The sequence below is a fragment of the Cupressus sempervirens genome, chromosome 5 (genome assembly GCF_028749045.1).
Source record: "Cupressus sempervirens isolate cs-2001-9-10 chromosome 5, ASM2874904v1, whole genome shotgun sequence".
NCBI classification, from domain to species: Eukaryota; Viridiplantae; Streptophyta; class Pinopsida; order Cupressales; family Cupressaceae; genus Cupressus; species Cupressus sempervirens.
Genome location: NC_143122.1, coordinates 1,008,390,715 through 1,008,514,802, shown reverse-complemented (window position 1 = coordinate 1,008,514,802; position 124,088 = coordinate 1,008,390,715). Strand labels below are relative to the sequence as shown.

Below are 124,088 nucleotides of genomic sequence, written 5' to 3'. Positions count from 1 at the left end.
AATGATGATATTATTACAATTATAATGATGTTCAATATGATTTTTTATGTATCTGATGGATAATCAATGTATGATGTAAAATTTGAAAATGTGATGGATAATGAAATGGTCTTAAAATGCATATGTATATTAAATGATGAAGATGTTTATGGATTCCTATATTGCTTATAAATGAACATGTATATGCACACATTGATATGGATGATGCAAAGATGATTAATGTGTTATTGAAAATGAGATAATAAAACTAAAAATTACTTAATGCACATAAATATTGATGATAGCCAATAGTGATAATCATGATGAATATTGGATGAATTAATAATGATCAATAAGGCTATTAATAAGTGCAACTAAATGAAACATGATTATCATAGTGAGCAACTAATGAAATTTCTATGAACATATGAAATATGACACCACTAAATGAAATGCATAATTTTTTTGATATGCTTCAATCTTATTAATAACTATGTGGTAGGAAATGTGAATCAAGGATATAAAAGACTAACTTCATCACATACCTACACATACATAACAAAGAGAGAGAAGTCAAGGAGATAAGTCATTTTCAATCCCAATTCTAAAGAACTAGATCTAGAAAGATTAGTGCTAACCAAGTAAGACAGGAGCACCAATACAAACTAGGTCTAGGGAAGAATAGGGGAAAAGATAACAAATTGTTGGAAACCTTAGATGAGATGATATACTTGAGCTAGATATATGTAAACATGTTGAGAGAAAAAAGAAGGTGAAGGACACACCTTTAAAACCTGGTTTATGCTTGTTGTACTAATCAAAATGGATACAAATTATCAAATCTAAGACAAGTGCACGAAAAACAAAACCTAGAACATTGTTCGATGATCTTTCAAGGCCAAACTAGATGATAAGGGGTGACCTAGTCATCTTTGAAGCATTAGGGGTGACCTGGTCAGCCTTGAAGGAATGAGTGTGACAATGATTTCAATTTCACAGTTTTGAAGAAAGCCAAAAAATGTACTCAGATTTGCAACCTGTTCGTCGGTCTGATATCTGCAACCTATAATAAAAAAGGTTTTTTGTTGTTGATGGGGGTTTCCCTTGGTCAAACTATAGCTTAGGAATTAACCTTGAATTGAAATAATTGAAATTGCATGAATGTAAATTAAATATATAACAATAGCAGGATATCTTGAATCAAATGCAATATGCTTACTTCACCAACTGATCTGGATCAAGAAGATGAAGATGGATGGATGTAGAAGATACAACAAAGGATATTAAGTGGATTAAAGGAGAAATTCAAGATGGCTCCCTCAATTTCCTTAATTCTTTAATCCTTGATCTTTAATGGAGGAATTTATTGAAGGATGCTTGAAGACTTGTAGGGTTGAAAACTCGAGTGCTTGAGTGTGAATACTTGTTCTTGTGAATGCTTATAGGTGATAGATTATGGATGCTTGATGTGAAAATGAGAAAATAGAAGGGCTTATAAAGGGATCATAATTGACAAACTCTTGTAGGCCTACCATCCTATGAATTAACACCTCAAAGTTATCCAGACATGGGAGTTGAATAGAGGACCCCAAATAGGGCCCAATCAAGGACACATTGCATCCTTGATTCGGTCATTAGGGGTCACTATGTCCCTAATTGGTCAAGGTGCACTACATCCGCAACAATTAGGGCTCAAAACCTTTAGGATCCCAAAACAGGTCCTTGAGCCTAGAAATTAGGCATATAGTTTGAAATATAGCCATTTCAGTGTGAAGAGAAGATTCCAAGTGATTAAATGAAGGTAAGGGAGACCCTAGGAGGATAGATCCTACTCAAGCTTTACACCATGAAAATAAGAGCTTTTAAAAAAGGATCTATTAGGTTTTACCCCAATTGCACCTAGGAGAAAGGACAAGAAAGGGAGGAAAGGAGAGGTTCAAGGAGATTGATGATCTTGCATTAAATAGGTGTTAAACCTTCCCTAAATTGGAGTTCTTCCAATTTAAGACAATACAATAACAAAGTGTTTGACACTAGAAGATGTGTTAGAAGACCATAGACTCAAAAGAATGAACCAAAAACCTATAAAAGGAACATCAAATGGACATGATCTAATAATGATTCAATATGACACTAACATGCAAAAATGAAAATGAACTAAGTACATATACTACACCACTTTGAAAGCATTTTAAATCATGTTTACATGATTTTATTCATCATTGAGCTCTTTATTATTGCAAGAAAATATAAGTATCATGGTATAATTAAACCATGATGACCCCAGTACCTCTTGCATAGATTTTAATGTAGCAAGCTTGACAGGAATCTAGGTATAATTGAACTGAGATGACCTGAGTTTTGCTTACATGATCAACAAACATGAAATATTTTCCCCTCCATTTAGGAATATATATTTAGAGTTGAGGTATGTGTGACAAGTCATAATCAAAGCATTTATATGATAACTTGTTTGTACAATTTTATGCTTATTAGATGTATAAAGGAATATATGCAAAATCATCTCTATTAACTATTCATTCAACTTTATTAGAAAATAACTCACAAACAATAATTGTAATACCCCAAAATTGGCACATTGCCATATTAACCAACTTTGGTTTATTCAACTATTCCTAAGTCCTATTTTACTAGGCAATTCTAATTCTAATAATCGCTACTTGACCTAGTTGTCAAATGCAGAAAACCATAATTTGCAATAATCACACTATTTATTTAATTCTTAAGTATTGACTCAAATTAGCTACATAAACATATTGATTTAATTTAATATAATTATAAGTGTTCTACTTTAATTAAATTAAAATAACCTCTTTAGCTAATGTACAAAGGAATTAAATACATTTAATTTAATAAGATACCTCCTCTTTTTAATTATTCAATTGTGAGGTCATATTCTATTTTATTAAATTAAATATTCTTGAAAAGGGATTAACTCAAATTATCACTAAAAAAGGAACCAATTAACTCCTTTTATCACTCAAAAAGGACTCAGTTAACTCCTTTTATCACTCAAAGGCAACCAGTTAACTCCCTTTTCATGAGGAAGTTACCTTTATGACTGGCTCTCCTCTTCAATCTTGATCGTCCATTTCAGTTAATCTTGACCATCGATCACCTCTTGGATTCTATAAAAGAAGCTCTCCATTCCTCATTATAGAGGATGAATTTTGGAATTTGCATCGAATTTATGCCGAAATTCTTACTCACTTTTCTCACATTTGCATAGCTTTATTTCTTTCATTGTAATATCATTTAGATTTTAAATATGCATCCATTTAGCATACTATGCTTCTTCATTTCTTAGATTAATAATTGCATTTCTCATCTAGATTAATTGCACTTTTGTTTAGTTGCATAAATCCTTCGTTCTAGAGGTCTGGTTACCTATTTCTCATTCTGAGAGCAAAGGCATAATCTTTCTAGTTAGAAGACAACGGGTCACTTTGTTAGACTTTTTGAATAAACAATATAGTGATTATTTCAGGATGATCTCACAGGTAATGACCATGTTGAAGTGTATGTGAGGATCAGAGGCCCCCCAATTTTGCATATACAATAATAAAAATAAAATAGCATGCACCATCTTGGATATTCTAGTTGATGACATAAGGAAGTGATTAGCTCATGACAAAAGACATCCCATAATAGAATGAGAAACATGATAGTAATGCAAACAATATATGAATACACATTGTATAACAATCAATAGAATTTACTTGACATAGATATAAATTTTTTGCCAAAATTTTGGTTTTGATTTTGTTTGTTGATTTTATTTTTTACAAGTTGAGTTTTTGATATAGGGAATAGTTCTCGATTGATATGTCACAAGTTAGGATTCATCATTTTGATTTTATTGTAAAGTATAGTTTTATTTTGTTTATCATATGAAGGTTGTTTAACATGATCCAATTTTATCCTCTTGAGTAATTTTTTTTAGAGATCCACTTCCAAAACTAGGTCAAGGACATGCCCTAGTTAGGTAACAAAGTGACTTATTATGAATGGAGAAAGACAAATGATTGAATATGGATTAAGAACAAGTGGAAGACCAAGCTATGATGGGATTTTATTAAAAGTATATACAATATGGAATGGATAGCTTAGGGTTTTATTATGAGTATCTATAGTTTGTAGGGTATATGGTAGGAGACTTATTATGGGTATATACAAATGATATGTGATACTAGATAAGTTCTTATAGATAAAGGAGTTATCTTTTCACAAATAGTGTCTGTTGCCAAGGTTTCACCACTTTCTTTTATTGTGCTTTTTCATTTTCTATTTTTTAAAAATATTTTTGATATTTTTGTATTTTTATATCCCTTACACTAGACTTTTAAACATAAAACTTCTTAAGATACATTTTTATAATGGGTTCATCCAAGAAATCACTATATGATGTTGACAATTGATAAGCATTAGACATATACACTAATAATCATAAAAGGACCTAACTAATTTGGTTCAATTTTTCCTTTCTTTCCATAGTCCTATTAATTATTAAGACTTTCACTAAGGACTAGATCATCCACTTGGAATTATCTAGACTTAAATGTGTTTTTGTACTAATGGGACAATCTTTTTTGATAAGCCTTTAAATGATCATAGGCTCTTCGTCCTCTCTCATATAACAATTCTAGTTATTGTAGTCTTAATACTCTATATTCTTCTTTTGGAATAAGATCACATTATGACACTCAAATAGAGGATAATTCAATCTTGACAGGAAATATAGATTCCCCCCAAAAAGGAATATGGAGTAGCTCTAGTGGACATTCAAATGAAATTTCTATAAGCCTATAGTGTTGGATTGAGTTGGATAAGCATGTCACCATCATCATTGACACCATTCTTAAGAATTTTAACAACAATTTTATTAGATGCCTTGGCTTGACTATTTCACCTAGGGTAACATGTTAACAAAGGGTAAGCATTTGTATAATATCCCTACAAACTACAAGTAATCAGTTGATCAAATTGTTGATTTTGAAATCTGGTTACTTATTCCTCTTAATCAATTCAGTCAAGTTAACAAAAGGTAAGCATTTTTATAATATCCCTACAAATTGCATGTAATCAATGTTTGAAATTTTTTCAAGGAAATATGAGGAAAGGAACCTTAGAACAAAACACTATTTTGTTATCAAGAAAAGAAACCTAGGAATGATTAGCATATTTGCAAAGACAAAAACAACTATAATATCAAATGATTTTTTTTTGAAAGACTCCCAAATTGCTTTTTATATCAACAATAAATTAAAAATTTTAGCTTCTCAAATTTGATCACAAGGATTAGTAGAGAAGAGTTTCATAGATTTGTGATCTCCTATCACATATGTGCTTTGAACTCCAATTGCTACTGTACTCTATCAATTTCCAATATTTTTTTAATGTAATTTATTATGGTATTTTTGTTGTTATTTGTAGCCAGACAAAAGAAAGACAGTCATGATATAGACCCATAATATCTACGCAATGTAAAAGAGATGAATCGATTGTCAAATCAAAATGTGAGTCATATCTAGCAAATTCCTTGTGTGTACAACATTAATTGGGGTAAAGGTGTTGAAAACATATTGATACAAGTATGATAAATGTGTTTCAGTCATTGTTTTGTCATTGATGTCAAACCTACTACTTACTAGTAAGACAATTGCTTATACAATTTAAGTACTATCATTTCTTTGATTGATGAAGAAGATTTGATCAAATGAGGTAATAATAACACCCAGAGGAAAGGTTGAGTTATGACATGAAAAAAGTACAAGGATTTAAGAAAATGATATTATAGTGCATTAATAATCTACTTAAGGTTGCAAAGATTGGTTACACTGATTAAGTTTAGAAGAACAAGTTAAACGAAGTTTGTCTACCAAGCTTGATCGAGTGGACAAGTAGGTGCCAAGCACAGCTAGTGCAAGCCAACCAAAAAAATCAGTTGGAGTTGAGCAAAGTCAATTTTAGTGTAAGTCAAGTAAAGTTTAGTCGAATCCTACCTAATCTAACCTAACCTTAAAATTGACAATGGAGCTTGAACAAAATAATATCTTAATTCTCTATTTATAGAGATGGTTGGTTAGAAGAAAAGGTTGTCATGTGCAAGAACCTAAGGAAGACAAGAAGTCTAGGGTATTTGCTTCATTTAGTGACCTAAGAGAAGAGACTGCATTGGCAAACAAAGCAAGACGGCTTAAGGGTATGGATGCTTGAAGGGTGAACAAGCTATTAGAGTTGAAAAGTGTGAAAGCTAGGCAAGATAGAGGACTAAAACAGAGATCTATAATATGCAAATGAAGTTGTAAGTTATTGTCAGATCACACCTTATTACTACTCTCTAATCATTGTATCAGTCTAGGGTAAATCCTTTGGATTAAGGTTGACCTACCACTCATTTGTAAATCCTTTAACAAGTGACATTCCAAGTGAATGATCTAAAGTCCTCTAACAAGGCTCACTTCGAATAAGGTGATTGAAATCCTTTAACCATGTCACATTTAACAATGTGCATTGTAACCTTTAACATGGTTGGCCTTTCATAGGACATCACTTTAGAAGAGTGAGAATGAGTAGCATGTTATTGTTGGTTTTTTTCCAAATTGGGTTTTTGTTGTGACAAAAGCTTGCACCCTTGTCCAAAGTTTTTACCTAAGGACAACCTTGTGAAACATGGAAACAACCTCCAAGTTGTGGGACTTGAACTATGAGGTTGAATCTCTGGAGAAGGTTGGCTTCCTTTGTTATCAGGGTGCACATAACTACACTTGGAGAGGAAAAGAGAGAAGGAATGCATGAAAGCAATCTACCTATTCTAACCTAAAGAGGTGATACACCAAAATAGAGTGTTTGAACTCATCTCTGCACATGAATGCACAATCAACTAGTTCTAGCCTCAAAGAATATAGATTTAGACCTTGCTTAATTCAACAATTACATGTAAATCAGAAAACAAAAGAATGGTATAGGAAGAACTCCACTTAATATCATTCAAATGTCAAAGTAGATACAGTCATTCAAATTACTAAACATAGACAAAAAATTAATTAGAGGCAAAGAACCTTGCACAATGTGTTAATGGCTAAAAGAGACTTAGCAGAGGATTACAATGGTTCAGAGGCATGAGAAATTACAATAGTACACATGAAGCAATACTAGAGAATTCAGAAAAAAGATCAACAACTTACAAAGATTACAAAATTTGCCTTTATAGCTCAGGCATAACTGAGATTTTTTCTATCTTAAACTAAACTCAACCACTACCATTTAAGATTGCAGAGAACAATCATGCAAATCTAGAGAAAATCGTATAGATTCAAATATAATGAATTCCAATATTTTACGAAACTAAGCCTTGAGAGGATAGAACCGATGCCATTAAATCACTCTAACCAAGTAGATGGATAAAACTAGAGATGATGGAGTGTTTTCCCTTATTCATTGGGCACAACATTCATTGGAGAGTGGTTGAAATCGATCATGAAGATTGAATCATGCAAGAAACCCTATCTTTCTCGCTTCTGGCTCAACAAATCAACAAAGTCAATTGAATTTTGCAATCAAGATGGGAAATGTGGGCCAATAATCCTATTTCATTTTTCCACCCCAGCAAAGTCTCAGCGTAGTTGACCATATCAACTTATCCACCTCAACACCCACCTGACACCCTTCAGAAGAGTGGACCCCACATGTTCTCAGCGTAAGATTAGAACCCGACGAAATTCCCTTTACGACCTTATGAAATCTGGCTTCATCGTAAGATATCATGTCTTCATCTTTGGCCTTATGATCTTATGACATCCTTGATCTTACGACATCTAGATCTGACAACATCCTTTGACCTCTATAGCATCGAAGCTCAATCTTTTTCCTTCCACGATCCTATGACATTCTCCACTTTGTAACATCGTAACACTAATTTTTCTCCTTCCCGATGCTATGATAAAAGCATTGTCATAATATCAGAGATGACCCCTTTAGGGCTTCCAACCACTCGACTAGTGTTTAAGCTTTTCTATCTCCTTTTTCGATGCTACGACCCTCTGATCATATGACATCCCAACCTTACGAGCACGAGGTAACATCAAAACCTTTGAAAATTTTCCCTATGATCTCCTAATCACATCATAGCATCGTGAACCTTTTAACTTTCCCTCCTGATGCTATGCAATATCATATTATCAGAAGACCCTTGCTTTACTCTACAATATTACACCACATCATAATATCGTAAACCTTATGTTTTACTTTACCGATTCTACAATGACCTTGGCTATTATGATCTTACGATGGACTCCCTATCGTAGCATCTCATCTTCATAATTTCGACTCCCCAATCTTATGAACCTCTTCACTTTGTAGCATCGTAGGCCCATTGACTTCCAGCTTCTGACCATATGATATTATATTCCATGGTTTTCTTTTTAATATTAAAGCACAAGAAGTGACCATTTATCTTTTGAATTCAAATGTAGTGATTTTGGCGAGAGGGCAAATTGACCAATAGTTTCCACATTAAATCATTGTGTCAAATGTGTTATTAAATCTATTATGTTTCATGTTTACATTTTTGAAAATTGATTTGACAGCAACCTACAAGTTTAAGTGATTGCATAATCTAATGGATGCATGCACGATGAAAATATTTTATGGATATGACAAGGCTCACTCCTAATAGGGTGATTGAAATCCTTTAATCAGGTCACATTTAACAGTGTACATTGTAACTTTTAATAGGGTTGGCCTTTCATAGGGCATCACTTTGGAAGAGTGAGAATGAGTAGCATGTCACTACTAGGTTTTTCCAAATTGGGTTTCCAAATTAAATCATTGTGTCAAATGTGTTATTGAATATGTTATGTTTCATGTTTACATTTCTACAAATTGATTTGACAGTAAACTACAAGTTCAAGTGATTGCATAATCTAAAGAATTCCAACAAAAGGTACATTTCTCTTCATTTCTTCACCATTCAATGCAGCTAGAAAGGCCTATTTCAAGGTTGGATGAGTATGGTTTGTTTCCATAAATGGAAGACACAAAATGATGCAGGAGCATCTTAGGCTTGCTTGCAATCTTGCATGTTTGGAGGGATTTTGGTTAAGTATTGAGAAGCATCGAGCTTGGATTCTAATGAAGATATACTTTCATGGTTTGGGATGTGTTGGAGACACATTGGAGAACCTTTCCTCATGATTTCATAGAGATTGGATGTATTGAGTTGAAGTTTGAATTGTTTTTACCTTGTTGCTGGAACTATTTTTTTCTGGTTTCTAGGTGCCTATTGCAGGCCATATAACTAATTATCCTTAATGAATGAGAGGATACACACTTCAAGGATTGAAGAGGACATAGATTAGTATCTATGATCCAAGGCACAAGTTCTAGTTCATTATAAGTTGGGAGATATGGAAATTCTCCTAAAGTATCAATTTCTGACAGACTGTGTGACGGGTTTTTGTGCATGACTTTCAAGATGGATACACATTTTTCCTTTGGGTATCAGCCTTTATGAATTTAAGGATTTTTAGAGGACCTAAAGTACTACCGATGATTCAAAGCATGAGTTCTAATTCAATAGGAGCTAGGAGATATCACAGTTTTTCTTGGATATCAATTTTTGGACATTTAATTGTTGTTGCAAGCAAACTTGTGGCGATTTGTATTTAATTTGTGTTCTAGGCTGACTTGTAGCTTAGATTGGTATAAGCAGGGGTCTTGTGGAGTCTTTCAGTCACTCAGTGGGGATGGAATGAAGGATAGATGAGAATTTGAAGAGCTAGAGCTATGACTTAGGAACTAGAGGATCTCTTGGTGGACCTGCGGGTACAAGTGTGGATTCTTCTTGGTGTTCTTATCTAGTTGTGTATCAGGACTAGCTGAGATTAGTTTCTAAGTTAGATCTTGTTGGATCTTGTATAACTAATTTTGTAATTGTTATTTTTATTTGGCCCTAACTCAAAAGGCCTTACAGGCGGGCATATTGCATGTAATCAGTTATATTTTATGAACAAATTATTGTAATTTGGTATCAAATCTTGCATTGTTGCTTCTTGTTGTTGTGTTTCCATTGTGTGGTTGTATTGATGGGGGATATGACATCTCTTTGGGGATTCTCCTACCTTGCACTGCATTAGGTGGTATCAAAGCGAAGGTTGTTCTTGAGTGTGTTGACAGATTGCCAAGGCTGAGGTAGTTTACACAAGGATCTACAAAGAAGGTTGATCTTGTGGCTAATTAATCTTTTAGATTAATGGATTTTTTGCTTAGGGTTTGCTAAAATTTTGGAAGATGCCTCCAATAAGATTGGACCCTAGGGAAATTAATGATCTTAGTGATGCTATAGAAGGACAAATCTCAGAGAAGGTTAAAGCAGATTTTGTATCTAAGATGGAGGAGGTTAAAGCCAGTTTCAGATCTTAGATAACATTGATGAAGAGTGACATGATTGCTAAAATTGTAAGTGCTTTAGGTGGTGTACCTAGGCATGTGGGTATTGAAGGTAGTTATGAAGAAGTTGTCGAAGACTTTGAAGTTGCTGGATCGAGTAGTGAGGGCAGAAATGATCATGTGGAGAGACTTATTGGAATTAGGGCTGGTCAGTTTGCTCGACCTGGATCTCAATTGAAGTTGAAGCATAAGATGGAGGTTTCTAATTTCTTAGGTACTTTGAATCTTGAAGACCTGATTGATTAGATTGGTGAATTGGAAGACTACTTTGAGCTTTAGGATATTGAGGATCCACTCAGAGTAAAGTTAGCACAGACTAAGCTGAAGGGACATGTTGCTCTTTGGTGGAAAGAACTACAAAGAGATAGAGCAGAGAAAGGTGAAATGAAGATCACTAGATGGAGGTTGATGGTGACTAAGTTGAAGGCTAAGTCCATTCCTGCTAATTATGAACTTGAGTTGTTTAAGAAGTTGTTTAATTTGAAGCAGAAAGATATGACTGTGAAAGATTATACCGAGGAGTTCTACAAGTTGACTATTCGGTCTAGGCATAAAGAATTGTCAAAAGAGAAGGTAGCTCGGTATATTGATGGTTTGAGATTCAATATTTAGGATGAGGTTGGTATGCTGAATATTTCTTCAGTTGAGGATGCTTATTAGTATGCTTTGAGAGCAGAGGAGAAGCTAAAGAGGAAGAATCAAGGTAGTTCCCGAGGGAAGGAGAAGCAGGACAACTCAGCACAAGCTAAATTGAAAGCAAAAGATGAATCAGAACCTATTGAACAGAAAAGGAGGATAGGTGGAGGTGGGTTCAAAGGTAATTGTTTCAAGTGTGGTCAAGAAGGGCATAGATCTTTTGAATGTCCGATTGGAAGGACAATTGTTGTTGTGAATGAGGTTGCAGTCCAAGATAGTCAACCTGAAAAAGGAGAGAGTTTGCGAGCTCGACAAGTATTGGTTGGTGAGAGGACATTGGATTCTTGTTAGAGGATTAGTTTGTTTAGGACTTGTTGTAGTCTAGTGGCAAAATTTGCAAGGTGATTATGGATGGTGGTAGTATTGATAACCTTGTTGCTAAAGAGATGGTTTAGAAACTTGGTTTGAAGAGAATAAGACATCCTTATCCTTATAGGATTGGCTAGTTACAAGGTGAGCATGCTTTGGAAGTGAGGGAGCAATGCCTTGTTGATTTATAGATTGGGCAGTATAAGGATCAAGTGTTGTGTGATATTGTAGATATGAACAGTTACATGGTAGACCTTGGCAGTATGATTGCAGGGTTGTGCATGATTGTGTTAGGAATGTGTTTACTATTGAGAAAGGTGGTAGGAAGTTTTCCCTGATTCCTTTGTAAAATGAAGAGCTCGATAGGAGGAAACTGAGCATTGAAAGCCGAGTTGAGTTGGCAAATTTCGAGAAGGTTGGAAGTAGACCTATGGAACACATGTGGTGGATGTGAAGAAGAAAAAGAAAAATAAGGGAAAGAATGTGCAAGTTGAAGACTTGGAGGACATTTATGTGAAGAACCAGTTTGGGATTTATTTGTTGAATCTCAAAAGATGTTCTTCCAGTTACTAGAACATATTTTTGAACTTGGGGTGTCTGATGCAGGAGCATCCTAGGCTTGCTTGCAATCTTGCATGTTTGGAGGGATTTTGGTTAAGTATTGAGGAGTATCGATCTTGGATTTTGGTGGAGCTATGCTTTCATGATTTGGGATGTGTTGGAGACACATTGGGGAACCTTTCCTCATGATTGCATATAGATTGGATGGATTGAGTTGAAGTTTGAACTATTTTTACCTTGCTGTTGGAACTGTGTTTTTCTAGTTTGTGGGTGCATGTTGCAGGCCCTATAACTAATTATCCTTAATGAATAAGAGGTTGCACACTTCAAGGATTGAAAAGGGCATAGAGTACTCTCTATGGTCCAAGGTGCAAGTTCTAATTCATTATAAGTTGAGAGATATGGCAATTCTCCTAGAGTATCAATTTTTGACAAACTACGCGACGAGTTTCTATGCATGACTTTCAGGATGGATGTACACTTTTCCTTGGGGAATCAACCCTTGCACATTTAAGGGGTTGTAGAGGACCTAAAGTACTACCTACGGTTCAAAGCATGCATTCTAATTCAATCAAAGCTAGAAGATATCACAATTTTGTTCGAATATCAAATTTTGGACATTTAATTGTTGTTGCAGGCCGACTTGTGGCATTTAATTTATGTATATATATTTAATTTGTGTTTTGGGCTGACTTGTGGCTTAGATTGGTATAAGTAGGGGTATTGTGGAGTCTTTTAGTCATTCAGTGGGGATGGAATGAAGGATAGATGTGAATTTGAAGAGCTAGAGCTGCAGCTTAGGAACTAGAGGATCTCTTGGTGGACCTGCGAGTACAAGTCTAGATTCTTCTTGGTGTTCTTATCCACTTGTGTATCTGGACTGGCTGAGATTGTTTTGTAAGTTGGATCTTGTCAGATCTTGCAGAACTAATTTAGTAATTGTTGTTTGTATTTGGCCCTAACCCGGAAGGCCTTACAACCGAGCATATTGCATGTAGTCAGTTATATTTTATGAACAAATTATTGTAAATTGGTATAAGATCTTACATTGTTGCTTCTTACTATTGTGTTTCCACTGTGTGGTTATATTGCTGGGGGCTAGGACATCTCCTTTGGGGATTCTCCTGCCTTGTGCTATGTCACAAAAGAAAGAGGTCATTAGCAGATGAAAATTTGTATGACATGGAGGAATGCTATTCAACTAGTGCATCATGGTTGTATCGATATCAAGAAATCTTACTATCAATTATTTCCAATGTATACAACATTAATAATGAGATGATGTCTCATAAAGTTTTAAAGGATTTAATTATCGACCACCTCATTGCCTTGAACGATGTGGGATGGGACATTTAGAGGGAGGACACAACTAGTAAGGAATCACAATGAAATTACTTATGAATCTGCACAATGTAAAAATTAATGAACCAACTCTGCAAAGTCAAATCTGCACACCACTTGTTTGGGCAACGATAATTTGATAACTATTCAACATTTGCATTTTGTTCTATAATACATGATAGATGGCTAATAATGTCCCAATGTCAATCTTTAGCTTTCCAACTCTTGGAACCATTGATCACAATAAACATATGGAAGTATTTTAGATTAGAAATGCCTACATCATAATTATACACTATCATATTTTAATATTTCTTAATTCTTAATAATTTATAATATTAAATGCTACATCATAATTATACACTATCATATTTTAATATTATTTTTTAATTCTTAATAATTTATAATATTAAGTTTTTAAACAATATAATATATAATAATAATAATAATTAATAATTCTTAATTCTTAATAATTTTAATAACCCAATGCAATATTGTAAACCCCAAAGTCTCTTAAGAAAATATCCGTTCTTCAAGGTGATGTAACGTCGTTATCGGAGGCATTCACGAACTTCATATTTGAATTTGAAAAACGTTTTTTCAAATTGTTTCTCCAGTTTTGGAACTGTTCATAGGAGAGTGGAGAAAGGATGCCCAATTGTCTGAATTGGGGTTTCTGATGGGTTTTCCAATTCACATTTTCTCCTTTTCTTGAAACCATTTGGTCCCCAATTCAAGTCGGTCTGATTTGATCTCCTTCTTCCCCTTTATAGTTGGCGTTTTGCGATGATTTAATTCAGTACTGTCTATATTATTTCTTTTGATTTTTTTTCGGAAAGTTTCTGTCTCTTCAACGTCTTTCTTGGTGGGTAATTGAAATTTTAGATTTTGTAGGCGAAAAATTTGGATGTCGATTTTGTTGCTGTCTTGGGCCTTTTAGTACCATGACAAGTCGAGTAATTTAGCCATATTAGGCAATGTGTGATTCTGGCTGAGAGGGTCTGCTAATCACGCAACGATGGAAGATGCTACATTGTCTCGGCAATACAATTCGCAACAGCAGCCACAGATGTACAATAATGGAAGGGGAAATGTTGATCAATGTGACAGGAATTATTCTCAGCGACAACAAGAACAAGAGGATTTGGCCAAAGACATTAATGATATCGAATTAGAACGTGCCTTTGATCTAAATGCTCTTGTAATTTTCTTATAGTTAATTCCGTGTTAAAGTTTCAGCATTTTTTATTGACATGTTCTGATTTAGCGTAATTATTTTCCTATTAAATTAGCCCTGTCAACAGAAATACTTGATAACCACAGTTGGGCATATCAATGTGATGTGCGATCGATTTATGAAGTTTGAAAAAGAGCATTTTTTTTACCCTCCTTGGTGATGCATCACTTGTTTTCGAGGCTTTTACCTGTAACTTTTGCAACTAGTCACTTCCAGACTATCATATTAGAGTCTTTTTTTAAAAGCTGATAACTAGTGATATTTTGTTATATTGGATGATGCCGTAGTTACTTATATAGTGTAACAATGAATTTCTTTTTGCCAGTATCCGCTAGCTTGTCCAGGTATAGTTTTCGAGGCTATATGGGTTGGTGCATGCGTTCACTATTAGGCCTCTTGTATTAGATTATGTTTTCAAACAGTCAGGCAAATGGTTATGATGAACAATCTCTTGGTTATTATTCAATATAAGAACTAGTATTCTTGATTTTTCTCTGGAGGTGATTGAAGGGCGTTGGTTGACATTGCATGCACCCAGTTTTAAGGCCACCAGTATTGGGGTCTGAATTCATACAAAATAAAAAATCATTTTCGTTGGATGATGGTCTGTTGTAGGCTAGATTGATCTGATCTCAAATTATGAAGCTTTTATTGTACTCATGTGCATACAATCTACATTGTAAGCAATCATTGATCATGGACTTTTTAAATTCTTACAGCCATTACAAACGAACAATTTGAATTTGCACCATACTGCAATTCGAAATATATTATAAGGATTTTTTCTGTATATATCCATATGCCTTTAGCATTGGGGTATGTGTTTATAGACGTACCCAGGTAAATGCCATCAGGAAGAGTGTCAATATTTAGACGTATACCCTGTTCAAGAACATTAGAATTAGAGTTATTGTTTTCTGAGTTGTGGTTTTATTCTCTTGGGCCTATTTTTCCAGTTGGATTGAAACTAATTTTGTGCATACCTTTGATACTGGTAACACATATTAAGAACACACGAAGTAATTGTAAATGGAGATTATTATTTGCCTTATTCAAGGCATATTATGTAAACTTGGACTCAACTTGTGCTCCAGGCCAAAATTTATTAACTTGGAAAAATCTGGCCAACTTAAATGTGATTTAGTTTTTCATTTTTTATTGTGGAATTTTTTTAGGCAAAATACAGCTACAAAATATATCAACCGAGTTTAGTGGGGAGTCCGGGGACAGCACCCCTTTTGGTGTTAAGGGGCAGCACTTCTAGTCGGGTATTTGAGGGAAATACTCTTAATGGGCGTATGAGCAGCTCTAGTGGGCTTTGGGGGTTTCACACCTAGCTAGTTGCCTGTTGTGATATATAGCAGGATCAAGGGGTGATGCCTCTGCCACCAAGCCCAAATGAAAACCTTCAAAACCACACAGAGCTTTATGGTGCACACCATTTACATAAATATTTAAATGGCAAAAAAAATGTCTGTCAAGCCAAAAGAGAACATTTTTGATTTGTAGCACGAGTTGCAGTGACAGGCTTTAGTACCTTGCAAGTATTTTCCACAAATTTTGGGCACACTCACCAGAAACTTGCTGACAGAAAGTCATGAGTTTACTCAGCAAAAACTTAGGGCACAAAACTAATGATGTGATCAAGTTTGCACACAATGTTTCAAGTCTGTGCACATAGAATCCAAATTTAGATTAGGGAGGATCGTGTGTCCAATTGGACTACCTACTAGAAGTACATGTAAAGTATTTGACAATTGCCAAAAAAAAAACAGTTGTTGATAACCAGTAACAACTAATTTCTGACAACCATGCACAAGCTCAGAAGTGATTAATACATAGTTGGACACAAAAAGACTAAAACATAGTTGGACACAAAAAGACTAATAGACAGTTGGACACAAAAAGACTAACATGACATCAAATCAAGCTAGAGCGACATCATTCCCTTGAAAAAGAAAAGGCGGAATCTAAGTTGATAAAGAGAGAGTAATATTATTCAGATCATGTATATTAGGGAAGCTATCAATATTTTTCGGTGGCATTAACAACATAATCAAAGCCTAACTTTTTCTCAACAAAATACTAATGCAGATTCTTGGAATGCTAAACTTCTAATGTGTTACTTTGTTGGAAGTAGAAGGGAGAGCTTACTAATTACACATTGATGATCATCACATTGAGAATGTTGGTTAGGGTAGAGGGAAAATATTTGCCAGTGGCTATGCAACTTAATGAATTCCTGTGGATTGTAGATGGGGGTGAAACTAGAGTATTCCATGGCATGACTTCCAAAACAATTGATTGAAGTGCCTCTTCTTGCATGATTCTGAAGTTGATTGTGCTGTTGCAGCAATCTTTGTTCAATTCACAACCAGTTGTACACCAGAACTTTTTCTTTATACAAAAATAATTGCAACAGTGCAATGGTGCCATAAATGTCATTCGTGGCTTGTGTGTTCCTAGGACTAAAGGAGTGCAGAGTGGTAACAAGTGACTCAAACAATTCAAGAAAGTGAAATTTGAACAGGAGCATAGCAGTATATTGAATTCTAGTTGGAGGACTAGACCATACAATGTAAGAAGTGAGCTTCGGTTGAGTGTGGCATAGATATCTGTTAAAGAGCAAAACAATTTCCACCATATGAAGGGTGTATTCATAGTGGATTGCTTGGCCAAATGCTGAGGATCAGTTGGCTATCCACCAAAGCAACTATTAGATCTGATGATAGTGCTTTTCTTTTTGTGGTATACAATTGAGACTTTTTCAACAATTTTTAATACAAGAGCGGTGTAGGACATAAACTATAGTTCCTTCATATTCTATTGAATACAATATTCTAGACCTAGGGCCGGAAAATCACTTTCATACCTTTCAATGGGAGAACCTTTATTTGTTTTCTTTTCAACCCATTGTAAAATCACATGTCGTCTACTTTTTAATTTTTCTTCACATGTGACTTGTGTTACACCATTGTACCATTGCAAATTGGGACCACCACTTTTCAATGTTAGTTATAGGGTTTTGGCAGTAGAGTGTCAGTACTGAGCTTCAAAGAATGTTTTGAGTTTGATGAAGGATCTTTAAGTAGATATGTTTACACTATATCATCAATAACGGGTTACAATCAGGTTTTAAAGATTAAGACCTTTCACATACATTCGAAATCATCAATAACTGGTTACAATATAGGAAGTGGAAGTAGATAAATGGTGGTTGTTTTCATTCATTTTTGCAAACCAAGGATAAAATTTAAGTAAAATAAAATGTTACATAAACATGTTTTGTGAACCGTTTCAACATCTTCACATTTTGCCAATGCCTATGAAATTATAACTGCAACTCAAGAAATTGTAACACTGTCATTTTCTATTAGATGCATGTGCAAATTATTAAGTAGCCATCAAGATGTTTTTTGCGGCTAGTTAAGCTTAACCTACTGGCAGTTATGGCATTAACTTTACATTTGTGTATAGCTGCTATGAGTTATATTGGATTTTCATTGTATTTTATTTGAATGTTTATTAATGCATAGCTCTAGGAACACCCTCTCAAGTTTGAGTTGAGCTCAAAGAGTAGGAGAGATCCCTCACTCTCATAGTTAGCCTTTAACCACCCTAAGTGTAATATCCCTTGCCCAAATTGACTGATTTTAGCTCAAGGACTATTGTCAAACACTTGTATGCTGCCTTTCTCTTTTCTGATTTTTTGTGTTTTAGATTGTTTGATATAGTTTGAATGATGCTAAAAAATTTAGAATGCTCGCAAATGATATTACAATGCCTCTTACAAGGAACTAATATGCAAGTGCAGTTCTTTTTGGTATTTTTTAAATGCATATACATGGAAACTAGATATGGAATGCATACCTACAGCCAACTGACATTTTGATAGACAATTGGCATACAACTATTATGCTGATCATATATACTATTAGATGGAAATTTCATCAAACAAATGGTATGCAACATATATCTCCTTTATTGAATTCATTCCCATGTAAAATGTTGCTATGAGTTTGCCAAGACAAATGGGCTTACAATAATGACTACCATAATGCCAAATCTGATTCTGAATTATCACTTACAACAACAAAATTATATGCCTAAAATTACAATGCTAACTACTAATAGCTGCAAGAGGAACCTAATAATAGTGATGCCCAAGGATGGAGATGAAAGTTGCAACCGGAATCAAGCATAAATATTGTAGCGCAACACTGCTCACGTGTACTGTAGCAGCCAACAATAAATGTATTCTCCAATTTAAGCACAAATAGAACTCTAGAATGAATCTCTCTTGAATGCCAAATTCAGTGGATATTTCACCACCTCAAAAGGTTGCAACACTGAAGAATTGATGCTCTCCAATAGCTAACTGAAATTAGAAACCCTTAGTTTTTTCTCCCAAGTTTATATCAAATGCAATTGACAATAATCAGATGCCTAGCACTGAAGCTTTCGCCTCTATTTATTTTTTTCCCTCACCCTTCTAGAAGGAAATAAAATATTATTGAATTGCACTCTCTAGAAGCTTCCCCCTTTCCAAGGCAATAATTAGTTGTACTTTTAGAAAATGCACTCTCTAGAAGCTTCCCGCTTTCCAACACAGTAATTAGTCGTGCTTCTAGAAAATTAAATTAATTAAATATAAAGTCACCTTTTGATTTTTATTTATTTAATGACTTTATAAGAAATTAATTTAATCAATTTCTCTTTATTTCTCCACTTAACCTTCAGAGAATGTAAAGGCTAAGGACTCCACTGAGATGCTAAAAAGATGGGGACATTATAGTCCGCCCTTCTTGAAATTGCTTGTCCCTAAGCAATCTCAACTCTAGATGTTGCAAAATTTCTTCACTCTCCCAAGTGGCATCCTCGACTAGCAAGTCCTTCCACTTCACCAAGTACTCCCTGATAGTACATCTCCTCAAATTCCTCTTCTTAAACTCAATGATAGCCTTTGGTACTAAAACCAATTTCCCCTCATCGTCCAAGGGTGGAAACACTGTAGAAGGAACAATCTGACGTCCTAATGCCTTTTTGAGACGTGACACATGAAACATATTATGGACTGTGCTCTTTGCCAGCAAATCCAACTCGTAAGCCACCTCTCCCAACTCTCCTGATCACCCTAAAAGGCCTATAATAACATGACTTAATTTTTTCAGCACCACTCTTCTTGAGGGTGGACTGGCGGTAAGGTTATAGCATCAAATACACCATATCACCTACCTCAAAAGTCCACTTAGTCCGCTTCTGATCAGCATATTGCTTCTGTTGATTCTGTGCTTTAGTGATATTATCCTTAAGAGCCTTCACAATGTCCTGGCTTTCCTTTAATAAGTCTCCATCACTGGGTACTCTACTATCTCATAAAAACAAATCCATGAAACTGGGTGCCTCATATCCATATAATGCCATGAATGGTGACATCTAGATAGACATGTGATAAGTAGAATTATAACAGTATTCACATAGATATATCCACTTAACCCAAGCCTTATGTTGTCCTGCTATGTAATTCTTGAGGTATCCCTCCACCCATTTGTTCACTATGTCTATTTGACCATCTGTCTGGGGGTGCTAGCTAGTACTCGGAGTGAGTTCTGTCTCTCACAATTTGAACAACTCTTGCTAGAAGTGACTCATAAACCTGCTATCCCTATTGTTGACAATGCTCCGCGGTAAACCATGCAACCTAAATAACTCTTTGAAGAATAAATTTGCCACCTGTGTAGCAGTGTATGTAGTGTTGATTGGGAAGAAGTGGGCAAACTTTGTAAGCTGATCAACGACAACATATATACAGTCTCTACCTTGGGCTCTCGGCAATCCTATGATGAAGTTCATGGATAAACATTCCTACTTCCTGTCAGGAACCGGAAGTGGCTTAAATAAGCCGGTTGGATAAGAGTGCTCTTGTTTATTATGCTGGCAAGTATTGCAACAGCTCGTCTTTAAGCCCTTTCCAAGAAAAATGCTCATGAATCTGCCGAGAGGTTTTGTAAAAACTTGGATGTCCTGCTATAGGTGAGTCAATATAAACTCTCAACACCATCCTCTTCACCTTTGACCCTGGCACCAAATAAATGCGCTCTTTGTAAATGATGATGTCATTCACAAGGGTGAAATCACTATTCTGGATCAATCCATCTATGATTCTCGATGCTCATGTACCCTTTGCATACTCTACAAGGATCAAATGTCTCCAATCCTTTGATATATCGGTCATCAAGCTCAAGTGGGGTCTTCGTGACAAGGCATCTGTTACTAAATTTTGTGTCCCCTTGAAATAGGCAATATTAAAATCATATGCTTGTAATTTACTTACCTGTTTTTGTTGCTTGTCGTTAAGATCTCACTGCCCCAGGAAATGTTTCAGGCTATTGTGGTCAGTTTTTATGTTGAATTTGCTACCCACTGAATACTGCCTGAATTTGGCCAAAGCATGCATTATGGCCAACATTTTCTTATCATAAATGCTGAAGCTCCTCTCAGACCCCCTGAGCTTCCTACTCTCATAAGCAATCGGGTGCTTCTCCTGTATAAGCACCGCTCCAACACCTTCACCAGATGCATCACGATGCAACTCAAAAGGTTTGCTAAAATCTGGTAATGCTAGCACTGGACAAGAAGTCATCAACTCCTTGAATTTATCAAAACACTCCTGTGCCTCAAGAGTCCATAAGAAAGCCCCCTTTCTCATCAAGTCCATCAAGGGTGCTGCATGCCTGGAATATCCACTAACAAACCTCTTGTGGAACCCACACAACCCCAAAAATCCTCTCAATTGTGTCAGGTTCACTAGAGTAGGTAACTTAATAATAGCACAAATCTTTTCAGGATCCATGCGTACTCCCTGAGCACTAATAATGTGACCCAAATATAATAACTTTGATAATCCCAAATCACATTTGGACTCCTTTACATACAAGGACTCCCTGCTCAGAATGCTCAACACAGTGTCTAAGTGCCACACATGCTCATCCCATGTCCTACTATACACCAAGATGTCATCAAAGAAGACTAACACAAATTTTCTCAGTTGATGCGAAAAAACCCTGTTCATTATGGACTGAAAAGTAGCTGGAGCATTAGTTAGCCCAAATGGCATAACTACAAACTCAAAATGGCCACAATAAAATCTAAATGTCATCTTCTCTATATCTTGCTCTCTGACTCGGATCTGATGATAGCCTGATCTCAAATCAATTTTGGAGAAGAAACATGCTCCATGTAACTCATCTAATAACTCATCAATTTGTGGGATGGGGTACCTATTTTTTATAGTCTTCTTGTTCAAGACCCTGTAATCTATGCACATCCTAAGAGTTCCATCCTCCTCCTCCACCAAAACTACAGAAGAAGTGAAAGGTGACTTACTTGGTCTAATGTGCCCCATAGCCAGTAGTTCTTTGATGGTTTTCTCGATCTCATCCTTCAATCTCTTTGGATGCCTGTAGGGTGTGATCATGATGGGTTTAACACCCTCCTCTAACTCAATAATATGCTCAATACCTCTATCTGGAGGTCTATCTGGTGATATTTCACTGAAAACCTTGTAGTTCTTGATTCTCAGGTCCTATATGTCTGGGTGATATTCTGATTTTTGCTGCCCCTGTGATGGCATTAAAGTGCAACAGGCTGCCCACTCAACCTGGTCATGTCTCGACAAGCTCTCCATGTGTCTGCAAGACATCATCCTAAACTCATCGTCATGAATGGCCTTAAGTATATGGGTCTTCCCCTCTGACCGAAGCTTCATCTCCATATCTCTCAAATTGAGAGTGAACTCCCCTATGTCATGTAATCAAGTCATACATGTAATCAAGTCATACCCAAGATCAAATTTGTATCACCCATGTTAACAACATAAAAATCTGCTTTAAAATCAAAATTGTTGTTCTTTTAGGGTAGACCTATAATCTTCCTGTCACATTTGAGGATGTAGCCATCAGCTACCCTCACTCTCAAACCCTCAAATTGCTCTGTCTGTATCCCACGCCTCTCAATCAATTTGGAATCAACAAAATTGTGAGTAGCACCTGTATCAAGCAAAGTAATAACTCACTGACCAGCTAATACCCCTCTCATCTTGAATGATCCCTCTTGTTGTACGCTAGTGAGATGGGCCTCCTTAAGTCTACCCTCAGTCTTCTCATCAAATATATCATCTGTGCCTTCCTTTTCTTCAATTGATTCCTCATTTTCAGATTGCTGGACTAAATTTTCAGAATCAGAATCCTCATAATAAGTCCACATAACCCTTTTTGCTTTCCCCGTTGGCCTCAAAGGTCAGTCATGGTTCATGTCATAGGGTCCTTTACAATAAGAACATAGTTTTTTCTTCCTTAAATCATTCAATGTCTCTCTATCCAAAGGAGTAAATGATTTATCTTTATTTTCAGCTTTTGTTTCATTCCTCTTAGGTTTCTTGAAGAATGGTTTGTCTTTGCTAGATGATGCACCCTTTGACTGAAATTTATTTACCAGGGCTGCTTGTTCCATACTTCTAGCCTTCTTAATCGCTTCTTGCAGGTTGAATCGATTAAAGGCTTTTACCCAACCCTTTAGTGGTTTGGATAATCCCTCCATGAACAAAACAACCAATCTCCTATCTGATATATCTAGCACCATAACAGATAGCCTCTGAAAGTCACTAATGAAATACTGCAATCTGCCTGTCTGTTTCAACTGTGCCAACTCCCTGAAGTAGACTTCTGGATCCTTCTCATTAAACCTCTCTACCAACTTGTCCATGAAGTCCTGATATGAAGTCACTTGGTTATGCTGAAGAGTAACCATCCCATGGTACCACCAATCATGTGCAGCTCCCTCTAAATGTAGTGTGGCATATTTTATCGCCTCCACTTTTGTCATAGGCCTAGTGCTAAGAAGGTATCAAGGTTGTGAATCCAAGCTTGCACTATCATTTTGCTACTCCCATCAAATGTAGTCAAGGAAAGCTTCCCTGTAGCCTGCTTGAATTCATTATCCTTGTCACAAGGTCTCCTATTCTATCTGACTGCATGGAAGTGTTCTCTTCTTTGGTTCACAAACCTCTCAAAAGTCATTCTCTTCCGTACCTGCGATGCAAATAATTCGTATTCATCATTAGCGGCCATAAGGATATCTGCAAGTGTCCCATCCTCAGCTTCCTTTGTTGGCTCTTGTACTGGTTCCTCTCTGACAAAGGTAGGACGTGTGGGCCTGTCTGCTGTTCTAGAAAGAGTTCTATGAGCTCTAGGTGATCCCACTGCACTCCTGTTATCCCCTTGTTCCTAATTTCGTCTGTCTTGTGGGTTCATGCGCTCAACCATGGTGGTGAGTGCTTGCAAAGCTTGAGCCATCCGCTCTTGTCCTATAATCATTGCTCTGAAAAAAATTCTCTTGTTTCCTAATCCTCATTCCTATTGTCTCTTGGTGGGCTACGCTGTTGCCTATCACCCATGTTGTCTGTCTGTCTATCAAAATCTTGTTCCCTGTTAATCAAAGCTCTCTTGCGAGTGTAAAATCTTTGAGAGCCAACCCCAGATGGTTGCATGTGATTGCTAAACCCTCAGGATGGCAAGATTTAACTCTGATACCAATGTAATATCCCTTGCCCAAATTGATTGATTTTAGCTCAAGGAATATTGTCAAACACTTGTATGCTGCCTTTCTCTTTTCTGATTTTTTGTGTTTTAGATTGTTTGATATAGTTTGAATGATGCTAAGAAATTTAAAATGTTCGCAAATGATATTACAATGCTTGTTACAATGAACTAATATGCAAGTGCAGTTCTTTTTAGTATTTTTTTAATGCATATACATGGAAACTAGATACATAATGCATACCTACGGCCAACTGACATTTTGACAAACAATTGGCATACAACTATTATGCCGATCATATATGCTATTAGATGGACATTTTGTCAAACAAATAGTATGCAACATATGTCTCCTTTATTGAATTCATTACCATGTACAATGTTGCTATGAGTTTGCCAAGACAAATGGGCTTACAATAATGACTATAATAATGCCAAATCTGATTCTGAATAATCTGTAATGTCCCCTTTTTAGCATTCATAGCATGATGTTGTCGTTAGCCTATTTCCCCACAGTCCCGTAGGCTAACCAGGACATTAAAGGGGCTTAGAGGCCATTTGGCCTAGATAGTTTCAGTTGCAGGTCTTTCTGAGGGGTTTTGAGGCAACTTTGGGCGTACTTACTATTTATAGTAAGTCATCTTAGACATGGGCGGACATCCAATGGCAACGGTATGTCGATGGTAATTGTTTAAAATCGACAAGAAGACTTGTTTATCATTGATAAGATTTGTTATGCATTGATAAAGCTATTTTATAAAGTTAAATTTAAATATTTAACTTTATTAATGCATAGACTATAGTTTGTGGGAAATATTTAAATTAAAAGAGTCCCCTTTATTTTATAACACATTGGAGACATAAGTTACATAAAGGGAGTTATGTTTTATCTCACATTGAGAAAACGAAGGATGGAGCTCTCGTGAGAACACTATAAAAGAAATGGAAGAGCTTCTTTTATGCACGGTTGGAAATATCAAAGAAATTGAAAAATTTTCTGGAGATTATGTCTCAATAGTTTGAAGGACGAAATCCCTTCAAGCTGAAAATCTCGACGCCATTGAAAGATATGGTCATGAGATTCAACAGGGTAGCAGTCCGAAAAAGTAGATACGAAGAAACAGCCTGAAAAAGCAGGTGGAAAAAGCCATCCGTAAAAGTAGTTCAAAAAATAGATCCGAAAAAGCAATTCGAAAAGGCAAATCGGAAAAGCAAAGCAGAAGGGGCAGCATTGGAGAAAATTTATTACAGCCATCTACAACCAGGTTCCTTTATTAGTATTGCTTTCTTAGGTGTTATAAGTTTTAGCTGTAAGCGTGCATTATACCAGCATTATCATTTTGTAATCCATGTAAATGCCAAAAGTCTTGGCCATATTTCATGAGCTTTGTATTAGAAATTTCATTGCAAATTAGTAGCACACTCACGTTAGGTCATTGTGTAGTCCATTTGGAGTCTTCTAGCACAAGATTCTCATTGATGCAAATTGAAAAAAGAGTAATTTAAAGCCAGCTGAAATACTATATCAGTCATAAGTCCCTTGGATGTGAATTGTTTGATGAAATTCCTTGAGCTTTCATTAGCAGTTTTTGAGAGCAGATTTGTGGAGGGCCGTTACAGTGGTATCAGAGCTTGCTTGCAAAGTGTTTGACGAAATGTCAAACAACTGAAGTATAAAGATTTTTGGTGTTTGAAGAAGTTATAACCTATTGGGGTCATTACATTATCAATTACAATAGCAAAATTATATGCCTAAAATTACAATACTAACTACTAATAGTTGCAAGAGGAATCTGATAATAGTGATGCCCAAGGATGGAGATAAAAGTTGCAATCAGAATCAAGCATAAATACTGTAGCGCGACATTGTTCACGTATACTGTAGTAGCCAACGATAAATGTATTTTCCAATTTAAGCACAAATAGAACTCCAAAATGAAGCTCTCCTGAATGCCAAATTCAGTGGATATTTCACCACCTCAAAAGGTTGCAACACTAAAGAATTGACACTCTCCAATCACTAATTGAATTCAGAAACTCTTAGTTTCTTCTCCCAAGTTTATATCAAATGCAATTGACAATAATTAGATGCCCAGAAATGAAGCTTTTGCCTCTATTTATTCTTTTCCCTCACCCTTTTAGAAGGAAATAAAATATTATTTAATTGCAGTATCTAGAAGCTTCCCCTTTTCCAAGGCAATAATTAGTTGTACTTCTATTAAATGCACTCTCTAGAAGCTTCCCCCTTTCCAATACAATAATTAGTTGTGCTTCTAGAAAATTAAATTAATTAAATATAAAGTCACCTTTTAATTTTTATTTATTTAATGACTTTATAAAAAATTAATTTAATCAGTTTCTCCTTATTTCTCCACTTAACCTTCGGAGAATGTAAAGGCTAAGAACTCCACTGAGATGTTAAAAAGATGGGGACATTACACTAAGTCTGTTGACGAGTATATATTTACATCTTAAGACGAATTCCCTAGCCTTGAAGGTGGAGAAAAGCTCTAGCATTTGGGAGAGTGGTTTTGGGACCTTACACAACTTTCCACATGCATTAGAGTATATTGAACACAATGTCTTATATTTTGCGAACTTAAGAATTTCAATTACAGCGTAGCTTTTTGCAACTCCAATGATCTGCAAACTTGTGGATTTAACAAGTAGAAATGCATGTATTTCCAAGATTGTGCATGAACTAAGAATCTCGAGGCCGTTTACTTAGCATAAAGAGACAAGACCCAAGAAAAGACAAATTGACTTTTTGAACCATAACATAGGATTTTTTTATGAAAGGAAGGATTGAAATTTGTTAGGAATCAATGTTAATGCTCACATGTATTAAAATTATAGTGTCACAAATCACATGGCAATTATAGGTGTGTGAGAGTAATTAGTTGGGATTGTATTTGAGTTGTTAGAACAACTCATTATATGATTAGGGGTTCTTCCTATAATGTAGGATATTAAACTCCTATATATTTGTGGAATGTATTAGGTGCTGAAATACAATAAATTTTTTATATGCACTCCGAAATAGAGTCTTGAATCTCTCATAAAGAGGGTTTGAAATATGAGCTTCTTGAATCCTCTTGGTTGTAGGACTAGAATAGAATATGTGCATGGAGATTTCTGTTTTTTGTTAAAAGTTTGCAGAAATTATTTGGCAGATCAAATCCTCACATATATAAATTGAAGAGTCGTTAATGACTAATTCGAAGGTCTTGGAGTTGCCTGAATTGCCATTGCCAATTTTGTGAAGCCTCAAAGAGTAGACTGAGTTTGGTCCGGCTAAAGTAAATCATGGTGAAGCATAATACTGTTATGTCCAATGGGCATTTCGAGTGCAATGGAAGCCGTTGAAAATCTAGTACTTGTGGAGGCTACTGCCAATGAAGATCCATAGCATGCAAAATAAAAAATTTGAGATGCCAAATGAAAAGAAGCCTTACCTTATGGAGGGTTCAAAGTCCGCAGCTGTTCATCCTCTTTATGTGTAGATGATTACAGAAGCAACTACAATGCTCAAGGATCCCTATGCTCTATACCTCTTCATTTTTAGTGGTTATAGGTTTCAATAAATTATAAGACTAACAAGCCTCATTGGTCAAGATGGCTATCTTTACGTATGCATTGATGCAAAGGGCATGAGAAGGAATATAGACAAGACACTCACAACATTTTACAAGTGTAGAATCTATATATGGCACAAAATGAAGAAACTATAGAGTGATGGAAGATATATGCAAGATATATGGTAATATTTGTGAATTGTATTGTATGTCAATTTCAATTTCTCATCAATCCATCAGTAAGATGATTGCGAGGAAGGTAATATAGCTGAAGTAATAAATACATAGCCTAACAAGGAGAAGAAGATTGTGTCCAAGAAGAAAGCCCCCAACCCCAAGGATCTCATCCTAAACCCAAAAGATTGGTTGTTGAGCCCAAGCAGGCTGCTCCCTGAAAACATTAGAAAGCAGGTTGCCTTGTAAACATGGCTAAAAAGTGAAATTAGCTGACTTAATTTCTAATTATATTAGAAATCAAACTTAATATGATAGTTTGAGTCAAGAATCAAGATGTTTAGTATAGGGTCCATCACTAATTGTCATCTCAAAATGGCAGTGTTATTTTGTTTCATAAAAAGTAAAAATCTTCTTAGTTATAGTTGGAGCACATGATTGGTATTACCTGCCACTCTTGTAAGAAAATCATAAGAAAGGGCGACAAAATATTGTTTTCCTCACAATTGATCAAATGGGCATCAATGTATAAATTTGTGAAATAAGTAGCAATCTTTTTGGAGGCAGGAGGCAATTGAGGTTAGAGGACAATAACACCTCTTATCAAGCACTAACAACGAGCTCGCTTTTGGTATTAGTGGCATTTCCTTTCATTTCCATTTTTGTGTGATGAATCCTCTCGTGGCGATAAATATTATGGTGGAAAAAAAGCACTGGCATAATGTAGTTTGTGGATCTTGAAAAGGTTACTAATCCTGAAAACCATATGAGGAGAGTGGATGAGCCTGTTCCTGTTTATCTCTAGGTTTGTGCCTATGTGAAAACCCTGAAAGGTTGATGCAAGTTGTCTTTCATTTGAATCAAGATCATAAGCCATAAGAGCTGGGCTTACTGCAGTTGAAAGTGTTAAGAGTTTGAAAAGAGGAGAATGTAGACATTAGCAATATTGTAAATGGTTGTATAAGAAAGCAACTAGTTGCATAGATCCTCTCATTATCATACTTCTTCAAAGTTTGGTCAGTAAAATGATAGAAATATTTGATATCAAAGGAGCAAATGACTCCTAAAAATGAGAGATTAGCAAAGATGTTTCAAAAACAAATATGGTCAACAACTAAGAAGTTTTAATAATTGATACGATCAACAATTAAGAAAGCAAAATGAATTGAAAGAAAAAAAATGTTTCTTAATACCATCCTAAAGACATATTTGACCATTATACTAATAATAACAATATAATTTTGCCTTCCCTTAATGGTCTATCTACTAACTACACCAGTTTTGTCTTGAAATTTTACAAACTTATGTGGACTCAAGGACTTGGTAAGAATATTTTAACTCTTATCCTTCCTTGTAACATATTGGCACATCATTGATCGATCTTCTACGGGTGGCATATGAAATAAGAACAGAGCTCCACATGTTTTATATGTTCGTGAAAGACTAGTTTTTTTGCAAGCTTCAACACCCCTTGTCTGTGACAAAACAAGGATGATGGCATTGCTTGAGGCATTTTCATGTTATAAAGCACCCTCAAAGCTAGACTACCTTATATGCAGCTTTCATAGTTTCCCAATGTTATACTTCCATCAAGAATAGAGCTACTACTCGTTGCTTCTTACTAGTCCAGGTGACTGCACTTGAACCAATGTTGAAAACATATCCAAAAGTAGACTTTCTATCATCAACAAAACCTGCCAATCTGCATTTGTGAACCCAACCACCCTAGGATCTTTGTGTTTTCTATATAGAACACCAAATTCATGTGTCCCTTTCATATATTTGGGTACCTAGGCAATAAAGAAGAAAGCCTGAGATTGTCATATCGAAAGTTTAACGCAAATTCCATTTGATTCACTCAAGCAAATGTGCCCCACTATTTGTAATGATAATATATCATCATTATAAATGACACGAATAATGATATCATTACCTATGGTTTTGACATATAAATTAGGATCTGAGGGACTTCTTTAAAACATTGCCCATTCACATACTCACTAATCTATACACATAATGCTCGGGTGTCTGTTTTATACCATAAAGAGCTTTCAGTAGTCTTCTGGAGATCATTTAGGACACTCCGATTCAAACTTGCTATTTTTATTAAGTCACATGGATGTTTTGCTCATACTTACTATTTATAGTAAGTCACCATGCGATCAATTGGCATCATATTTGTTGTTACATCCCAAATTTTGACCCAATTTAAACTGTTCATATAGCCGTTGAGGTTTCATGTGAAGTCAGTTGACAGTTAAAATTTGTTACAATCATGTGAAATGGTAAGATGGTTAATTGTTATAATTTCATATGAAGATGAAATGCTAGTTAACTATTATGATAATATTTTAAAGCTATTTTTGGGAAGTTGATTATTTATCATGAATTCATGGGAATTGAAAAGGCGATTAGCTGTTATGATTATTTGTGATTAATAACTTGTTATGGTAAAATGATTTAACTATGGAGAATTTCCTTGTAGGGAGCACGTTAAAGGGGTGGAAGCATGTCAAAAAAGAATTGGGCACATGGGCACCATCATCATTGGGCAAATAGGTGTGAATCTTGAATCACCATGGCTAAGGGTAAACGACTAGGCAAACAAGAGTGTACGTTGGACAATACCATGAGCTACTTGGATAACATATAAAACATTTAAATATTTAAACATAATCAGAATTCGTACCTTTGATGATTTATGTTGGTATCCTCATCATTTCATTATATACATATATAAATGCACATATGTATAAAGATATGATGCCACCATGATATTAAATTACCCAAGCTTGTCTCTATAAACATACGTACACACACACACATATGCATATACTTTGAGAGGATATGAAGATAAAATAAATTCTCTATATTATTGACCTATATAGATATGCGTATCCTAATAGGTATAATCTTAGACACAATAATAGTATGATGACATCATTCAAAAATTATATATATATATATATATACATAATTATAAGTTATTCTTTTAATAAGGAATCCTTTGATTTTCTTCTTTTAAATTTATAAGTCTCTATGAGAGACGATGAGTACACTTGGTGATTTTCCTTCTTTTGAATCGGTGAACCAAGAAGATGATAATCTTTCGTGTAACTACCATCAAGAGTCGTGGCTTCAAATGAAGCCTTCTATATTGTTTTACATTTAAGCTCGATAGTGTATCTGGCAGCTAACATCGATACTATTTTTTCTTTCACCATTCCTTCTTCTCTGTTTCTTTCCCTTTTTCATATGACTGATATTGGAGTGAAACCAAGCTTGCTGTTTATTTTGCCAAAGGGACTCAGCATTCTGAAATCTGTGTTGGCAATCCAAATTTCGAGAGCTGTCCAGTCTGGATTTACCAAGTTCCAATCCCTTATTGATCAGGTTTTGTGAATAGCTCTATCCTTTATTTTTGGTATATTTGCTACATCCAAAAATCTAGATGCAAGGTAGTTTCAAGGATTTCTAGTGTTATTTGTTCAATGCTTGACTGTGAAGTAAAATAAGTTTATCAAATAGTTCATTCGATCAAGCATACCAAGTTATCTAACCATGTTAAGTCTAAAATCGAATACATATGTCATGTTATGATTTCCTTCTCGAATCAGCTTGTCTTTTAAATCTGAATTATAATCCTCTGAAATTTATTAAGAGAAGTCCGTGAGTCTTAAGGATGGCTTATGCTAGTACTAAAATATTATCTTCCATTAGCTGAGTTCAGCAAATGAATTGATATCCTCTATGAACAAACACCCAGGACTCCCCCCGGCTGGATGGCCAAGAGAGAGGGTGAAGAGGTGGAAAGGAAGTTTTGCAAAAACAAAGAACAGGAATCAAAATTGATATAACTTTATTTTTAAAGAACTATTCAATAAGCTCATGTTTGTCCAATATGTACCTTGTTGCCAAGTCGAGTGGTGGAATTAAGAACCAGAATGCTCAGTGGCTAGACAAGGTGTTCCATGTCTATTCCAAGTAGGGAGGGTCTTTCTCGAATGAGATTTGTGGGGATATTTTGATGGTCTGCGATTGGGAGGTTAAGCCCCTGACAATGTCTCCCCTTGCCACAAGATGCCAAGACATGCACCAGACAAAGATGAGTTATGCATTCAAAAATTTGTTGGTAACATGTATTTTTACTTTGATGATGTTTATACAAGTAGAAGATATGATGGATTGATTTATATCATCGATTTAGTTTTTTCCTTTAATGAAAGTAGCTTTCCTTGTCAATGCAATTGGTAACCACTTAGATCGGTTGATCTTCCAACTGAACATGAAATATATCGATATGCAAGAGATAGGTTTATCTGATGGATTGGTATTTCAGTCTTTCATTTATGTGAATAATGAATATGAGCATATTTTCTAATTGAATGTTATTACCATAGTTAGCAATGGAAGTTGAAGGGATGATACGGTGGCATTTGATGCCTTAAATGATACAGTGGTATTTGATGTCCTACATGATACAGCGGTATTTGATGCCCTAAATGATACAATGGTATTTGATGACCTAAATGATACAGTGGTATTTGATGCCCTAATTGATATAATGGTAATGGTGTTTCAATAAAGTGGTATAGCTATTTGTTCCTAAGTGGCATATATGTGTTAACTTGGGTTTTGCAGAAGCATCCCTAGACGGATTTCTATTTTGAATTCTACGACATGTAGATTTTTCCCTTGTTAAGATCATTGATGGTGTTTTCAAATTGTTAGTTATGAAATTTTCTATTTAACTATTTTGTAACCATTAATCTCATTCACATGAACATAACTGTTATAACTATCTTCCTATGAATATGAAGTATTAACTGTATTTGTTTGATATGATGTGATGTTAGTTAAGACCCAAGAAAAGAGGATGTTACATCTATACTTGGAAAGGGGATGGATTATTGCCATGAGTCGACATTGGAAATTAGTAGGGGTTGAATAGTTTTAGTTAAACTATTATAGTAAAACAAGCTTAACTTGTATATTATTAATTATATTAAATGACTTTATGATATGAAACCTAAGTCATTCTAATAAAGCAACTTTGTGAAATGATAATAGAAAGTTACTTTAACTAAATAAGCTCTCCAGCTTGTTCGAAAAGCTTCTTCATAAGGAGGAATTAGAAGTAAAGAATGATTTATCCCACATTGAGTGCGGAGGTTCACTTGGAGTATAAATGAACCTTGTCTTCCTTCAAGAGCAGGCTATGTGATTATCTTATCAATATTACTTCTCCATTGTTGCTGGAAATTAGTGACTGGTCATTCTAAGGAGGAAACTCTTTGGAATATGATGTTGGACGGAACCTTAATTTCCCATTGAGAGGCGAGTTCATTTCAGAACTCGCTATTGGACTTATTAGTGGAAGTTTGGATAAATAATGCTGTTATGAAGCGTGGGAATCGCTAATGAATGACTCCTTTGGGACATCGACTGCAATGAAGATTTAGAATGCACGAGCTGAGGAGTGGATTGGACAAAAGTGTAGTATTTGTTGAAGAAGAAAGCATTCAGGCTGTCTATGGTGAGATCACTTTCAGAACATTTCAAGTATGACTAGCTATATCTAAAATCTGCTGAAGAATAAAGAACTGAAGCATTTCTTCTGAGGAACATACATCAGTCATTCAAGAATTATCACTATGGATATTAACCTTTTGCACACACAGTATGCATTTGCAGTAAAGAACTACATATACATTTAGGCTGGAACACATTTTCTGAGAGAGAAATTACATCAGACCAATTCACTATGGCTGGAAACTTCATCACAACCTTATCTTTTTAATGATTGCGGCTTCAGTCCTTGAGACTCAATCTAGTATTCTTCATACTCATCATTGCAATTGTGATTCGTACCATTCAGAGGTTGGTGAAATGAACATTTAAAATTTTGTGATTCTGATTTCTGTAATAGCGGATTATAATCTTCATCTTTTTATTGTTTCCAGCACTCTTGAATGTTTGCCAACTGTTTGTTATAAGGCTGTTGCAAAAGTTTGATAATTGGAGGAGCCTTCTTGGAGGTTATGTCTTTGTGTTTTGCCTTTACAAGAGGAATACTTGATCTCTATTGTCATACAAATGTTTGATCGATTATCAATTTGACATTTATTGCTTGACTTGCACTTAGTGCAAAAGATGCTCTTCCTCCACTATAGTTCATTGTCTTCTATGGATGGTGAACATTTTGCACATGATCAAGTTTTATCAATGCTCTGGAATTCTGCTTTTTACTTGACTCTTCTCTTTGGCCTATACAAATAACACTCACTTCTTTGACTGACCTTGCTTTTGCCTGTTGTTTAAATGCTCATATGCTTAATGATAGCCATCCACATTTGCGGCAAGTTACTTAGAAGCCTCCTCTTCTTTAAGGCTTGAATTTTGCTCTTCAGTTGAGCTTTATGTAAAAGTCAGCTTTTCAATTTCCTTCTATATGTAGGTTTGTCTTCTTATACTTTCTTTACCTTCTGTGTCTTGTCTAGGATTTCTTTGCTTCAAGTGCTACTTGTTAGGTTTTTTCTATGGAATGCATATTTCAAAATCTATCTTGGACAGGAATTGAAATATACAACCCATCATGTTTGGAGACTTTTTCCTATTCATCATATTTGTGACTAGCTTGGATATTGAGTCTTTAAAATTCCTTTGCATATTCTTTTACATATGATTTGCATAGATTATGGGGCTTCTTGAACAAGGCTATTGTGAAGTTTCTACAATATGAATGTCCCCTTGAGCTTCTTGATCATGTTGAACTCGATTGCATGGGATCTTTTTTTTGGTCACAAAGTCGCACCACTATGCAACATGTGCTTTCATCTTTTACACATTTGTGGTTCTCAATTAATTCAAAGTAAAAATGTTTCTCCAACTATTGTTATTTACTCCACCAGTCCTTCTATATTTAGGTTACCTGAGTAGATCTTGAGACAAAACCTTGGTTTGTTTTCAACAACGTTCATGATGGCTCTAAAAAACTTATCTTCTATTTTGATTTATTCACCAAAGTTAAGGCCTAATTTTTGAGGGATAGTGCTATCTTCCCTCTTGTCCATATGAATGTCCTTCATTATTGCTCTTTTTGGCGTAGTCTCCATGATTTTGAGCTTCACCTAAATGATTCTCTACATGTCAGCAAGGTGTTTTCAACACACAAAACTCTTCCCACCCACTTTTTTCTACTCTTCTTCTTATCAGAGACAAGCTCGGACCCTTGGTCGCCCAGGGCCTTATCCTTCGATGCTGGATTTCTTTGTACCGAGAAAGGATATTTAGTCCTTCTCTTATTTTTTGTTGTTCCCTTTCTTGTTTGCTCTTTCTCGGACACCATTTGGTGTTCTTGTTGGGTTGTTTATCTTCCCTGTTGTATCTTCCAGCCCCTTAGACCCTTTGTTGGTCTCTTGTTGGACATTAATATTGTTATCTTATCTTATCTTATGTTGGCCATTGCTCTTTGTTGATTTGAAACACAAAATTGGTAAAACAATAATATAATTGTTTTGGTAATGATCATTGTTAGGATTTCTCCTTTTCGTAGTTAGTTCTTATTTAAAATGTTTGTTTTGCCTCTCATTTCTGTTTCGATTCTTTTGAAGACTCTGCGTTTAATCTCTATATAAGAGCTTTTGTCTCATTTGTTTAATATTGAATATCAATCAATTATCATCTCACAGTATCAGAGTAGAGGTTGGTTTTTTGACAAGTTTCTCCAATAAAATTCGTGGTTTAACTACATAAATAAAATTCTTAAAAGTTTTTTGCTCAATTTTTTTAAAACAAAAGTTGTTGTCTTTTGTCGGATTTTTTAATAGGATAATATTAGTGATTTTTCTTGAACATTTTGTAAGGAAATTTATAGAATTTTTTTGAAGACTTTTTTAATAGATTTTTTGCTTCAACAAAAATTGAGTATTTTTAGTACAGGGGTTTTCATTGTTTTTTACCTTATTCAAATTTGTGGTTTTTTGCTTTCATTTGTGATTTATCAAGAACAAAAATCTGGTTTTTGAAGATTTCTTTTTATACCAGTGAGGCTTTTTTTTTGCGATTTTTTCATGAAAAATGTGGGGTCTTGTTTTTTGTGTGAAGTTATGATTAGCGTGGTAGATTTTTTCTAGTCGCAAGGGTTTTTCATGTAATTTTTCCCAAACAGATTTTGTAGGTTTAACATGTTTTTTCTTATGCAATGTAACACCAGTACTGGGTACGTCAGGGCAATGAGATGCCTGGACGAGTTTCCGGGATGGGAGGACAATGGGTCTCAATTTTGAGACGACGGGGGACGACAAAGAGGGAACGATAGGGCACGAAAGGGTGTTGTATACTATACATGTAGAACTTGAAATGCTAGTTATGAAATTTAGATTTTTTTAACATGAACAAGAACCATTGAACATTTGGCATAGTAACATAATACATACCTAATAGTAACCTTTAAAAATAGAAATTCAAGTACCCATCCTAGCGGCAACATGGTGTGGAATGACAAAGGTGGGGGTACTCTAAGCACTCGATTCGGGGACGTCTCGGTGATGAGTACTTCGAAGTTTGGAGGAGGGTGTGAGTCCCCTAGGTTCACTGTTCTTATGCAAAAGGGTTTTGCCCAATTTTTTCCTAAACATTGTGGGTTTGTCCCATTTTCTACCAAACAAAGATTTTTGACAAATTTTCACAAACTTGTGGCTCTATCTTTGAAAAAATATTTTGATGATTGTTTACAAAATTGTGGTTCCTTGCAAAGTGTTTCTAGTCTCACCTAGGGTTTCTAGGGTGAGTGAAGTTGTTGCAAATTTAGTGGAGTTTTTGATAGTTTTTCACAAAATTGTGTGCAATCTCGACGTTGCATTGAGGGTTTGATGATTTTTCCACTAAATCATGGTCCTAGTTTGCAATGGTTTCTTTTGATGATTTTTGACAAAATCACGATTCTAGAGCTTTTTGTCATTTTTTATCAACAAACATTAAATTTTTGAAGTTGAACTCGATTCTTGTGTTTGGGTAACAAGAGAGATGGCTTGGTTTGTAATGTTCCCAACTGGAACCTTCTTAATTTATTTCAATTTCTTGATTGCTGACGTGTTTTGGTATTTTCCTTTTATTTTTCTCCACAACTCTCCATGCTGAATGGTGATTTCTCAATGTTAAAACTCTCTATATATAGTTTTTAATTCTAGGCGTTGTGTCTTTTCATTTATTATATAATAATAATATGTAATATAATCATATTAATAATTAGGTTATAACATATTAATAATTTATCAACTATATTTCTTTTAATATATTACTACATTGAGAAATAATATATTATTCTTAATAATATATTAACAATATATCATAGAGAAACTTTTATTATTTATTTAAAGAAATTAATATACAACTTTTGATTAAATAATGTTTCTATATTAAAATATATCTTAACCATAATATCATTATATTAGATTATCATTTCATACTTTAATATTGCTATTATAATACGGTATATGTATGATATTATTATATATGATTATAATATTATATTATTTATATTATATTATTATTAACTTTATATTTTCATCTTAATACATTATCTAGTTATTACATAAGTCTCTTTCTTATTCAGATGTTGCATTTGATACTATGACATTAAATTTATGATCCTATATAATATTTATATGTACAATTATCATATATTATTATTAATAGATAATATAGTATTATTATTTCATTCGATATTACTATATTTATGTAGGTAACATATTATTATTTTTATGCCAAACTATATTATTTTATATTATAACTCTTTTATTTCACTATCATGATTAGGGGACATGACAATCCACCCTTCCTCAAATTGCTTGTCCTCGAGCAATAATCACTTACACCTATGTTTTCTTACAAAGTCAAAATATATGGTATATACTAGGATGCAAGAGTCCATAAGACATACATGAATTTTATATCTTAATCATAGTTCCAAGAATCACGGCGATTCATGCGATTCACGCGATTCGGCGATTCGATTCAAGCCAAACGATTTTTTGTGAATCGGTGAATCGAATCAGCGATAAAGGGTTTATGAAATAAGTTACTCACTAAATTTCAAGGGTTTTTTAAATTTTCCGATTCATGGCCGATTCGATTCCGATTCATGGCCGATTCATGATTTGATTCGGCCTTGCCGATTTCGATCCGATTCCGATTCTTGTTACTTTGATCTTAATGCATGAAAAAAATAAAGTGTTCCTGAGTTCTTGCAAACATGAAGTGTACATGAAGAAAGCACATAAATACATGAAAACACGAAGCATATGCGAAGAAGACACAAAGCATACACAATGCAAACAAATGAAGACACGATGTAGACACACAATACACATGTTATGCAATTCCTTGATTGTGAACCTGCAACCACAAAATCATTAGTACACATTCATATACCTATACCAAGAAGTACAAGTTGGTACATCTAAGTATACTTTCAAAGAAGCTAATAGTTTTAATTAGGAAAAATAGCTCCATTGTAATGTCCCTACTTGTAAGGGCTTATAATATTGTCCTATTTTTCAAAGGAATCAATCATTGCATTATTTAAACAAAATAATTCTTCATATATGTATATATACATATCCTATCGATTACATTGTATGTGTAGGCTAGGTCACCCGAGGATTGGACAAGGAAATCACATTAAAGGCTTGACAAGACCTTGGTCCTCGCCTTTCAAATGGATACCTTCCATCCCTCATCATGCCTAGATGCTATACCATACCACAGTCCTCGAACATTGTGGTGGGGTCCCATAGCTCGATAAAACTAAACCCAAGAATCAATATATACCCCTCTTACCTTAGGACTCAGCCCTACCCTCTTATCCACCTAGTTCTTACTGATTAACATAATCTTGTGATCATTTTAGAATCGGTACTTCTTAATGTTATACCTTACTAAGTCTAAGTCTAAATGACAATAGTCCATTCTTTATTAATCTCCTCATTCTATATAGTTTACTAACTTCTTTTCTTCCTAATAAAGAAAATATTTGAAATAATATTCCATAGGAATATCAGGCTTTGTTATATTAAATAATAATAATTATTAATTGAATGTATATAAGTATTATACTAACTTAAAAAGAAAAGGCATAATCATCATGCGTACCTTGGATGCCCTTCCTAAACATTATGGTGACTTTACTGATTGAATTATTAAAACCATTGAGATTACCCCTTATTTTTAGGATCATGGCCCCACCTGGGCATTACTCTTTTCTGAGGGTTTCAAACTATGATTCGGTTGTTGTCTCGTGCTATGTGGAATATTTTCATTGTTTCACCCATCTATTACGTAGGGTATGGCCCTTATTTATCCATTTTATAAATTTTATGGTCTGAATTTCTTGTGGATCCAATTTTTGTATCATTCAAGGATTTGGATATGTGATTGATCCTCATAATGATTGATATAATAAGGATTGCAGGTTTTCGATCTTCGCCAAATAGGAGGTTGATGGATGCTTATTGATGTGGCTACAATGTTTTATTGTTTTAGTGTCCCATTGAAATGAAGATCTCTATTGATAAGGTTGGTATTGAATATCTTCCTCTTGTCTTATTGATAACAATTATCATTGTAATTTAAGTGATTTGTTTGGTACAACTTCAATGTTCGGCGAAGTATTTCAGGGTTTTATCAATATGCTAGTAATTGACAAGTCGATGTCCATGCAACATTCTCTTTTCTTATTGATGCATAGTTTTCAATATAGCTTTGTGTCTCATGATATTGTGAGCTACATTAATAAAGAGGCCACTGATATATATATATATATATATATATATATATATTTTTATTTATTTATTTATTTATTTTGTCTTGTCGATATGTTTACTTGTGATATAAACCCTTTATCATTGTACTATGGTGAATTTACAAACTTATATAATTGGTAATGTTGAGGAATGTGCTCCCTTGTACCAATTGTAGAGATTCATAAATGAGAAGAATTAATTCCTTGTTTGTATCCTCATTACTATTTGTTCACTAGAATAGTGCATTTGTTTATTATGGGTTTCTTTCATCATTTTCCAAATTACTTTTCTTATTTTGTCGTTTCCCTTCCTTTGAAATTCTTTGTCTCTTCTTCATTGATGTTTGTTGGCTATCTTTAATGTTCAAATTTCTCCATTTTATAAATGGTCATATTCAAGTCTTCTTTGAACGGTGATAATAGAAGTGCTCACAAGGGATATTGGTTTGAATTAGCAAGAACATGTCATGAGGGATCAATTGATGGATTTCAAACCTCAAGAATATGCAATGGTGATCCTTAATTTGATTACTAATTTCATGAATTCCAGCAACAACTAATATGATATCTAACTACCATTACTCTATTATTTGACCATAATTGTTTTCCCAAATTATAGTTTGAAGTTGTCGCCTTGTCAATATAATCATTGTGCGCTTGCCTGTAATGTTTGGGTGATAGTTTGATGTTATATAAAACATGATGCAATGTTTCAAATGCTGCTATCTAAAATTCATTTCAGCCATCTCTCCATCTCTATATTGAATAGTTGTGGACTATAGAATGCTCATGGGTTCATATTGAGGAATTTTATCCTACATAATCGAATCTTAAATATTCTCTTTTTTTCTTGGTGGCATTCTATTGCTGAAAGTTTTTTCATCCAGTTGTTCGCCAACTTCAATGGCTATTCATAATTTATTTCAGATCACTGTCTGTTTATTGTCTTTCACATTTGGTATTTTTCTTTTTATTCAAGTCATCTCACTTCTCTTTTATGCATATACACTTTTAATTATTATTATATTTTATCTAGATACATTCTTCATGGGATGGTAGGAAATACTTCTCTGATACCATTGTAATGTTCCCAACTGGAACCTTCATTAATTTATTTCAATTTCCTGATTGCTGACTTGCTTTGGTATTTTCCTTTTATTTTTCTCCATAACTCTCCATGCTGAATGGTGATCTCTCAATGTTAAAACAATCTATATATAGTAATTAATTCTAGGCATTGTGTCTTTCCATTTATTATATAATAATAATATGTAATATAATTATATTAATAATTAGGTTATAACATATTAATAATATATCAACTATATTTCTTTTAATATATTATTCTTAATAATATATTAACAATTTATAATAGAGAAACCTTTATTATTTATTTAAAGAAATTAATATACAACTTTTGATTAATAATGTTTCTATATTAAAATATATCTTAACCATAATGTCATTATATTAGATTATCATTTCATACTTTAATATTGCTATTATAATATGGTATATGTATGATATTATTATATATGATTGTAATCATATATTATTTATATTATATTATTATTAACTTTATATTTTCATCTTAACACATTATCTAGTTATTATATAAGTCTCTTTCTTATTCAGACATTGCATTTGATATTATGACATATTAAATTTATGATCCTGTATAATATTTATATGTTTAATTATCATATATTATTATTAATAGATAATATAGTATTATTATTTCATTCAATATTACTATATTTATCTAAGTAACATATTATTATTATGCCAAACTATATTATTTTATCTTAGAACTCCTCTATTTCACTATCATGATTAGGGGACATGACAAGTTGGAAGACACTCAATTTGTCCTTGAATTTTGTCAAGTCCAGAAGTTCTGTAGAAAATGGTTGGCTGATTAGAAGCCCAATGAGGGAGGGTCTCAGCAACAAGTTTATGTTGTAGAGAGTTTTGAAGAGGAGTTAGCCTCCTATGCATATGGGGCCAAATGACTCGTAGACCATATCAAGTCTTTTGTAGGGTAGTTAGTAGAATGACCATTAAGAGAAGGGAGTTAAAATAACTAGGTAATTTTTCTATAATGTTCATTCTATTAGGATCTTTCCTTTTTGTGGTTAGTTTTGATTTAGATTGTTTCTTTTATGTCATCCGTTTCTATTGAGAAACTTTGCATGTAATCTATATTTGAGGAGCCTTTGTATCCTTTGTTTAATATTGATACCAATTGATTATCATTTTAAAAATGCACAAATTACTTTGTTATGGAGCTAAGACTTGGCTTTTGCTATAATACAATTTTACACAAATAGAAAGCAAGTGAAATAAATAATTGAATAATAGTTGCCCAAAGTTACACAATGGAAGCACAAGAAAATAGAAGAACAATAAACAACTAAGGAAAATTTGTAGGCATGTTGTACATTTTATGGACTCTAAAATAGATGAAAACCTAGTTGATCTATATGCCACCAGTTGGTGTGAGTTTTCTCATGAAATCAAATACTCAATATTTCGAATGAAATACCAAAAACTCAACTCTCTCTTGAATAAGGATGTTCATATGCTAAACAATATAAATGGATTGTGTGATCAAATGAGACAGCCTCAAGATTCCTTTTAATAGCGGACTTCCACTTAGTTTGGATGATGTGATACACTCAAAGGGACTTATGCTATTCATTCAATGGACACTAACTACTTCAACTTACTCTAACTGAATTAAACATAAGAGAAAGGGTTTAGAAAGCTAACTACTCCTAGAAGGCGAGAAATCGTGAATGTTTTTGTGACTCTACTAGACTTAGTTTAGCTATCGACATCAACCAAGCTAGTGCAATGTCCTATGGAAAAAATAAGATGTTCAAACTACTACCATTTCATTAACACCATCCATTGATGCATATCAATGTACAAGCAATGATCAAAGTTAAGTTCATAGATATGCCATTCGACCACACAAGACAAACTTACAGTCAACAAGCATCTAGTGGTTTGGTCTCAATGAGTTCACCAAAGGTGCATCCAAAATATCTTCCATTCAACTAAACACTACTTTTAACCAACATGAGATAAAATCCTATTCTAAGTAAATGTAGAAACCACGCAATATTCCAAAGCAACACAAGTAATCCCTCATGAATGTCAACAATGAATTAGCAATTACTTTGGTAGTAGTATGACAACAATTTCAGCAAGTCTTCTCCTACTCTCCTCTACCTCTAAGCTAATCTCCTTAATCCAATGAGTAACAAATGAGATGGCCATGGTCTTTTAGAGTTGTTCAATTACAATGAAGGGCCAAGATTATGCCAACATTACCCTAATCTACCCAATTGCTACAACCATTAAATGCTCATCAAATTACATGAAGACACCACTCTATGGGCATATAAGAAATTCGCAGTGCTTTTGAGAGCCAATGGGAAAATAGATTAGGTAGAGGCATGATGGACTTCACATGTTTACTTGGTATAATCTGATTGGCTGTGCTTGGACACGTGTAACTCGAGCCTTCTGATTGGTTGAAGATGAGTGTAACGACACCTAATCATGCTTGCCTTATAGACATGATACGTATTTTTTGATACTCAACATTATCAAGCCTCCAGTTGTGATGGCATAATCTCAAATTTCCTCCATCTTCTCAAATTGAAACTCTTCTCATTGCCATGATTTTGAATTTGTGATGGTACTCCATGCATTTGAATCTTGATCTTGGATTAGGAAATTTAGGTTGATGATAATTTCCTCATGTAGATTTATCTTTTTTCTTTCATAACTTGTTCTTAAAAATCCATTTTCTTAACCTGATCTTGAGATTGGATTGAGATTTCATTTTTGAACCATTCACTTGCTTTTGGAGTCCAAAGCTTAATCTTGCTACCACTCTAGGTTCTCCAAGCATCTCCTTTTCAAATTACCTTGCAAAACAAAAAAGGTGAATTGGATCAAATTTTTGAAATAGATACAAAATTCTTTGTAAATTCAGCATTTTTCACCTTCAAATTATTAGAGTTTTTCACCTTCAAACTATTAGAGTAAGTAGTTGAAAGCAACTTTGGAAATTTCTACTCTTAAAAGTTAATTTCAAACTATTTTTACATCTAAGTGCTCGAAAGTCCAAATTTGATAGCGGACAGCTTATTTTCAAGTGAGAATTGCCACTCTACAAGCTGGTGGAAATCAGAGGCATGATGCTCCAAGTGGGACATGTAGTAGGGGCATTTTGACCTCTTTGAGTCTCAATTCACTCTAACATTAATTCACTCTTTCAATCAAATTTGTAATTTGGTTTTTAACTTGGAATATGATGTTTGGGCAGATTCTTAGTTCAAGTTAGAATTTTGATCACTAATTTCTTGCTCCTTAACATCTCCGATCATACCCAAGTTTACTATTTTTCGCCCTGACTTGATTCAATTTTAAATAAAAACTTCATTTTGCCTATGAAACATTTAATTTTCACCTTGAAATGATTATTTCCCAATGCCACGATGCCCAAGGAGTTGAGATTTTCACAAGAAATGAGGGCAAAAATATGAGGGTTGTAGAGATTGAGAATCCTGATAGGAGGTTGGATTCTGACCTAGTGTCAGATACCGACCCTATGTCAAGATTCAGCTCCTTTTACGCGCACTTTCATCTTATTCAATCTGTCAACTTTCTTGTTTCCAGCATTCACACCAATCAATTCACAATGCTAAGGCAGAGTTGTCGAGATTGAGAATCCTGACAAGTGGATGGATTCCGACTCTATGTCAGGATTAGTTCTGATTCTACTTTTGATTTCTCAATCTATCTTTTTGCCTTGTCATCCCTCATCACATGCATTCAAATTCTTTCTAAGGGTCTATCTTCATGGTTTTTCATTCTGATTTGCTTCCTTTATCAATTGAAACTACCCAACATCTAATTTCCATCCTTATTTATCTTTAAAGTCTGATCACCTATCTCCAAGATTTTGATTGATTTTCATCTTTCATCCTCAATTTCTCTTGTTTTTATCATCTTTAAGTTGAAATTTTGCATTGGATTGCCCCTAGACTTGGGCAGTATTTGACTAATTGTTAGGATTTCCCATTTAAAAAGGGCAGAATTTTCAAGTTTGTCAGAATTTTACATAGATAGGGTGGAATTTTGGGGTCCCTTGAGATTAAAAATCCTGAGAGGTGGTCAGATTCCGACCTCCTCTTGTGATTATCTCATCACATATTTTATTTTTTAACTGCCAAATCCCTTAGATTGAACCATCCCAACTTGATCTTCTTACTTTTGATTTTTATATTAATGATCCTCTCACTTTTTCAAATTTCCAAAATCCATTTGTATTCAATGGTAGATTCTGGCTTTGACTCTCTGTAATTTTTTGGCATCAATTTTCTAGAAGACTCCATGATCCATCATCAAGATGAGAGAGAATGCTGGAGATGAAAATTTGTAAGATGATGGATATTATTCATCGTTATGATGGATATCATCTGAATGCTATATGTTGTTCTTCCACAATCTTAGAACTTCTCATCTCCAGCACTCTCATCCTGATGATGGATCATGGAGTGTGATCCAAAATGTTGATGCCATAAAATTAGATATGTTCATTTCCAAAGCTACTATTGAATATTCAACCTATTTGTAGAGACTCTCTGCTGTACTCTTTAACCCTGTTTACAAACATAGTTGTGCCTAAGAATCACTTTTTTCTCATTGTCAGCTCCAAATCTGACACCTCATTCTCTCTATCTGTTTGTAGTCTTAGACTCTCAAACACACATGACCAAGATTACACACAACATAAACTTCAAAACATAACACAACAATATGGAGCACTTTTTAGATATGCAACATTGCTCAATCCCTATCATGCTGTTGCACCGTTTTGTTTTGGTAACCCTTGCTTTATTGTCCTCTTCTCAGTTGACACAAATTCACAGTACTAACACAAATAACAAAACTATGGCTCTTATTGGTTGGCAGGGTAAATAGAGCAGATCCTGGTTGTCTTTATGTTTTCCTATGTTTCTTTTTTCTCACGTGCATAAATATTTCGTATTGTCTTTTTTGAAGAATGATATTACAATCTGGTGGGTTGAAATTGCCTACCGCTGTCATTTCTTATTTTTGGGAGTTCATATATTGTCCAAGGAAGCTGAAGTTGCAAATTTGTAGAAAACTAACCATGGTTTCTTCCTTATGATGACAGGAACGTAGACTTAGTTATTGTTTTGGGCAAATGCGAAGTCACTTTGAAGGGGAATACCTTTGTGAAAAGCGAGGTATGCTTTTTCTCTTATGTTTCACTTAAGCATTTGAAGTTTACAACTGGTCGGTATATGTTTTTAGACTAGTGATTCTTAGTATGTAATCTGATTTTGGAGCTCTTTTTAATGTTTTTGCTTTTGGACTTTATACCATGCCATTATAACTTGATATTCTTGGTTAGTTTCTTTGGCCATTTAGCAATATAATTTGTTTCTGATTAGAGTTTTAATTTTGCTCTGATTCTTATTTTCTTTTGTAAGGATGCTATCCAAGACTTTGCATGGTACAAATGTATTGTAGAATTTGAATAGTCTGGCATCTCTTTTAATATGGTTAAATGTTTTCTTACATGGCAAATGTCGAAGATGTCTCCTTTGTTATCACTGTATATAGGTTCTTAATCATTCCAATGATGCTTGCAATCATTAGTGCATGCATGTAAATTATGTCTTTCAGTTATTGATGAAGGCATTAAGGTCTGGGACATTTGTTTTTATTTCATGGGTCACAACTTTGCTACAAAATTGATTTGTCATTTAGGCCAATTAGAACTAATTCAGTCACGATAATGATCAGACTTCCTAATCTTGTAACTAGTGCATATAACTTTATTGTCTCTGACAAACAACATTACCCTGACAACAAACAAAGAATTATGTTTTGCCCATTGCATATCCATTTCTCATGTTAGTATTTGATTACTTTAAATATGTATGCTTAATTTGTATACAGGTACAGATACCCTTTGGGGATCAGGTGTAAACATCAGATGTAGAAACTGCCTTCTGAACTGATTACTGATAATATTTGTGCTGAATTTTGTATGAATTTTTTTGTCATACCTTTCACCTTGAAAATGCAATGCTAAATGTAATGTTGTTTGGGTACATTTAACTATGTTCACATCCCTTTGACAATCTTTGTTTTTGTTATATAGTTTTTGATTTCCTTAAGGATAAGATTATGGTCAAACAAAATTCGCGTATTATTTCTTAATGGCAGAAAGTCTGGATATCATTTTGTCTCCTATGTATTGCTCTGATTTGTAACTCAAAATGCAATTAAATTTGTGATTTCTTATAGTTATTTTAATTTGTACTACTGAATTAGTTTTAAATCCTGTTGGTGGACTTTGTGGAAGAGGAGTATAATAATGTTGTTCTTTGATATGCATAATACACATTGTGTCAACAGATGTAATACATCAGCAAATATGTTGTTCTGTAGTGGCCTTAGGTTAATAACTTAATAATAAGAAAGTAAAATTGTTTCTGTTTTAGGATTAACCTTCCATTGTGTGAATTGTACAGGGCCAAAGTTTGGAAATTATGGCTCCTTTTTACCAGTACAAGAACATAATTCTGAAACACCTAAAGAACAAAATAGTGCTGGGCTAGTGCACAATTACAATTACCAAACAACTGCAAGCGAGGGTGCTGTGGAGGTACATTCTATATTTGTTGTTGAAGATTGTTTCTAAAGCTATTGTAAATACTGAAAGACTGGTGGAAAAGCATTGTATTAATATAGTTTTTGTCTCTAGTTCGACTTAAAATGTTTTCTTATGATGTGTATGTTGCAGAAATCTTCAAGGTTGGCAATCACTGATGGAGCCTGGAGAAGAGATTCAATTGTTTGCATAAATTCATCTCATAATGATACCACATTACATGGATCTACAGAGGAAACTTTGGCTATACATGATGCTAAGGTTGATGGAAAGCTCCCTGTGGAGAACAAACCTACAAATGGTGTCAAATTGCATTTCAAGTTTGGTTCTGATATCATTTCCCACCAAACAAATACAGTGATTTCCACTGGCTTGGGCCTTAAAAAATCATCTTCAACATCACTAGAAAGTCTTGATAAACGTCAGATGGTTACTACCAGGGTGGAAAGCCCTCCTGATATGAGTCCCTTATCAATTATTCAAGTAAGAAACTATAATTCAATCTTTATTTGCTTTTCTTCTAAATAAAGTCTCATTTTGGATTTTTGTGTAGATTTGCAATGTGTTATTGATTGGTTCTGGTTAATTGGGGGCAGCTTATGACATCATATGAGGTGCCTGGTGGTTCTCTCCTTTCGCCTCTTCCAAAGATATTAATGGAAGGACGGGGAAAGGAAAGCATGTTTTCCAATGTTATTAAAAGAGCAGGGAAATCACATGTTAGAAAAGCTTGCCAAGCAAACAGTATTGGCTTTGAATGTGGGAAAGTAATTCAAGCTCCGACACCAAGAAAAGAGACCACTGCCAGCATTTCTGAATCAGAAAAAGAGCAATATTCTGAATTCAGATGTGATAAACTGAAGAAAGTAAAGACAGATATGGGAACAAAGTTCAGAGTATCTAAAGCATCTTTGGTGTCAAAGGATTCATCAAAATTTTCAATGAAGGAAATGCATCAAAGAAAGCCAGATATGGGAATTGCTCATAATGCGAAGACAAATATTCAAAGCATAACGAGTCTATCGCTTGAAGAACCAAATGTTTTAGCTAATGGAAAGAATTTCAGTGTTTGTCTATCAAAAAGTGAAAATTTGGAGATTACTGCTGCTCCTCAACATCCTTGTATGCCATCTAAGACAGTAAAGGGATCAATGCTAGGTGGGGCAGATGGGCCAGAAACAGCAACCAGAAAGGAGAAAGGCCATAAGCACGTTGTTAATGTAAGAAAGATTGATAAGTCACTCAATGAAGTGAGTAAGTTAGGTTTTTCAGGAGCTAGTACTTACAAGGAAAAGAATGTGCTGGATGTTGAAAATAAAGGAATTCCAAAAGAAAATGTTCTCAGACGTGTAGCCACTCATGAATTTGTCAGTACAGAAGATGTAAAGGGCGTGGACATGGAAAATAAAAAAACAAATGGCATTAATGTTAATAAAAAAACAATGAAGCAAGAGAGCAAGGTAGTTTCAAAAGGAAAATTTAAGAAATCATTAATTGAAAAATCAGTTTTTATCAAAGGGCAGAAGAAGCAATCAAAAAACAATAGCAGGGAGGACATACATGGAAACATTGCGAATTGTACGAATGAACAATTTGTCCACAAGAAAGAAATCAGCATGGGTTTTCGCAAAGAGAATACAAAACAAGCAAAGAACAAATATTTTGCTAGAGAAATTTCAATTGGTATTGAGAGGGGAAAGAGAAGGGATGTTGCCAATGAACATGACCTGAAAAAAATAGAGCATGCATCTACTATCAAAGCTCACGATACTAAGTTGTTGTCAGAACAAGCTGCAACTCAGAATACAGCAACCGACGCTTCTGGATTAGATGATTGGGTGTGTTGTGATGCATGTGGGAAATGGCGCTTATGCCCAATTGGACTAAAGATTCCCCTTCAACAAGAAAATTGGCTTTGCGACATGATGTTTTGGCTGTAAGTCCTTTTGGTTTTCATTGATACTGGGTTAAATGCTAGTTTAAATATGTATATTTGTTCTCAGAGGGAGAAATTACTCTCTGATTGGAAATTGTGCATTTGTTTTCTCTTTAAGAAATAAAATCAATATAGCTTTGCATAAGTAGTCATGGGAAATTTGACTGCCTTATTTTGTTTTTTTGTCTAACCAGGCCTGGGATGAATCACTGTAATGTCCCAGAAGAGGAAACAACAGAGGCGGTAGAGCGTCAAAATGCAATTTCACAAGCACGGATACCTTCAGAAACAACTCAGGGAGAGGATCAACTTCCAGCTTCTCTCTCAACAGCTATGCTTGATCCTAAATCATCAAACCAGATATGGCCAAGGTCTTTACAGTCAAGTATAAAGATTGTCAGTAATAAGAAAGGTTTAGTTCAGAGAAGTATGCCAAATGTTTCAGGCACTGTTAAGTTCTCAAATTCTTTTTCTGGGAAGGACTATTACTTACCTGTAAAAAATAGAATTGACCAATACAAGAGTTTTATGGAGCAAGAAGAAAATGCTGTAAGTTTTTCACAGTCTAAAGATGGAGGGAAGTCAAATGGTGTAATCAAGCAGAGAAATAAAATTAAAGATACGGCGATACTAAAAGAGACATCTGGAGGTGAAGGTAATGTTCTTTTTAGCTCCTGTTCAAATGAACTATGTTGTCTTTACAAAAATTTAAAATATCTGTTGTTTATGAATGGTAATGGAATAATATCAAGCTTTAAATATGCGAGGCACAATAAGCCAATGCATATTTCTTGACCAGTGCAGGATGCAGCTAACTCTCATAATGCATCATATAGATTCTTCGCATTTGTCATTATTATATTTTGTTCTAGACATTGAAAGAAAATTCCCGAGACTATTATAAAAATTATAGATTGACATTTAAGACCTGCACAGGTAACTTCAAGAAGAAGTTAATAACGCTTTCAATGTTTTAATTGTTTCTTTCTTCTTTGAGGTTAGCATGTTACCTCCATTACATAATTTCTTGTAACATTTTACTTTTGTATCGAATTTGAAGTCAATATGCATAGTGTTCTGGAATGAGGATGTCTGTGCTGAAATTTTATTTTTAGTTGTAAATGGTTATGTTGCTTACTCAATCTTATTCCAATTAATTTAATGTTAACTTGAGACTATCTGAGACTATCTGAAACAGATATACACCTCAATTAAATCTAATAGCAAAGTTTGAGAAGGCAGAAGAAAACAGTTGCATAACCATTATGAACAGTATTGTACCCTAGGATGAGATTTCCAATGATTGTATCTAACAGAAGAAATATTTGCATGTAGAACCCAAATTTGAAATAGCAAACAAGAACTTACAACAATAAGTGATTTGTGACACAGAGATGCATTGTACATTGGAAGCCAAGGGCAAAGGATAGCCTGTAATAGTCTTGTCCGATGAGGTGCATACACATTTATTTACTTAAAGAAGGCTAGTACAAATAAAAAGCTTTATTAAATAAAAAGTGACTTTTACATTGTAGTGCTTGAATATTTGTGAATTTTTCATGTGAATTTTTAAGATAAAATTTGGAGGGGTTCTATACCTAGTCTCACCCAAGCAAACACAAAAATGGAGTGTCCCCTTTTGGGTTTTTCCTAAATCTTGCTCTGAAATCTTAAGTTCATTTAAAACAAGAAACTTATCCATAGTTAAGATTATACCTCTACCAATAAAATGTCATTATCAAGTCTGGTTTAGATCTTGCAATCATGTTATACAATGTTTAAAATATAATTCATAAGGCAAGTTATTTCTATAAGGGTTAGGTATCCGATAAACATAAGTGCATATATATCAATAATTATCTTAACCTATTTAGATAAATTGTGCCTGAGCTTTTAAATTTTGGAACCAAGCCATCAGTTGTTCCAACTCCCATAAATAATCATGGTAGGTTTTGGAGAGCAAATCCACAAACAGTGCTTGGAAACTTATTCAACCAAATTAAGCCTAAGGGCATGCAACATCCAACTAAGAAAAATTATCCCTTGGTCCTGTTAAGGTTCAGTTGGGCTTGAATACAGTTCATAATTGCTACAGAGTACCATAGTTTCTACAACAGTGAAATTTGGGAACACTTCATTGTTTCCCTTGGCTTCCCCAAACCTGCTTAATAGGCTCAAATTGAAAAATATTAAATTGGAGATCTGTGTTTCTAAAGCTAGCCAGAGAAATTTTTCAATTAAGTGAAAGTGTTATTATTATGAGGTATTCAGACTTGAAGATTCTATTTAATCCAATGCTCTACATGTAATTATAGAATTAGACTTTGTGTGTGTGTGTGTGTCTATATTTATTGTCATTACAAAATATAGAAAAAATTGATCATGTATGTCAGTGCGCATATAAAATATCAATGTAGGGATGGGCATGCTCTGAAGACTATAATTATACCTACAATTTTGCCTTTCAATTATCATCCATGTAACTACTATCTTGTAGTGGTGTGTGATAGGACATAGATGTTAGTAAATCACTGCTGAAGTAACTTGGCATATTTGACAGTCGCAACTAACAAAAACTGTGAAATGCATATATCATTAGTTTGTTATAAAATCCTGGCGGTTGTTTGATCTAGCTAAAGTATTCAGTCTTTTCAATCAGAATGCTTCACAGGCACCTCTTATATGAATGTTTGCCTCTATTATCTTCAGATCTTCTCTGGCTTATCAATCATTTTATGGTTAAACCATGTTTGAATTTTAGTAGGTTAATTGCATAAATTATAACTTTGGTCCTTGCACCACCTGGGTTATAGATTGTTCAAGTTAGATTTGTAGATGGAAGGTGTACACTTCTGCATGGCACATGTTGCTGCAAGTTACTGAATGTAATAATTGTTTTGAAAGCCAATCTTCAAACACCAAAAACAATTCTTACAGATGGGACGTATATAGGGTGAAACTAACTTACTATGTCAATGTTTCTGCAAGAAATGATACTGTGTTATCATGATCTGTTTTTACAAATAATTATGAGTTTGAAACTTTGATATGAATCTGCATTTATTGGCATGAAATAAAAATAATTGTTTTCCAACAGTTTTAGAATATAGATGGTTATTTTCATATAGTGTTTTTCCTTTTGTAGATAGATCATTTAGTGATTAGTGAGTTTCTTGTCGTTGTTTTTGGATGTAATTGTTTCATTTTTTGGTTGCCTCGTGACAGCCCATGAGCCTGAAGTAAATCGTGCACACACTTTAAATGTTAAGCGTAAGATGGATAGCGAATTAAAGGAGTGCAAGTCTGCAAAAAAAATGAAGGCGAAAAACCATCCAGGTAACAGCTGCAAATTCTTTGAAAGCATCATCCAATAATTGTCATGTATTGGAAAATATTTTTCTAGTAGAAAAGATTACGTAACCTTTTTTTGTTATTCCATGGCAGTGCATGATGCCAAAGGGGTTGATTTTTTGCCTCTGAAATCAAAGAAAACAGGTAACAGATTCAAAATTGTAACAAATGCTACATTAACCAAAGAAAATGGTGTAGAAAGTTTGAATGGAGAAAGTAAAGTTGAGGATCAGCAGCAGGTAACCAAGAAAAGGAAACTCATGGAGCAGAAGAAAGGAAAGGCAACCCATCAAGGGGTGGTAGAAACAAATTGCATGGTGGATTTTGAAATAGGGAAGGAGGAAGGCCAACCTAAGCGAAAAAAAGTAAAACCTTTAAAGACAGAATCTATTCAGCCTCATGCAAGCAAAGGAAATAAAGATGAACAAGAGCAAAAAGTGAAAACTGTTTCATCAAATGTAGAATGCATTCTTCATGAGATAGCAGAACATAGCAACCAACAGTCAAAGGAGCATGGATTAATGCAGATGTTTTCTGATCATAATAAACCTTTGAAAAAGGAATCATCTTGTTGGCCTCCATTTGTATCTTCTACATCCAATTCATCTAAGCTTTCATGCTATACTAAATCTCTTCGCACTAGACCTGAAAGACAAGGATCTTCAGAGTGGAAAGGATTTGTAGAAAGGGATGTTGAGGGAGCACTTGTAAGTTCAAATAGGGAACATAAGTCATATATGGCAAATGCAGCTTTAGAAGAAGGCAAGGATTTGGAACAGAAAGCAGATAGGATTAAGGTTTGTTTTTGTTTCATGTAAATTACCCATACACTTCATTCTTTGGATTTGACCAAAATTCGTTAGGATTTTTGTGTGATCTGTGATGTGTGAATTAAAGTCTTTTTGGTTGGTTAATTCTTTGTTATTGTATGATCCAGAGCAATGGAGGCGATGAACTTGAAGCTGTTGGTTTCTATTTCCGTGCATCTTTAAAATTTCTACAAAGTGCTTCAATTTTAGAACCGCCTTTGAGTTCTGATAGTGTGAGGCACTGGGGAAATAAATCTATGCCTTTGTTCACATACTCTGCTAGGCTTTCTGAGTAAGTTCCTTTTAGTTGCATTTAAATTTTAATGGTTGGAGTTGATCGAGCAAATTCACAGATTATATGCATTCTAAAATTGTAAATTTTAAAAAAATGGTTTGGGCTAATTGTTTAGTTAAATGGACAGAGCTTCTAAACAGAGAACCTTTGATATCTGATAAGTTGTCTTCAACTGTAGTAGGAACACCTTTGATACCAATTCAGAGAATGAGACTCAATGGTTGAAATTCACAGAAGGTTTTTATTTTTTTCCATTGAACTTATAAATTCTTAAAAATTTGTATATCTAGGTTTAGACTATATTGACCAAGCTTCCAAGTAAATTCAAGTTTAGCAATCTCTACCAGGAGTAAGATTTACCAAATGAAAATCCATCCTTGAAGCTTGCTTTGAAGTCTTAAATTGTAGTTACCACAGTTTGTTCCTGAAATTTTCTCAAGTGACAGAAAATTGATTTAATATCTTTTGGTCAAAAAATGCACTTTTTGTGTATGTCTTCAAGTTTCCCCATCAGAAAGAGGACTTGTAGCTCAGTGGTAGAGAACCCCAAATTGCGCATGGGAGGCCCTAGGTTCAGGTCCTTGCTGGTCCATGAAAAATAACATGGTTACAAAAAGGACCGTTCACTTGGTTATAGGGCACCCTAACATGCACATGAGAAGTCCTAGGGTCAATTACTAGTTGGTCTTTGAAAAGTAACATGTTAGTCCCCTTTTTCTATTAGCTATTATATATATGTGAGGTTACATAGTTTTAACAACAAAATGTGTTTTTCAGAGTGAATGGACCAGCTAAACCTAAAAGCTTAAAAATTTAAGGACATTAAAGCTTCTTTGTAATGGAAGATTGCTTCAATGAGCTTTTTAAACTTGAAGTTCAGACTATTTTTGTTTCTACAGTATGTTAAAGGTCACTGAGGGTTTATATTTAATTATTCACTTCCTAATTCTTGACTACATTGATTAAAAAATATTCTCATTTTTTTTATAGGGATTGTGCTAAGGTGTATGAACGGAATGGAAAGTGGGCAGCTGCTGCTCTAGCCTACCAATGCACAGGATTCGCATGCATGCATGTTGTGATGGCCAAGAATCTGTATTTAAGCAGACATAGACAAGAACTTAAATCAGCTGCTGTTATGTTTCCGACAGGTTAGTTTTTGTTTACACTTTTAAGAATTTAACATTGTATTCATTTGTAATTTTGTTGATTTAAATTTTTTTATTTGTAATTGCCATGGCTGAGAGGACCACATTGGGGATTTCTATGCTATGGAAGGGTGAACGCTTATTTGTTCTAGACATACTCTTTTATTGTGTTAGACGTTACCCATATTCAATGTTCTGCAAGATAATGGAATTGACAGTCTAACCGTAAAACATGAAGGTACAGGTGAAGGAAAGCATTGTCATCATAATATAATTTCAGCTGATATGCATTTATCTATAGTTATCTACTAAGAACTTCGTACTGTCTAGGTAGGGTTATTTAGTATTTTATATAGATTTTTCATTCAAAATATATTTGAAGAGTTCAAGTTTTTACCACTTGTCTCCTGAAGCCCTTTTCTTAAGCTGTCCTCAACCTAGGTTTTGGTTAAAAATCATTGATCTATAGTATAATAAGCGATCATTTCAGAGGGTTTAGTTGTAAGCATCTTCCATTCTTACACACTTGCCATACATATCAACCAAGGAATTTCCAACAAAGACATTTGTGTCCACCCCGGTTACTATAATATAACCATGAAGACTCCTACCCATTTGCAGATCTCGATCGTTAGTCATTTCCTCGAGAAGAAAGCAAACATCGAAAAATAGAACTACATAAATGTTAAAATTAAAAAAATTATGGAGTGCTATAGAAGTTCAGAAATGTAGATGTTTAAAAATAGAAAAAACTAGAAGTTCCAAAATAATGCCACTAAAAGAAAAGACACTATATCAGTATTTGATAGCCATCATCATTGTGTAAGCTGTTAAGTTTCAAATATTAGCCGCTGTAAATATCTGCTTAATTTTTTTGAATTTTGCCTGCGAGTTTAAGACCATCTGATAAACAGAATAGAAAGAGCTGATTTATATTGCAATAAATACAATACTTTGACAGCAAATATAAAGGAAATGCTTGCAATATTCACTTTTAAAATCAAGTTCAAATTGAAAGTGCAATATAAAGACAAAAGTGAAGATATCCAGATGGATAAGTCTGATCATAAACACAAATACAACATACCCATTTGCTGGGAATGAACATAAATGACTGCAGTAATAATAATCAGCATGTATAAGCTCCATCAACCCTAGGTTCTTCACTAAAATGCTTCAAATGGTATGGTTGGGTCTAGATCTGTCAAACAACAACTATGATCTTTAGTGAATGCAGATATTGGCTCCTTAAACCCCAATGGCTGCTCTAGAATCTTCATGTTGACCCTCAAGAAGTGATATGGCTGGGTGGAAACGGTTTGGCCAGCAAGGAAGGAGTTACAACCAGAAAAATAGAAGTTTAATCCTTCTCAGTCTTCTGCGAAGTTCTTAGCGAATTTGATATCCAATAAGCTTTGCAAATCTAAAAACCTAAATTCCAATACTACCCAAATGTGACCTTAAAATAAAATCATGAGATTATACTCCATATCGTATCTTTCAACAAGATGAAGAATGTTGCGAACTAGGGTTTTTGGTCTGGCAAACCAACGACAAAGAAGTAATTTTCAGTAAATAGAAGCAATATCAAAATCTTTTTTAACATCCCTATAATATTCTCGTTCCTTGCGTAAGGATTTCCGCTCGTTTGACCAAATTACCAATTGATGGAGATGAATTGTAGTGGCCATATAATGCAAGAAGATGGTGTACGGTTCAAAACATGTATCACACCGAATTGGGAGGGGAAAACAAAGACCATACGGTATAATGGAGCTGGCCGTACAATATCTTGGAGCTGACCATACGGATGGTATAGGGAAGGATGTATGATATGCAAAGGCAGGTTGTACGGTGGAGGTGTGGAGTCCGTACGATAGGAGTATGGAGATGTAGTCATATAGTGAAGGGGTGTGGAGCTGGCTGTGTTGTGCAAGGCCGTACGGTGTAGGGAGGAGGTCGTACGGTGTAGGAAGCAACTGTGCGGGATATGGAAAGAGGCTATGTGGTGATGTATGGTGGAGGCAAGGGTTATGGAAAGTGTACGGATGGTATAGTGTCGTGTGGGATGTAAGGTATTACAAGTTGCGCCAATGATTCAGATTGTGCTCAGAGTTGGCGTACAAATGATTGCATTCGTCAGAGACACCAAACAATGCTCGTACAAGTATTGAAAACCAAATCATAGATTGATGCAGATATGAGTATTTGCAAATAAAGATAGTGCACATAGAGAAACAATATTAGCACTTCAGATTTGCCAAATACAATGATAGATAAAATGCCGCTCTAATTTGCCAGATCCAAGAAAAACCATACAAACAGAATAGGGTGAGGGCTGAATCCCACTTAAGTTGGAAGAGCCAAGTAGAGAAGATCTTTCACTCTTGAAATGACGAACAACAAAGAAATCCCAACAGGAATTCGCTGTAGAGAAATAATAAACCAAATCGCATACCTACTACTACCTACATGTTGTGCTTAAATACTTGTTGGGGAAACCTTTCCGAGGGTGTACAAAGATAGCTGACGGCCACACCTACCTACAGACACAATTAAATAAAAAATGGGTCCGAGATATACTAAATCAATCGGAAGCACAAATACAAATATTATTAACTTGTGCCCCATATTAATAAATTAAAGTAACTAATTAAAGGTCCTTTTGTTATATTATTTAAATTTTTGGGACCAGTTAAATAATTAATCAAATTAAATTATTACATTCAAATTTGGGGACATGACAATCCCTAAATGAGAGTCCTATTCCTTCTTTTGTAGCTTTTTCGCTGCTTTTTCAGGAAAAGGAAACACTTTTTGCTTTTTTGCTATCTTTTTGAGAATATTTCTCATGCTTCTTCACTATTTTTCTTGGAATAGCTTTTCTTTTTCATTGTTTTAAAAAATAGCTTAATTTTTTCACTATTTTTCAGGAATATTTTGTTTGCTTTTATTTAATAAGAAGCACTTCCATTTCCAATCTCCCATTGTAGCAATAAATAATAAAGGCCCATTCATTAAAATAAATCATCTTCAATTTAATGTTTGGCCTCTATAGTCCCTTCATTAAGTAAATAAATAAAAATAACGATAAATTTAATATATAATATTTAATTTAACTCTATTAACATATAATTTATCATCATTTAGTGTAAAATCCCTAGCCTATATCAAAGTTGGGATGATCATCAAAATTGGACCTACCATCAATACTAAAAATAGCAAGTATGCCAACTCTGTTGGAGCTGATAACTAACTTACTAAAAATAGTAGGCATGAGAGAGTTAACCCAAAAGGCTGTAGAAAGAAATGTTATGCTCATTCAAATGTCTAAATATGACATCCCACCTGATACTGCTTCCAAGATTTCCTGATCCTAATCATTAGGGCTTGGGAATCGGCTAAATAACCTAATGATGCCACCATGCTAAACTAGCTTAGGAAGGGGACATTACAACCACCTAGAAAATGCAGGTGGGAACTAGGATGGGAATGCCATTATTTAGAAGCATGATACTATGCCGTTCAAAGGTTAGGAATATTAATAATTATCAGTCAATCGATAATAGTTTACTGGACAAACATCTTACTCCTGATCATTAGTTTAGTTGATCATTTTAGAGCATTTAAACAATCATGTGTTTTGATGGTTACATCTAGTCATTCCATTGAGAACAAAGAAAATAATAAATATCAAAAAGTAAAACCAGTTAAATGTTTAAATGAACAAAAAGTATGGAGTTCTATACAACCTAAAAAATTTAAAATTAAAAATAGAAAAAACTATAACTACTGATGAAAATTTCACTGAAAGCAAAGACATATTATATTGGTATTTGATAGTCATCATTATAGTGCAAGCTGTTAAATTTTTAATAATAGCCACCTAGAAAAAGCTGATGAGAACCAGGATGAGAATTCCCTTATTTAAAAACATGATAAGGTGCCACTCAGTGATTGGCAATATTAGAATCAATCAATAAAACTTTAGTGGAAAAACATCTTAGTCCTTTTTATTGTTTCTCTCCTTACTAATACCTTGCTGGGAGCTGAGAATATTTTATACTAGAAAAATCTGTACAATTAAATGCAAAACGTAAAAACAACCTCAAGTCCTATTGTATTTCTTTAGTGCTTTTAGCCTCTGCCAACAAAATATCGACAGTTAGGAAGATAACCAATGTGATTTATACATAAAAGAATAAGAAACTTCTGTAGGAAGCTCTTGATTTCTAAGAGAGATTTGAAGAAACTTCATCTGAAGTCTCTTGACTTCTGGAGACATATTACTGTGATACGGAGAAATTTCTTATGCTCCCATCCGTGTAACTCCCTCAAGTATGCCAACTGTTTAACTACCCAAGTTTCCCAACAACAAATTCTAACTAATTAAAGAAGATACTGCGAAACTAGATTTTCAGTGAATTTTTTGGATTTTAGGCATCAGAATTCTTGATTTGTCCATTATATGGTTGAAATTCCAAACTTTTTGTATGACAATTCTAAGATTAGTCTTTTCTGTAATGGATAGTATGTGCAGACGGAGAGACATCTAATGCCCAGGGTAGTTGTTGATTGTCATTGTAGTAAAATGTAGTAATGTATACTGAGTTGTGTGAACTTATTATGATTTATAATTAGCATATTTACTAGTATTTAAACTTTTGTTTGTGCAGGTGAATCTCCTTGTTCATTAGCGTCTGATGTTGACAACTTGAATCGCCATGCATTAAAAGTAGTGAATCAACAAAAACGAGTTGCATCTCTAAATGCATCAGGAAATTATGTGATTGATACACAACACTGCCAACACTATAACCATTTGTTACAATTTGTAAGTTGAAAATTGCCTTGGGGCATTTGGTAGATGATACATGTTTTTCTAGAATATGAAATTGCACTGTGATATTGATCCATGTAATTTAGCTTTGTTTTATCCTCTGAACAATTTTTTGTACTTATTTCTCAGTCTCTATTAGTTAAAGCATGTAAGAGAATATTTTTATACTTGCAGGTTGATGATGCTAGTGCATCATTTGCAGCTTTTGCAAAAGCAGGTAGTGCTTTGGATGCTGCTAGTGATTCAAGTTATAGAGAACATGAAATATCTGTGGTGAAAAAGGCTATCAATCTGAACTTTCATAATCTTGATGGACTGCTCAGTCTTGTAATCCCTCTCATGGAATCTGCATCTTTATGTTGACATCTATTATGGCTTCAACAACAATTTTTGCAGAAATAAGGAGGTAATAAGGATTATGGAGCAATATGCATGCAATTATTTCTACCATTTACTTACATGAGTAGGTTGTGTATGAGTTGCGACTAGTGTAAATTATGTAAATTACTATGTTATCTTGCTTGAAGAATCAGAAATGTGCAAGTAGGCAGGATTTGAACTGTGAACGAAAAATGCATGTATCCTGAAGCTGTTTGTAAGAGATTTCATGTGATGTTCTTGATATAAAATATAAACATTACTTTTGAATTCCTTCCTGGATCTTCAGGTCAACTTCATATGAAGTGTTTTAGGAGTCTTATCGTTTATGGAATGTACTGCAAATTCTGAAATATTTTCAATCAATATACATTTGACTACTAATTTTCATTCTCTCCTCTAAGGGGAGTTTACATACTTTGAAAGACATTGATGGATTCAATTTGACTCATAATTCGTAGCTCTAGATTGTGACACTTTTTTTTTTGATACAGGGGCAAACATGCCCGAGTTACCCAATAATTCATGGCTGGTTATTATTCCTCAGTCATTGGTGGTTGGATAAGGTGTATTTTTTGGCTCTTCAAAGCATTTTAATTTTTATATTATTCATGATTTGGTTAATAAATTGGGCATCATTTTGCATTGCAGGTCTTGTTTTAATGTCTTTGTTCTGCAAGATTTCTTGCCAGTTTTATTTTAAGCCAATCTACAAATGCTAATACAGCTAATAGATTCACTTACAAATAAATGTGAATATTAGGACACCTGGCAATTGATATTTTTGGTAAAATAAAATTATTTAACTGTACTTCCGTGAGAGAACTCTGTAAGATCGGGATGGACATGAACAAGGTATCAGAGTTGTGCAAAAATGCAAGTTTATACAATTTGTAATTTTCTCGAGTGTAAAATACTAGATAATATGTATTGATGCAATTTTGGTGACTGACTATTTTGTGAAGCTTTCCGCAGAAATTTACATACAATAAAATAAAATTATAATATGAAGGAAGAAAACCATTTTTGCAATTTAATACCAGTTATCCATCTTTTGTTTGTCTGGGAATATCTGTTCCCCATTTGCACCTTTTCTTGTTGGTAACTTAGCAAAGACATATTAAAAGAGCAATTTATCCATCGGGTTCCAATTGTGGAGTGATAGATTAACCTTTACAGATTGCTACTTTGTAGAATAAAACTGTATCTTAATTAAATACCAGGTTTTCTTTTGGGGCCCTATCTTTGAAATTGTGAGGGTTTGTTTACAGGGTCCACATCTCATACATATCTTTGAAAGGACACTGCTTTAACTAGTGCCCTATCGGCAATGGATATTTCTGTAATTGCAGTTCATCCTGAGTAGATCCTTCTTGCCACCTCCAACTTCACTTTTGGGCCTAGCAGTTATACAATCTCCAATCTGTGCTCCAACTTGAATGCTTATTCTACCTGTTTTCTCCTCTGGCCAGGCATCTACTACAACTCTCTTCCATGTCCCTTCCGCATCCATTTGGTGTGCTCTAGGTTAAAAACTTATACTTCAATGTACTCCAATAGTGCATCTACGTATTCCCCTCTCTCTTATATGCATTACTCAAGCATGCTTCACTGACATCATCTACAAGACTATTGCTCTTTATCAATTGATTAGGGATCCTCATTTTAGCATGCTTCCTAGTGCTAAGATGTTACTTAGGGAGATATGAAGGTTTTTGAACTTTTATATCCAATGTGAGAACCAAACAGCTCTAGCAAAAACTGTAGAAACATCTAGATTATCACTTATATTGTTGACAATGTTAAGTTGCATTGCCCCTATGTTTTGTCATGGGGGCATGTTGGTGTTTGGTTGAATGTAACCATTTGTATGAAAAGTTTGTAAACAATTGTCATGGAGGAAACCCGTAGGACTTTACAAATTAGATAGATCCTAAAGTAGTAATCTTTCTATAACAAGGACCAATCATATTGTTTACAATTATCAAGGTGATCTTATTGAAAGAAGCTCAATTTTTCTTTGTTTAAAGACAAATCGTGATGTAGACTGGAACATGATTTTAGAAGGCTCGGCAAGCACCAACTGTGTTCGTTTCAATTATCAAGGCCAGTTTATTGAAAGGGGCTCATTTTTTTTTTGTTTAGAGACAACGGAGGAGGATGGATGGTGATTAGAAGCGGATTATTTGTTTTGAATTTGAACAAAATGTTTTGACAAAAAATGTAAAGTATGATAGAGGAGGCATTAGGCTTTTGGAACCCCTTCATAGCTTTCATCCTCAAGTATTATATACTTAAAAATGCTATAGAGCTTTTGACCAATGTGGTACTGATCAATCCTCTTTCTTAGCCTTGGTTAACAAATGGGTGGACACAAAGGATAGCTTAAACTCTATCCTCAAGCTTTCATAGTGCCTTCCCTCTCCTCTCTCCTCAATTGACCTTGATAGGAATGTTGTGGATTTCTAACATTATTTTCCTTGCAAGGTTATAATCTTATTTTATATTTGCATATATTTTTGTTTCATGTGGTATTTAATAATGCTCATACACGTACATTTCTCGCATGATTACTTTAAACTTTGGTTACATGATTCTTTGCAGACCAATTGGAATTATTTCGTCTACATCCCCACATGTTCAACATTTTCATGCGCGTAAGCATAGGGAAGGCTTGTTTCTTAAGGCATAACCAAAGCTTTCTTCCTTGGGGTTTTAGTCATACTTTTATATAGACTTCTTTGTTGTAGGTCTTCTGAAGTATTGGTTTGATGGTTTTTTTTTTTTTTTTTGGATTATCTAACTTTTAAGATTGTGTATAATGACTCTTTGTGAACCCTTTGGTAGGAATTGTGATCCCATTTTAAAGGGGATGCCTAATCTCTAAATCTCATCGAGATCATTTCAAACATGTCGAGTTTTGGAGACATTCCCGAGGAATGGTTTCTAATGTTTTGTTTGTGTTGGAGTCGACAGTGCCTTTAAGTTTCTTCCTAGCCTATAACTCTAGACATTAAAAATGGTGGTCCAATGAACCAATAATTTGCATTATAAGGGGGATGAATATGTTCTTCGCAAAAAAATCTAATGAGTGCAAATGAGAATGTGGATTCAACCTCACACACGGAAAACACTAATGTCTTGCAATGTGTCATCACATCAATATAATCAAACCAAGTAGCTTACCTCATTACAAAGACAAAGTGAAAAATTGAAAATAAGTAGAAAAATTTTAATCAGTCAATAGAAGGCATCGAAGGGTGGAGGACTCAAATAAGTATGAATTATGGGTATTTTGCAGTAGACTGCTTTGGAAAGATAAAATAATCAATGAAACTTGGAGAGAATGATTTGTTTTTTGGAATAATAACATAAGGTTATCCCCTAATAATGATGTTAGGAGGAGGATTGCTAGTCAAAATCACGGGCCACAGCAAAAGCATTTTTTGGGTATTAATTTTTTTTTTCCAATTTTTTGTGTGGATGTGTCTTCAAATTATAATTTGTCAAAGATATTTTGAAATGGAAAAGTCTCATTATGTCAAATCGAATCACACACACTAAATGGATTTGAATTTCTTTAAGGTCAATCAGTGTGCTAAGAGAGCCTTAGCATGATAACAATTGAAGTACAAAGTACAAAGATAATGCAAAGTGAATAAATGGAAATTTATTGTCAATCAGTGTATTCTACAATGGATATAGGTAATGAAGGTAAATCTTTAGTTTGTATATATATTTTGGTTAGTAGATGTATTAAAATTACAAAATATGAGGATTATTGTACACTAATACGATAGACTGAGGGTACTCTTTTAGATCTAATGCAAGATCGTGGACTATTCATATACAACAAATTCTTTGGTTTTCTTCTTTGTTGAAGAAAATGAGTTTTCTTGTAGATTTGAACTGTTTATGTACTCCTCAATTTCTCGACCCTTGAATGATATGCTTATTGACTGAAATTTCCATCTTGCAAGTTGCAATCAAAATATGGATAATTATTATGTTTTTTAAATATGGAAATGACAAACAATATTATTCAATTCTGTTTATTGTTTTAACAAATCTGAATATGATTGAATGATCAATCTCCAAGAGGATTTCACTAATTGATTTCAGTGTTCCTCTAGGTCCAATCGGATCTCATAAGTATATGTTATTTTGATTGGAAGGGACATTCCTTTTGGATTAGTGTCATTTCACTTCTCAAACTAGTCCCAGACTACTTTTGGGGTTTACACATTGACTTGCAATTACAAACTGTGTGTTGATACAATAATCAATGATCTACAGAGGTAATGATATTAGACTCGATTTGATTGGAATCTCTGCACTACTAATCATGGCTTGATTGGAATTATATGTGGAACATGAAATAATAATCTGTAAGATTAAATGCACGTCACCATTATACTTGGAACCGCTTATATATGATATTTTGATTTGGTGTATGAATGATAGCCAATTCCAAATATTAGATCAATACGATGATATAATTCCAAGAATTTAGATATGTGTGTGTATCGATATACACAATGTATATTGATATATACATACATACATACATACATACATACATACATACATACATACATACATACATACATACATACATACATACATACATACATACATATATATATATATATATATATATATATATATATATATATATATATATATATATATATATTTATATCATATTATTGATTAATATCATTCATATGTCTAGCTGAAGCTATCATTTTTCAACACTCCCTCTTAGCTAGGGACGATACAAGTTTAACAAGTATACAACTATATCACCTTACTCATGATATCAAAAGATATAATATGTTTAAGAATATGAAGTCATGTGACATTCTTCGTAACACAAATATCCATATTATGGTATGTGTAATGACATCGAGTCTCATGATGTCTACCATGATGAATCATTGTATATCCATGATACATTGTCCACTACCATTATCTCTTAAGGATCATAATTGTCTCTAGATGATATCAAGTCTCATGATATCTATTAGAATGTTGAAGAGATACTAACTATCATGTCATTGTATATCCATGGATATCAAGTCACGTGATATCCATCACAATAGTGAAACAAATCATTGTAAAGTTGTCACCTTATAATGTCAAATACAAGTGTTCATTGTCTGAAAGATTGTCACCTTTCAATAATGTCCACAGGGGCCCATAAATTCATGGAGTCACACACATGATGACAAAAGAGTTTACACATTATAAATATTTTATATAAGTCTTGTCGCATTCTATATCCCTATCCACTAGCTAATTATTTTGAACCAGGGAAATGAGAGAATTTTATCGCTTGGTGCATTGATTCAATCAATCAAGAAGCAAATGCTTTTGCCCCCATCTCACTCACCTCTATTAAAAAGTTCTAAATTGTTAACGATACTACAAACTAACTACCCTCCATACAACAAAAACATGGTGTGCTAACCCTTAGAGGCGAAGGGTATATCCTACCATTCTATAGATGACGTGGGCCCCAAATAGATTATCGCATGGTGTTAGAAGACCTTCCTTTTTAAGCTTGTTTACCTTGATAGATGGCATAGGCATTGATAGGGATAGCGGAATAGACAAAGATAGTAGTAGCAAGCCAAAGAGATTGTGATCATTCCAAATATTGTGCAAGCCCCTACAACATAATTGTTAGGGGTTTGCTAGAAGGGTCCCAAAATTCTAGTGCAAAGACATGGGCAACTTTGGTATAGGCATTTCCCACATAGGCAATGGTTGCCAATGGGAATCGCACTACTACTAGTAATCATATATAATGGATGACAAGTTTGTATTGATTATATTCTGGATTGAGACCCCCCTATACTAGTAGTTGAGTTGATTCAATTGTGGGTTGGAAGATATAGTAGAGGATAAATTAATTTGTGGGTGGCGGAGAAGGGGCAATCATGGATTAGAAGACTCGATCCCCACATCTGACCAAAATTTATGGGTTGCCCTACTAGAACTACTAACAATAATAATTTTGAGACTCAATCTCAAATTTGACTTACATTTTCAACCATACTAAGTTTTTTTTGAGTGTTCAACTTTTACCTTGGATATAGGCTTGGTGAAAATGTCTCTTGTTTGATCACTTGAACTAATATACTCCAACAAATTCACATTCCTTGCTACCATGTCTCTCATATAGTGATAAGGAATCTCTATGTCTTTTGATCTATCATTTAACATTGGATTCACGAAAAGCTTGATACAATTCTGATTAACTCACCAAATAATTGTAGGATTCAAGGGCTCACCAAATTATCCCTCAAACAATCTACAGAGCCATACTGCTTCTCTTGCTCCCTTAGAGGTTGCAATGTATTAGGCTTCTGTAGAGCTTTATGCAATTGATGATTGTTTCATGTTGATCGATGAGATCATTGCCAATCCTAAATTGAAACAACAACTTGATGTTCTTTTTCAATTGGTAACACTTTCAGCCCAATCTAAATTAGAGTATCCATGTAGATCTAGGTCAATATTTTTGTATGTAAGACCATACCCAATTGTACCTTTAGGGTATCTCAAAATATGTTTTGCAACAACAAGATGTATCTCCTTTTTTTCACACATAAACCATCATAGAGCATTCATTGCATAGCATGTATTTGGTCTTGTGTTGACCAAATATGTCAATGATCCAATTATCTATCTATAGAGTGGGATTTGCAAATTTTGATTCTTCTATTGTTTCCTTCAAATGACAAATTGGTTTCCATAGTTGTAGACATGGGTCTACAATCTAACATTCCAAACCTTTTTAGAATGTCAATGGTAGACTTTCCTTGATTAAGAATGATGCAATTTATTTCCTACCACACTTCCAATCCAAGGAAGTAATGTAAAATGCCCATGTCCTTCATGTCAAAATTTGAAGCTAGGTCCTTATATTGAGAGATTAGGAAATCTTCTCTTATGATTAGCTGGTCATCAACATATAAGATAAGTATTAGCATATCACCATTAATTACCTTAAAATAGAGGTTTGGATCTGCACCATTCTTGAAAAATCCTAGTCCTACAAGGTAGCGATCAATCCTCTCATACCAAGTTCTAGGGACATGTTTAAGTCCATATAAAGCCTTCTTTAATTTGCACACATGTGATTCAACATTATGTATTACAAAGCCTTCTAGTTTCTCAAAAAAAAATTCTTCAATTGTCCCATTCAAGAAAGTTGTCTTCACATCCACTTGATGGATCTTCCAGCCTTCAGATGCCACAAGATCTATTATTGCATTGTTTGAGGTGTAACATGTAACAAGTACACAGTATTTTAACAGTCAATACCCTCTTTATGTGAGAAACCTATGGCAACAAAATTAGCTTTGTGTTTCTCTGTATTGTCATCTACAACATTGTTGATTTTGAAGGGCCATTTGGAAGAGACAACAAATTTCCCTTTTGGCCTTGGTACTATATCTCACACATCATTCTTTACAATGGATTGATACTCTTTTATCATAACATATTTTATGTACGTGATGTTTGAGAGCTTCGTACAAGTTGGTTATGATTTAATGATCTCACTCACCAAGGCAACATATCTAGAGAATCTCTAGGGTCCCGTACTATCTCTAAAAGTTCCTTTGGGTGTCGCATAATTTTTAGCTTCTTCAATCATCTTTCTACCCCAAAGTGGTCTCTTTTTGTTTCGTTAGGTTCATCTACTAGAGTCCTTTGATTTTAATTTATAGTTTGTCCGTAAGACTCCCTCTGAACCTCAGGAGCATGATTCTCCTCCATGTCTTTAGGAGGATCTTGAATTTCTATCTCACAAGAGCTCTTGGATCTCTTGAATGCAATGTCTTCCTCAAAAATGACATCTATGTTGAGTTCAATAAATTTGTGTTCAGGTATGTATATTCTATAGGCTTTTTATTTTTCACTATAACCCACAAATATCCCTTTCTTTTTAGTGGGTTCTAACTTAGACCTCTTTTCTTTAGGCACATGAATGTAGATAGGACAATCAAAAAACCTTAGGTGACTTAAGTTAGGTTTTACAATGGTGAATGCTTCTTCAAGAGTTTTTTTAAATCTAGGTGTGAGTGTGGGCATCTATTTTAAATGTAGACGACTATCTATAGGCTTCGGTCCAAAATGAATTTTCTATGTTTTCATCGTACAACATGGCTCTGGTAGCTTTTATAATTTTTGTATTCTCTCTCTCTCTCTCTCTCTCTCTCTCTCTCTCTCTCTCTCTCTCTCTCTCAAATTCCATTTTGTTGTGGATTATAAGGCACAATAAACTCCCTCTTATTACTAACATTCACACAAAATTCTTTGAATTTTTTGAAAGTGTACTCTTTTCCATATCTGTGCTCAGTACTTTGAGTTTCTTCCCAAAAATGTTTCTTGTAAGAGCTTTGAATTCCTTGAACCTTATAAGGATTTCCTCGGATTCTTTACATTTAAGAAACTATATCCAAGTCTTTCTAGAGAAATTGTATACAAAGATTATATAATATAAGAATTCTCCCATTAAGGGTACAGACATGGGTCCACATAAATTAGAATGAATTAATTTGAATACATTTTCAGTTTTACCAATACAGTTTAGGAAATTCCCCTTTGTATTCTTTCCTAGGGCACACCTTTTGCATGCTTCTTTATGGGATTGATTAGTCTGGGCAACCCAGTTACCATTTTTTCCAGTGAAGACAGAACACAAAAATGAAGATGTCCTAGTCTTCAGTGCCAAATTCACTTGAGTCATATTTCTTATGAATTAGTGCAAAATTTGTAAAGACGTCCTTTTCTTATTCCTATAGTTTGTGCTTTCTTTATGGTGGAGTTCTTTGGCCATGCCAAAAATTCTCTATCTATAAAGGTAACTCTATTCCCTTTGTCTTCAAGAGCAAAAATAGAGACTAAGTTTCTTTTAATCCCTAGTACATATAGTACTCCAATGAGTTGAAGGGATATGTCTGACTTCAAATTTATGATGCAAGTTCTAATCCCCTTTACTTGACAATCTGAATCATCCCCAATAGTCACTTTGTTGGATGTCTTATTGGGAAATTGAGATACTGATGGGTGGGGGGTGAATTAGGATCACAAAAACTTTAGCCTTAAAAACAACATGACTGTATTCACCACATTATCCATCTCATATCTGGATTATGCATAACATAACTTAAAACTTCAAATGCTGAAATAGATCTAAGTATCGCATCCATGAAAATGTAAACAACTACACAAGAGATTTTGGTTACCCAAAACCCTCCAAGGCAAATGTAAAACTAGGGTGGGGATGACACCCACAAATTTTCACTGCTGCAGTAACAAAGTTAGCCTATTAGGACTACAAGTTTGATCACTTCTGATGATCTACCCTATGAGGGGTCTGCCCTGTTAGGAGCTTTATAAAGACTGTTAAGTCTACCTTGATTAAATGATTTAACACTTAGAATGAAGTAAGGAATCTATTAAGAGATTTGCATAGATCTATTAGAAACACTTTGTTAAGAGATTTACATAGATCTGTTAAAACCACTATGTTAAGAGATTTACCCTGACTCAATCTACAAAAATTGATTTAGTACCTAATCCTTTAGTCTGCACTTACAATGTTGATTACATGTCTTGTATTTGCAATCAGTGGCCTACTCTTTTATTTTATTTATCTTTAATTCGTCCTCCATTGCTTCACTAGGTCGCTAACTTTGTTGCCTCACAAATCTCGGTTGCATCCTTTAAAACCTAACTCCTTTGCATAATAATTCACTTCCTTTCTCTTTCCATATTACAAATAGGGTTTGGATCTACCCTTTTAAAGACATTTGTAGAGTCTTTTAGAATAAGATCAACGATCCAGATGTTTCCTTTTGCCTCTTCATTTGATTGGTTGTCCTACCTTCATAGGGATCGATGATCCACATCAAACACATAACAACCTTTGTAACAAACTCTACGATCATTAAATGTTATTTACATGTTGGCTCAAAATGGTTTACCTCAAAGTTTGTACAATTTCAAATATTTTTGTTCACTCCGTATTACTTGACACATACTGTCTATGATGCTCAGTCGTAATGGTTCTTCCTAGCGTTATTCGACCTTAACTCACTCGGCTCCTTCTGTATGACACAACATCCATATGCTCTATTTTTTTGGCATTTACTGAAATCTTCTTGTATAGAAATACTTGGTGACCAAAGACTTGCTCAGCTCCTATAGAGGTCGACATATACAAGATTATTTACAAGTCTTTACAAATACATGACTCGACCTATATAGAGTAACTTAGTTGCAGTGATGATCAACCAACTCTACCTTGCATATGACTAAGTGTTTGACACTAATAGACAACAAAAATTAGAGAGATCAACAATCTCCCTCTTTGACATTAGTGGAAAAAACACTTTTTCATGATTACACCATTAGAGTACAATTCAAAAATGATAGTACTCCCCCTATGCTTATGACTTAGTCCTTATAGGACTTCAAAACCTTCTTTTACAACACAATATACAATACATAGTTTACATTACTCAAATAGTCTGATGTAGCTTGCCATACATTTGGTCTAAATTTTGTTTTTTTGTCTAAGCTCTGCATCTTTGGTTGTATCATTTTTATCCAATATATTCATTTGATCCCCCTTGATTTCTTCATTTCTTTCTTATCTACCCCCCTTGATTTTGTCACTTATGTCTGTTGTTGGGGTTGAGAGGATGAAATTGTCAATGGATGGTTTATTAGTTTGAATGATCATGGAAAGAGCATGATCCCATTTGGTTCTTACTAATTCTAAAACATGAATCTTTATCTCCAAATTTCCAGCTAATTCAATTAAGTTTTCAACAATAGAAAGATTATGATGTTTTTGAACTAGATCCTTTGTTGAAGCCAACTCCAGTTGCATAACCTCCAAATGAGGTATCAACATGGATTGGATGGAGATAAGCTTGACCCTCACTCTGCTATCTATTGTATGTAGCTCGACCAACCTCCCTTGCGCAAACAATAATCTATTATAGTGCATTGAGCTTGATCCGACTGACTGAGAGATAGAGTTTCCTGATAATTTCATATGAGTCCGAATCTTCTGAATGCTGGTTTGAAACCCATTTGTAAATCTGGGCACATCACAAAGAATATTGTATAGATCTTGTATTTTCTTCACAAGTTCTTCTAGATTTTGTACAAGAGCCAATAGTTCAACCTTCCTCACTGCAATCACCATAGAAACTTTCTACAATACCTTCTTCTCAAAAAAATTCTCTGACGAGGCCATTAATTTTTCATTTGCTTCTATATCCTCAGTGTTGACTTTCTCAACAATTTGCACTAACTGAGAGATAATAGGGGCTTGCTCATCAATGTTCTGAATATCGAAAACATCAGCAAATATATCTTTGATATCATGCAACACTTACCTTTGTTGTTGCTATCTTCTCATCTCTTCTTCTTGTTTCTTTCTTGCCAAAATGTCTTGCAAGATTACAGTATGTTCAAATGTGAGATTCTTCAAATCCCAATCTGATATTTCAATAACTTCATCCAAGGTAATAGTAGTACCTGGAGAACTGGCCTTCTTCTTCCCTTTACCCTTCTTAGGAGTGTTGTTGCTTGACACAACTAGGGCCAGAGTAGGTGAAGGGGTTTCACCACTCGGTCTAACTTGGGTATCAGTGCTAGAGACAATAATAGTAGCACTCAATGTGGCTTTTTTGGTAGGGGCTTGCACCTCTGTGCAGATGTGGGATTTGACATTATTGGGAGTGGAGTGTGAACTTGAACACTCATCTTTGTCTGTGAACCTTCGTTCTTATCTTCTTCTTTGTCATTTTCCTTTTCTTTCTATAATTTCTCTATATTTCCCTCATCTAGAGCTCTTGAGACACATGGTCCTTCTTGACCTATACTAGATTGGTCTATAGTTGATTCCTTGTCTTGCTCCTTTTTTTGTGTCTCCTTTTCTGGCTCCTCCACTTCTATTACCAATTTTTTGGTCTGTGAGGCTTGTTAGAGTTATTGCTCAATCTAATTTACTTGTTTACTAAAATCAACAACTTGCATTTGTATTTCCCCTATCTTGGGATAGTCCATTATTTGTTGAATCATAGGAGTGTCATGTGTGGTGGAATGAATAGGGGACATATTGCCTTGTGGACTCAACACACGTGTATCTTCTTCATCACTATGATCATCCTCAATAGTTACAATATCTTTTTATTTCTCCTATTCAACTCCTTTATTCTTGTTAGTGTCTCATGCAGTTAGTCCAAAAATACTCTTCCGCAAGAGTTCATTTTGTTGTACAACAACCTCAAATTTATTTTGTAATATCATAAATGCTCTATATTTAGGAACAAATCTATTCCTATACTTCTCCAAAAATGTTTTCTTTTGTTTAGTTGTTAGCTTAGGCATAATTTTAGGTAATGTCCCTTCTCTTATTTGCTTTTCAATTGTTGTTGCCTATTACCACTTGTCATCAATTCTATTATACAATTCAGTAGGAATCTTGCTTCCTATCTATAGGTGTTAGTTTGAAATTTTCCATCATCTCTAATATAGCCTCTTCTACCTTAGTTTTGTCAAAAACACTTAATATTCCATACTTGTTAAATTTAAAACCTGATAAGCTTGTAGAGTTCCTAATATTGTCACATACCTCATTAATAGTATTAGGCTTGGTATGCACAATGACTCAGTGGTAACATGGTTCATGAGATTTGGTCCTCTCTGCATCTTCCTCTTTAAAATCTTCTTGTGCTTTCAATTTTCTCATGTTTATCTTATCTTTGGTGGCTAACAATTTTCCTTTTACTGCACTTGTGCCACTAGGTTTGGTAATCTTCACAACACCCTTTTTCAACGGTGGCTCGGTGCTAGTTGTTGTTGCTGCCCTAGTTCTCAATCTTAGTGGTACAGGAGAAGAGAGGGGCTTGGATGTTACCTTCTTTACATTATTCCTCACCTTCGCTCAATGATTTTGATTGTTTTATCCTTCTTTTCTTGTGAGGTGACAAGTGATAGGGCTTTACCTTGTTTCTCTTCACTTTCTTCCTCTTCCTCTACATCACCTTCACCATCTTAGTCCTCTCCAAGACCTTGTGTAATCATTAAAGGTCCTCCGCCTTTAGTTTGTCTTCCTAGCTTCCCTTCTAGGTCTTCAATCATTTTCTTTCTCTTCTTTTTAGTAGAAGAAATCTTAATATCCACAGTTATTCTTTCTGTTTATTCTTCATATTTTCCAAAGGGCTTGACCTTTGCATCAATTACTTTAGTAAGTAGTGTAGTAATTGCTGCACTCACATCATTAATATCAATTTCATATCCAAAAGGTTTAAGCTAGGCTATCCTCGACTTAACTTCCTGTACATATGTGTAGTCAGTATCAACTAGAAAACACACATCACTGTAGTACTTTTCAACTAAGGATGTGGGAATCCTTGTTCTTTTCCTCATTTTCTATTTGAACTCGTCAAAATATCCATCTAATACATCTTGTACATATGTGTAGTTAGTGTCAACTACAAAACACACATCACTGTAGTACTTTTCAACTAAGGATGCAAAAATCCTTGTTCTTTTCCTCATTTTTTGTTTGAACTCATCAAAATATCCATCTAATACATTCTCAAAATTCTCTCCCAAATTGGCAATATACTCATTTATCTGCCTTGTAGTAGGTTTGCCTTGTTCCCATACAATATTTCTAATAATAGGAAAGTAACTCTGAGAATAAAAGAAAATACACATGATCAACGATCCAAACTTACACATAGAATTCTTTGCTTTTCTGATTGATACTAGGTTCTCTACCAGTTGAAAGCATTGGAGCTTGACAAGATTATAGTCATGATCTTTCATTGCAATCTTCCAAGCCTAATCTACCACCATACACGATACATTGTTCAGTAGGCTTGATTGATAAAATTTATGTGTTATTACTCTCACTACAAATTCAATCAATGGATCAATCATGGGTGAAATAGACATGCCACATCCATTCCACTCAGCCTTGGTGTTTGCTTATCTTGTGTAACAAATGATTTTTCATATAAAAAACAAAGACGATTTAAACAAAGAATTTCCAACATTCTTAAATATACAATTGAAATCCTTTTCAAATGACATTAACTATTTTTAACAATTAACTAAAATAACCATAACCATATCAATGTTCATCTAAAAATAACTAGTTTAACGATTAACTAAAGATAACTGTATCTGTGATCATCTGAAATAACTAGATTAATGATTAACTAAACATAAATATATTCATGATCAACTGAAATAACTAATTTAACAATCAACTGAAAATAAATGTCTTTATGATTAATTGAAATAACTAGATTAAAAATCAATTGAAAATAACTGTATTTATGATCAACTGAAAGTAACTAGATTAATGATCATTTGATAATAATTGAACTATCCTTTCTACATACAAGTAAAGTAGATGCTTATCAAGAAAAGAAGGAAAGAAACATACAAGTATCAATTGGAGGATCTTTAGCTGATTGTGCAAGCCTTGACTTGGTGAGAGGAGAAGCATTAGCATAGGTATAACCTCCCAACCTCGGACCATACTTATCCCCACACATTCCATTAAATTAGAAAGGCTCTCCCTACCTCAGGATCAGATTTGGGATGTTCTTAGTCTAGCCACCTGAGCATTCTGATGTTTAGAATGTCTGCACAGTTATGAAATGGACATGCTTGCATAATTGGCACCGCTGACATCAAGTGATCATTAGATGGCAAACATGCATATAAACTACCTAGGCCAATAATTTTTGATGGGCTCAATGACCTTATCACCACCGCTTGATTTCATTATAGGGATGAGCATGAGCTATTAAGTAAGATTTATTTATTTTATTTTTAAAAATATCAAATTTGATTTTATTCTCTTTATCCTTGTGGGATTTCATCTCACCTCTTCACCTTTTCCATCGCTAAACAGCCAGTGAGTCCTAGGTGTTTCAGATTCTTAGAGCAATCAGCTCTATTAATTTATGGTAAATGGTTGCTTCTAGCATTTCACATTCTGTGATTAAAGACTTACAAAAACTCTCTATATTTTAACTTCCATTGGCTAAATATTTTATGATTCCATGACTTGGTACTTTACTATGATTCATAACAAATTTTTCCTATGATTATTCAAGATCGAATATAATTTGCAAACTATTGTTATAGAATTGGAAAGCTTTACTGATTATGAAAGAAATATATTTAGCAACATGGAAAGACTGATTATTCAGATGACTTGGTATATTATCTGAAGTTGGCTGAGCTTTGTTGGACACTAGATTTCTTCCCTTCTTCAATCAATCCCTCAGAATATAAAGGCAACTTCAACTTCAGAAGAAAGAAATATGTACGGCAACATGTACAAAGACGTCAACAATTATATTTGCAGAAGGTTCTGAGTTGACATAGGTTTGAGGTTTATGAAACCAAAACTAAGAACATGGAAATTATATAATAGAATGAGGAAGGAGTCGGGTTTAACAGATGGAGCTGATTTGAGTATGGAAATCGGGTGGAAAGTTGAAATGTTATTACTGAATGTACCATGTCACAACAAGGCAGTCGGGTGTAATTTAAAGGATTTTCATCTACCATACATGGCTTCAACTTAAAGGAAAGAATCATGCCTTCTTGGCTTTTGTAACATAAAAGATTATTTGTCAATTCAAATTTCCAAGTGTTAAATCGGTTGAAAAGAAAGGAAAAATAAAAGGGTGGAAGAAAGAGTTGGAAAAATTATAATTCATTTTATTTTTATAATATATATTTACATATGTTCATGTAAATATATCAATGGGGTGACATCATTTTATTAAGTTATTATAATATAATGGTGCCATTATATATATATATATATATGAAAGATCAATTAAAATCCCTTGAGGTATGTTTTATATTTTAATTAGATTATTTTATGTTTTCTTAGATTATTTTCTTAATAGCTCATGTGGGTCCCACAAATGTATCCTTTGTTCAAGTTGTTGGGTCTTTACCAAAGAAGTTTAAGGTCATACTTGGTAATCTTGATGACTAAACTAAGCGAGCATCCCATTCCGATGATCTTGTTTAGCAATGCTTCCCCCCCTTCATCTTCTCCTGCAATCACCCATGAAAACGCTTCTACCATAATAACAATTCTATAATAATTTCATATAAACATTTCAAAAGACTTTAAATTATTAATCTTTATTTCAAAATTAAGCAATTACTAACATCAAATAACAGTTGATGGTTAACAACCATCTTCATTAATAGTTAATACATTGTATATAATTAACTACCTATTTCACATGATCATCAAAGAATAATCCGTTAACTCCAACGGTCATGAGAAAGTTTAAAATTAGGTCAAAATTTTGGGATGTAACAACTTGCTTCTTTACTTTGACATCACATGGTCTTCTTTTTGTCAAATGTTGGGTATCCTATGATAGCATGATTAATCTTCTTTATGAGCTTGACCGACCCATTCTCTAGCCATAACTCCATATCGTGAATTCAACTTAGTGTAACCTTAACCCATTCAATTTTAAAATTTCTTAGAAAATCTAGGGCACACGTTAACCCTTTCTTCTCAACAATCTTGAATTCGTCCTTAAGTACTCCTTCATCACACAAGTTTTGATATGCTATATGAATTTCATAGTCTCCCACTTCACCAATTTTGCACATATAATAGCTCTATACATCGTGAATCATAATAACTTTAGGTTGTATTGATGATAACGCACACATTGAATCTCCTTTCATAGAAATTCTAGGAATACACAATATTTAGGTGGAGGACAAGTGTCACTCTTCACCAATTGAATATTGCTTACCTCTTCTCCTTAATTCTTTGCCGCTAATGATGATGGTGATTCTATTTTCACATTAAGGTTTTCATTTTGCTTTCTAAACAACTTAGCACAACTTAAGATCAATACTTGATCACACTTCAACAACAAACTCGCTTTCAATTGCCTTAAAAATTGCTTCACAATTTGCCCAAATCGCTCTGGACTCTTGAAATCTAAATGCAAGGTGTATAAAATGCCTTCAAATTTTTTATATATACCTTCATTCATTCATTCAAATTAAGGATCTCATAAATGTTGTGTACTTAGGTGGAATCCAACTGTCTTGGTCATTGTTAAACTTTTAACTAGGTCTCCATTATACAACTCAACCAATACCATCTAACTTGGCCTATAAATTAGTTTGGTCATTTAGATGCTCGGTCCACATTGCAATGCTCAATCAATATAGACAAAAATTACTGATGATCGCCACTCAATAATGTGAATGATTCCATTATACTGTCTTTTCCATAAATCTATTCTAATGCATATTGTCCTATGCAGATATAAACTTTGGCACAATTTATGTTAGGAACTGATGTAAGATAAGTCATTAAATATACATTTCCTTACATACCTTTCTTGATCAGTTTGAGAGAGTGTGATCACCTTCTCCTTAGGATTGGGTAATATTAGCTTGATTTAATCCATTGCTTCCAACTTCTACCTTTTTCTTCCAAGTTTGATTCATCTCCTTCTTATTTTCTTCTACATCCACTTTGCCTTTTCCCTTGACGTGTTCATTGTTTAGTGCTTGTGTTCGAGTCCTGCAATTCTTGCTCACATGTCCAACCTTTTGACAACTAAAACAAACTATTTTTCCATTCAACCATTTCTTTTAATTGCCTATGAAATGCCATGTATTGTTATCTCAATTGTAAGAGTTACCTTTCTTAGGTACTTTGTCTTTGTTTTGCATACCATTTTTGATTCTGCAAATGTTTGTTGTATGTCCAGGTTTACCACAATGATAACAAGTAGGTTTTCCTTTTGACTTTGCATTTCTTTTCTCTTGACTCTTGGTTTATTCTCCTTCTTCAATAGATGAATTGTGCTTGGATGTTATAAACCAAAAGTGTCACTAGATGACCTAGGTGATCTCATCACTTCTTCAAAATATCTAATTGCTTTGCTAGGCTTGTTCATCCTTTCCACAAGTTCTTCTTCATATCTTAGCTCATTCCTCAATTGATCACTTTGTGATCTTAGATTTTCTATCCCTGTGTCTTTCCTGTTTAGTTCTTGATTTGCAAGTATCAATTGATTCGTCATATCTATCTAAGTGCTTGTAAGATTTTGTACATCAAATGACCTTTCTTCAAGTCTTATAACCATTTTTCTTTTGTATTCTTCACCCATACCTTTTTCTTCTTCAACTTTCTTCCTTTTTTTAGTCACTTCACATAGCCTTACTGAGTGAATTCCATGTTCTATTTTCAGTCCTTTGGCTTCTTCATTTAGAGTATTATTCTTTTCCAGTAGGTCTACAATGACTGCATCACTTTCACTAGAACATCCTGTTGGAATAAGTATATCGGAAACAAGATACTGAGAGGGGGGGGTGAATCAGGATCTTAAACTTTTAGCTTCAAAACCAATATATAAATTCACACCTAATTCATCTCACAAATCTACCATTAAAACTAAAATGTTGTAACATAAATGAAATACATCACACCCATAAATAGTTCAACACATAACACATTGACTTGGTAACCCAAAAACACTTCAAGATAAAGGTAAAATTGGGGTGGGGATGAAACCCACAAATCTTCATTGTTGCAACAATAAAGTTAACCTGTTAGGGTTACAATGTTTGATCATAAATATGATCTACACTATGAGGGATTTTTCCTATTATAATCTTAAGAGACTATTAGGTCTCACCTTGTTAAAGGATTTTATACTCACAATGAAGTAAGGACTTTGTTAGGAGATTTACATAGGCCTGTTAGGACCACTTTGTTAAGAGATTTACCTTGTCTCAATTAACAATAACTTATTCAACACCTAACCCTTAGTATGCTATGCAAGCTGATATTGGGTCTCCTTCTTGTTGTATCACTGATTTGATTCTCCTAATCTGGTAACTTTGTTCAGTCCTTCATTGCTTTGATTTATCTCTGTTTGCTCTACTCTCAGACTTTTCCTACTTCATATGATCACAATCTCTCTTTCATATGATTTGAGGGTTATAATCCTCCTTAAATAGACATTTTGTGAAGGTTTTAGAGCTTGATCCACAGCTTACACTTCACAATCTTTTGTTGTTTACATCCTTTTTTCTAATTGGTTGAATCAGTCACCTAGGGATCATTACTTTCTACAATGACATGTAATCAACATCTTAGCTGGCTCTTCAAATATTAAATATCATAGAAAATTCAGCCCAAATGGTATACATATGAGTTTGTGCCATTACAAACTCTCATATCAAAACTGAACTACTCGGCACTTGAATGCTCTAATGCTTGGTCATGCATAAACCTCTATGTTGTTACTCAGCTTCTATATAATTGTTTTCTCGGCTCTTGATAACTTATCACTATAGTCATTCCTCATTATATTTCTTGGTTCATATCTCTATTTAGTCTCTACTGAATGCTTGACAATGACTATTATGCTCGGTATAAGTGTTGTATGCTCGGCCTTTACTAGATAACTCAATCATAGTTATGACCTTTTAATCTTTCCTAGTAAATGACTAATTGTTTGGACACTAATTGGTAGCATAGTCTTAGAGATAAACAATTTCACCCTTTGACATTAGTGGCAAAAACTCTTTGTCATGAAATCATTTCGTTCAAAAAGATGTATACTCCCCTTGAGACCATAATGTGATCCTATAAAATATGATATCTGATCTTTGATCTGCAAATTGACTCTCCTTGTCTTGTTCTCTCATATCCTCACATATCATCTCCATTTCCCCCTTATTTTTTTCATTGATGGAACTTGCAGCTGTTTGGGTTAGCTGATACTTATCAAAGAATTATTAATGACTTGCCACAGTATTGGCATAGCCTTTGTTCCATGTCTCATGTACTTGTTCCAAAATTTGAAATTAAATTTCTTGCTCAACAACTAGATCAATGAATCCTATAAGATTGGAAACATGTGTCTCTTTCTTCAAAATATATCTAACCACAAATATTATCTTCTAAATTATCTCTATATGTGACAATGAGTAAAGTTGAATCAATGCCAACTTGTGCCTTATCTCTATATATTTATTCATGAGCTCATCTAACCTCTTTTGATTGAATGTTAGGTCACAATAAGAGGATGAGCTTGAACTTGTGTTCTTGCCCAATGTAATAACATTAGCTCTTATATCCACATTCAATAGCTCTAATGAGAGTGTAGTATATGTTGTAAAGAAATATATGTCACACAATTTTAAATATAAAGAATTGATGGTCTTTGAAATTGTTTCCAACTGTGTAATATATGTAGAAAGCTCGACTTGTCTCTATACAAGTTCCTGCGAAACTTTTTGTAACACTATATGCTCCATTCTTCTCTTAGACCATTGTAATAACTTCACATTTGTCTCTATGTCATCTACCTAAATTCAGTCAACTACATACACTAGCTGATCCAAAATTGTATACTGATTGTTCACATCTGTAATTCTAAATGCATTTGTTAAAATATCTTTTATAGTATGAAGTACTTGTCTTCTCTTCTGCTCACTTCATAGCTATTCTTTTTTTCCTTACGGCTCAACAAGATTTGCAATTCTTTCATTTTCTCTAGTGTAAGATTATTCAAATCATATGTACTTAATGTAATTACCTCATTGAGTTTCACTAACTCATAATATTCCTCATCTGCATGAGTCACATCATAAGATCTGGATGGTGTATCACTTGGCAATGATAGTAGCAATTGCTTCTCCTTTTCACTTGATCTCACCTTTGGTTGCAACACTGGTGTAGATATCACCTGTTATATAGGTATCACTTGTGTTCGTTCTCTAGCCTTTGCACTTGACAGTTGAATAAGAGCTTGAGCCTCTTGCTCTTTTTGTTTTATTTCATCTTCTACCGATTGAATGCAATAATCTTTCTCAAAGTTTACAATCTTTTGCAAAATTGGAATATAAGTTGGTGGCGTATATACAATTAATGCCTTACCACGTTGTTCGGCACTTGGATCCTCTACAATTGATGTGATATTAACATCATCAATCCTCTTGACTTCAAGTTTATAATATGGTATTGGGGAAGGGGTCTTACATCCTCCCCCCTTGCATATTCCCTAACGTAAGATTATTCAAATCATATGTACTTAATGTAATTACCTCATTAAGTTTCACATTTGTCTCTATGTCATCTACTTGAATTCGGTCAACTACATACACTAGTTGATCCAAAATTGAATATTGATTGTTCACATCTGTGATTCCAAATGCATTTGTAAAAATATCTTTTATAGTATAAAGTACTTGTATTCTCTTCTGCTCCCTTCATAACAATTCTTTTTTTCCTTACGGCTCAACAAGATTTGCAATTCTTGCATTTTCTCTAGTGTAAGATTATTCAAATCATATGTACTTAATGTAATTACCTCATTAAGTTTCACTAATTCATAATCTTCCTCATCTATATGAGTCACATCCTAAGATCTGGATGGTGTATCACTTGGTAGTGATAGTTGCAATTGCTTCTCCTTTTCACTTGATCTCACCTTTGGCTACAACACTGGTGTAGATATCACCTGTTGTATAGGTGTCACTTGTGTTCATTCTCTAGCCTTTGCACTAAAAATATCTTTTATAGTATGAAGTACCTAACTTCTCTCTTGCTCCCGTCATAGCTATTCTTTTTTTCCCTTATGGCTCAACAAGATTTGCAATTCTTGCATTTTCTCTAGCGTAAGATTATTCAAATCATATGTACTTAATGTAATTACCTCATTAAGTTTCACTAACTCATAATCTTCCTCATCCGCATGAGTCACATCCTAATATCTAGATGGTGTATCACTTAGCAGTGGTAGTTGCAATTGCTTCTCCTTTTCACTTAATCTTACCTTTGGTTGCAGCACTGGTGTAGATATCACCTGTTGTATAGGTATCACTTGTGTTTGTTCTCTAGCCTTTGCACTCGATAGTTGAATAAGAGCTTGAGCATCTTGCCCTTTTTGTTTTATTCCATCTTCTATCGATTGAATGAAAGAATATTTCTCAAAGTTTGCAATCTTTTTCAAAATTGGAATATAAGTTGGTGGCATATATACAATTAATGGCTTACCAAGTTGCTCGATACTTGGATCCTCTACAACTAATGTGACATTAACATCATCAGTCTTCTTTACCTCAAGCTTTGGATATTCAACTATTTGTAGAAAAATTGGGTTAGTACAGAGTTTTCTTGAGTCTATCTTTAAACTTTGAATCTCTTCTTTTATCAGTATGTTTGGATTAGGTGGAGGGGTGTTAGTGTCATCTTCAATTGTTACAGAGTCTTTCTATTCATACTCACTGACAAGTTGTTGAATCTCCCGCATCAGCTTGACTATTTCTTGCTTGTATTCATCTTTGAATTGAATAGCATCTCAACCTTCCCTCACCTCCACAGATGGAGTAAACACTCCAAATGCTTCTTTCCATTCTCTAATGTTGTCCTGCTCAACTTTATGAGCTTTATTCTTCAAAACTTTGTATGTCTTATCCCTTGGCATAAACTTCTTAACAAAATCTTTAAGGGCTATAGACATGCGTGTCCTCCCTAAATCTGGCATTACTTGTGCCAATGTTGTTTCTCTTATTTTCTTCTCAGTGGATAATGGCCATTTCCACTTAGCATCCACTCTTTTGTACAATCCCACTGGATAACCAATTCCTAATTCCAGGGGTGTGTGGTTGAACTTGATCATCATATCAATCATTGTGCCTTCAAGCTTAACTTGAGCATCATTATTCAAACAATCATATTAAATATCTTTGAAACCCAAGATGCTTTAAGATTCTACTAGTTTTACACATACCTGATCCACAGTCATTGGAGGGATTATGTTCACTACTTGAAGTTTGGTAGTCTCATCAAACTCAATATTTTCTTCATCTTCCTCCTCTTGTGCAACGATAAGAAAGAGTTTTACATGGAAGGGAGAGTTGGGAGTCATGTATCTCACATAGACCCTTTAGAATAAGGTGATAAGACTCACTCTTCATGGGGACTCTTTGTGAAAGTCGCCCATGAGTCCCCCTTGACCATATGAGCTGGTTTGACCATGCACTAGATTATAGTCAAGGTGGTATAGTCTTGGTTACAGGAAATAAGCATTAATTAAATAATAAATATTTAATTAAATTACTAAGCCAATTTTAAGTATGAACATTTTGCCTCTCCTTGAAATGATGTGCTTGTCACATTGTTTCAAATAATTTCTAGTGTGCACCTTGTTTCCTTGTTTCCCCTGCACTAGTCAAGAAGATCTTGAGCATGCCCCCTTGAGAGATTGATCAACAAGTTATGATTTTTGGGCTTTAAATTTTATTTTGAGCACGCTCTTTCATGTTCCTGTCTTGATTAGGCATTTTCCCCAACTTCTATTCCGGACTTAGCTCCAACCCAAACCTTCCAATTTGCTCAAATAATGTTGTCAATAGTTGAGGGGGCGCACAACATCAGTAGAGTGCTTCAACAACCCCACAATCCAACTTTCAGATAGACATAAGTTTTCAGTGTAAGCTTTATCCTCTATTCCTCTATTCAAATATTCTAAAATTATCTCAAATAATTTGATTTGTATTACAAGTATATCACTGTACTGGTGATAAAAAATGTTCGTCTTGCATGAGGTTCGCAGCTGGTTCCCACCTAAGGAGATTGCACAATGTTTCCAAACTGTCTGTTTTCACCGTACACATTACCGTGAAAAGTAGCTCTGCTGACCTGAGTTACTCTCAAACTCCAGGGCTCACAACTTCCTCCCTCCATCATGTGAGTAATTTTCCTATGCCTGCAACTACATCCAAGAGACATTTATTAACCTTCAAACTTATCACTTAGCCGCAACAATATTTTATCAACCTTTTGAAGAATATGCAGACTTAACAATTGCGAATTGACAGTATTGATTTCCCAAACTGCCAACTAGTAATTGCCCTGTTTAAATCCTAATATATATTCCAAAATTACTGAAAGGGCCTCCCAGTTTTCGTTTTTGTGTAACAACAGCTTTGATTTAGTATAATTTCAAAGTAATGCTTAGAATTGAGAAATGACTTTCTGATATTGTTACTACCTCCTAGTGCTAGTACAACAGTCCGTAATCCACTACAGCCTTATACAATTAAGTTCTGCTATGTTTATGACTGTTGCAACACCCTCACAAAGAACACGAGCCTGTATAGCAGTTTCCAATCATGTACAACACCCCAGCTAGAAGTCCAATATGGTATGGCAATCCAACAAGTAGTTTTGGGCATGTAAAGAGGCCTTAGTTACACTGTGATGGCTTGAAATGCTCAACTCGGACAGCAGGTCAGACTTATTTGTTTCCACTTCAAACATCAAGCTCAAACTCTCAAATTGAAACTTTCCTGACAAACTACAATATTGAGAAATGAATTTCGTTGGGAAAATATGATATTTCCATAAGACTTATATAGCTCAATCAATACTTTTTTGCAGACTGTAATCTTCCTGAATCCCCATTCTATTCATAATCTTCATTCACACATTCTCTTAATTGTTTGCTATGACCTTTCTCAATTGCTCAGTCTCCCAGGTTGCTGAGTTTTATTATTTATGTTTCTAGTCAATTCTTAACTGTACTTCATACATTGCCTTAGATGTTTTCTCAAGTTCGCCCATTGTTGGTTGTTTGATCAAACCGCATTTTATATTTTGGTGTAGTTGCTCGCACTCTTCCTGTAAGCCTCTTCGATAACGTCCTCACCTTACTTTGGGTCCCACACTGCATACCAAAATGTTTACCAAATATTCCTACCCTTAGAGATGTTACGTTTCCATAATCATGCTGGTAAAGAGCCACAAATTCTCAATAATTCATATACATGCTAAAGTTTCAATTTCTTAGAATCTATCTCTCACAAACCTGACTAATTTGTAATGGTGTGCGTTACTAAACTCTGTATCTGCTCGACACAGTTACAACAAACTTGAAATTGGGACAAAAACGGTGTAATGATCTCTGTTGCTTAAATCTTAACTCCTGACTTTTCGTCAAATAGTTGGCATGTAACTGGTGGATCTTTAGCATGAGTTAATTTACTATCACTTAGCTGCTCTCAAACTTGAATACCCGGGAATATTCACGTTAACAATGAAATGGAGACTTCAAAAATAAATATTACTAATGGTATAACAGCCCAAGGAGTAATATCGCTTATGGAGATAACAGCAATCAAAGTTCTGTATCTAATATTTCATTGGCAAAATACTAGTATGTGAGGGTTTACATAAACAAATATTATTGCACATATGATTTAGAGAAAATAGAACAGACCCGACTCCAAGGTGTTGCAGAATGACTAAGTTCGTTGATCAGACTACTTGAGCAGTTTAGCTTATTGTACAATTCTAATCTTAGACTTGAAAATTGAAAATGAGAACTAGGTTTTATAAACTCAATAACCTCACAGGATGGCAGGATGCACAGCTCTAATGCCACTAAAATATCTCGAACGGATATTTACTAGACTTCTCATCAGAATAGCATTCAGATAGTAAAAACATGAAAGCATATCATAAATAACTAGCAAGGTAAACCATAGGAAATAGTCTAACTAATAGTTGTCTAATTGTTTCCTCAAAATTGATATTTAGAACTTAAATCAAAGGCATATAAATTACAAACAACAGTAGAAAACCATTTGATTTTCCAATAAATATAAATGCGTCCTTTTTAGATTAATATTCAAGATTTCAAGCATGTAGAAATGTATTACAGACCCACAATGCTAAAACCAAAAAACTCTCATACAACTCCATAAACACATTATTGTATTATACAACAGCAATACAATAACCAGTCCAAAACTCAATCTTAAATACAGATTAACAGTCAGAATGGAATACTAGAATAAGAACCTTTAACTGCAAATGAAACCCCTGAATTGATGTCTCCTGGACAATGGGTTTGCATCCACTGTCTGTTGGCACGAGGGGCTATGTCCTTATACTAGCTAAAAGCTGAAGCTTTCTGAATAACTCTCACAAGAGAGAAAACTGAAACAGAATCATAAATTAAGCATGCCCAGCAATGAGCCTCTTTCCCTTTTTTATACACAAACTGAGACTCTTCGACTTACCGTTGGCTTTCGTCTTACTAGCCTGTGACTCTTCAACTTTCCTCTGGCTTTACGTCTTATCTCTCCTTGTCCTCTTTAGCCCACTTTGAATATTAAGTTGACCTTTTATAATTAAAGTCCACGCTTTCATAGTCAACTTTAATATTATATAGATGTGTCCTTTAATATTTCTAATGTCCCAAAAGGGGACATTACAGTGGTGAGTCCTTAGTCCTTTTTGGTCATGTTCTTTTGTTTTCTTACTGGCTCCTTTCGCCGTCATTGCTTGGTACTCCTGGTGCAGGCTGTTGCCGTGTTGTAGGTCTCCACTCCCTTAGACCCTAATGGTCTCTTGTTGGACATTAATAAATTTATCTATGTTATCTTATGCAAAATTCTATAATGATATTCTCCTCATATGTTTGGATGTGGTCAAGGTGCATCCACATTGAATATTTGACTTTGTTTAACAAGTTTAATGCCTACCACATCTTCACAAATCCATTGAGCTAACATTATTTTATGACAAAATCATTATGATTGAATCATGATACAACTAAGAGAAGATGGAGAATAAAATTAAGAAAAAAACCTCGATAGAATGCTTGGTGAGGATGGCTATTTGAGACAACTAAACTATGACACCTTCTTATTTACAAAACATTAATTGTGTTGGCATGTTTTCTATTAGCTAGAATAGAAAGTTTCTATTCTTAGGATCGTTTTGTAAGGAAAAATCGTTTCATTCTTTTGTATATATTGACCTCTCAGTCTCTGTTAATATCAAACAAGTATTTTACCAATTACTTAATAATAATCAGGAGAAATATTGATTGTCTTGAATCACGCACACTACTAAAACAATATAGAACATAGCATTAAGTGACACTAGCTAATCCCTGTCAAACAATAGCAATGGGATTGAATTGAACTCCAAAACTGGAATTTTCTTGTAGTTTTATGATTATTCAATTATAGAATGTTTGTATCACTCAGGAAAAAACAATGGCCATTCTATAAGTCTTCTGGAAGTGCAATCTTCACATATTGTGAAATTGATTGTATAAAGTTTGGTTGCCAAATTCACTTGTTTTGCATAATGATTGAAGACCTATTTGGCTTCCAGTATAGGTCATGAAAGGTAGAGCTAAGGGAAAAGGTCATTTTCTAGGGCATTTCAAGCTAGATATCAATTCAAAAAATGAGACTCAATGGTTGAAATTCACAGAAGGTTTTTATTTTTTTCCATTGAACTTATAAATTCTTAAAAATTTGTATATCTAGGTTTAGACTATATTGACCTAGCTTCCAAGTAAATTCAAGTTTAGCAATCTCTACCAGGAGTAAGATTTACCAAATGAAAATGCATCCTTGAAGCTTGCTTTGAAGTCTTAAATTGTAGTTGCCACAGTTTGTTCCTGAAATTTTCTCAAGTGACAGAAAATTGATTTAATATCTTTTGGTCACAAAATGCACTTTTTGTGTATGTGTCTGCAAGTTTCCCCATCAGAAAGAGGACTTGTAGCTCAGTGGTAGAGAACCCCAAATTGCGCATGGGAGGCCCTAGGTTCAGGTCCTTGCTGGTCCATGAAAAATAACATGGTTACAAAAAGCTCTGGTTACAAAAAGGACCGTTCACTTGGTTGTAGGGCACCCTAACATGCACATGAGAAGTCCTAGGGTCAATTACTAGTTGGTCTTTGAAAAGTAACATGTTAGTCCCCTTTTTCTGTTAGCTATTATATATATGTGAGGTGACATAGTTTTAACAACAAAATGTGTTTTTCAGAGTGAATGGACCAGCTAAACCTAAAAGCTTAAAAATTTAAGGACATTAAAGCTTCTTTGTAATGGAAGATTGCTTCAATGAGCTTTTCAAACTTGAAGTTCAGACTATTTTTGTTTCTACAGTATGTTAAAGGTCACTGAGGGTTTATATTTAATTATTCACTTCCTAATTCTTGACTACATTGCTTATAAAATATTCTCATTTGTTTTATAGGGATTGTGCTAAGGTGTATGAACGGAATGGAAAGTGGGCAACTGTTGCTCTAGCCTACCAATGCACAGGATTCGCATGCATGCATGTTGTGATGGCCAAGAATCTGTATTTAAGCAGACATAGACAAGAACTTAAATCAGCTGTTGTTATGCTTCCGACAGGTTAGTTTTTGTTTACACTTTTAAGAATTTAACATTGCATTCATTTGTAATTTTGTTGATTTAAAATTTTTTATTTGTAATTGCCATGGCTGAGAGGACCACATTGGGGATTTCTATGCTATGGAAGGGTGAACGCTTATTTGTTCTAGACATACTCTGTTATTGTGTCAAACGTTATCCATATTCAATGTTCTGCAACATAATAGAATTGACAGTCTAACCATAAAACATGAAGGTACAGGTGAAGGAAAGCATTGTCATCATAATATAATTTCAGCTGATATGCATTTATCTATAGGTATCTAATAAGAACTTCGTACTGTCTAGGTAGGGTTATTTAGTATTTTATATAGATTTTTTCATTCAAAATATATTTGAAGAGTTCAAGTTTTTAACACTTGTCTCCTGAAGCCCTTTTCTTAAGCTATCCTCAACCTAGGTTTTGGTTAAAAATCATTGATCTATAGTATAATAAGCGATCATTTCAGAGGGTTTAGTTGTAAGCATCTTCCATTCTTACACACTTGCCATACATATCAACTAAGGAATTTCCAACAAAGACATTTGTGTCCACCCCGGTTACTTTAATATAACCATGAAGACTCCTACCCATTTGCAGATCTCGATTGTTAGTCATTTCCTCGAGAAGAAAGAAAACATCAAAAAATAGAACTACATAAATGTTAAAATTAACAAAATTATGGAGTGCTATAGAAGTTCAAAAATGTAGATGTTTAAAAATAGAAAAAACTAGAAGTTCCAAAATAATGCCACTAAAAGAAAAGACATTATATCAGTATTTGATAGCCATCGTTATTGTGTAAGCTGTTAAGTTTCAAATATTAGCCGCTGTAAATATCTGCTTGATTTTTTTGGATTTTGCTTGTGAGTTTAAGACCATCTGATAAACAGAATAGAAAGAGCTAATTTATATTGCAATAAATACAATACTTTGACAGCAAATATAAAGGAAATGCTTGCAATATTCACTTTTAAAATCAAGTTCAAATTGAAAGTGCAATATAAAGACAAAAGTGAAGATATCCAGATGGATAAGTCTGATCATAAACACCAATACAACATACCCATTTGCTGGGAATGAACATAAATGACTGCAGTAATAATAATCAGCATGTATAAGCTCCATCAACCCTAGGTTCTTCACTAAAATGCTTCAAATGGTATGGTTGGGTCTAGATCTATCAAACAACAACTATGATCTTTAGTGAATGCAGGTATTGGCTCCTTAATACCCAATGGTTGCTCTAGAATCTTCATGTTGACCCTCAAGAAGTGATATAGCTGGGTGGAAACGGTTTGGCCAGCAAGGAAGGAGTTACAACCAGAAAAATAGAAGTTTAATCCTTCTCAATCTTCTGCGAAGTTCTTAGCGAATTTGATATCCAATCAGCTTTGCAAATCTAAAAACCTAAATTCCAATACTACCCAAATGTGACCTTAAAATAAAATCATGAGATTATACTCCATATCGTATCTTTCAACAAGATGAAGAAAGTTGTGAACTAGGGTTTTTGGTCTGGCAAACCAACGACAAAGAAGTAATTTTCAATAAATAGAAGCAATATCAAAATCTTTTTTAACATCCCTGTAATATTCTCGTTCCTTGCGTAAGGATTTCTGCTCGTTTGACCAAATTACCAACTGATGGAGACGAATTGTAGTGGCCATATAATGCAAGAAGATGGTGTACGGTTTAAAACATGTATCACACTGAACTGGGAGGGGAAAACAAAGGCCATACGGTATAATGGAGATGTTCGTACGATATCTTAGAGCTGACCATACGGATGGTATAGGGAAGGATGTATGGTATACAAAGGCAGGTTGTATGGTGGAGGTGTGGAGTCTGTACGATAGGAGTATGGAGATGTAGTTATACGGTGAAGGGGTGTGGAGCTGGCTGTGTTGTGCAAGGTTGTACGGTGTAGAGAGGAGGTCGTACAGTGCAGGAAGCAACTGTGCGGGATATGGAAAGAGGCTATGTGGTGATGTATGGTTTAGGAAAGGGTTATGGAAAGTGTACGGATGGTATAGTGTCGTGTGGGATGTAAGGTATTCCAAGTTGTGTCAATGATTTGGATTGTGCTCAGAGTTGGCGTACAAATGATTGCATTCATCAGAGACACCAAACAATGCTAGTACAAGTATTGAAAACCAAATCATAGATTGATGCAGATATGAGTATTTGCAAATAAAGATAGTGCACATAGAGAAACAATATTAGCACTTCAGATTTGCCAAATACAATGATAGATAAAATGCCGCTCCGATTCGCCAGATCCAAGCAAAACCATACAAATAGAATAGGGTGAGGGCTGAATCCCACTTAAGTCGGAAGAGCCGAGTAGAGAAGATCTTTCACTCTTGAAATGACGAACAACAAAGAAATCCCAACAGGAATTCGCTGTAGAGAAATAATAAACCAAATTGCATACCTACTACTACCTACATGTTGTGCTTAAATACTTGTCGGGGAAACCTTTCCAAGGGTGTACAAAGATAGCTGATGGCCACACCTACCTACAGACACAGTTAAATAAAAAATGGGTCCGAGATATACTAAATCAATCGGAAGCGCAAATACAAATATTATTAACCTGTGCCCCATATTAATAAATTAAAGTAACTAATTAAAGGTCCTTTTGTTATATTATTTAAATTTTTGGGACTAGTTAATTAATTAATTAAATTAAATTATTACATTCAAATTTCGGGACATGACAATCCCTAAATGAGAGTCCTATTCCTTCTTTTGTAGCTTTTCCGCTGCTTTTTCAAGAAAAGGAAACACTTTTTGCTTTTTTGCTATCTTTTTGAGAATATTTCTCATGCTTCTTCACTATTTTTCTTGGAATAGCTTTTCTTTTTCATTGTTTCAAAAAATAGCTTAATTTTTTCACTATTTTTGAGGAATATTTTGTTCGCTTTTATTTAATAAGAAGCACTTCCATTTCTAATCTCCCATTGTAGCAATAAATAATAAAGGACCATTCATTAAAATAAATCATCTTCAATTTAATGTTTGGCCTCTATAGTCCCTTCATTAAGTAAATAAATAAAAATAACGATAAATTTAATATATAATATTTAATTTAACTCCATTAACATATAATTTATCATCATTTAGTGTAAAATCCCTGGCCTATATCAAAGTTGGGATGATCATCAAAATTGGACCTACCATCAATACTAAAAATAGCAAGTATGCCAACTCTGTTGGAGCTGATAACTAACTTACTAAAAATAGTAGGCATGAGAGAGTTAACCCAAAAGGCTGTAGAAAGAAATGTTATGCTCATTCAAATGTCTAAATATGACATCCCACCTAATACTGCTTCCAATATTTCCTGATCCTAATCATTAGCGCTTGGGAATCGGCTAAATAACCTAATGATGCCACCATGCTGAACTAGCTTAGGAAGGGGACATTGCAACCACCTAGAAAATGCAGGTGGGAACTAGGATGGGAATGCCATTATTTAGAAGCATGATACTATGCCATTCAAAGGTTAGGAATATTAATAATTATCAGTCAATCGATAATAGTTTACTGGACAAACATCTTATTCCTAATCATTAGTTTAGTTGGTGATCATTTTAGAGCATTTAAACAATCGTGTGTTTGGATGGTTACATCTAGTCATTCCATTGAGAACAAAGAAAATAATAAATATCAAAAAGTAAAACCAATTAAATGTTTAAATTATCAAAAAGTATGGAGTTCTATACAACCTAAAAAAATTAAAATTAAAAATAGAAAAAACTATAACTACTGATGAAAATTTCACTGAAAGCAAAGACATATTATATTGGTATTTGATAGTCATCATTATAATGCAAGCTGTTAAATTTTTAATAATAGCCACCTAGAAAAAGCTGATGAGAACCAGGATGAGAATGCCCTTATTAAAAAACATGATAAGGTGCCACTCACTGATTGGCAATATTAGAATCAATCAATAAAACTTCAGTGGAAAAACATCTTAGTCCTTTTTATTGTTTCTCTCCTTAATAATACCTTGCTAGGAGCTGAGAATATTTTATACTAGAAAAATTTGTACAATTAAATGCAAAACATAAAAACAACCTCAAGTCCTATTGTATTTCTTTAGTGCTTTTAGCCCCTGCCAACAAAATATCGACAATTAGGAAGATAACCAATGTGATTTATACATAAAAGAATAAGAAACTTCTGTAGGAAGCTCTTGATTTCTAAGAGAGATTTCAAGAAAATTCATCTGAAGTCTCTTGACTTCTGGAGACATATTACTGTGATACAGAGAAATTTCTTATGCTCCCATCCGTGTAACTCCCTCAGTTATGCCAACTATTTAACTACCCAAGTTTCCCAACAACAAATTCTAACTAATTAAAGAAGATACTGCAAAACTAGATTTTCAGTGAATTTTGTGGATTTTAGGCATCAGAATTCTTGATTTGTCCATTATATGGTTGAAATTCCAAACTTTTTGTATGACAATTCTAAGATTAGTCTATCAACATGACAATTCTAAGAAGATGAAATATCTGTGGTGAAAAAGGCTATCAATCTGAACTTTCATAATCTTGATGGACTGCTCAGTCTTGTAATCCCTCTCATGGAATCTGTATCTTTATGTTGACATCTATTATGGCTTCAACAACAATTTTTACAGAAATAAGGAGGTAATAAGGATTATGGATCAATATGCATGCAATTATTTCTACCATTTACTTGCATGAATAGGTTGTGTATGAGTTACGACAAGTGTAAATTATGTAAATTACTATTTTATCTTGCTTGAAGAATCAGAAATTTGCAAGTAGGTAGGATTTGAACTGTGAACGAAAAATGCATGTATCCTGAAGCTGTTTGTAAGAGATTTCATGTGATGTTCTTGATATAAAATATAAACATTACTTTTGAATTCCTTCCTGGATCTTCAGGTCAACTTTATATGAAGTGTTTTAGGAGTCTTATCATTTATGGAATGTACTGCAAATTCTGAAATATTTTCAATCAATATACATTTGACTACTAATTTTCATTCTCTCCTCTAAGGGGTGTTTACATACTTCGAAAGACATCGATGGATTCAATTTGACTCATAATTCGTAGCTCTAGATTGTGACACTTTTTTTTTTGATACAGGTGCAAACATGCCCGAGTTACCCAATAATTCATGGCTGGTTATTATTCCTTAGTCACTGGTGGTTGGATAAGGTGCATTTTTTGGCTCTTCAAAGCATTTTAGTTTTTATATTATTCATGATTTGGTTAATAAATTGGGCATCATTTTGCATTGCAGGTCTTGTTTTAATGTCTCTGTTCTACAAGATTTCTTGCCAGTTTTATTTTAAGCCAATCTACAAATGTTAATATAGCTAACAGATTCACTTACAAATAAATATGAATATTAGGACACCTGGAAATTGATATTTTTGGTAAAATAAAATTATTTAACTGTACTTCCATGAGAGAACTCTGTAAGATCGGGATGGACACGAACAAGGTATCAGAGTTATGCAAAAATGCAAGTTTATACAATTTGTAATTCTCTCAAGTGTAAAATACTAGATAATATGTACTGATGCAATTTTGGTGACTGACTATTTTGTGAAGCTTTTCGCAGAAACTTACATACAATAAAAAAAAATTATAATATGAAGGAAAAAAACATTTTTGCAGTTTATTACCAGTTATCCATCTTTTGTTTGTCTGGGAATATCTGTTCCCCAGTTGCACTTTTTCTTGTTGGTAACTTAGCAAACACATATTAAAAGAGAAATTTATCCATCGGGTTCCAATTGTGGAGTGATAGATTAAGCTTTACAGATTGCTACTTTGCAAAATATAACTGTATCTTAATTAAATACCATGTTTTCTTTTGGGGCCCTATCTTTGAAATTGTGAGGGTTTGTTTACAGGGTCCACATCTCATACATATCTTTGAAAGGACACTGCTTTAACTAGTGCGCTATCGTCAATGGATATTGTTGTAATTGCAGTTCATCCTGAGTAGATCCTTCTTGCCACCTCCAACTTCACTTTTGGGCCTAGCAGTTACACAATCTCCAATCTGTGCTCCAACTTGAATGCTTATTCTACCTATTTTCTCCTCTTGCCAGGCATCTACTACAGCTCTCCTCCATCTCCCTTCCGCATCCATTGGGTGTGCTCTAGGTTAAAAACTTATACTTCAATGTACTCCAATAGTGCATCTACGTATTCCCCTCTCTCTTATATGCATTACTCAAGCATGCTTCACTGACATCATCTACAAGACTATTGCTCTTTATCAATTGATTAGGGATCCTCATTTTAGCATGCTTCCTAGTGCTAAGATGTTACTTAGGGAGATATGAAGGTTTTTGAACTTTTATATCCAATGTGAGAACCAAACAGCTCTAGCAAAAACTGTAGAAACATCTAGATTATCACTTATATTGCTGACAATGTTAAGTTGCATTGCCCCTATGTTTTGTCACGGGGGCATGTTGGTGTTTGGTTGAATGTAACCATTTGTATGAAAAGTTTGTAAATAATTGTCATGGAGGAAACCCGTAGGACTTTACAAATTAGATAGATCCTAAAGTAGTAATTTTTCTATAACAAGGACCAATCATATTGTTTACAATTATCAAGGTGATCTTACTGAAAGAAGCTCAATTTTTCTTTGTTTAAAGACAAATTGTGATGTAGACTGGAACATGATTTTAGAAGGCTCGGCAAGCACCAACTGTGTTTGTTTCAATTATCAAGGCCAATTTATTGAAACGGGCTCATTTTTTCTTTGTTTAGAGACAACGGAGCAAGATGGATGGTGATTAGAAGCGGATTATTTGTTTTGAATTTGAACAAAATGTTTTGACAAAAAATGTAAAGTATGATAAAGGAGGCATTAGGCTTTTGGAACCCCTTCATAGCTTTCATCCTCAAGTATTATATACTTAAAAATGCTATAGAGCTTTTGACCAATGTGGTACTGATCAATCCTCTTTCTTTGCCTTGGTTAACAAATTGGTGGACACAAAGGATAGCTTGAACTCTATCCTCAAGCTTTCATAGTGCCTTCCCTCTCCTCTCTCCTCAATTGACCTTGATAGGAATGTTGTGGATTTCTAACATTATTTTCCTTGCAAGGTTATAATCTCATTTTATATTTGCATATATTTTTGTTTCATGTGGTATTTAATAATGCTCATACACGTACATTTCTCGCATGATTACTTTAAACTTTGGTTACATGATTCTTTGCAGACCAATTGGAATTATTTCATCTACATCCCCACATGTTCAACATTTTCATGCGCGTAAACATAGGGAAGGCTTGTTTCTTAAGGCATAACCAAAGCTTTCTTCCTTGGGGTTTTAGTCATACTTTTACATAGACTTCTTTGTTGTAGGTCTTCTGAAGTATTGGTTTGATGGTTTTTTTTTTTTTTTTTTGGATTATCTAACTTTTAAGATTGTGTATAATGACTCTTTGTGAACCCTTTGGTAGGAATTGTGATCCCATTTTAAAGGGGATGCCTAATCTCTAAATCTCATCAAGATCATCTCGAACATGTCGAGTTTTAGAGACATTCCCGTGGAATGGTTTCTAATGTTTTTTTTGTGTTGGAGTCGACAGTGCCATTTAAGTTTCTTCCTAGCCTATAACTCTAGACATTAAAAATGGTGGTCCAATGAACCAATAATTTGCATTATAAGGGGGATGAAAATGTTCTTCGCAAAAAAATCTAATGAGTGCAAATGAGAATGTGGATTCAACCTCACACACGAAAAACACTAATGTCTTGCAATGTGTCATCACATCAATATAATCAAACCAAGTAGCTTACCTCATTACAAAGACAAAGTGAAAAATTGAAAATAAGTAGAAAAATTTTAATCAGTCAATAGAAGGCATCGAAGGGTGGAGGACTCAAATAAGTATGAATTATGGGTATTTTGCAGTAGACTGCTTTGGAAAGATAAAATAATCAATGAAACTTGGAGAGAATGATTTTTTTTTTGGAATAATAACATAAGGTTATCCCCTAATAATGATGTTAGGAGGAGGATTGCTAGTCAAAATCACGGGCCACAGCAAAAGCATTTTTTGAGTATTAATTTTTTTTTTCCATTTTTTTGTGTGGATGTGTCTTCAAATTATAATTTGTCAAAGATATTTTGAAATGGAAAAGTCTCATTATGTCAAATCGAATCACACACACTAAATGGATTTGAATTTCTTTAAGGTTAATCAGTGTGCTAAGAGAGCCTTAGCATGATAACAATTGAAGTACAAAGTACAAAGATAAATGCAAAGTCAATAAATGCAAAGATAATAGGAATCTGAAAGATGCTTTACCATCAATACCATGCAGCAATCATGGATATTCTTGTAACTGCTAAGAATAGGAATCTGAAAGATGCTTTACCATCAATACCATGCAGCAATCATGGATATTCTTGTAACTGCTAAGAATAGGAATCTGAAAGATGTTTTACCATCAATACCATGCAGCAATCATGGGTATTCTTGTAACTGCCTATTATATGTCACCAGTGTTTGATGGAATTCTCTTTAATTATTTAGCACAACTACGAATTAAAACAACTATTCTAATTTTAAAATCCACACACCTAGTCCTAGGTGGCTATATCTGGAGAGCTCATCGAATTGCTACTCTAGGTATGCCACCACATGTAGGACATTATTGAAAATATTTAAATTTAAAACACACACAAAATGTAAAACATTACTTATCATATTTTTCACTCTACTACTGCAGCATACTCCCCTGTAGAAAGAATCTTAAGTCCACTTGAATCTTAAGTCCACTTGAGATGAGATCTTGAACGGATGAACCATACTTGTTGATTTGTTTCTCATCCATCCAGATAGCCTTTGTCACTGGTTTGTTCTTGCATTTGACTAAATACTGAGTGTATTGTTGTCTGCGAGTCTTCTTTATTTTTGTATCTAGGATTTTCTCCAATTGAGGTGGTGTTTGTTTAGGTACTTGTTGCAGATCTTTTGTTACTGAATCTTCATGTACGGCTTGTGTTTCAGAACCTTTTTATCGTGTGAGATCACAAACATTGAATATGGGTGAAATACCAATGTCTGTAGGTAACTGAATTTTGTATGCATTATGTCCATATTTTTCTAGAATTTGACAAGGACCAACCTTCTTAGGTAATAACTTTGTAATCTTTGTTTGGGGTAACCTTTCTTTCTTCAAATATGCCCATAATAAATCACCAACTTTGAATTGTACTTCTCTTCTTTTCTGATCAGCAACTTCTTTGTACTGCTGATTTGAATTTTGTAGCTGCAACTTGACTTGATCTTGGACCTCTTTAATAGCTTCAGAAAATTCTTCAGCATGTGAACTACTTGGAAAAGTATTTGGAAGTTCCCTCAACTCGAGAATTCCTCTTGGATGTGTACCATACACAATCTGAAATGGAGATTTCCCTGTACTTCTATTCACTGTATCATTGTATGAGAATTCAGCCTGAGCAAGTACGGAATCCCACTTTTCTCCATGTTGTTTTGTAAGGCACCTTAATAAGTTTCCCAAAGATCTGTTGACAACTTCTGTTTGGCCATCAGTTTGTGGGTGATATGCAGATGAAAAAGACAAATTTGTGCCAAGTTTCTTCCAAAGGGTCCTCCAAAAATGACCCACAAATCTGCCATCTTTATCTGAAACAATATTAAGTGGTAATCCATGAATTTGCACTATCTCCTCGAAGAATAAATCTGCAATGTATGATGCATCTTTGGTGGATTTACATGGTAAGAAATGTGACATTTTACTGAACCTATCCACAACAACAAAAATGCTATCAAACCCCTTCTGAGTTCTTGGTAATCCCATAACAAAATCCATACTAATACTTTCCCATGGTCTTGAAGGAATAGGTAAGGGCTGATACAATCTTACGTTGGTACTTTTACCTTTACTTTTCTGACAAATGGTGCATTCTTCCACAAATTTTCTCACATCCTTTTGTAACTTTGGCGAAAAATAGTTTCTACGAACCAGCTCTAAGGTCTTATCTAGTCCAAAATGACCAGATAAATGTCCTTGAAATCAGCATCATCAACATACATACCTTTTAGATTTGAAATGCCTGTAGTTTCCAACTGAATTTGTGATGTAGTTAAAGTTCTCCTGCTTAATGCATCAGCAACCTTATTTGTTACTCCCTTCTTGTGCTTAATAGAAAACGTGAATGCTTGCAATGTCTCTACCCATTTCATGTGCCTATGATTCAATTTCTCTCGACTGTTTATGAAACTAATTTCTTGGTTATCTGTGTATACAATGAATTCCTTGGGTAGCAAATAGTCTCTCCATTTCTTCAGGGTTTGAACAAGGGCATACATTTCCAAATCGTATGATGAATATCTCTGTTTGGCTTCATTGAGCTTCTCACTGAAAAAGGCTACAGGTCTGTCCTCTTGACTAAGAACACCTCCTATGGCTATGTTTCTTGCATCACATTCTATCTGAAAGACTTTATTAAAATCAGGAAATGCAAGGACTGGTTGTTGGGCCACTTTTTGCTTAAGAAGTTCAAAGGCTTTATTGGCTTCAACTGTCCAAACAAATTTACACTTCTGCCCTCCTTTTATATTATTCAAAATAGGTGCACAAATCAAACTGAAATTTTTGGTAAACTTTCTATAGAAAGTGGCTAACCCATGAAAACTTCTAACTGCTGCAATAGTTCTAGGAGTTGGCCATGAAAGAATTGCACTTACCTTATCTTGATCCATCTTGAGTGTTCCTTTTGAGATCACAAAGCCAAGGTATGTTAGTTCCTCTCGCATAAAACTACATTTCTCCATATTGATCATTAACTTTTCCTCTTGTAACCTTCTCAACACCAAATCTATGTGTTTCAGATGCTCCTCTTTTGTTTCGTTGAAAACCAAAATGTCATCTAGATACACTATCACAAACTTTCTTGTAAAATCTTTCAAAACTTCATTCATCAGCCTCATAAACATACTAGGAGCGTTAGACAATCCAAATGGCATTACCTTCCATTCATATAATCCCTCATTTGTCTTAAATTTTGTTTTCCATTCATCTCCTGGCCTAATTCTTATATGATGATACCCACTTTTTAAATCAATCTTTGAAAAATATCTTGCTTTCCCTAAACAATCCAGTAAATCTTCTATTCTAGGCATTGGAAATTTGTACCTTATAGTGATCTTGTTTAGTGCTCTTGAATCTGTGCATAGTCTCCATGTTCCTTCTTTCTTTAGTGCTAGGACTGCAGGTACTGCGCATGGGCTTAAAATTTTACCAATCAACCCAGCCTCGAGAAACTCTTCAATTTTTCTTGCCATTTCTTCATTTTGTTGTGGTGTTAGCTTATATGCCGCCTTGTTGGGTAATGTTGATCCTAGTATGAGATCAATACAATGACTGATTTCTCGCACTGGTGGGAGACTTCTTGGTATTCCATCAGCTATAATTTCTTTGTACTTGTCCAAAATTGGTTCCACTTCTTTAGGAACCTTTTCCTTCTTCTTTTCTGTCACTTCCACCCTCAAGTTTGAAGACTCCATCTCTGAGTTTTCTTCCTCAATCTGATTTTTAGCATCATTCTGTAATTTATTTTTGAGTACAAGAACCAGTGCAAAGAGTGGACACTTCTTTCCTTTCACCTCTTTTAGAAATTCTTTCTTACCCATCACCATAACTTTGGCTTCTGCGGCTTTTGATTCTTCTTGACTTGGCTCAACTAAAGGTATCAATTCAATGACCTTTCCATTTTTTGTAATGGTATACGTATTCTTCACTCCATCGTGATGTGCCTTGAGATCATATTGCCATGGTCTGCCAAAAAGTAAATGGCATGCATCCATATTAACAATATCAAACAATAATCTATCTTTATAGGCTCCAATCTGAAATTCCACCCAAGCTTGCTCTTCTACTATAGTCTGTTGTCCTTTATTTAACCAAGATACTTTGTAAGGATACGGGTGTTGTATTCTTGGTAGCTTTAACTTTTCCACCATTTCAAGAGACACAAAATTTTCTGTAGAACTAGAGTCTACCAGTACCTTACAAACTTTTCCTCTAGATTTACAGGTAGTTCCGAAAATGGACTTCCTTTGTGGTGGTTCTTCTTTGACAGGCATTTTCAACAGTGTTCTTCTCATCATAAGTGCTTCCCCCTTTTCTGGATAACCATAACTTTTTGAATCTTCTTGTAAATCTGCTTCTTGTGCCAGGTGTATTCTATTTTTGCCATGAGTACTAGAGCTTGCTTTTGCTGGACATTTGTATGCCATATGACCTTCCTGATTACAGTTGTAGCATCTTATTGGTCCATTTGTCCTTCCTGGTGATCTTCCTCTGAAATTTGGCCTTCTACCTCTGAAACTTCCTCTGAAATTATCAAACTTGTTAACTTCATTATGCAGCTCTGTTTGTGGTTGAAAATTTGGACTTCTTCCTCTAAATGTACCTCTTCCTCTGAATGGCTGCCTTCCTCTGCCTCTGTTGTTATTTTCTTGTCTCCTTTTGATTTTCTCTTCCACCTTCAAAGCTAGCTGATAGCACTTAGCTACGGTGTTAGGACTCAGCAACTACAACTCTTCTTGTATGTTCATCCTCAAACCATTTAGGTATCTTGCTACCTTGATACTCTCAGGTTCTGCAAATTTTGACCTTAGACTTAACTTATGAAATTCTTCTGTATAAGTACAGACATCCATATCCCTTTGTCTGAGATTCTGCCTCTTCTGATGCAACTGTACCTCATAGTCTTTAGGGAGATACGTCTCTCTTATCATTGACACCATCTTCTTCCATGAAAAAATCTTCCTTTTATCCTCTTTTACCATTTCTTCTTGCACAAAATTCCACCATGTAAGGGCTGCTCCCTTCATTCTAGATTTAGCTAATTTAACTTGCTATGATTCTGAAACTTTCTCACATTCAAAATGATTCTCTAGAGCTTCAATCCATTCCCATACTAATTCAGCATCCATCTTTCCTGTAAACATCGGTAACTCAACAGATTTTCCTCCTAAAGCCTTTAAAGCTTTAAAAAATGGCTTCTCGTTCTCAGATATTTCATCTTCTTCACTGTCGGGTACGTCTTCCTCTTCTTCCATTTCTTCTTTCATTTCTTTCTTCTCAACTACATTCTGCATATATTACAACTTCCTGGCTAATTCTGCCACTATCCCCTTCAACTCTCTATTCTCTTTCTGGAGAAGTTCTTCTTGCTCCTCGACTTTCTTCGCTCACTCTGCATTGGTCACCATCTTGTTTGACCCTATTGAAGAATCTTGATCAGGGGCGTTCAACATATAACTTCACAACCTACAACTCTCAAGCTCTGATACCAAAAATGATGCAGAGCCACACCTTGGAAAACTCAGGAGAAATCAGTCACTCAACTGAGTTGCTTCAAGGGGCATCTACAACCTTCAGGATCACACACTAAAATCAGATTTAAAACAACACTTTGAAAATAAAATCCCCCAAAATATCTAGAGTGCCAAAGTTAGAGTGCCAAAGTTAGAGTGGAGGATATAGAAGCTAGAGATTTAGTTAGTCAATATGATCAAGGAGAGAGACATGACACTAGAGAGACTTAGAGAGGGTAATCTTCTTTTAGATAACCTAGAGATGACTTATAACTTGAGTCCAAATGTTGACAACTTGAGGATGATATTGAGAACCAATAGAAAGATTACCTACTAGAAGGATGCATATTGCTAGACAATTCTCAGATATCAATGGATAGGGAGCTTTAAAGAGATCTCTTATGTAGGCAAGCCATCAATGCATCCCCAAACACAAGGTGGGAGCAAGTTTTTAGTATCTTGACCCCTAAGACTAGATACATGTGCAAGTGATGCAGAGGAGACGGGACCATTTATTGTTGAAGTTGATGAAAGATCAACCCCATAGCTCCTAAGAATCACTTGCATGCAAACACATATCACAAAAAGAGAAGTAAAAAGTTATGGAGGTTGGAATTTCCAGATCTATAGATGAGATATTATTGATGAGAAAAAAGAGAAATTTTTATTATCAAAAGTGAATGAATAATTTACAAAGAGATCAATCCTTATAAAAGGAGATCAAAACCCTAACAGGAATCTAACCTAGGTTGCATGATAATAATTAATAAAAGAATTAATTATTGTATGCCTAAAGTTTAGCTAAAGTAAACTAAAGATAATAAGTGAGTTAATAATTAAATCAATATGATTTAATTAATAAGAAAATACTTTATTACTGTAATAGCCCCCCCTTAAGATAAACTTAGGGAGTAGCTAAAAACCTAGAAACTACTACTGAAAGGAATACCCAAGCACAACCAAATCTTTGAAAAGAGGAGAAATAGAGAAAACCACAAGAGAAAAACCCTACTCCAAAAAGAGATGGACGTAATTTTCTAGAAGATAGGAACAAAAGGATGATCATGAAAAACACCACTGAAGCATGAAGTTGCAAACACTACCAAACTGTTGATCTGAAGAACCTCCACTGTATAGAACATGATCAGGTAGAGAAGAATAAGTCTAAAGAGATGATTAATTGAAGATGGAAGGTATCTTCATGGCCTCCAAAAATAGGAAAGAAAGAATGTTTATATGGTAAATGATCCATCTCACTAAAATGCATAGGTATCTAGCCATTGCAATTGCCTAGTACATAGGATCAAATATTGAATACATAACTCACTCTAGTGAACCAAGAAAGAAATAGAACCAACATAACCCCCCTATAATGCTGAGAGGTAAGACATGAACACTGAAATTGAATGCAATATCTACTACTGAAAGAAGAACCAGGAACATTGAGAGTGCAAAAGAAGTACAAACACCTATACTAGCACATGGCATCAACACATCATGAGGCTAATGTCATGGAAGGAACACTCACTTGACAAAGGAAGATGGAAAATATGGCCAACATATAAACCCCCAAGGCACTTTATAATGTAGTGCGAGTACAACAAAATACAAAGATATGCAAGATCCCAAAATGCAATTGAGTGACACTTTATTTTAGGGCATTTGCAAAAATACTACAAAAGGATGTCAACAAAGATCAAAAGAGACATAAGGTTGATACAAAAAATAGTACAACCCATGACAAATCATCTAAATCAAGAAAATTGATCTTCAGACCTGAAACAACCAAGATATCCACCATAATGCAAAAATACAAAAGACTGAATAGAATCTTCCTAGAGCATAATCTAGATAAAAAAACCATGATCATTGGAAAGAGATGTCAAAGACCTTTCCAACAATATAAAAAATTCCCAAATCAAAGATCAGAGCTCAAGATATGTTTCCCAGAGTGCAAAATAGAACTTTTGGCTTTGACTACATAAATAGGAAACCAAACAGCATCAAAAGTACAAATAACCTACACCCTCGTGACAATCTTGGAAAGAGATTTCTAATGATATACGAGTTGTCAAAAAATACTTTGTATGACCAAGATATGGCCAAAAAACCACATACAACTTTTTAGGACAAAATAAATCAAAGAAGAGATAGTTTGAAGGTCATCAAATTTTGGCTCCAAATTTTCTGACGTCACACCTAAGGATGTTAGACCTACTACGTCAGTACTTTTCTAATGTTAGCACTGTGCAATGTCCTTTGCACTTTTGAATATTTTTTGAAAATAAAAAAAAACAAATGCTTTTTTGAAACTTTGATTTATTTTTTATAAACATGCCTTATTTTTTTGATTTTTTTCAATAAAGTTGAAAAAAAAAATCAATTTAGTTTTTTTTGGAAAAAATAAATCATTGCATTAGGAAGTGTGTCCAAATTTTGAGAGCAAAAATATTTGTCTTATTAGTCAATTGTGTCCAAAATGAACAAATTTTACATGAAAATAGGGGTTTTTGGGCACTCTGAGCTCAACGGTGATGTCAGTTTGGGCTTAAAGTGACCTGAAAATTAGTGACCCCCTAGATTCAATACAAAATGTCTCTGAAAAAATGAAACCCTCTAAAAGAAAAAACACATATATGAAAGCCATGCCAAAACCTCTCATAAACATAATAGGGGCATGGACATCTAAAGCTCTGATACCATGTTGAAGTTGATGAAGGATCAACCCCACAGCTCCCAAGAATCACCCACATGCAAACACCTGTCAACAGAAAGAGAAGCAAAAAGCTATGGAGGTTGAAATTTCCAAATCCATAGATGAGACATTCTTGATGAGCAAAAAGAGAAATTTCTATTATCAAAAGTGAATGAATAATTTACAAAGAGATCAATCCTTATAAAAGGAGATCAAAAACCTAATAGGAATCTAACCTAGGTTGCATGATAATAATTAATTATTATATGCCTAAAGTTTAGCTTAAGTAAAATAGAGATAATAAGTGCATTAATAATTAAATCAATATGATTTAATTAATAAAAGAATACTTTATTACTCTAACATCTATTCCATCTCATAGACATAGGCATACTTACTCAAGTGTCAGTGAAGTATAACATGTTGTAGAAGATCTTGATATGTATGATGGACATTATTTATTGTGGACTCAAATAGACACTTTGTTATAGTTTTGATATCGTTAGTTATTAGACATTGGACTTCTTATTATTAATTATGCATGGACACTATATGATGGAAATTTAGATTTATGTGTTTTTATCTAATTATGACACAATATGATATGTGTGTGTGTGTACACATACATATATACATACACATATATATATACATACATATATGTATATGTGTGTATATATACACATATACATACATATATATGTATGTATGTATATGTATATATATACATATACATATATATATATGTATGTATGTATATATATACATATAGATATATATATTTGTATGTATGTATATATATGTATGTCTATGTATATATATACATACACATATACATATATATGTATGTATGTACATACATATATATATACATACATACATACATATATACATGTATACGCATACATATATATACATATACATACATACATACATACATATATGTATGTATATACACAACCCAAGCACAGAATGGACACAACAGGAAAAGGAAAATTGTATTAACTGTGAAAATAAACTAGTACATTCAGTACAGAGAAAATTGACTTTAAAACATGCCCTAAGGGCTTACAATAGCATAAATCTGGAGATAATTTCTCCTTTTTGTACCTCCTCTCAAACTCCACTCCAAACTGCCTTTTACAATGCTAGAAATCTCTTTAAATAGACCCCAGAGGATTAAGGACTAAGAATACATTCTAGAAAGTACTAGTTGGCATCCACCAAACAAATAGAAGGCTCTAGAAGCTGCATTAGAAGTCAACACAAATCCAGAAGAATCCAAAAACGGTAACCGAACTTCTGGGAGGCATAACTTGATCTCTGATCTCGGTCAGTGTCTTCACATCGAGCTCTACAGACTTCAAAACTGAAGACCCTCCACCTCTATTTCTCAGCAGCCATGTTTTAAGCATGTCCCAAGTTGAGTTCCAATTGCAGAAGATTCCAACAGCACTATTTTGGCTCTTCAATCACAACCAACATTGAAGCCCTTTAGAAAGCATTGATCGAACAAAATAGAAAGACACACCACTCTAGAGCGGCCTACGTGGAAAAAGATTGTGTACTTGAAATGACAATCAAAGGGGCAGAAAACTACAAAACAAATGTATGCGGTTAGCAAAAAGGTTATTCACCAACATCTAATACATAACTACAGCTAAATGAAACAAGGTGGACCCACTGCTAAAAGGAGGACTAACACCCCACATGGAGGAGGACCCACTATTCAAGGGTTTATAGAAGTCACCAGTAATAGAGAGTATAACAAACCAATACCTGAAGGTGGTCTATGGGAGGTGTAAAATAGTCAAAGGCAATATAAGGTGAAAGAAAGTTATGTCAGCCACACTGGAGTAAGAAGAAAAGTATAGGGAAAGAGAAGGGACTTATTTTTTGGACACTTATCAGTAATCTTAAAAGACAAAATCCAAGTCAGCACTGGGTCTTAAATATATATGACATGATATGACTAGACCACTAAGAAAATGAATATGATTAGGTTGAATATTTATTATGAAGATTTGTTTTATTTGGAGCTCACAAGATTAAATTATATCATCAAGGCTTGGATTAGTTAACAGATTTTGTTAATAGAATGCAATTATGCGTAAAAAATAAAATTAAATAAGGTTTGGAATCACAGGGGAGAACTACATATTTGAATATAACAAATGCTTTAAAATTGATATGCCTGGATATGATATCTCACAATAATATTCAACATCTGCAAAAATCATCATATATATAGAAATGGCGTGTGGAATTGATAGTAGGGTTGGGTATGAGAATACATAGGGACACATCAGTGAACTTTGAATCAATGTCTCAGTAATCCAATCACCTCTCTGTATAGTGATGGCTCATTAGCTCTGGAAACATAATAGAACACATATGCCTACCAAACAACACATTATTAAGATTAGGATAGAAGATCACATCAAATGGAGTGGGTGAATCATTGGTGAAAGAGGACTTCAAGAAAACTATCGAGACCTTGCTAAGCACAGATAAGGAACCAACAAGGGGTTAAAGCAAATTGATAGAAGCTACATAGAACAGTCTGGGAACTATATGTGTTTTTTCCGCAGGAGTTAATGTTTAAAAATGCAATCTGATTTGGAGCCAGAAGGACCAAATTGAATTTTGGAAGAAAGAAAAATACTCAAAAGAAAGATGTGGATTACATTCACAAGGATGATGTGTGGATGTGTAGGGTGCCATTAGCAGATTTCATTTTGCTCTTTATTTATCCATCTCTTTTATTTTTTAATAACATGATTGCACTATTCCTTCAAGGCTGATAGAATTGGATAAAGATATGGAGACGAATAAAAGATTTAGGACACCATGATACAATCCTTATGTGGAGGAGATTGATGAGTTTGAAAAATTTTCAGATGCATGCTTTCTCGACACAAAGTTACAGGAGATAATGTTGCGAGCAATAAGGAAAGTTGAAGTTGCATATTAACGGGCTTATCATGAATGCAAATCTTGTAGTATATTCAAAGGATTCGATTTAACACAAACACATTTGGTATGATAACCATCACCATAAATTAACTCAAGATACGTAGATGAGATACAATAGTCAAGTAGATCTGATGGGTCAATGATATAAAAGTGAGAATTTTACATTGTGGGGGAGAATAATAATCAATGTTACATTCCCACTTGAACCATCTTTAGAAAGGAGACGTTTCATTCTCAAATCTCTATGGACCCTCATGTGTAGATAAGTATTCTTATCTTTTACATTTATCTACTCATTGTAGTCTCTCTCCTATTTGTAATCCTATACATATCATAAGAGTTATTTTCTTTGATCTTTTCCTTTATGTTTGAGAATGTTCTTGCAAGAAAAGATGGTTGGTACTTAACTTTAGCTACCAAATATTGTGCAAACTCAATCTCTTTATCCTCCTACTCCTGAGAGTGATTTGTGATCCTAATCTAATTTTCTACTTCCTGAAGGAAAAACCGAGCATCATTCAATGCCTCATGTGTTTCCTTGAGCTCTCTATTGAGTTCCTTAATATCATTCCTTTCTTTATTCAGCTGATCAACATGTGTTTCAACAACCTTAAGAATGTTATCCCTATCGAAAAGCAAATACAAATATTTCTATTTCATAGTTTCAAGGCCTGTATTGATCACTTGCAAATCAGAAACAAGCCATTCTTCTTCCACTCCCTTTTGAACCTTCCTATAGAGATCCTCAACCACCTTATGAGTGCTATCATAACGTACCAAAGATGCCACAACCATTTCTTTGTTAAGCTTTAGCTGGCTTCTAAATGCATGCATTTCATTATCATGTTGATACAACTCATCGTCTTGTAGCGTCATCTTTGATTGTTCCTTTGAATTTCTATCATGGGTGTAGGTAATATATGGTTCATCACACAAAAATTCCAATCTGTTATTACTATTAAGATAATATCTTATACTTTCTATAATAGTCAACTACTTGTCTGTAGTCTGTCTTTCAGTCTAGATAGGAATGTTTCCTATCCTGTCTCTTTTTTCTTCAGTCCAGATAGGAATGTTTCCTATCCTGTCTCTAGTTTTGTTTCTAATTCCATCTTCAGTCTACGTTGTTTCTTTTAGAAAGAACGTCCTTGTAATTCTTTATAAGGAACACATTTGTTCCTCTGTTTATCAATGAATCATCCAGAAATCCGTTAATCTGCCAACTCTTCTTGAATCTTGTAACATGGTATCAGAGCAAGGCTAGGGTTTGGGATGCAAAGAATCTGCAACTCAGGACTGGAAATCGCGACATCAGTTTGCAAAACATGCATTTTTTTCATGCTTTTTCTTGTGCCTTTGAGTCTCTACCAACCGCAATTCAATGCCCTATTTTTTGCATCTTTTCAGGGGATCGTTCCATCTGCAAATCGTATTTTATTTTTTCAAGCTCGAATCTGCAAAAATGCGACTTCAGCTTTCTCGCGTCTGTTATGCATCCCTTTAGTGACCTCTAATATTTTGCATGTCTATTATTGCTTACGTAATTTTTCTCTTGCTCATTTTTGACTGGAAATCGCGAGCCATGTTTTGCAGTCTTTTTTCCCTATATCTGCAACAAAAATGTGTCTGTAACACCATTTTTTGGTTCGAAATCCTCATCTCTACTGCCCTATCAGTCCATCAGTCCCTATTCTGAAAAGAAAAGTCTGATTTTTCATAAAAAATTGACATTTTTCTACAAATCCGACCTTCAAAGTCGTCGACTAGGGTTTTTCTCGAAACCCTAGTTTTTTACCTTGAAAAAATATTTTGTTTGTAAATTCTTGGTGGGTTTTTCGAGAGCTCAACTAGGTTGTCATCCTTTTTTTTTGGGTGCCTTGATTTTTGTGCCTCAATTTTCAAGCCAGTGGATCCAAAAAATGACAGCAGATTCCTTCTAGGTTTTTCAGCTCTCTTCTGGGTCATTCTCTGATTCTTCTAGGTCTTTCGTATTTTTGCTTCAAAAAATGTACCTTCACAGATTTTCACAGTTTTTCATTGAAAAATGTGTCATGGCATCTCTGACAAATATTCTTCTCGAACATAATTCCAAATTCAATGGTCGCAATTATGGAACCTGGAAGCAGTGCATCATCGCAATCTTCGAATATCAAAACACCGATCAACTTGTTCTGGGTGTTACGCAGCGTCCGACGTCTCCGGGTCTTGATCAAGATACATGGGATCTGAACAATCGAGAGGTAGTAATGCTTCTCAAACTATCCGTAGCTGATGACCAGCTTTCTCAGATTCCATCTGGCAAGACAGCTGCCGAAATCTGGACACATCTAAAAGGTCTTCATGAGACTTCCAACAAGAGCAGAGCCTTCTTTTTAAAAAGCACTCTGTTTTCTATTGTCATGGATGAGCGCACCTCACTCCAGGCACACCTGAATCGGATTCAGGAAATTCGTGATTAGTTACTTGCCATCGATCGCAAGATGGAGGAAGAGGATATTGTGGTAATCACTCTTCGTAGTTTACCAAAATCCTATAAGCATTTTATCGAGACCCTCAACATCACATCTACTGGTGTTGATCTAAAGTTCACTGATCTCTGCACCCTGCTGGTTCAACAAGATCGGTGGAAACAATAGTTTGGTAGCAGCTCTAGTTCCACCTCCACTGAGCAAGCCTTTGCTACAAAATCTTTTCAATAGAACATTGGCAACCATCAGTCTTCTCAACCTTCCCAGCATCAACCTTTTGCTCAATCCTTGGATGGCTCTATGAAGCAAAATGTATAGTGTAATTACTGTCACAAGTTTGGCCATATGAAATTTGAGTGCCAGAAACGTTTGGCTGCTCAAGCAAGGCAAAATGCTTCCTAGCCAACAACACAAGTTGTCGAGCTTCTTGATCAAGGCAAAGCTGCATTTTTCGCTTTCTGAATCTATTTCTGTTTATTCTGGGTTTGTTGATTTTCTCCTCAAAAATCATTTCAAGTTGTCTGTAATACGCAAGGTTGCATGAGATTCTGGATTTTACCATTTTTTCCACAAAAATGAAGTTTTGTAATTGCAACCTATTTTGAGTCATAGCACTCTTCTGGCAAAGCTTCTTGGTTTCAACATTCTGTAGATCCAGGGAGGGTCTAAATTATCCCAGAATGTTTCGACATTCATACGTTGACCATTAAGGGAGGGTATTAAGATAATATCTTATACTTTCTATAATATTCAACTACTTTTCTGTAGTCCGTCTTTCAGTCTAGATAGGAATGTTTCCTATCCCGTCTCTTTTTTCTTCAGTCCAGATAGGAATGTTTCCTATCCTGTCTCTAGTTTTGTTTCTAATTCCGTCTTCAGTCTATGTTGTTTCTTTTAGAAACAATGTGCTTGTAATTCTTGATAAGGAACACGTTTGTTCCTCTATTTATCAATGAATCATCTGAAAATTCGTTAATCTGCCAACTCTTCTTGAATCTTGTAACAATTACCTCGTGTGTAACTATCCTCATCCGCCTGTTTGTCAACACTAACCTCCAATTCACCAACATAAAAACTTGTACCCTGGGTAACATCTTCTACATGATCGTTGGAAGGTTGTAAATCAATGGTAGTTGATTTTTCTTCTTTTTCAAGAACCTCTATTCGCTGATCATGATTTTCTGGATATTCCTCGTACACATTTTTGCCTTGGACCCTTGCAAGAAGATCTTGAACCACTTCCAAATACTTTATTTTTTCCCTACCTGTCTTATTTTGCTGCTCTAGATGAAAATCTACATAATCACTAAATAGTAAATCATTTTGAATTCAGGTAGGAAGTTCTTTATACTCTCCATAAATGTCGAGAATTTTTGCTATTGAATTCAGGATTTTGGGCTGACTGTTGTTTATTTTGAGCACGCTCTTTCATGTTCCTGTCTTGATTAGGCATTTTTCCCAACTTCTATTCCGGACTCAGCTCCAACCCAAACCTTCCAATTTGCTCAAATAATGTTGTCAACAGTTGAGGGGGCACACAACATCAGTAGAGTGCTTCAGCAACCCCACAATCCAACTTTCAGATAGACATAAGTTTTCAGTGTAAGCTTTATCCTCTATTCCTCTATTCAAATATTCTGAAATTATGTCAAATAATTTGATTTGTATTACAAGTATATCACTGTACTGGTGATAAAAAATGTTCGTCTTGCATGAGGTTCGCAGCTGGTTCCCACCTAAGGAGATTGCACAATGTTTCCAAACTGTCTATTTTCACCGTACACATTACCGTGAAAAGTAGCTCTGCTGACCTGAGTTACTCTCAAACTCCAGGGCTCACAACTTCCTCCCTCCATCATGTGAGTAATTTTCCTATGCCTGCAACTACTTCCAAGAGACATTTATTAACCTTCAAACTTATAACTTAGCCGCAACAATATTTTATCAACCTTTTGAAGAATATGCAGACTTAACAATTGCGAATTGACAATATTGATTTCCCAAACTGCCAACTAGTAATTGCCCTGTTTAAATCTTAATATATATTCCAAAATTACTGAAAGGGCCTCCCAATTTTTGTTTTCGTGTAACAATAGCTTTGATTTAGTATAATTTCAAAGTAATGCTCAGAATTGAGAAATGACTTTCTGATATTGTTACTACCTCCTAATGCTAGTACAACAGTCCGTAATCCACTATAGCCTTATACAATTAAGTTCTTCTATGTTTATGACTACTGCAACACCCTCACAAAGAACACGAGCCTGTATAGCAGTTTCCAATCATGTACAACACCCCAGCTAGAAGTCCAATATGGTATGGCAATCCAACAAGTAGTTTTGGGCATGTAAAGCCATGCCAAACCTCTCATAAACATAATAGGGGCATGGACATCTAAAGCTCTGATACCATGTCAAAGTTGATGAAGGATCAACCCCACAGCTCCCAAGAATCACCCACATGCAAACACCTGTCAATAGAAAGAGAAGCTAAAAGCTATGGAGGTTGAAATTGCCAAATCTATATATGAGACATTCTTGATGAGCAAAAAGAGAAATTGCTATTATCAAAAGTGAATGAATAATATACAAAGAGATCAATCCTTATAAAAGGAGATCAAAAACCTAATAGGAATCTAACCTAGGTTGCATAATAATAATTAATTATTATATGCCTAAAGTTTAGCTTAAGTAAAATAGAGATAATAAGTGCATTAATAATTAAATCAATATGATTTAATTAATAAAAAAATACTTTATTACTCTAACATCTATTCCATCTCATAGACATAGGCATACTTACTCAAGTGTCAGTGACATATAACATGTTGTAGAAGATCTTGATATGTATGATGGATATTATTTATTGTGGACTCAAATAGACACTTTGTAATAGTTTTGATATCATTAGTTATTAGACTTTGGACTTTTTATTATTAATTATGCATGGACACTATATGATGGAAATTTAGATTTATGTGTTTTTATCTAATTATGACACAATATGATGTGTGTGTGTGTGTGTGTGTGCGCACATACATATATACATACACACATATATATACATACATATATGTATATATATATATATGTATATGTGTGTATATATACACATATACATACATATATAGATATATATATATATATATGTTATGTATATATATGCATACATACACACACACACACATATATATATATGTATGTATATATATGCATACATACATATATATATATATATATATATGTATATATATATGTATGTATGCATATATATACATACATACATATATATATATATATATATGTATATATATATGTATGTATGCATATATATACATACATACATATATATATATGTATATCTGTGTGTGTGTGTGTGTGTGTATGTATATATATACATACACATATACATATATATGTATGTATGTACATATACATCTATATATATGTATGTATATATATATATATATATATGTATATGTATATGTATATGTATATATATACATACATACATACATATATGTATGTATGTACATACACATATATACATACATACATACATATATATGTATGTGTATACACAACCCAAGCACAGAATGGACACAACAGGAAAAGAAAAATTGTATTAACTGTGAAAATAAACTAGTACATTCAGTATAGAGAAAATTGACTTCAAAACATGTCCTAAGGGCTTACAATAGCATAAATCTGGAGATAATTTCTCCTTTTCGTACCTCCTCTCAAACTCCACTCCAAATTGCCTTTTACAATGCCAGAAATCTCTTTAAATAGACCCCAGAGGGTTAAGGACTAGGAATACATTCTAGAAAATACTAGTTGGCATCCACCAACTGAATAGAAGGCTCTAGAAGCTGCATTAGAAGTCGACGCAAATCCAAAAGAATCCAGAAATGATAACCGAACTTTTGGGAGGCATAACTTTTGAATTGTAGCTCCGATTGACGAACCGTTTACATTTTTGAAAAGCTCTCGAAGCGCTCTATGGCCCTATGGATGAGCTTAGCTCCTCCCCCATTTTTTGGCCCTTTTTGAGGTCATTTAATGCCCCTAACCTAACTTTGAAGCATTCTTAGGAGGTTTCCAAAACTTGAAAAACTATGATAACTTTCAAACCGTGAGGCCTTTTGACCCGATTCTTTTTTTGGAATGCTCTAAATTACAATTACATTCATCTGGCCAATTTAAACCTCCTAGTTCACCAAAATTATGGGTCAATTTCATACTCCTATTTTTTTGGCATTTACACGTATCCCAAGATGTTCAAATACTCTATCTTAGAACACTAATAGTGGAACTGTGAGAGTTGGAACCTTTATTTGACCCAAATGGGTATCCAAAAATGAAAACACATGAAATAGAAACTAAGTCTAAGTACATTTTTTGGGTGACACAAGATTGCCCTTATACCTTTGGATGCTCCTGCATCAGACACCTAGGATAGATTGAAAAGTGACTCTGTCACTTTATGAATGGTAGAGGAAATTCCAAATGGGAAACCTCAGCTGCTGAAATCCAAGTTGAGTCCTTGATCGGTTGTCCTTTCCACTTGACCAAATACTCTTCATATTGTCTATTTCTAGTACTCCTACACACACAATGATCTAGAATGTCTTTTATCTCCTTCTTAGAAGCAGGAATTGGACATGGCTCTAACACCAGCTCCTCATCTGCACCATCATCATGATACCCTGTTAAGTCTGCAATGTTGAAAATAGGAGAAATGTGAATACCATCTGGCAGCTCCACCTCATATGCATTTCCTGAGTCATGTTTCTTCAGAATTTTACAGGGGCCAAATTTTTTCATTTTCAGCTTGTTGTAAGTACCGGCTAGAAATCTTTCTTTTTTTAAGTGTACCATGACTAAATCCCCTACTTGGAATTCCTTATGTCTTCTCCTTTGATCAGCCCTAGCTTTATACTCTTGATTCATCTTGGTAATGTGTGCTTGAACCTCTTCATGTAGACGCTTGATATGTTTAGCAAATTCTTCATCTTCAGCACTTGTCCTCTCCCCTTGCTCTATCTTCCTCAATTCTGGTGCAGTCCTTGGGCTACTTCCATATACAATTTGGAATGGTGATTTTCCAGTACTCCTATTTATAGAGTTATTGTAAGCAAACTCTGTCTATGGTAGAATCAAATCCCACCCCTTGGGCTTATCCCCAACTAAACATCTCAGCAAATAGCCCAGACTTCTGTTTGTCACTTCTGTTTGGCCGTCAGTCTGCGGGTGATGTGTGGAAATGAATTTCTAGTGATAACCACTCTTGAGATCTATCTTTGTGAAGTACTGAGCTCCACTCAAGCAGTCCATAAGATCATCCATTCTTGGCAAAGGAAATCGGTACTTGATAGTTATCCTATTTATAGCTCGAGGGTCTGTACACATCCTCCACTCTCCATCCTTCTTTGGTGTGAGTACTAAAGGTACTGCACATGGACTTAGGCTCTCTCGAATCAAGTCCTTCCTCAATAGTTGTTGAACCTGTTTGTTTAGCTCCTCAGTTTCAGTAGGAGTCATCCTGTGAGCAACCTTGTTAGTCAAACTAGCTCCTAGGATTAAATCTATTTGATGATTGATTTGCCTTACTGGTGGCAATCCTTCTGAAATATTATCAGAGATAATATCTCCAAACTCCCCTAGTAAATTTGAAACTTCAAGTGGTATTTCACTACTACCTTCTTTATCTTTCCTAGGAATCAAAGCATAGCACATACACTGATGTTTCATGCCATCTAAAAACTTTCTTCCATCAACAAGACAAATCCTAGCACTGCTACATACTTTTCACCTTCCTTTTTCATGGGCTTCAATTTGTGGCAAACTCCATCCTTTGTTAGAGAGTATGTGTTTGCATGTCCATCATGTACTGCATGTCTATCAAACTGCCACGGTCTACCCAACAATAGATGGCAAACATCCATCGAAATAACATCACAGAGAACTTCATCTTGGTAACTCCCAATTTTGAATTTTACTAAACACTGTTCACTCACCAGGACTTTATAATCATCTTTCACCTAAACAATCCGATAGGGCTAGGGATGTCTCTCCCTCTTGAGCTTCAGCTTAGAGACCATCTCCTCTGACACCAAGTTATCTGTGCTACCACCATGAATGATCACGTCACAACATTTATCCTGACACTTGCATCTGGTTCGGAACAAAATCCTCCTTTGTCCTGGTTCAATCTCACCACTTAGTAGGACCCTTTCATTTACCAAGGTCTCTCCTCTTTCTGCATCCTCTGAATGTGATGATTGTGCATCCTCATCCACATGAGCAACCCTAGCTTGTTCCTTAGCTCTTCTATCTACCCTTCCTTGTAATTGAGGGCTTTCAAAGGCACAATGACCTTATTCATTACAATGGAAATAGGTACTACGGAAGCCTCCTCTTCCTTGTCCATGTCCTCTACCTCTTCCTCTCTGATTTCCAAAGTCTTGATCACGGGAGTGGTTGAAACCCTCATTCCTCTAGTTCCTGCTAGTACCCACATCTTCATTTTTCTTTTGAGTTTCATTTTGGCCTCTAGATGACCTACCGCTTCCCCTTCCTCCTTGTCCATCCCCTCTTTGTCTCCCTTCAAACCTTTTATTCAGCTTCTCTTCGACTCATAGGGAAAACTGGTATACCTCTTCAATGCTGGTCATTCTTACCAGGCTTAATTTCTCCTAGATGCTAGGTCGCAACCCACTGATATAACGAGAAACCTTCTCCTTATTTGCTTCTGCATCCCCTGCTCTAATCGAGAGTCCATAAAACTCCTTTGTATATTCTTGGACTGATCTTCCTACTTGCTTTAACCCATGCATCTTCTTAAACAAATCAAGCTCGTAGTCAACAAGAATGAACTGCTTCTTCAATTTGTCCACCATGCGATCCCACCTTGTGATCTTCTCCTTTCCTCTTCTGTTTCTTTCCAATTGGACCTCTTGCCACCAAATTTTGGCATGGCCTTTCAGTTTGGCCTTTACAAACTTAACCCTATCTGGGTCCCTGATATCCTCATACTCAAAGTATTTTTCCAGTTCATTGATCTAATCGATCAACTCATCTGATTTCAGATTTCCTGAAAATACACCAACTTCAATTGTAGGTCTTTTTCCAAAATTAGTAATGGCCCTAAAAAGCCTTTCCTCTACCTGATTCAGAACTTCCCCATCAAATTCTCCTTCTGGTCCAATTTCTTCTTCTTCATTGTCATCCTCACTGTCGTCACCTGCGAAAACATTTGTTCCTCTATGGAGCTCCTCTTGTAATGCTTGTACCTGCCTTTGGAGGTCTCTAACCTCCTCAAGATTAATATCTCTGGCCCTTTCGCCATGCTCTCTTCGTGGAGGCATCTTCTAACTTGAACCCACAACCACACTGTCTTGGTGCAAACTGCCTCACAGTCGGCGCTCGGTCTACACACTCAGGAAAACTTGCTCTTATACCACTTGATGGGGACACAACCCAAGCACAGAATGGACATAACAGGAAAAAAAAATTGTATTAACTGTAAAAATAAACTAGTACATTCAGTACAAAAAAAATTGACTTTAAAACATGCCCTAAGGGCTTACAATAGCATAAATTTGGAGATAATTTCTCCTTTTTGTACCTCCTCTCAAACTCCACTCCGAACTGCCTTTTACAATGCTAGAAATCTCCTTAAATAGATTCTAGAGGGCTAAGGACTAGGAATACATTCTAGAAAGTACTAGTTGGCATCCACCGATCAAATAGAAAGCTCCAGAAGCTGCGTTAAAAGTCGACACAAATCCAAAAGAATCCAAAAACGGTAACCGAACTTCTGGGAGGCATAAATTTTGATCTGTTATCATGATCTGTTTTTACAGATAATTATGAGTTTGAAACTTTGATATGAATCTGCATTTATTGGCATGAAATAAAAATAATTGTTTTCCAACAGTTTTAGAATATAGATGGTTATTTTCATATAGTGTTTTTCCTTTTGTAGATAGATCATTTCAGAGGGTTTAGTTGTAAGCATCTTCCATTCTTACACACTTGCCATACATATCAACCAAGGAATTTCCAACAAAGACATTTGTGTCCACCCCGGTTACTATAATATAACCATGAAGACTCCTACCCATTTGCAGATCTCAATCGTTAGTCATTTCCTCGAGAAGAAAGAAAACATCGAAAAATAGAACTACATAAATGTTAAAATTAACAAAATTATGGAGTGCTATAGAAGTTCAGAAATGTAGATGTTTAAAAATAGAAAAAACTAGAAGTTCCAAAATATGCCACTAAAAGAAAAGACACTATATCAGTATTTGATAGCCATCATCATTGTGTAAGCTGTTAAGTTTCAAATATTAGCCGCTGTAAATATCTGTTTAATTTTTTTGAATTTTGCCTGCGAGTTTAAGACCATCTGATAAACAGAATAGAAAGAGCTGATTTATATTGCAATAAATACAATACTTTGACAGCAAATATAAAGGAAATGCTTGCAATATTCACTTTTAAAATCAAGTTCAAATTGAAAGTGCAATATAAAGACAAAAGTGAAGATATCCAGATGGATAAGTCTGATCATAAACACAAATACAACATACCCATTTGCTGGGAATGAACATAAATGACTGCAGTAATAATAATCAGCATGTATAAGCTCCATCAACCCTAGGTTCTTCACTAAAATGCTTCAAATGGTATGGTTGGGTCTAGATCTGTCAAACAACAACTATGATCTTTAGTGAATGCAGATATTGTCTCCTTAAACCCCAATGGCTGCTCTAGAATCTTCATGTTGACCCTCAAGAAGTGATATGGCTGGGTGGAAACGGTTTGGCCAGCAAGGAAGGAGTTACAACCAGAAAAATAGAAGTTTAATCCTTCTCAGCCTTCTGCGAAGTTCTTAGCGAATTTGATATCCAATAAGCTTTGCAAATCTAAAAACCTAAATTCCAATACTACCCAAATGTGACCTTAAAATAAAATCATGAGATTATACTCCATATCGTATCTTTCAACAAGATGAAGAATGTTGCGAACTAGGGTTTTTGGTCTGGCAAACCAACGACAAAGAAGTAATTTTCAGTAAATAGAAGCAATATCAAAATCTTTTTTAACATCCCTGTAATATTCTCGTTCCTTGCGTAAGGATTTCCGCTCGTTTGACCAAATTACCAATTGATGGAGACGAATTGTAGTGGCCATATAATGCAAGAAGATGGTGTACAGTTCAAAACATGTATCACACCGAATTGGGAGGGGAAAACAAAGACCATACGGTATAATGGAGCTGGCCGTACAATATCTTGGAGCTGACCATACGGATGGTATAGGGAAGGATGTATGATATGCAAAGGCAGGTTGTACGGTGGAGGTGTGGAGTCCGTACGATAGGAGTATGGAGATGTAGTCATATAGTGAAGGGGTGTGGAGCTGGCTGTGTTGTGCAAGGCCGTACGGTGTAAGGAGGAGGTCGTACGGTGTAGGAAGCAACTGTGCGAGATATGGAAAGAGGCTATGTGGTGATGTATGGTGGAGGCAAGGGTTATGGAAAGTGTACGGATGGTATAGTGTCATGTGGGATGTAAGGTATTACAAGTTGCGCCAATGATTCAGATTGTGCTCAGAGTTGGCGTACAAATGATTGCATTCGTCAGAGACACCAAACAATGCTAGTACAAGTATTGAAAACCAAATCATAGATTGATGCAGATATGAGTATTTGCAAATAAAGATAGTGCACATAGAGAAACAATATTAGCACTTCAGATTTGCCAAATACAATGATAGATAAAATGCCGCTCTGATTTGCCAGATCCAAGAAAAACCATACAAACAGAATAGGGTGAGGGCTGAATCCCACTTAAGTCGGAAGAGCCAAGTAGAGAAGATCTTTCACTCTTGAAATGACGAACAACAAAGAAATCCCAACAGGAATTCGCTGTAGAGAAATAATAAACCAAATCGCATACCTACTACTACCTACATGTTGTGCTTAAATACTTGTCGGGGAAACCTTTCCGACGGTGTACAAAGATAGCTGACGGCCACACCTACCTACAGACACAATTAAATAAAAAATGGGTCCGAGATATACTAAATCAATCGAAAGCACAAATACAAATATTATTAACTTGTGCCCCATATTAATAAATTAAAGTAACTAATTAAAGGTCCTTTTGTTATATTATTTAAATTTTTGGGACCAGTTAATTAATTAATTAAATTAAATTATTACATTCAAATTTGGGGACATGACAATCCCTAAATGAGAGTCCTATTCCTTCTTTTGTAGCTTTTTCGCTGCTTTTTCAGGAAAAGGAAACACTTTTTGCTATCTTTTTGAGAATATTTCTCATGCTTCTTCACTATTTTTCTTGGAATAGCTTTTCTTTTTCATTGTTTTAAAAAATAGCTTAATTTTTTCACTATTTTTCAGGAATATTTTGTTCGCTTTTATTTAATAAGAAGCACTTCCATTTCCAATCTCCCATTGTAGCAATAAATAATAAAGGCCCATTCATTAAAATAAATCATCTTCAATTTAATGTTTGGCCTCTATAGTCCCTTCATTAAGTAAATAAATAAAAATAATGATAAATTTAATATATAATATTTAATTTAACTCTATTAACATATAATTTATCATCATTTAGTGTAAAATCCCTGGCCTATATCAAAGTTGGGATGATCATCAAAATTGGACCTACCATCAATACTAAAAATAGCAAGTATGCCAACTCTGTTGGAGCTGATAACTAACTAAAAATAGTAGGCATGAGAGAGTTAACCGAAAAGGCTGTAGAAAGAAATGTTATGCTCATTCAAATGTCTAAATATGACATCCCACCTGATACTACTTCCAAGATTTCCTGATCCTAATCATTAGCGCTTGGGAATCGGCTAAATAACCTAATGATGCCACCATGCTGAACTAGCTTAGGAAGGGGACATTACAGCCACCTAGAAAATGCAGGTGGGAACTAGGATGGGAATGCCATTATTTAGAAGCATGATACTATGCCGTTCAAAGGTTAGGAATATTAATAATTATCAGTCAATCGATAATAGTTTACTGGACAAACATCTTACTCCTGATCATTAGTTTAGTTGATCATTTTAGAGCATTTAAACAATCATGTGTTTTGATGGTTACATCTAGTCATTCCATTGAGAACAAAGAAAATAATAAATATCAAAAAGTAAAACCAGTTAAATGTTTAAATGAACAAAAAGTATGGAGTTCTATACAACCTAAAAAATTTAAAATTAAAAATAGAAAAAACTATAACTACTGATGAAAATTTCACTGAAAGCAAAGACATATTATATTGGTATTTGATAGTCATCATTATAGTGCAAGCTGTTAAATTTTTAATAATAGCCACCTAGAAAAAGCTGATACCATAATCAATGATCTACAGAGGTAATGATATTAGACTCGATTTGATTGGAATCTCTGCACTACTAATCATGGCTTGATTGGAATTATATGTGGAACATGAAATAATAATCTGTAAGATTAAATGCACGTCACCATTATACTTGGAACCGCTTATATATGATATTTTGATTTGGTGTATGAATGATAGCCAATTCCAAATATTAGATCAATACGATGATATAATTCCAAGAATTTAGATATGTGTGTGTATCGATATACACAATGTATATTGATATATATATACATACATACATACATACATATATATATATATATGTATGTATGTATGTATGTATGTACATACATACATACATACATACATACATACATACATACATACATACATACATATATATATATATAGACATACATATATATTTATATCATATTATTGATTAATATCATTCATATGTCTAACTGAAGCTATCATTTTTCAACACTCCCTCTTAGCTAGGGAAGATACAAGTTTAACAAGTATACAACTATATCACCTTACTCATGATATCAAAAGATATAATATGTTTAAGAATATGAAGTCATGTGACATTCTTCGTAACACAAATATCCATATTATGGTATGTGTAATGACATCGAGTCTCATTATGTCTAACATGATGAATCATTGTATATCCATGATACATTGTCCACTACCATTATCTCTTAAGGATCATAATTGTCTCTAGATGATATCAAGTCTCATGATATCTATTAAAATGTTGAAGAGATACTAACTATCATGTCATTGTATATCCATGGATATCAAGTCACGTGATATCCATCACAATAGTGAAACAAATCATTGTAAAGTTGTCACCTTATAATGTCAAATACAAGTGTTCATTGTCTGAAAGATTGTCACCTTTCAATAATGTCCACAGGGGCCCATAAATTCATGGAGTCACACACATGATGACAAAAGAGTTTACACATTATAAATATTTTATATAAGCCTTGTCGCATTCTATATCCCTATCCACTAGCTAATTATTTTGAACCAGGGAAATGAGAGAATTTTATCGCTTGGTGCGTTGATTCAATCAATCAAGAAGCAAATGCTTTTGCCCCCATCTCACTCACCTCTATTAAAAAGTTCTAAATTGTTAACGATACTACAAACTAACTACCCTCCATACAACAAAAACATTGTGTGCTAACCCTTAGAGGCGAAGGGTATCCCCTACCATTCTATAGATGACGTGGGCCCCAAATAGATTATCGCATGGTGTTAGAAGACCTTCCTTTTTAAGCTTGTTTACCTTGATAGATGGCATAGGCATTGATAGGGATAGCGGAATAGACAAAGATAGTAGTAGCAAGCCAAAGAGATTGTGATCATTCCAAATATTGTGCAAGCCCCTACAACATAATTGTTAGGGGTTTGCTAGAAGGGTCCCAAAATTCAAGTGCAAAGACATTGGCAACTTTGGTATAGGCATTGCCCACATAGGCAATGGTTGCCAATGGGAATCCCACTACTACTAGTAATCATATATAATGGATGACAAGTTTGTATTGATTATATTCTGGATTGAGACCCCCCTATACTAGTAGTTGAGTTGATTCAATTGTGGGTTGGAAGATATAGTAGAGGATAAATTAATTTGTGGGTGGCGGAGAAGGGGCAATCATGCATTAGAAGACTCGATCCCCACATCTGACCAAAATTTATGGGTTGCCCTACTAGAACTACTAACAATAATAATTTTGAGACTCAATCTCAAATTTGACTTACATTTTCAACCATACTAAGTTTATTTTGAGTGTTCAACTTTTAGCTTGGGTATAGGCTTGGTGAAAATGTCTCTTGTTTGATCACTTGAACTAATATACTCCAACAAATTCACATTCCTTGCTACCATGTCTCTCATATAGTGATAAGGAATCTCTATGTCTTTTGATCTATCATTTAACATTGGATTCACGAAAAGCTTGATACAATTCTGATTAACTCACCAAATAATTGTAGGATTCAAGGGCTCACCAAATTATCCCTCAAACAATCTACAGAGCCATACTGCTTCTCTTGCTCCCTTAGAGGTTGCAATGTATTAGGCTTCTGTAGAGCTTTATGCAATTGATGATTGTTTCATGTTGATCGATGAGATCATTGCCAATCCTAAATTGAAACAACAACTTGATGTTCTTTTTCAATTGGTAACACTTTCAGCCCAATCTAAATTAGAGTATCCATGTAGATCTAGGTCAATATTTTTGTATGTAAGACCATACCCAATTGTACCTTTAGGGTATCTCAAAATATGTTTTGCAACAACAAGATGTATCTCCTTTTTTTCACACATAAACCATCATAGAGCATTCATTGCATAGCATGTATTTGGTCTTGTGTTGACCAAATATGTCAATGATCCAATTATCTATCTATAGAGTGGGATTTGCAAATTTTGATTCTTCTATTGTTTCCTTCAAATGACAAATTGGTTTCCATAGGTGTAGACATGGGTCTACAGTCTAACATTCCAAACCTTTTTAGAATGTCAATGGTATACTTTCCTTGATTAAGAATGATGCAATTTATTTCCTACCACACTTCCAATCCAAGGAAGTA

General features: G+C 34.5%; 1 protein-coding gene across 1 annotated transcript; it reads left to right on the top strand.

The window, feature by feature from the left end:
* The first annotated feature begins 14,294 nt into the window (after positions 1–14,294).
* LOC149559348 (cysteine-tryptophan domain-containing zinc finger protein 7-like) lies at positions 14,295–60,212 on the top strand. The gene is made up of 12 exons (XM_089828398.1): positions 14,295–14,557; positions 45,962–46,034; positions 47,331–47,464; positions 47,603–47,953; positions 48,067–49,406; positions 49,601–50,061; positions 52,632–52,742; positions 52,851–53,554; positions 53,695–53,858; positions 54,852–55,012; positions 59,686–59,843; positions 60,024–60,212. The coding sequence occupies exons 1-12, from the start codon at positions 14,375–14,377 to the stop codon at positions 60,210–60,212; spliced, it is 4,029 nt and encodes a 1,342-aa protein (XP_089684524.1). The 5' UTR covers positions 14,295–14,374.
* The last annotated feature ends 63,876 nt before the right edge of the window (positions 60,213–124,088 follow it).

Coding starts and splice junctions, on each gene's coding strand:
- LOC149559348 (XM_089828398.1), top strand. CDS start 14,375: ATGGAAGATGCTACATTGTCTCGGCAATACAATTCGCAACAGCAGCCA. Junction 50,062..52,631: donor AGAGACATCTGGAGGTGAAG/GTAATGTTCTTT, acceptor GCCTCGTGACAG/CCCATGAGCCTGAAGTAAAT. Junction 55,013..59,685: donor TGCTGTTATGTTTCCGACAG/GTTAGTTTTTGT, acceptor TTGTTTGTGCAG/GTGAATCTCCTTGTTCATTA.